General features: G+C 58.2%; 10 protein-coding genes across 14 annotated transcripts; 4 read left to right on the top strand and 6 right to left on the bottom strand.

Moving 5' to 3' along the window:
• Positions 1 to 7,248: 7,248 nt before the first annotated feature.
• On the bottom strand, positions 7,249 to 8,335 carry LOC133220514 (exendin-3-like). Its single transcript, XM_061368697.1, has 2 exons — positions 8,235 to 8,335; positions 7,249 to 7,557 (listed from the first exon to the last, which is right to left on the bottom strand). Exons 1-2 carry the CDS (start codon positions 8,333 to 8,335, stop codon positions 7,350 to 7,352), a joined length of 309 nt encoding a protein of 102 aa, XP_061224681.1. The 3' UTR covers positions 7,249 to 7,349.
• Positions 8,336 to 20,775: 12,440 nt separating this feature from the next.
• On the bottom strand, positions 20,776 to 24,759 carry AQP5 (aquaporin 5). The gene is made up of 4 exons (XM_061368714.1): positions 23,935 to 24,759; positions 22,491 to 22,655; positions 22,112 to 22,195; positions 20,776 to 21,587 (listed from the first exon to the last, which is right to left on the bottom strand). The coding sequence occupies exons 1-4, from the start codon at positions 24,295 to 24,297 to the stop codon at positions 21,402 to 21,404; spliced, it is 798 nt and encodes a 265-aa protein (XP_061224698.1). The 5' UTR covers positions 24,298 to 24,759; the 3' UTR covers positions 20,776 to 21,401.
• Positions 24,760 to 29,707: 4,948 nt separating this feature from the next.
• Positions 29,708 to 36,015, bottom strand: AQP2 (aquaporin 2). The gene is made up of 4 exons (XM_061368713.1): positions 35,466 to 36,015; positions 33,421 to 33,585; positions 32,424 to 32,504; positions 29,708 to 31,687 (listed from the first exon to the last, which is right to left on the bottom strand). The coding sequence occupies exons 1-4, from the start codon at positions 35,829 to 35,831 to the stop codon at positions 31,472 to 31,474; spliced, it is 828 nt and encodes a 275-aa protein (XP_061224697.1). The 5' UTR covers positions 35,832 to 36,015; the 3' UTR covers positions 29,708 to 31,471.
• Positions 36,016 to 46,687: 10,672 nt separating this feature from the next.
• FAIM2 (Fas apoptotic inhibitory molecule 2) lies at positions 46,688 to 61,324 on the top strand. Its single transcript, XM_061368745.1, has 12 exons — positions 46,688 to 46,910; positions 48,352 to 48,532; positions 51,156 to 51,259; positions 51,385 to 51,449; positions 52,041 to 52,094; positions 55,185 to 55,235; positions 55,699 to 55,738; positions 56,176 to 56,213; positions 57,246 to 57,333; positions 57,962 to 58,057; positions 59,621 to 59,674; positions 61,122 to 61,324. Exons 1-12 carry the CDS (start codon positions 46,896 to 46,898, stop codon positions 61,269 to 61,271), a joined length of 936 nt encoding a protein of 311 aa, XP_061224729.1. The 5' UTR covers positions 46,688 to 46,895; the 3' UTR covers positions 61,272 to 61,324.
• Positions 61,325 to 70,725: 9,401 nt separating this feature from the next.
• On the top strand, positions 70,726 to 78,553 carry LOC133220527 (retinoic acid receptor gamma-A-like). Its single transcript, XM_061368712.1, has 8 exons — positions 70,726 to 70,994; positions 73,291 to 73,439; positions 74,015 to 74,156; positions 74,543 to 74,703; positions 74,796 to 74,972; positions 75,761 to 75,965; positions 77,219 to 77,377; positions 78,068 to 78,553. The coding sequence occupies exons 1-8, from the start codon at positions 70,850 to 70,852 to the stop codon at positions 78,244 to 78,246; spliced, it is 1,317 nt and encodes a 438-aa protein (XP_061224696.1). The 5' UTR covers positions 70,726 to 70,849; the 3' UTR covers positions 78,247 to 78,553.
• A 1,298-nt stretch (positions 78,554 to 79,851) lies between these two features.
• On the top strand, positions 79,852 to 86,901 carry LOC133220523 (integrin beta-7-like). Its single transcript, XM_061368706.1, has 11 exons — positions 79,852 to 79,912; positions 79,997 to 80,070; positions 80,626 to 80,797; positions 82,199 to 82,369; positions 82,963 to 83,198; positions 83,858 to 84,016; positions 84,110 to 84,205; positions 85,185 to 85,274; positions 85,364 to 85,504; positions 86,089 to 86,267; positions 86,844 to 86,901. Exons 1-11 carry the CDS (start codon positions 79,852 to 79,854, stop codon positions 86,851 to 86,853), a joined length of 1,389 nt encoding a protein of 462 aa, XP_061224690.1. The 3' UTR covers positions 86,854 to 86,901.
• Positions 86,902 to 88,524: 1,623 nt separating this feature from the next.
• Positions 88,525 to 126,468, bottom strand: ZNF740 (zinc finger protein 740). Of its 4 annotated transcripts, none has more exons than XM_061368749.1 (8): positions 126,453 to 126,468; positions 91,751 to 92,152; positions 91,098 to 91,229; positions 90,102 to 90,188; positions 89,225 to 89,296; positions 88,920 to 89,043; positions 88,710 to 88,828; positions 88,525 to 88,631 (listed from the first exon to the last, which is right to left on the bottom strand). In XM_061368749.1, exons 2-8 carry the CDS (start codon positions 91,757 to 91,759, stop codon positions 88,542 to 88,544), a joined length of 633 nt encoding a protein of 210 aa, XP_061224733.1. In that variant the 5' UTR covers positions 91,760 to 92,152; positions 126,453 to 126,468; the 3' UTR covers positions 88,525 to 88,541. The 4 variants fall into 4 exon arrangements, with proteins under 4 accessions (XP_061224733.1, XP_061224732.1, XP_061224734.1 ...); XM_061368748.1 differs by having other exon boundaries at positions 91,913 to 92,152; XM_061368750.1 differs by lacking the exon at positions 89,225 to 89,296 and having other exon boundaries at positions 91,913 to 92,152.
• Positions 94,136 to 99,371, top strand: CSAD (cysteine sulfinic acid decarboxylase). Of its 2 annotated transcripts, XM_061368710.1 has the most exons (14): positions 94,136 to 94,354; positions 94,432 to 94,558; positions 95,362 to 95,452; positions 96,058 to 96,164; positions 96,244 to 96,359; positions 96,695 to 96,774; positions 96,858 to 96,912; positions 97,070 to 97,186; positions 97,275 to 97,339; positions 97,414 to 97,495; positions 98,121 to 98,320; positions 98,402 to 98,453; positions 98,880 to 98,969; positions 99,060 to 99,371. In XM_061368710.1, exons 1-14 carry the CDS (start codon positions 94,211 to 94,213, stop codon positions 99,231 to 99,233), a joined length of 1,500 nt encoding a protein of 499 aa, XP_061224694.1. In that variant the 5' UTR covers positions 94,136 to 94,210; the 3' UTR covers positions 99,234 to 99,371. The 2 variants fall into 2 exon arrangements, with proteins under 2 accessions (XP_061224694.1, XP_061224695.1); XM_061368711.1 differs by lacking the exon at positions 97,070 to 97,186.
• GLI1 (GLI family zinc finger 1) lies at positions 103,008 to 120,445 on the bottom strand. The gene is made up of 12 exons (XM_061368755.1): positions 120,110 to 120,445; positions 109,818 to 109,984; positions 109,579 to 109,671; positions 109,144 to 109,339; positions 108,843 to 109,008; positions 108,663 to 108,764; positions 108,431 to 108,571; positions 107,668 to 107,817; positions 107,012 to 107,176; positions 106,392 to 106,640; positions 105,564 to 105,840; positions 103,008 to 105,271 (listed from the first exon to the last, which is right to left on the bottom strand). Exons 2-12 carry the CDS (start codon positions 109,912 to 109,914, stop codon positions 103,044 to 103,046), a joined length of 3,864 nt encoding a protein of 1,287 aa, XP_061224739.1. The 5' UTR covers positions 109,915 to 109,984; positions 120,110 to 120,445; the 3' UTR covers positions 103,008 to 103,043.
• On the bottom strand, positions 123,830 to 126,677 carry LOC133220541 (inhibin beta E chain-like). The gene is made up of 2 exons (XM_061368743.1): positions 126,326 to 126,677; positions 123,830 to 125,553 (listed from the first exon to the last, which is right to left on the bottom strand). The coding sequence occupies exons 1-2, from the start codon at positions 126,630 to 126,632 to the stop codon at positions 124,796 to 124,798; spliced, it is 1,065 nt and encodes a 354-aa protein (XP_061224727.1). The 5' UTR covers positions 126,633 to 126,677; the 3' UTR covers positions 123,830 to 124,795.
• Positions 126,678 to 128,969: the final 2,292 nt, after the last annotated feature.

The raw sequence follows: 128,969 nt of genomic DNA, 5'->3' as shown, positions 1-128,969 counted from the left end.
TCCTGGTCGCTTGTGCCGCACCGGGAGCTGCAGACGTTCATGGATGCTGTCATACTGGGATGCTGTGGTTGCTGGAGTAAAGGTACCGGCTGGTTTAGCAGCAGAGGGGCTGCTCTCAGTCTTCCCTACAGGAATTGGTGCTGCTCTGTGCCCACTGGGACTGGTGCAAAGGTGCTCTGGGAGGTACATGCAAGGATGAGCCGTCCCAGCAGGCAGGGATAACCCAAGTCCCAGAATTCATCATCTGATGAACAGAGACATCCCTCCATTTCCAAGGATCATCTCCTCTACATGTAAACTCCATGACCTTAACGATGGTGGCCTTAACTCATGAATTAGTTGCCTGTTCTGAGGGAGGGAGCATGATGTAGTGTTTCTGTTTGCCTGGGCTTTTACCTCTTCTTCACGATTCTCTTCCGCTCTTGGTGACGGAGCATCCATTGCTTCCCAGCCGGAGCAAAGGAAGAGCAGAGCTTCCAGTTTCATGGGCTGGGTTAAAACCCTCCCCTGGATGTTGAAAGACGCTTGGAATCGGGGCGGTTTTGGTGTGTGTGTGTGTATGTGTGTGTCTGTGTGCGCTTCCCGAGGCGGCAAGCGACTGGAATCAGGAGTTTGGAAGCAGGAAGGGGTGCTCCGTGCTCTCAGGCTCGTGGAAGGAACCTCACCAAAGTCCATGGAGCCGCAGCAGTCTTGGTCTTCCTCTCCTCCTCCTCGGGAGGTCCCTCCTCACCTGAGCTCTCGCCCACCTCAGGTTGCACTCGCCACTTTCGAGCCAAGTTGGTGGTCAAAGTGATTGCGTTTGGCTTCTCCACACTTGGAAGGTTCCCAGGGACAGCAAAACCCAAAGCATGGTCTGAGCAAGAAACCAGATCCCGTTGGTTCAGCCATTGGTGTTCCTCATCGATGGGATCTGGCTTCCTGCCCCTTCTTCCCTCTTCTTCAGGTTCTCCTCCCCTTGGCAGTGTTGGCCACGGCAGGTCTGGGTTTGGTTGCTTGATGCTGCTCTCACGCTCCTTTGGCTCCTCTTACTTCCAAAGTTGTCTCATGCGGAGTCGGGGTCACTTCTGGCCTTGGCAGGTCTCATTCCCGGTTCAGATCCTTCACAGGCCTCCCCCGGACCCTCCTTTTGTTTCTGGAAAGCTGCTTCTGCAGAGTCTGCACCCAGATATTTCAGCTCTTCCTATCCCAGCGTTGTTGTGTTGCTGCAGTAGGGGTTCAGGATGTGTTGGCACCGTGAGACCTGGGCAGAAAGAGGTTTCAGCCAGGCCGGGGATCAGGAGCTGTTTGGATTGGGCAGGATCAAAGCCAGAGGGTTTTGCAGGGCATAGGAGATTCAGCCTGGCTCTGGCTCCTCTCTTGGAGCTGCTGCTGGAACAGGGAACAGCAGAAAACCCCATCTCTAACCTGCTTTGGTCTTGGGATCTGCCCAGTTTGCTTCAAGGGGAGGGGGTTTGGAACAAGCACCTTTATTTCCCTGGAAATAGCAGGAATGACAAAAATGTGTTCTAAACATATTGGCTTCCTTGAATCCCTGCTCTTTGGTGTGCAGAGCTCCGGGCGCAGCGGCTGGGTCCCACAGCAGCTCACCAGCTCCTCCTAGGCTCCACAGGGCCAGGGATAAGGTTGATGGAAGGAAGGGAAGCAGGGATTGGGCTTTGGGCTCATCCTGCCGCTGGTGCCTTGTTTGCTTCGTGGTGTCGGGGTCGGTTGGATGAGGCAGAGGTGAGGGGATGGGTGGGGAAGAGGCAGCAGATGGGGACAGGGCCGCACACGGCAGTGCTGGCATTGGATGCAGCAGCCTTCCCTGCCCTTAATGTTGCCTTTAGGGACTAAAAGTGACCCGGTTTCCTGTGGAGGGAGAGCAGAGATCTCAGACACTGCTGGTGATGAATGGGGACTCAGTGGCTCTTCCTCCTGTCCCCCGTGCTCCCGATGCCATCAGTGCTCCCCTGTCCCTGCGTTCCCCTGCTTAGTGCCTTGGAAAAACCCCACATCCATGAGAACACCATTGTAAAGCTCCAAACCTGGGCAGGGAACAAGTGGCTGACCAAACCTTGATGGTTTCCTTCAGTTCGTCGACAGGGTTCCAGCTTTCTGTGTCCTTTCTGGGGGTGTTTTACCCCCAAAGCATCCAATACCTGAACCACTGCTGTGGAAGCAGGTCCTGGATCAGGGTTTGGGTCTTGCCAACAGCATCCCTGCAGTGAGGAAGGCAACCAAAACCCCAGCCTGACCCTTTGCTAATGCATCTCCCCCCAGCCAGCAACTGGATGGAGCCGTCTGATCCCATCCCAGTGTGATGGATGCACTTCCCAAGCCATAAATGCCACTTTGGAGCACACGGGGTGAGGTTCATCCTTCTTGTGGTCACAGAAGCTGATGCTGAGCCAGACCCAAACCTCAGGAGCTCAATGTCACTGGTGGCTGTTGCTTTGCCAGTGGGATGGACACGTTTGGGTGCCTCTTTCCAGGCTCTCCAGTGTGTTCTCCTCTCCTGGGTCATGCCTGTCCTGATCCCAAGGAGCCGATGGGCTCCGAGCGCTTCCAACAGCTCCAAAGAGCCCAATGGCTGCTGGCTTCTTGCCCTGCATCATCCTCTCCTTCCTCATCACATCTCTGTGAGGTTCCTGCTCCAGGCTGTAGGTGGAGAGGGCAGGTTTTGGCTTTGGGGGGGGGTTTGGGTGTAAGGTGGCATTTCCAGCCAGTTTGGTGATGCAGGTTCCCCCTGGACCCATGGCAATGGGAGGGGGTGAAGGTGGCGTTTTCTTCTCCTCCTGGTTCAGCTCTTGCTTGAAGACGTTCAGGGCAAGAAGCCCCACTGATCTCTTGCTTTGTGCTTCAGGGCGATTCCTCCTGCTCTTCACATGCTCCCAAGGGATGGAGCACCCCAGACCCTGCTCTTTGCCTTAGCTTAGGTTCACCCAGCAGCATCCATCCCTCCTCCGTGGCCCATTTGATGGGATCCTGGGGCTCCGCCAAGGGGTTTGAGGGTCACCTTCTGGTGGTGATGGGGAGGCAGGGAGACCCCCCAAGGGTTGCACCAGCCACTGGGATTCATTGTCCTGGTGACCAGAAATGGCTGAGCCCCACAGCCCTGGGTGGTTGTTCCTTCCTTGGCCTCCAAATCCCTTGGGATTAGGGAGGTTTTTGGGATCAGTGCTGCCTTTTCCTCCCCAAAGTAGCTCCTTGGTTCTGGATTCCGATGGCTCAGCAGATGTGGTCAGTGTTGGACTTTATGGACCCGTTTCCCTCTGGTTCCCCCCCCCTTCCATGCCCTGAAACAAGCCCAGGAGGTGACAAAGGGACACAATGGTCCCTGGGGAGGGGGGAGGAAGGTCTGGGATGTCCCTTGGTCCCCCCCCACGCTGCTTCCTATGCCGAGCTTCCATGGGAGAAGCCAAGAAAAAGGACACCCCCCCCCGAGGGTGTAGTATCTATTAAACCCCACGTATCTATTGAGTATATACAGCCCTATATAGACGTATAAGCAACTTCCCAAGCGGATGCGCAGCTCCTTATGGTTGTTCCAGCTGTAACCCCCTTCCCGCGGTGTCCCCCCACCCTGTGAGCGGGTCCTCACAGCCCCCTGGGGACACGGGGACACACGGGGGGGACACGTCTCGTACCAAACATGTAACGTGCCTTTTATTTATGCTGCAAATATAACATTAAATATTACCCAGGAGCCGGCGCCTGCTGCCCTTTGCTTCGGGGGAGGTGACCTGGGTGGGTGGCACCCGTCGGGGGGGATACAGGGTTGTCACCCACTTGGGTGATGCTCTGAGTCCTCCTTGGGGGCACCATGGGGTTGTCGCTTGTCTGGGTGACACCATCCAGCCATAACTTGGGGTACCGCGGGGTGTCAGCCTTTGAACCTGCCTGAGGGGGGATACACGGTGGTCCGGGACATCCACGGGCTGATTTGGGGCGATTTCCGCTTGGTTTGTGGCAAAGGGAGCGGGTGAAACGCGCGGTCCGTGTGTCCCGTCGGGGCTGCAATAGCGCAGCGCGGCCACACGGTGGCGGACATGAGCCGCGGTGGAGAAGAAGGGGAACCGAGAGGGGACCGGGATGGTGGGGGGGTGCAGGGGAAAGGTCCCGGTCTCAGGGTCCCTGGTTGGGGATTGGGAACAGAGATGGGGGGGTCCTGACTTTGGGGAGTCCCGGTCCGAGTCGGGGGTCCCGGGACTGGGGGGGGGTCTCTTGGTCCGAGCAGCCCCGGTGGTGCTGGATGAGGGTCCCAGGCAGGGGATGTGGAGGAGTCCCCATCCATTTGTCATCATCCGCCCATCACCCGTCCGTATCCATCCATCCCCGGGGGCCGTCGCGGCTCGTAAATGGGTTCCATTAAGGGCGGGGGGGGCCGGGATTGATTTAACCCCCGGCCTTTTCCCCCGGGACCCCCCGCTCCAGCCCGGCTATAATAAGAGGCGCCGGCGGCAGCGGGCGGTGGGGACGATGGACGGGAGGATGCTGCTGCTGCTGCTGCTGCTGGGGGGGGCCCTGTGCGCGCCCCTCTCCTGCCCCGTGGACCCCGGCCTGGCCCCGGTGAGCGCCGTCAGGGGCTGAGGGGGGGGGGGCTGAGGACGGGCTCTTCTGTTGCTGGGGGACCCTCCGGGTCCGGCGCTGCCGTAACCTCCCCTCCCGACCTCCCCGTCCGACCCCTCCCCGCAGGCCGCCTCCGCCGCCGTCTCACCGGGGCCACCGCTTCCCGCAGCCTTCCTGGGCGCGATGCTCCGGTCTCTGCAGCGGCCCGGCCGCAGCCCCGGACCCCCCGTCCAGCCGCAGAGGTGAGCGGGACCCGAGGGGGGGACGGGGACAACCGGGGGGAGGGGGGATCGGAAGGGTCTAGGGGGGAGCCGGGAGTTTGGGGGCACCCAGAGCGGGACAAGGAGGTGGCCTGGATGGTGCCGGGTCCCTGTTAGGGCCGGTCTGTCTGTGGATGTCCCATATCCATGTCCCTCGGTCTGCTTCCATCTGTTCCATCCCCTTCTGTCTGTCTGTCGCCACTGTACCTGTCCTTGTCCATCTGTCCACTCTCTTGCATCCCTCTGTCCCCTTTGGTCCCTCTGTCCCCCTGTACCAGTCTGTTCTTGTCTATCTGTCCATCCTCTTGCATCCCTCTGTCCCCTTCGGTCCCTCTGTCCCCCTGTACCAGTCTGTCCTTGTCCATCTGTCCATCCTCTTGCATCCCTCTGTCCCCTTTGGTCCCTCTGTCCCTGTCCCCTTGTACCAGTCCATTCTTGTCCACCTGTCCATCCTCTTGCGTCCCTCTGTCCCGTTTGGTCCCTCTGTCCCTGTCTCCTTGTACCAGTCCATTCTTGTCCATCCTCTTGCATCCCTCTGTCCCCTTCAGGCCCTCTGTCCCTGTCCCTCTGTATCAGTCTATTTTTGTCCATCTGCCCATCCTCTTGCATCCCTCTGTCCCGTTTGGTCCCTCTGTCCCTGTCCCCTTGTACCAGTCCATTCTTGTCCATCCTCTTGCATCCCTCTGTCCCCTTCAGTCCCCATGTCCCCCTGTACCAGTCTGTTCTTGTCCATCTGCCCATCCTCTTGCATCCTTCTGTCCCCTTTGGTCCCTCTGTCCCTGTCTCCTTGTACCAGTCTGTTCTTGTCTATCTGTCTATCCTCTTGCATCCCTCTGTCCCCTTTGATCCCTCTGTCCCCCTGTACCAGTCTGTACTTGTCCATCTGCCCATCCTCTTGCATCCCTCTGTCCCCTTCGGTCCCTCCGTCCCTGTATCCCCTTGTCCCTACATCCATCCTACCCAGTCCATGCGTCTGCCCCATCACAGGGTGAGGGTCCAGCCCCAGCTCAGCCTTCGCAGTTGGGACCCTCCGGCCGCCCCCTTCTGGACCATGGCAACGCCGCAGCGCTTCGGCCGCCGCCGCTGAGCCCCCATCCGCTGAGTCTGTCCCAGTGTCCGTCCATCGTCATCTGTCCCCCAATAAACTGATGCCACCCCCTGATCAGTGATCGTTCGTTGGTTTGGGCTTTAAAATGTGGGGTGTTTTCTTCATTTCTTATTTTAATTTTTATTTTCACACATTTATTTCATGTATTTTTATCTTTTTTAACCTTTTTTGCTTGTTTTCTGCCAGGGGTCGCAGTGGGCTCCATGCTGAAGGGGGCATGGGGTGGCAATGTCACACAAGGCACCTCAGACAGAGTAGGGATGTGTGCAGGGGGATCGGAATGGGACCGGGTGGGATGAAGGTTCTGGCACAAGGCAGAAATCCCCCATCAGATCATCATCCATTGGATCATCTATTAGAATTCAATCCGAATTAAATCCAAAGGGATCCCAGTTACCTTTCATATTGGGGTGGGGTATTTAATCCTAAATCCCACTGGCACAGGTCTGTAGGCTCAGCATGTGCATCCCAATTGTCTTTTTCCTTAAAACTCCAGGAACTGAGGGAAAAACAAGGCACTGGAACCAAGCTGGGGGCAGAGGCTGATGCTTTGATATCCCCCAGGACCAGTGGCCATGGGATCCCCATGGGATGCTCGGGAAGGTTGGAGACATCAGGAATGAGCAGCAGGATTTAGGGAAGGTTTTATTACACTTTAGGGAAGGGAAGGGGAGAACTGTGGGTCTGAAGGAAAGGGAGCAGGTTCAGGAGGAGGAGGCTGGGAAACCCCGGATGGGTGAACACAGCTGCATGTGATGGATGGATCCTTCCCTTGGAGCATCCAACGGCTGCCGGCCATGGAGGGTCCAACATCCCCGTGCTCATGGTGCTGGGAAGCTGATGCCTTGGTTTGCCATTTAATTGTACCTTAAAAATCAAACCCAAACCGACACGGAACGGCTTCAGCTCCCCCTGAAATCAGAGTCAGAGCTTTGGAACAGCAACAGGGGTTTAACTCATTGGCAAAGGAGCGACCACTTTGCTTCAGCTAGACCAAACCATGATAATACACCCCATAAATGCTGATCCCACCATGTTCATCATAGAATCATGGAGTGGTTTGGCTTGGAAAGGACCTTAAGATCCAGTTCCAACCCCCTCCCATGGGCAGGGACTGATAGGCTGAGTTGCTGAAATGAGGTGCAGAACATCAGAACGAAAGCATGGGGAGAACAAACCAACCTCTTCCCATTGGAAGTGGCTGAATCCCCCACCCCATCCAGCTTCATTTCCTTCATCTTATTACAAATGAATAGCAGAGAGTCCCCATTTCCTATGACTCATTTTGAGCCTTGGCTGTTGGGGATGACTTACACCAGCAGTGGGGATGCAGCAGGGAAAGGGATGCTGCGCTGCTCCTCCTTTAGGTACCTCTTTGTGGAGCTGCCAAACAGGAGAGGAAAGGTGGGGATAAACCATCCCAAAGTGGGGTTTCACTGGGGATGGGGCTCATGGGGCGGTGCTGGGTCATTGGTGCTCCCTTCCCACCTGAACCGCCTGGTGTTGATGAGCCAGTGCACGAAGTCCTTGGCCTTCATCTGGTCCAGGTAACGGGTGAAGTCGCTGGTGAAGGTTCCTTCCGAGTGCCGCTTCCTGTTGGATGCCAAGGTCTGGGCACTCTGTGGCTCGTGTGAGCTCCATCTGCTCGGGATGGGGCAGACAATGTGGCTTTAATGCACATGGTGCCAACCTGCACCCTTCTGGGCACAGAATCCTCTCAAGCATTGACCGTGTGGAGCATCCTTCATGAAGGCTCTAAGAATCCATAAAACCCATTTCCCAAGGGGGTCACCCCAGCCTGGCCAGGTTTGTTCCTGGCATTATGTGGGATATTTCATCCCATATTATTTGCCCTCTGGCTTGCTTGGCTGTGGTGGGTTTGTGCCTCCAATCTGCTGCTCCTGGAAAGGAGTGTGGTGGTGCCCGAGGCTCCTATCAACCCCTCCAGGATGGAGAGATGATGTTGGGGTCCCTCCTATCCCAAATTCACCCCAGCAGAGGGTTCCCAATGGTTTTTCCTTCCCATGGAGTGAGGCTCAGCATCCCGCCCAAGCATCCTGCCCAATGTATCCTGCCCAAAGCTCTGCTCTGCTACCTCCCACTGCATCCCATCCCTGGTCTGACACATCCAAGAATTCCAGGGGATTGGACATGGCACTGTCCCTGCATGGGCTGGGAGAGAGCCAGGAAGGAGCATGTCTGGAGCAATGAGAACAGGAACGCTGCAGTAGTGAGGCAGCAACAGCAACGGTTGAGCTGCTCCTGCATCCCCTGCCCATGGTGGCATCTCCTGGACCAGCTCCACCAACATTCCCTACCTGGATGTGTCCTCCAGGTCCTTGGTGCCCATCGGCCACCCTGTGGGGATCAGCACGGCCAGCACCAGCCCGCAGAGGTTCAGCCACCGCACGACCTGCATTGGTCCTCTGGAGAAGGCAAAAGTCACGATAAAGGCATCCATGTCACGACAGAGAAAACCATCACCACTGCCCTCGGCCCTGCAGCGTGGCACGGGACAGGTCCAGCCTGGGACAGCTCCATCCTGGGGGTGCTGGGGTTTGGATGGGTGCAATGGGAAGTGCAGCCTCACAGTTCCCTATCGGCACCTCTGCCATTGCTTAGGAGCCCTATTTCCATCCAGGAGCCCTATTTCCATCCAGGAGCCCTATTTCCATCCAGGAGCCCTATTTCCATCCAGGAACCCTATTTCTACCCAGGAGCCCTATTTCCATCCAGGAGCCCTATTTCTATCTGGGAGCCCTATTTCTATCCAGGAGCCCTATTTCTATCCAGGAGCCCTATTTCTATCCAGGAGCCCTATTTCTATCCAGGAGCTCTATTTCCATCCAGGAGCCCTATTTCTACCTAGGAGCCCTATTTCCATCCAGGAGCACTACATCTGTCTAGGAGCCCTATTTTCATCCAGGAGCACTACATCTACCTAGGAGCCCTATTTCTATCTAGGATCCCTATTTCCATCCAGGAGCCCTATTTCTATCCAGGAGCCCTATTTCTATCCAGGAGCCCTATTTCTATCCAGGAGCCCTATTTCTATCCAGGAGCCCTATTTCTATCCAGGAGCCCTATTTCCATCCAGGAGCCCTATTTCTACCTAGGAGCCCTATTTCCATCCAGGAGCACTACATCTGTCTAGGAGCCCTATTTTCATCCAGGAGCACTACATCTACCTAGGAGCCCTATTTCTATCTAGGATCCCTATTTCCATCCAGGAGCCCTATTTCTATCCAGGAGCCCTATTTCTATCCAGGAGCCCTATTTCCATCCAGGAGCACTACATCTACCTAGGAGCCCTATTTCCATCCAGGAGCCCTATTTCCACCCAGGATCACTCTATCTAGGAGCACCATTTGTCTCTTGAGCTTATCCCTAAGGTGCTGGGGAACTTCCCTGACCATTCACTGCTCGGAAAAGCACTTCCAGAAGAGCCGAGTGTTTAGCCTGACATTCCTTATCCTCCCTGGATGCCTTTGGCCATTCGGGAGGAGTAAAATTCCAGCCCCAACCCCTTATTTCCTGATAATCAGACTTTGGGATGCCCGTCACCAACCGCTTGCATGACTCGGGTTTGATTTCTTCCAATATAGGTAGGGAAGAAGGGAGGAAAAGGGTTTAATCCCAAGATTGGTGGGGAAGAAGGGAGGAAAAGGGTTTAATCCCAAAATCGGTGGGAAAGAAGAGATGAAAAGGGTTTAATCCCAAGATCGGTGGGAAAGAAGGGAGGAGAAATGTTTAATCCCAAAATTGGTGGGAAACAAGGGGGAAAAGGGTTTAATCCCAAAACTGGTGGGAAAGAAAGGAGGAAAAGGATTTAATCCCAACATTGGTGGGAAAGAAAGAAAGAAAAGGGTTTAATCCCAAAACTGGTGGGAAGGAAGGGAGGAAAAGGGTTTAATCCCAAAATTGGTGGGAAAGAAGGGGGGGAAAGGCTCCTACCTTTGCACAGCCCCGTTCCCCTCCAGGCAGGACCCCCAGTTCCTCCTTGCAGCAGGTTGTGGCGATGCTCTTCCCCTTGCCAGCACTTTTAAGCTTGTTAGGAGGATGCTGCGAGCTGACGGGGAGGTCACTGCCGCTCCTGCTTGTAGCTGGATGGGTCACTCGGCATCATTAGAGCAGTCTCGAAGTGGGGCTGCTGCGGGAAAGGCCGTTGCCATGTTTGCAGCTGATGCCTTCAGCAGGGGATGGGGCTTTCGCTGCTGCTCTGCTCTGGGTTTGGCACTTGTTGGCCCAAAGGAGCGACCTTTCAGGTGACTTGGCCCCTCGTTGCCACCGCAGGTCCTGCAGGGAGAGGTGATTTCTGTGCCCTTTCACCCCGCTCTGGGTTGAGTTAAAACACACAAAGGAATAAAGCAGGAGTAAAGGTGTCAAAGGAGCCCTTGGGTACCCGAATGCTGCTGCTTCCTGCGGGGTAAAACCCGGCTCAGATGCACGGACACCCTTAGATCCAAGCCTGGGTTTGTCCCCCAAGGCCAGATGTGGAACTGGGGCTGTTGAGCATCATCTGGTGGTGGCTGTGCACCAGCAAAAGGAGTGTGAGCAGCCGGTCATGGATGTGATCCTGCCCCTCTGCTCTGCTCGGTGAGACCCCACTTGCAGCACTGGGTGCGGTGCTGGGGTTCCCAGCATAAGAAGGGCATGGAGGTGGTGGAGCAAGGGCAGAGGAGGCCATGAGGATGCTCAGGGGCTGGAGCAGGTCCCATAGGAGAACATTGGGGCTGGAGCAGAGAAGCTGCGTGGGGAGCTCAGAGCAGCTTCCAGTGCCTGAAGGGGGGTACAAGAATGCTGGAGAGGGACCTGCAGCAGGGATGGGAGCGATGGGACAAGGGGTGATGGGGTCAGACTGGAACAGGGGGAGTTCAGGTTGGAGATAAGGAAGCTCTTCCCTGTGAGGGTGCTGGGGCACTGGGATGGGTTGAATGGAGAAGGTTTGGATGCTCCATCCCCGGCAGTGGAGCGAAGCCCTCAGCTCCCTGAAGCTGCAGGAGCTCAATGAACCTCTGAGGGCTGCTCCTGGTGGCAGCTGCCTCTCCGGGGCAGTCTGGAGCTCTTGGCTGTGCAACATCCATGGTTCAGTGCTCAGGGCACTAAAGGTGCCCGGTGTCACCCTGTGCGCTGTCAATGGGCAGAGAAAAGCAGGACCCCGCTTCCCCTTCATCCAATGCCAGCCCCAGAGGAGATGAGGGCTCCAGGTCCTCATCTTCCTGTGCTCTGCCCCCGGGGACCTTTGTGCCTGGGGCTGGGTAATTACTGTGCTACCCCAGAGCTCCCTGCAGCTCCCATCACTGTCAGCACGGGGCTGGTGCTCAGCAGGAGCTCATCTCAAGGAGCCTCTTAATGAGAGCCAGCGGTGGCCTCAGCAAGGAGCCTGTCATCAAGGGGGGATTAATGAGCTCAGCCTTGCAGGAGCGCTCCGGCTCTCGCACCCATCACTCCCATAGGGGTTTCTGAATGGCACCCAATGAGCTCAGCCTTGCAGGAGCGCTCCGGCTCTCGCACCCATCACTCCCATAGGGGTTTCTGAATGGCACCCAATGAGCTCAGCCTTGCAGGAGCGCTCCGGCTCTCGCACCCATCACTCCCATAGGGGTTTCTGAATGGCACCCAATGAGCTCACACTGACTCTGGTTGTGATGTGCCCCCCCCCAGCCCAGGGGGACACCCGAGGAACCTGCAGTGCTCAGCTCAGCCAGCACCGAGCTGCTTGCTCCTCCTAATGAGGTCTCCCTTGTCGGAGTGGGTTGGAGAAGGGTCCTACAGGAGCTTTCCCCACTGATGGTGGGCTCCTGGTTCCAAGCATCCTCTGTGGTCCTACCCTTTGCACCCGGTTGAGTTGCTGGTGGATCTGCCACCCTAAAGGACCACACCATGGGGGCATGAACCTATCTTATAAGATCATAGGATCATGGAATAGCTTGGGTTGGATTGGACCTTCAAAACCATCTGGTCCAGTCTCATTGCAACGAGCAGGGGCACCTTCAATTAGATGAGGTTGCCCAGAAGCACATCCAGCCTGGCCCGGGTTGTGTCCACGGATGGGGCATCCACCACCCTCTCTGGGCAACCTGATGTGCAGGAAGAGCCGGATTTTGGCCCATTTTGTCCCATTTTATGTGTGTATGGACAGCAGGTGGCGGCCTTCCTCTGTCAGAGAGGAACCAGGAGCATCAACGAGCGGGGAAAAGAGCCTTAAGCTCATCCAGTTCAACCATTCCAAGGCCACCACTAACCCATGGCACTGGGGGTGTGTGAACGTGCAGGGACGGTGACTCCAGCCTGTTCCAATGCCCGAGCACCCTTTGGGTTGGGTTTGGAATTGTTCCTCAGCTCCATCTAAACCTGCCCTGGTGCAGCTTGAGGCCGGTTCCTCTTGCCCCATCCCTTGGGAGCAGAGCCCAGCCCCTCCTGGCTCCATCCTCCTGTCAGGCACTTGTAGGGAGCAGTCAGGTCCCCCCTGAGCCTTCTCTTCTCCATCTGAACCCCCCAGGCCCCTCAGCCCTTCCCCATCACACTTGGGCTCCAGGCCCTGTACCAGCTCCGGTGCCTTTCTCTGGCCCTGCTCCAGCATCTCAATGTCTCTGTTGCTATGACCTCTCCATCCTTCCCTTCCCTCACAACATCCTCTCATTGCTCCACAGCTGCTCACCAGTGATTGGGGAGCTGATGGTGACTGGGGTCAGATCAGAGGCTCTGTCCTTTCACCTGGGTCAATCAGTGCATTTTACTCCCTAAACCCCATCAATCAGCACAGCAATCGACCTCACCTGGTTGAGCTCTTGCTGCCTATAAAGCCTGGTGCTGAGTCCATTCATGGTCTTTAGCCCTGTGAGTTTGCCATCCCTCCTGGTCATCTTTGGCTGCTCCTTGCTCCCTGTGCTCTCAGCAGGATGCTCTGCACTGAAAGGTGGGTGCTTCCCTTCCCCTTCCAAAGGAGAGTGGATGCTAAGGGCTGTGCTGGGTGCTATGAGGTGCTTTGGAGCAGGCTCAGCCCCTTGGGGCACCCTGGCCCAGCACCAAGCCATTGCTGGGTCATGCTGGGGCCCAGTGGGAGCTGCACTGGGGCAGCTCTGGGCAAGTGAAGCTATGAGTGTGTGAGGAGCATCTGTGGTGATGCCCATGGGGTTGGGTTTGTGTTATATGGGTTTAGTGCTGGTGTGCTTGAAGCCTGCCAAAGCCCTTATGTGAGGGGTAGGGTTGGTTTGCTTTTATACCCTCCTTTCTCTGCGACAAGGGGAGATGGTGGGGAAGGGTTTGTTCCTGCTCAATGTCCCCTCTTTACCATGGTTCATTTCTGCTCCGTGCCCCCTTGGCTTTGCCATATGGAGAGCTCTGTCAGGTTTGTTTTCTCACCTGCCTCTTCTTCCTGCCCGTGATGCTCTCAAGGTCTTGGGGGCCCTCATGAGACAAGTTATCATTGTCCATGGGCTGAAACGGCCTCAAACAGAGCCTGGAGCTAATTGTGGCCGAGGTTTGCACTTCAGCCTCTTGATTTCAATGGGCCCTCGGCAGGTTTGTGTGTAATTCACCAGTCCTGCACTCCTCAGCGCTGCAAAACCTCCCTCTTTGAGCCTTTCTTTGGCTGTTTGCGATGGCTTTTACCTTGGCAGCGATTGCTGGCAATGGGCTGCTGAAACCTGAGTGTGCCATAAATAAAACCTGCTTTGCATCCAAATGCACCAATTAATCCTGGGTGTGTTGCTGCAATTAGATGACAAATTATGCCTCCAGATTCACTTGCCTGTTTAGATAGAGAAGCTGTGTTTGCTCAGCCGAGGACGGCTGCCCATGGCTTTCCATCTACCCCAGGGGATGTGCAATGATAAACAGGGGAGCTGCACCCTGCCACAGCGGCAGAATGCAGACCCTATGGCCTCAGCCCCTTTACATGCAGATTGGAAGCTCATTTGCTGCCTGTGCTGGGCTTTTGAGCCCTCTCTTCCTGCAAGATGTTAGTGCAGAATTCACTCTTACAATGTCCAAGCCTTGTAGAGGAGCTGTGTGCGGTGCTGGGGTCCTCAGCATGGACATGGAGCTGCTGGAGCAAGGCCATGGGGATGCTCAGAGGCTGGAGCAGCTCCCATAGGAACCAGGCTGAAAACATTGGGGCTGGAGCAGAGAAGCTGCGTGGGGAGCTCAGAGCAGCTTCCAGTGTCTGAAGGGGGGGTACAGAGATGCTGGAGAGGGACCTGCAGAAGGGATGGGAGTGATGGGACAAGGGGTGATGGGGTCAGGCTGGAACAGGGGGAGTTCAGGTTGGAGATAAGGAAGCTCTTCCCTATGAGGGTGCTGGGGCACTGGGATGGGTTGAATGGAGGAGGTTTGGATGCTCCATCACTGGCAGTGTTAAAGGCCAGGTTGGAGCCAGCTGCTCTAGTGGAAGGTGTCCCTGCCCATGGCAGGGGGTTGGAGCTGGATGAGCATTAAGGTCCCTTCCAACACAAACCATTCTATGAATTAATCCCCATCAGATTGGAGCAGGGGTTGCCTTCGGACCTGCAGCCCCCCTGCCCTCCTAGCAATTGTGGGTACCTGATTTGATCACTCTGCTCTAGCTCTGAGACTGGGGCTGGTGCTAAACAGGACACACACAGGATGCTCCCTCCTGATCACCCTGGTGCTGCAGAATGCCCCATTTACAGGTTGATTTGGAACATGTCTTGTTGTGAATGGAAGCGCTTTGTGGTGGGGAAGAGCCTTGTTAATGCCCCGAGACATTGAAGCACTGAAAAGCTGGGGTTGCTGCTAGAGAAAGGTGTTTTCTTCACATGCTGTTTCCATGGAAAAATGCATATCTGGGGGTTGAATGATAAAGGATGAGTAAACCCAAAGTAGGGATGAGTAAACCCAAGCGAAGGCTCTTGCAGGGATGCTGCCTGTGCAGAGCTGAGCTGGTCCCTGATGCCCAGCTTCAGTGCTGAGCCCCAAATCTAAAGCAAACTCCAGGACAAAGGCAGAGAGATAAGGAGCCTCTTGATGTCACTGTTTACACACCCGGCTTAAATCAAAGCTTTATCTCCTGATTAACTGCTCTTGCAGGGTTTCTTTGTGAAAGAGCCATGGAGCTTTTCTTATCTGGTTGGAACAAAATAAGCTGATAGTGGTTTATATCCCTTTCCCTTTTGATGCGGATTGATGCTGATAGCAGCTATCATAATTCCTATGGACTCTGGTCTTTTAAAGGAGGAGGGGGGAATGGCTCCCTGTTGGAAAGCAATTGGTTGGTTGGGTGAGTAGCTTGAAAACTAAGGAATTCCCTTCAAGAGAGGAGAAAGGGTTCGTTTTCTCCTGCTGGAACTGCTTGGGCAGGGAAAGAGCTGCTCCAGTGCAGGATAAATGCACTTCTTGGGAATGAGAGGGGGAAATCCCAACAGTCGAGAGAATCCTTCGGGAAGGGGAATTGATTTCCCTCTCTTTGAGGCCCTTTGACAAGAAAAGGCAAACTGCACAGGGCATCTGGAGCTTGTTTTGATCCTGTTCTTCCCCTCCCCAGCTGCACAAGAGGGCATTATATGAACCTGCAGCTGTACCTGGCTTGTGGGCAGGAGAGCTCTTGCTGTCTTGCCAAGCAGGATTAATGTCAAGCCGGCAGCCAAGGGCCGTATCCTGGAGGATGCTTGCCAGATGCTCTGGTGTGTTTTGTTTGGTGGTGGTTATGGTTTTAGGGGTTGTTTCTGAGCCGAATTGGATCCTGGCTCCCCAGGACCCTTCCCATGCAGCAAGGCTGGGCATGAGGACTCGTCCTCCTGTGCATCCCGATGCTGGTTGGAAGCCACGAGTTTGGGAATCTCTTGTTTTGGAGGAAACCAGCCCAGATGCTGAGTGTGCATCAACCCCGGGGTGGGAGCTCAGCCAGTTCAGAGGCCTCTTACTGGGCTGGGGCTTAAAGCTGCTTAATCCCTTCCTTGCTTGCTAAGTCCTTGTATTCTCCTTGCTCTCAGCGGCTGTGCCTGGAAAACCCTCCTGGCTCCGGAGCTGCCCTTTCCCAACAAAGCCCCTTTGTCAGGCAGACCTTAGGGTTGCTTCTTTGTTTTCCCTTCTTTACTTTATGACTCTCTTTTATTGCTGTCGCCACCCCGCAGCACAAGGAGCCGTTATTGGAGCCGCTCTTGGACTTTGCCTGTTTGCAGGAGGGAGGTGAAGAACAAACGGGCTGTATCCTGGAAAGGGGAGGCAAAACCTTGGAGCAAGAGGAAACTTGGCAGCAGAAACGCAGCCCTGAGCCAGCAGCGCCGAGCCTGTGGTCCAGGCAGGGAGAGAACCTTGTTTTTGTATGGGATGCTGAGGCTGCTCTTTGGGGAAGAGTGGCTGGAAGCAGGAGTGGGGTTTTCTCCCCCTTTCACTCTTAAGAAACCTCCCTCTGATGAGGGTTTTCCTGGTCTCTTGCTTGTTCTCCATGGGGCATCCCAGCAGAGGGCAGCAAGAGATGACCCAGGCACCCATTGCTCTCCCATGGGTGCTGCTTCATGCTTGCTGCAGAACCAGCCCAGTCACTGTCCCCTTTTGGTCCCCAACCTTGAGGCATCTGTTAATAACTCCCAATTATTATATCTATTATAACCCGAATAACTCCAAGTCTTTAGATGCTTTAAAGAAGCATTTTTAGGGCTCTAGGGGGGTGTTGAGGTGGGAACAGATCCTCTTGCCCTCCCTGGCCTCTGGACATCTGCCCTTCATCTCTTGAATTGCAGGTTTATTTGGGGGCAACGCTTCTCCTGTATTCCCATGTATTATGATGCTGCATCTCCCCATGCACTCAGCAGGGTCTTGGTGCACTGCACCAGTGCCAAAACGAGGACCAAAGCAGAGCACTGGTGGCTTCACAGTCACCTGAGCAGTGGTGCCCATTGCTGCTGGGTGCTGAAGCCTGACCCTATGTGCTGCTGCATTCAGCCCAAGTCATACCTGTGTGCAGTGCTGGGGTCCTCAGCATAAGAAAGACATGGAGCTGGTCCAGAGGGAGGCCATGAGGATGCTCAGGGGCTGGAGCAGCTCTTGAGAACAGAGAGGCTGAAGAAGAGAAACTGTGTGGAGAACTCAGAGCAGCTTCCAGTATCTGAAGGGGGCTACAAGGATGCTGAGGAGGGACCTGCATCAGGGACTGGAGTGATGGGACAAGGGGTGATGGGTTCAGACTGGAACAGGGGGAGTTCAGGTTGGAGATAAGGAAGCTCTTCCCTGTGAGGGTGTTGGGACACTGGGATGGGTTGAACAGAGAAGGTTTGGATGCTCCATGCCATCAAGGCCAGGTTGGACACAGGGGCTTGGAGCAAGCTGCTCCAGTGGAAGGGGTCCCTGCCCATGGCAGGGGGTTGGAATTGAATGGGCTTTAAGCTCCCTTCTAACCCAATGCATTCTATGCTAGGAGCCCATGAGCGAAGGCGGCGGATGCTGAGGTGGAGGCTGCTCCCGGTGCCAACAGGAAGGGTGGCTGTGGGCCCTCGCTGCTCACGGAACCGGGGCCGCAGCAGCTCTAGGCTGGGCAGAGGCTGAGTAGGAGGGGGAAGCTCAGTGCGTGCGCTCGAGAGGAGGTGGGAGCTGGCACAGGCTGGAGTGTGACTAACGCCAACATCCTGCCGGGCTCTGCCGTGCCTCTGCGCACAGGCTTCTCCTCTGCCCTGGATGATGCACAGGAAGCATCTTGAGCCTCCAGTGCACTGCGGAGCTGCAGCGAAGGGAGGACATCTCTAGCTTGGCTTCTTTATGGCTGCTTGGGGCTCTCCAGCAAAGCTGCTCCTGGAGGGGTCGTTGCTTTCCTGGGCCACTTGGTGGGCTGCAGCCACAGAATAGTCAGGGTTGGAAAGGACCTTAAGATCATCCAGTTCCAACCCCCTGCCATGGGCAGGGACCCCTCGCTCTAAACCATCTCACCCAAGGCCTCGAACACTGCCAGGGATGGAGCATTCACAACCTCCCTGGGCACCCATTCCAGTGCCTCAGCACCCTCACAGGAAAGAATTTCCCCCTTATATCCAATCTAAACTTCCCCTGTTCAGTTTTAACCCAGTCCCCCTCTGCGATGCTTTCCCATCAGCCCTGGTGCTTGCCTGCGTGTCTCCATCTCTCATCAGCCTGTTCTCAACGAGCAGGACTTTGCTTTGTTCTCCAGTTGCTTTTCATTGGAAGTCAAACTCCAGTTGGAAACACAGCGTTTGGGGTTGCAAAGCCCAGCCCTGGTGGCAGGGATGCGCTCCCAGGTTGTGCAGCGTTATCCCCTCTTACTCAGCAGCAGTGATGGAGGGAGCTGGGCTGACCCTTTGCCAAGGGCTGAAGCAAAGAGGCACCTACAACCCATTGGAAATACCCTTGTTTAATGGGGATATTGCCACAGGATCTCGTTTCTCCTCAAGCACTTGGTTCCCTCCCCTGTGTCTACAGTGGCCCAGCAAGCTTGTATTTCAGGGACTTTCGATGCCGCACAAACAGCCCTTCCTTAAACAGATTGAAAGCTCTTTGGTGCGTGAGGAGATATAAGGTTTCAAGGTTGCTACAACATGGGGAAAAGTTGGGGTTTCCTCCCTGCCAGAACAAAAGAAGGACCTTTTTAAAGCTGTTTTAATGGAAAAGATGCTCCAGAATGAGGAACAGTCTGTGAAATGCTCTTGGTGCAAAACAACTGCTGGTAGGGGTGTTTAGGGGGTAACTGCACCTCATTATGGCATGTATGTACAAGAAGGATGTGCTGCAGTGCTGTAGTTTCAGCTGATGGACCTCTAAACCAGGGGATGTGTGGGGAACCGGTGGTACAAAACACTGATGTAATTCACTCCCTTATAACCCCACTGGTGCTGGGTCCCTGTGGCCATAGGGAGGGTGGTGATGGTGTGGATGGGGGTGTGCTGAGATGCTGCTGCTGGAATGGCAGCTCCTGTTGCAGGGAAAAGGGCTGTGACTGTGCTGTTGTGCACTGCAGGTAAAGCTGGTTGGAATGGCCAGGGATTATATCAGGCCTTGTTTTGTCTGCTGGAGTAAAGGTGGTGTTTTCCCCATGATGTTTTCCCCATGGTGTTTTCCCCGTTCCTATGAGGCTGGTGCTCAGCAGTAACAGCCCCATTCAAAACGGGGCTTGTAGGCTTAAAAAGACCCAAATTTCTCCAGGTTTAAGCACTGCTGCTCCCATCCCTGGGCAGGCAGGAACAGGCAGAAGGACCTTGGGGCTCCCCAGCCATGACCTGGGCTCTGCCCTGGCAGAGGTGAGGTCACATCCCTTGCAGGATGCCAGGCTTTGGGCTGGATTAAACTCAAGCTCTGTGCCATGGATTGCATCTAACAGGGACCAGCACGAAGCTGGGTGGGGAAGGTGTGACCCGAGCACCAGGAGCTCTGCACCGGGCAGGATGCTGCTGGTGTCCAGCCTGCGCTCGCTCTGGTTCGGGGTCTACCCCTGCCTGTGCAATGGGGAGGGGGGTTCATTGCTTGTGCCCCCAGCCCTGCCTGGGTCCATCCTGTGTTTTCGAGCCAGGCGCTGGCTGCCTTTTGTGCTGACGCAGAGCTGCTGTGGCAGATGCTCTGATTCATCCCATGGAGGGCTCACACCCTGCCTGCCTTTTCTGCTGCTGGTTGGGCACACTGGGAGTGCTGCTGGGTGCTGTGGTGGTCCCTGAGTCCCTTTATGGGGTGTGGGGTTTGCCAGGACTCCTGGATGCTGGGGTGGATGGGGTTTAGATCAGCAAAGCAAAGGGGATGCTCAGGGTGCCCTGCTCTCAATGTACCTCTGGGTGCATCCTCAGGGTCCAGGGCTGCAGTGGAAGGAGATTGTTGGATGCAGGTTTTGGGATGCTGACCTGCCCCATGCTTTGCTGTGGGGCCGCTTAGGGAGCGGTGTCTCTGGGTTCTGGAGGTGCTTGAATGTTCCCCTGGGGCTTGTGTCTGGAGAGCATCATCATTCCATGTGCAATTGTGCTGCTTATTATTCTCTGCCCTTAAGAAAGGGGAAGCTGAGGCACAGAGGGGTTGTTGCCTCAGCCCATCCCTGAGGAGGGGTGGGATGGGAGGGTTAAGGCAGGGTACAGGATGGTGGTTTTAGGTCCCTAGCTCTGTGTGACCCAAATGAGGGGCTTTTCCACCTCCTTTTCTCCTCTTGCTTGCCCCCCATCTCTTGTGTCGAGTGCCAGAGCACAGAGGGCAAAGGAAAATGAGAGGCAAGGGTTTGCTGTGATGCAGGCTCAGCCTGGGTTGCAAAGCTGCTTCAAATAGGGGTGATGCTGCCCATCTCCCATGCAAAGGGGGACATGTAGTGGACATTGAGCTGCATTGGTGAGCTCCAGGACAAGCATCTCCCACCTCTTTTGGGGTCTGTGCTCAGCAGAAGCCTCATCTCCACAGCACAAATTGGGGCTGTGAAGGAGCTGGGGCTGGATTTGGGAAGCCAGAGGGGAGGGATGGAGCCGGTGTCCCCACGGCCAGGCTGGAGCGAGGCGCTTTGGCAGAGGGTGGTGGCAGAACTGGAAGAGCAGGGCTCCAGCAGGAGGTCAGGGCGAAGGTGTGGGTTTGGCACCGGGCAAGGGGCTGGGAGCGTTGTGGGTCAGCTTTTGAGGGCACCAGTGGGAGAACTGGTATGGCAGAAAGCCTGAGTCAAACTGGAGCGTGAAGGATTGCTGCTGGCTCCTCCCTGCTCATGCCAGCCCTGCCAATGGGCTTCACACTGCCCTGGACCTGGGTCCTGCTTGTGGGGCATCTCTTGCACTGGTTCATCCTCACCACTATCACCTCTCGAACCAACCCATAGCGCCAGTTGCCACAGGGTTTGGGGTCCAGGAGCTGCCCTTTGGGATGGTTCTTGCCCTTTGGAATGGCTCTGCAGCCAGCTTCATCCGTTCTTTACTCCTACAATCTGATGCCTGTGGCTTGTTTAAAATTCCCTTTATTCACAATAAATAATATCCTATATTACAAAGATCTCGACACAAAATGCACAAATCATGGTTCTTTCCGCAGCCATGAATAAATAGGACTCACCAGCACCAGCTAATGCATGACAAAGAGCATCTATGAGTAGCGTTGGCCCTGTGGCAGGGAGGAAGCGGGGGATTGGGCTGCACCCACCTTGCCCAAAGCGGTCGTTCTTCTCTGCTGGGGTCTACATGGTGTTTCCATCCCCTGGGCCACCAGATGCAGGGGTGAAATCCTGTGTGCACCAGCACTTGCAGGCTCAGGCCTCTGCCAGTGGTGCCGAACTGGCACCGAGGAGGGCATGGATGCAGCCCAGTGGGTGCAAAGCTGCAGCTGAGGCTGCCCTAGGCTGCGATGCCTTCGCTGGCTGCAGTTAAGCTTAGGAGAGGTTCTAGCGCTCACACTCATGTAGAGGGGTTATAGACAGACACTGCAATGCTCCTTTCTTAGCCACGGGTGGTCTTTGAGTTACAAGCCTTTTGCTTAAGAGTCTGCTGTAGCTGGATGTGTTCATTGGTGCACACATGAGCCCATGTGTGGAGCTTCCTCCCCTCCTTCTGCTTGCTCTTTCCTAACCCTTCCTATGGTGGGGTCAACTCCATGGATTTCTTCCTCTCCTCTCTCTGCTCTTCCCACTCCTCCTCTGACTCGTAGGTGCCCTTGACGATGGCAACCCTATCTGACAGGTTCATGCAGTAGGGGACCAGGATGTAGAAGTAGAGCAGGGAGGCCAAGCAAGCCCCAAGGATGGGTCCAACCCAGAACACCTAGAAAGCAAACAAGGAAGAGGGTGAAAGCAGGTCCTGGAGGATGGTGCACCACATCCAGCCGTTACATCAGCATCCCTCACTGTTCCACATCTCCTGTCCCATGCAGAGATGCAAATACCCATCCCAGTAGACTTCTTGGGCTGAAATCCCTTCAAGCTTTGGTTACTGCAGACATCAAGCTCTTTATGAGTGCAGAGATGTGGTGGGCTGGAAAGGAAGCACCAAGCCTGCTCTGCAAGGCTGGGTCTGAGCTTGCAGGTTCAGTAGGTGCATGGAAAGCCAAAGCTGAGCTTCTCTATGGGCTTTACAGTCATCAGATGATGCCCTAGCTCATTGTGCACCATTGCATGGGGGCTATACTGGCTCTATGCCATGGGGATAACCTGTTCTCCATCCATTCATCAAGTGTTCTCCAGTCCCTTTTATCCTTTCAGGCTTTAAAACATCCAGCCCTGTGGCAATCACTGCCCTCTCCCTTGCCCTACAACTCATCCAGCCTGGTCCCAACCACTGATGCTCACCCAATGTGCTGAGCTGAACCTCCTCACGACGACCGCGGGCCCAAAGGACCGTGCTGGGTTCATGGAGCAGCCAGTGAAGTAGATCTGTCGGTGTGGAAAGGAGACCAGGTTAAGGTGCAGCATCTTAACCCGGCCTCTTCATCTTAACCTATGGCTTAGCAGGTAAGGATGACTTCCCAGAGGCAGGGACGGAAGCGGTCCCTGGTGCTGTCTCTCTTACAGAGAGGTTGGGATGGACGTCATCCTTCCCCACATCACCATGGACAAGGAGCCCCACTATGTCCTGTTGGCTCTCCCAATGCAGCTCCCTCTGGGACCAACCGCAGGGGGATATTTTGAGGAGCCCTGTGCCAGCAGGACCCTCTGCCTGGACACTCACCCCCACCAAGTGCCCCACGGCAACAGAGAGCCCAATGGACAGCGCTGGGGCGCCGACGTTGCCGCTCCTCCGGTTGTCCGTGGATGCGAAGATGCAGGCGGCCAGCTGGAAGGTGAGGATGATCTCCACCACGAGGGCCTGCCCGGGGGTCGTGTTGTTGTTGAGCTGCCAATCAGCAAAAGCAACAGTCATCACCCATCCCCAGGGCTCAGCAATGCCACTTGAGTGCTTTGCTGGTGGCTTTGGGCTTGCAAAGCCGTGCAAGAGAAGCCCCCCAGGTCCCCTGCTCAGCCTTTGGGCACAAGGTGCTCTGCTGCCACTGCTTCTTTCCCTGAAAAGGAAGAAATTACCTTTCTTGGCCCAAAATCTGCCTCTCTCCTGACCTCTCCCTTCCCAGTGCTCTCCAATCTCTTTCCACTTGCTTGTCTCCACTACACTCGGTGTTTTCCCAAAAAAATCCCACATGGATTTGTCCCTTTTCCCCCCCTCTGTTTCTTTTCCCCTTGATCCTTTCAAGCGGTTGTATCCTGATTCATCTCCCTTCTGCCTTGTGGAGCACCTCCCCAGGAGGCTGAGGGGCACGGGATGAAGGGAGAGGGTTGGGGTGAAGGCTGGGGTCCCAGCACCTTTGTGCTCTCTACTGGGATCTGTCAGATGGACTGGACCCCCCTGGGCTTGGGAAGGACAAAGTGCCCCAAGACCCATGTTTTTTAGCTAAAGCTGACTGGTTTGGGACCAGGTGCATGTGGGAAGGAGATGCACGCAGCATCTCACCCTAGTGACTGAATCCTCTGCCACAAGCCTGTGCTGATCCTAGGGGTCCAGACCTGATGTGGTTGGAGCAGTAGCTCCACTGCTCCCATTTCAGGTGGTTTCCCAGCTCTTCCCAAGGATTTGAGACAAGCTCCTCATCCCCACTTATCTCACAGGGGGCCAATGCCCCCCTTCTCCTCCAAGAGCAGCCCCTTGCTGCCTCCCTGTTGAGTGATCCTTCAGCTCTTCTCCATCCTCCTCTCATCCCCAGTGCAGCAGTGCCAGCGGGCTCCGCTCCCCCTGCCCGTGCTGGCTCTACTCCCTGCCCTCCAGCCTCTGTCCTGGCACAGCTCCTATCCCAGCACTAATCTCCAGGTGGAGAGGCTGCAGTCAAGAACATCTCAATGGTGCTGGTGACTCACTCAGGCCCTTAGGATAAAGGAAGCACTTATTAAAGAAGGGGGAAAAAACATGCTATTTATTACCCCACACAATGAATCTGTCATGTCAATCCTCTGTTGGCTATGCCGGGGTTTGCTCCTATCCCATTCCCATCCCTCTATGCAATGCACTGAGATGGACCCTCCGCATGGATTCAGCTCTCCGAGCTGGTGCTGCCACGAGCTCCCCACTCAGAAGGGAAGGGGAACCCGCACGGCAAGGTGAACCATCTCCAGGTAGGGATACTCACAGCATTGATGGCCAGGTTACCCCGGGTATTGGCTGGCGTCACCCCATAGAGGATGCCAGCCCCAGCGATGGCCCCAACCAGTTGGGCAATCACGTAGAAGAGCGTCCGGAGGAAGGAGATCTGGTTCCCTACGAAGAAGGCGATGGTCACGGCCGGGTTGATGTGGGCGCCGCTGATGTGGCCAAACGCCTGCACCAACGTGCCAATGGCCAGGCCGAAGGCCAGGGAGATCTGGAGGATGCTGGGCAGGGCTGAGGGCCACTTGAGGGCTGAGCCGAGGCCGATGAAGACGAAGATGAGCGTGGAGAGGAACTCGACGAAGACGGCTCGAGCAAAGGCCAGGGTCAGTATTTCCTTCTTCATGGTGGGAGAGGGTAAGGGGCAGCTGGGAAAGAAGAAAGTCCGGGTTTCCTCTGTCTCCAGGCTCTTCTGTCTGCACCCACTTGTAGGGCCATACCTATCTATATATGCAAGAGCAGCAGGGAGCTGTGTTACAAGGCGGTGGGTGGAGCCAGGGAATTAGCCAGTCCTCCCAAATTATCATGTGAAACTGGAAAAGTTTCCATCTGAAAATAACTCCGGAGCCTCTTGGTGAACCAGTGACTCAGATATTGGTGGCATTTCTTTATCCTGCCCTCTGCAAACAAAGAGCCCCTATAGGGTGTCTCTGTGGTCGTTAGATAATGCGGTTGCATAACGAAGCCCTGCTCCCTCCTCTGCTTTTCCCTCTTGCCACCTCTCACCAGGCTTTGGGTGGTTCATTAGCAGAGGTGTAGTTCATGTTCCCCTCCTCCATGGGCTGGAGAGGGCTGTAGTTCTGTGTGGGAAGTCTTGTTCCTGGTGTTAGGCTGGAGGAGCATTCCTGGAATCAGGAATTCTCATTCCCAGTGTGTTCGGTTGACACAGGATGTTGGGATGTAAAGCAAAGGGAAGCTCCTGGAGCTGCTCCCAGGCTGCCAAGGCAGCTCGACCATAGTGAAGAAGTGGTTTGGTGTTGGAGCTTGGCTGGGTTTGGGGGATGCTTTGCCTGTCTGAGGAGCCACAGACAAGCTGGAGGTGCCTGCATGGGGTGGTGGAGCTTGGGTAAAGGCAGCTGATCACTGCAGAGCCTGACTGTGGATCCCTTTTGCTGCCTTACTGCTCCTTCCAGGGCATTGAGAGAGGGCTTTGCCAGCACCTGGGCTGGCAGTCAGGGGGTGCTCGCTGCCCATAGCCAGGCAGGGTGGATCCTACCCCTGTCATCTCGGGCCCTTTTCTTTTCTTTTTGCCTTTCAAGCTGTTGCTCAACGAGGGCAGTGATTTTGCTCTTGGGAATGCCAGCAGAAAGCCGCAGGCTTTGCATGGACACAGGCCATGGTTCCACGTCTCCTTCTATGCTCCTGTGGGGTTGCCCTGCATCCCTTGGCTGGCAGGGATTGCAGTGGGCAGGCTCTCGGTGCTGCTGTGGGGCTGAGGTTGAGGGTTTGGGGATGGAAGAAGGGCCTAGTGACAGTGAACAGGGAATTCTTGGCGCCTTCATGGTCCTTGCAGCCTTGTGCCAGGATTTGAGTTCAAGTTTTCAAATGGGTTTGGGTGAACCATAGAATCTCAGATGGGTTTGGGTTGGAAAGAACCTCAAGGTCATGCAGTTCTAACCCCCTGCCATGGGAAAGATCTCTCTTTGCATCTTGCCTTCTTCAAGTGATGCCACCTCTGTGCCTTATGCAGCACTGGGGTTATCCACGGCTGCCTCTGAAGGAGCAGTCATAGAATCATGGAATGGTTTGGGTTTGGAAGGGACCTTAAGCTCATCCAGTTCCAACCCATGCCATGAGCAGGGACACCTTCCACTAGAGCAGCTTGCTCCAACATGGGATGGTTCATTCAAACCATTCCAGCACCTCACCACCCTCACAGGGAAGAGCTTCCTTGCATCTAACCTGAACTCCCCCTGTTTCAGTTTAAACCCATCACCCCTTGTCCTATCGCTCCAGCACAGGGTGAGCAAAGCTCTGCATGCAGTAGATGGGTAAAACCACTTAAACCCCTCTTTACATCCATAAAGCACTAAAACGTTCCCTTCACTGCTGCCTTCTGCTGGCTGCAGCCAGACCTGCACACATCCCATGGGATCAGCGCTGAGGAGGGATTCCTCCCCACAGCAAGACAAAAGGGACTGCAAAGAAATAAGCCTTTCACCTCCAGCCTAACCCAGAGTCCTGAGCCCAGCAAACCGACCCGGAGCATCCCAAGGGACCGGGGCTCTGTTACAGCCTTAATTCCTGCTAATGGTTTTCGCTGGTGCTGCTGCTCCCGGGGCAGTTGCAGAGGGAAAAGTCGGATCTGTTATCCTAGAAACACCCGCTCCGTTGGCGTGTTTTGGTGAAAGTTTTGCAAGCTGGTATTTCAAGACACCCTGGCCACATTCCAGCCCAGGTAATGACTTGCCACTTCCCTTCAGCCCTGTCTGTGGCTCCAGCTGGATCGAACGCGCCTTGAGCCCATCCTCCAAACCCTTTCCTTGCTCTCCCATCGCTCATCCCCCTTGGAAGTGGATGCGTTTTGCTGGCGGCTGCTTTGCCCATGGGACTTTATGGCTTCAGCTCAAAGGCAGCGTTAAAGACGCTCTCCCAGGCTCCCAATGGGTGGATAATGACCCAGCAAAATCCTCCTGACTGGGAGATACAGTCCAATAAGGCTGGAAATGATGGGGAAGGCTCCCAAAGGGAAACAAGGTGTTTCTCTAATCACATGCCATGCAGAACCCTCTTTTCCTGAGGCTGTTTGCTAGACTCCTCACTGGGGCATTCCTGCGTGGCTTCTCTGATGCTGAACTGTGTCGAGCAGGCTTTGGGAAGGCTCCTTTTCCTCTTTCCTGGCTGCACGCCCTCCAAGGAGCTTGTATGAACTGAAAAGTGCCTTTGATGTGTCAAACGAAGTGGAATTGGGCAAGATGTTGAGGAGGCATTACGCAGGGACCTGCTGACAGACGGACACCTACGTGGTGGGGTCATGCACGCCTTGTTTCACCCCTGGGCTTTTGGAAGAAAGAAGATGCGGAGGCTTTTTGCAAGGACAGGTTTAGCTGTGTCCTTCTCCTCCTCCTCCTCTTCCTCCCTTATATCAGCATGCAACACAATCGTCCACGCCTTGGGGGCAATGTGCTGGATGGGGATAGCACTGAGCCCACTGTGGGGCTGGGGTGCAGCGTGCCCGGGTGGGAGGAAGGCAACTGGTGCCTCATCCTCGCCCGGGGCCCTCCCAGGGCTCTGCCTCACCCAGGGAGGCGTGTGTGTTATTAAGTGGCTGCGTGTGTCGGTCCCCGTCGTCCCCATGTCGCCGATTCCATTTGCTCTATTAATTTGTCATTTCCGTGTCATTTCAGCCCAAATTCCTCAGTTCAACCTCGAAGCCTGGCAAATTTGGGTTATAAATGCTGCTGAGACCCAGCCTAGTTTGGGTTTTGCTTCTTCCCCCTCATTGGCTCTATATCTCAAGCAAGGGCCTCAAAACTGGCACAATAATACAAGCAGGAGTAATAATACCAACAGGAGACAACTATTTCTGCTGGAATTTGGGATTAGATGGCCAGAGGAGAAAGTTTGGGTTAGTTTCTTGCTGGCTGAGCACTGGGGGATTGCAGCAAGCCACTGATGGGGATAAAAATGAGATGCCCTGGGAATTTAAAGTAGAACAAGAAGCAGCACATTTTGCCCTCCTCATCCTCAATTCTTGGAGCTGCTTCTTGCTATGGTGGTAGGAAAAAAGTGGGATTAATGTTGATGTCTCTGTAAGGGTGCTGCAGGCTGGGCTGTCAAGGATTTCTCTTATCTAACCCTCCATCTGCTTGCGCTCCCTATAAGAGGGATTACTCTGATAGCCTGAGGGTGATGATGAAGGTGACCTCCTCTGGCCCTGGAACAACAGGGTTTTTGCCTTCCCCTAGTAACCTGAGTGAGCTTTGGAGCTCAAACCTCTCGAGGCTGTTTAGGTTTAGGGATGTGCCCATGTCCCTTGCTGCTGTGCCACCGCTTTGGCTTGAAGCTGGTCCTGAAGCTGTCCCCAGACTTTGGTGGCTTCCTGAGCACAGTGGTCACAGTGACCTCGTAAACTGTGAGGCTGTCAATAGGGATAAGGCTGTTGAAGTGCTGAGTAGTGTTAATGCTTAATAACAGCATTGCTCTGCTCTGTGCTTCGAAATGACTGGATGGTCTCTGAGGTGTAGCAGTGGATGGAAGCGCTTTGGGGCTGGTGTGCAATGGAAGCACCAGCATCCTTAATAATTAACTTGCACTGAAATCATCATTAAACCATCACATGGGGATAATAATGTGTATCAGGGAAAGCAAAGGGCCGGGTAGGAAGAAACCCTGTACGAGATCACGCAGTAGAAAGCTTGGCTGGGAACCCTGCTCCTGATTTTCAGGTCTAGCCCTTTCCAGTGAAGCCACCTGCATCGGGGACATTAAAAGGCTGCGTTTCTGCCCATCTAGAGAAGTACTTCGAGCTCTTATGGGGCAGCAGCTGGTTATGGGTGTCCTCAGGATTCTCAGAGCAGTGGCAGTAGTAGGGATCTTTAAGGTCCCTTCCAACCCAAACCAGTCTGTGAGTTTTCACCCCCTTCTGCCTTTGAGCCCCAAAGCAAATGGAACAAGAAATTTCTCAACCTATATATTTAGGTAGTATGGAATAATTGGGATTTAAAGAAACCCGTGATGATGGCATCCCTCATTGCACCAGATCTGGAGCTGAACTTTCTTGCACTGAGTTGTCTCTGGATAAATGCGCGATTCTGATTTGGGTTCTTTGTATTCCTGGAAAACCAGGCTGAAAATCAAAGCGGAGCCCATGGAAACCACCCAGGCATGGCCAGATGGCTTCAAATCCTGTCTCCCTGTTGAGGTCTAAGACACGGTGTTAGCACTTCAGCCAGGTCTTAGGCTGGTCTGTGGCAGCTCTGATTTCCGGGTTGCTGATCCTGCCCTCTCATTCGAGTTGCACTGTGTAAATCTGGAATGACTGGCTTGGTTTCCTGACCATGCAAGTTTTGGAAGTGTCATTGAAGTCAATGACACAGCTCCGCAGAGAAGGTAAAGTCATGTTTCTCCTTGACTCAAGAAGACTTAGGCTGCTTTAGCCATCTGCAAAGCTGGTTTAGTGAGATGGGTTGGTGCGCCAAGAGCAGAAGCCAGCCAGGGCAGGAATCAGCATCCCAGCGGTGTTGAAGTGGGGATGATCTTTGTTTTGTGGGTCCTATTTTTAAGATAGAAGAACACAAAACCTTCTTTTCATGTCACTTTTGCCTGTCAACAGGCTGTTGGTCCAAGGCAACACTCAAAGCTGGACTGGGCTGCACTGGTGGCTGTGGGACTGTGGGTGTGGGAGGTCACTTTGTGTGACTGTCTCTATGTTATGTGACCATAAATGTGTCACTATTCGATTCACATGTGAGTAAAACTGAATTTAAGGCTCTTTATTTAGAAAATGCGGTAAATATCAAACATTTAAACCCATTTTTGGCCCCTGTGCTGCTTATGTGAGTCTGAAACTTTGTCAGGGTAAATAAGAAATGAAAGGCTTAGATCTTAAGGCAAAGAGATGTGTAAATAGCTTGAACATTGCCAAAAACCCCCCAAAAGATTCAGGTGGGTGGCATCTTATAGAGCAGGTCAGTGACAGGGTAACTCCTGGGTAAGTTACTTTGGGTTATCCTGACATATACAACGGTTGTTTTCCCTTTGAATAGCAAAAAACCCTACATTTAAAACCAAATGATTTAAATGCAATTTTACACTCTGATTTGAGACATTATTTTAATTCCTATTGTTGAGAACACATAGATTGGAAAGCCTTTTCCAAAATGCCATTCAAATGTTCCTTTGCCATTGAAGGAATAAACTGAAGGACCAGAATCAACATCTTTGCTGTGGCAGAGAATGAGTTAAAGCAGCACTGAACCTGCTGCACCTCAATAGCAGCCTTCTAGGGGTAGTTACGTTACTACTACATGACTGGAGGTGTAAAATGGATCCTTGGCTACAGCAAATAAAGCTTGTGATGGAATTTCTCCCTTTGCTTTGCAGTGTGGCATCAGGGACAGCAGATGACAGCCAGACGAGGGGATGCAGGAGCTCCCATGCTCTCAGCTTCACTTGGTGTGGTGAAATGAAGGCGATGAGGATGCCGTGTCTGGGTCAGAGCAGAGATTTGTTTACTCCTTATCCCTCCAACTACAGCGTTTAGTGGATGGATGAGCAAAGCCACAGTGAGGAATAGAGGAAATTAGGAATCTAATAGGAGACTGGTACAAGTAGAGCACAGTGGATGGACAGGAAGAGCATCATTTGGTGGTGGTTCATGTCTAACCAGAAAATGATCACTAATGTTCCCTAAGATCTGGAATTGGAGCCATTGTTTTCCATTAACAGCCTCAGCAGAAGAAGCCTGAATGTGGTGATGATGTTTTGTGACGGTGCAATGCTGGGGAGGCATCACCAACAGAAGAAAACAGTAGGATGTCCTGCTGGAAACCAGGCTTTCAGGCTAAGTCATAGAAACTGGATTAAATGAATGGTTGAAAGAGCAAAGCTGCATCCCAAAGACTAACCCAAATTCTTTGACTCTGCTGATGGCCATAATAGCAGAAGAAAGGGGTTGGGATGGTTATGAGGCTTTGGTGTGATGCAGCCATGGAAAGGGTCTGGGCTGCAGGAAACAAGTGATGGAGAGGATCATACTTGAAATGCTTTGTGTTATGCATCTGAGAATCAGGATGGATCAGGAACAGAGGAAAGAAAGCACAAGCCACAGAGAGATTAAGCATCAAAGCTAAAGGACAGCACTGGTCCATGAACAGATGAGCCATGGATGTATTTGGGCTGAAAATCAGGAGGCCCCAGGAGAGACCCAGCAAGAGCTCCCCAATGGGGTCAGTATGAGCTCAAGGACATGCTTCCAGCCCCATCTTCTCAGGAAAGCCTCCATGTGAACAAAGAGCATCTCTGGGGTGATAAATGACAATGTGGTTCCTTGCAGCAGCCAAACTTAGAGCTTCTGAGATACTTATGACCCGGAGTGAGCCCTCCAGTGTGTGTGTGTGCAAACAGCCAGGCAGGGAGAAGACACAGGAGAGAGGTGAGTTGAGTTCAACAGCAATGAGGCATCGGGTGGCAACCTCCACACCCAGCAAATGGCTGTAATAACTCCTCACAGCACCTTGGAGCCCTGCTTGAAGGGCACCAAGCTCCACCGAGCGCTGCCTCCTACCAGGGAGACGTGGAAGGAGCTGGAGGAGGGTTGGATCGCGGTGTCCTCGTTCCTGGTGGCTTTGATTTAATGGCATTTCCCCCCAGCATCGCACGACTGTTGGCTGTGGGGAGAGCTGGACAATACAAGGTGGGCTGGAGCATCCCAGTGCATCTCCCCAGGAACTTGAGTTCCTCAGATGAAGAAGCAGAAGTGAAGGGGGAGAGGGGAGAGGCGAGGCACTGACCATCACCGGCTCGAGGACAGACGCAGTGTTCCCCGGCTCCTCTCTCATCCTGGAGGGATGCTTTGGCTAAACCTTCTCAGACATCCCCCTGGGGAGGCTCTGTGGGGAGTGCAGCTCCACCGATTGCCGCCGCCGGACCTCGCGCTCTGCCCAGTCCTCCTCGGGCTCGAAGCCCTTGAAGATGGCGAGTCTCTCCGAGAAGGTCTTGGCTTGCGGGCACAGGATGTAGTTGTAGATGATGGAGGCTGCGGCTGCCCCAACCAGGGGGCCCACCCAGAAGACCTGAGGGAAAGGGAAAGGTACGAGTTGGGTGAGTAAAACCCAGCCTGAGTGTGGAGGACAGGCAGAAACCAGCATCTCTGAAGGGCATCGTGGGGGGGGGGTTATGTTCCTTCCTACTCTGTGAGATGCAGAAGCCAGCTCTGCTTTGGCCATCATTGTTGACCTCAACTCCCATCCATTGCTGTTGTGCCTGAATATACCCAACCAGCCTCTTCTGTTGAGAGCTGTGTGACCTTCATTAATCATAGGCCGTCATGAGCATGGGTTCCTTTGCAGAAGCATCTTCCTACCCCTTTACACACTGCTGCAAAGAGGAGGCTACCAGCTTGAGCTGGACACCTCTGAACACATCAACCTGAGCCACCACAGCTCTAGCTCTGAAATGGAAACGCATGGGAGTGTTCCTAAAGGAACTGGTGGAAAACGTATGCCCAGATCCAAGTGGAACCAGGAAAGGTCTCCAGGACCAGCAAGAAGAGCTCCACTCTCCATTTGTTCTGCTTCCTTGGCTAAGTCACGGTCAACAAACCACACACCCTTCTGCTGTTGCAATGCCCTCAGATAAGCCAGTTAAGCACCCAGCAGCCCCACCTCGTTTTGCTAATCTCTACATCTCTTCCCAAGCCAGAGCTGGTGTGGAAATGCCAGGAATGTGCCTGGCTCTGTGGGTTTCGAGGAACAGTGCTCATCTGGAGGGGTTCATCCCACCGGAGCAAGGCATAGACCCGGCTCTTACCCAGTGGTCGCTGAAGTCTCCGACTATCACAGCAGGGGCGAAAGATCTGGCTGGATTCATGGAGCAGCCAGTGTAGCGGATCTGCAGAGGAACACCAGTTTGTTGTTAGCATTAACCCTTTAACGTGGTCCTGGTGTGGTTTGGATTCATTCCCCCGCCCCATTCCAGGAAAAGGGATGCTCCTTCAGCTTCCACCACCTGAGTCAACACGGTTGCACCTTCTGTGCAAGCACGAGCATGGTGCAACCCGGCTGGAGGCTGAGTGACGTGCCCTGCAGTGTGACAAGAAGCGTGGGGACACACTCCTGCTGTGCCTGGTCCTGGAGCAAGCTGCTGCTCCTTGCCACTGAGGGTAGGAGAAGAGTCCCACAGACACCTGGGTTGCAGAGTGTTAAGGATGGAAGATGCAGCGTAAGCATTGCTCAAAGGAATGGTGAATGTTCCATCCTTGGCAGTGTTCAAGGCAAGGTTGGATGGGGCTTGGAGCAAGCTGCTCTAGTGGAAGGTGTCTTTGCCCATGGATGATGGAACTGGGCGATCTTAAGGTCCTTTCCAACCCAAACCAGTCTATGATTCCATGATTCCCTTTACTACATGTACTGAGAGGCTGGAAGTGTTTGGAGCTGTTTTGGTCTCATCCAGGAGGGATTTCCCTTGGTGTCCATCCCAAATACTTCCCAATCTTATCATGAGTGCCTGTTTCTAACGTATTCACTCTGGGGCAGAAGACCCCACTGATCCCTTGTTGCTCCTTGTAGGACGCAAGGAGCAGCAAACCCAGCAGGGTCAGTGTTTTCCTGCCCCATAAAAGCAGAGCTCAGGCTCTGCTACAGCTTTGGTATGGTTTTCCTCCTCTATCCACTGGAAAACCATGGGCATCACATGAGTTACACCTCCCCGTCCAACCTGGAGCAAGCAGCCAAGCAGGCTTTGGCCATAAACACAAAGATAACCCAAACCCATTGACTTTTAGTCCGTTTTAGCCTATTCTACCCACCCCAAGGAGATGTCCCACAGCAACGGAGAGGCCAATGGAGAGGGCAGGAGAGCCCAGGTTGTCCTCCCGGCGTTCATCCGTGGAAGCAAAGATGCACAGGACGAGCTGGAAGGTGAGGAAGAGCTCGACAGTCACTGCCTGCCCCGTCGTTGTCTCATTGTGCAGCTGAAGGGGAGGAAAAAGGTGTCTCAGGGACAAGCATTTGGTGACCGGGTTGGGAACGTGTGTGGGGAAAACCCAAGAGGGATCAAATAGACCCAGGGAATAGGTGGGATCAATATGAAAAGGAGGAAAAAATTCCCAGCTAAAAGGAAAAGAGGCTCAATGGGTGGTATTTGATTGACCAGGAAATGGTTTATTTATTGGCATTCCTTTGGGGCTTTTTTCCCTGTTCTTTTTTTCCCCTCTAGGAATAATTTATTCTTTTTTTCTCATATTTAAAATGCAAAATGCCTCTTGGGAAAGTTTAGAAGCTGGAATATGTCAAAAAGAAGGGGTTTGGCCTCAAAACCCCATTTCCATCCCCCCTTCCCATACTTTTTGAATGGGCAGGATTTGAGCTGAAGCTGAGCATTGGCTGCACCCCCTCTCCTCCAGCTCTGTTTTCTAGCACGTTATTGCTCCTTGGTGATTCTGCAGCCACATCTGGATGGGTCTGGCATCTGGATGTGCACATCTGGCGCTGGCAGCACTGCTTCCCTCAGTCTCCCTTCACTTCCCCAGCCTATGGCACATCCCACCCTTTCTTTGCTCAGTGGTGGCAATTGCCTTCTTGGCCAAGATCCAGGTCTTTCTTGCTCTCCTCTCCAGTATTCCCCCTTTGTATTAAGGGTAATCTCTGCAGGCAGCTACACGATGAGCAGCCCACAGGGGAAAGAAAGAAAATCCCTATCCCCTCTTCCAGGTGATTTAAGCTGTAAACCAAGTAAGCTGGGTACTTTGAAAGCCTCTCTTAAAAGCCCTTCTTGCTTTATTGGGTTTATTAAGCCTCAGCTATTACCAGTCTAAATCACCTTGCTCAGATTAATCCCCAATCCCTTTTTCAACCCCCTTAATCTCTTTGGCAGTGAAGCTGGGCCCTGGCACTGCCTCCCTACTGCAAGAAAGGGGATGTTGGGGTGCTGCTTCCTGAAGCACATCCAAAGCTGCCTGCCTCCTCCCGCATGGCTCAGCTTGGGTTTGGGTGATGCTGGTCCTTGGGCATCTCTATAGGAGACAGAGCTGCGTGAAGAGGAGTGGTGGGGCATGGAGAGGAGATATGAAACCTGTGACTTCTGAATTCCTTTCCCACCACTACCTCTCCTTTTAAGTGCATCAGTGAGGAAGGGGGATGGTGGAGGTTGAGGTACTACTGGGGAGCCCCCTTAAGGCTTCCTAAAGTCCCCTGGTTTCTTTTCTTCCCTGTATGGATCCAGACTGGGATCCTCACGATGCTGCTGGCATTGGGCACCTGTGTGCAGGTATTGGGATCAACCAGGATCTGGTGTGGCCATTCCTTCACAACTGGAAGTAGTATAATGAGCATTGCTAGCTAATGAAAACCTGGGATTTAGACCTAACACATGACATTCCCATTGCTGGGAATCTGGCAGCGCAGCCTGTAAACAGCGGCATTGCTGATAGAGGAGAAAAGGCTGCCTACACCCACATGAAGACTGGAAAGTGGGATGAGCTCAGGGCAAGAGGAATGGAGAGGTGATACTTTAGGTCATGTCTTTCCCTAATCATAGGGTTTCATCCCAATCCAGCTCCTCTGCCCTAGATAAAACTGAGATAAGGGTGGCTTTGTCTTTTAAGGAAGGTGTCTATGTGGGCAGCTGGATCATACCTCTGGTTTTAGTCCTAAAAAGCAGAGGGAGCATCCTTCAGTCCTGCTCCTGGGTGGACCCTTGCTGCATGGTGTTGGGCTATAGCTGACAGAGGCTTTGTACCCAACGCTGAATAAAGAGGGTTTTGCTGGACACAGACCCCTTCTGCACACCCCTCAAAGCCCTTCCCAATGTTTCCTGCTCCCTTCCAAGCCCGTCTATGGGCTGAGCTCTTACCTTGTTGATGGCCAAGCCTTCGCGGGAGTCTGCTGGGGTGATCTCGTGTAGGATTGCAGCCCCCACCACGGCCCCCAGCAGCTGGGCCACCACGTAGAAGACTGCACGGAGGAAGGAGACCTGGGAGCCGATGAGACAAGCCACGGTCACTGCTGGGTTGATGTGGGCTCCGCTGACATGCCCCAGGGCTTGGACCAGCGTGCCGATGGCCAAGCCGAAAGCCAGCGCGATCTGCAGGATGCTCGGGGAGGAAGCTGAGGGCCAGTTCAGAGCAGAGCCCAGGCCGAAGAGGATGAAGACCAACGTCGCCAGGAATTCTGCAAAGACAGCCCGGGTGAAGGCTATGGATCGCAATTCCCACATCATGGAGCTGGAGGCTGCAAGGACTGACCCTGGCTGTGGGATCTTCAGGCAAGTGCCACCAGAGCGGCTGTGTCTGTAGGGGATGCTGAGGGACAGTGTATATATATGGATGCAGGGGGTGAAGGATCCTGAGTGGAAAGAGATGGGAATGTGGTCCTAGGAAACCTGAGGCTTTTTCTCATGTGTGTTCCAGCTGAGGGAACATCAGACCCTGCCCCTTTTATTAAAGCTGGGGAATGCAGCATTGGCCACCCTTGGGAGGTCATAAATCAGCCTTGAGCAATGCCATGAAACACTTCCCTTTCTCCTTTGCTTTCTTACTGGGGGACCTATCCCTACAGGCACTTGGTGCTCCTCTCTTATCCAAGCTCTACCACCTGCAGCACAGAGAGGAGAGAAAGCAAAGGGGTTTCTACAAAGCTAGAGCTGGATGCTGAAACACAGGACCTGGGCTGTGATTCACCCAGGCAAATGGGATACAGAAGGGATGCACAGAACTCCAAGTGACTTACTACAGCTTCATTCCTCAGAGTACCAGGTTTTAACAGCCTGGGCACAGGTTTCCTACCCAGAGAAATGGGATCCAGCCCCAAGAAATGCCTGTTGGGAAGGAAATGCTGGCGTGAAGCAGTGACATGAGCTGCAGAACCAGCTGCTTACCAATGGCTCACTCAGCTCCTCAGAAATGTCTCTTGACTTCTTGGTGTTAATCCCTGGAACAGGAATGATGTTTTCTTCCCTGGAGCATCATTATTCACCTCAAACTACCCAGTAATTGCCCAACAAGTCTGTTTTCCCTATTCTTCCATTGCTTACAACACATTTACCCATTACACATTTTGAACATTCCTGGGTGATTCTCAGCATAAGGACATGGAGATGGTGGAGCAAGGGCAGAGGAGGCCACGAGGACAATCAGCAGCTCCTGTATGGAGCCAGGCTGAGAACACTGGGGCTGGAGCAGAGGAGCTGCGTGGAGAGCTCAGAGCAGCTCCCAGCGCCTGAAGGGGGCTACAAGGATGCTGGAGAGGGACCTGCAGCAGGGACTGGAGCGATGGGACAAGGGGTGATGGGGTCAGACTGGAACAGGGGGAGTTCAGGTTGGAGATAAGGAAGCTCTTCCCTATGAGGGTGCCTGGGACATTGGAATGGGTTGAATGGAGAAGGTTTGGATGCTCCATTGCTGGCAGTGTTCAAGGCCAGGTTGGACACAGGGGCTTGGAGCACCCTGCTCTAGTGGAAGGTGTCCCTGCCCGTGGCAAGGGGTTGGGACTGGATGAGCTTTAAGGTCCGTTCAACCCAAACCATTCCATGATTCTATGCCTGTAAAGCCTTTTCCTCCCTGTGCTGTTGGGGTTGGTGGCTTTGCTGGAAAGGCAGCACTCGTTTCTTCTTCCCTTTCATTGGCAGCCTGTGTAGCTATTTAAAGCTGGAAGGAGCACTGCCCTAGGGTAGAGCTGGAGCTGGAAAGGCCATTTCATTCCAGAGGGATGCAGAGCACCCGAACTGAGAGTCCTTTCTTTGGCTCTGACAAAGGCTGCCACTGTCCAACATCCAACTTCCCCTGCAAGTGCCACCAAACTGACGTGAAAGGGTGATGTAAAGTTTTCCATATTGCCCAAATTTTATCACAGAATCATGGAATATCACAAGTTGGAAGGGATCCATAAGGATGTGTGAAGGCCTGTTCTTCCCTCCAGTGCAGATGGGTGACAGTTACACTAAATGATGGTTGTAGGTCCCTTCTAGCTGAACTAGTCTCATAGACTTGCAGGGAATTGAGAGGGACCTCAGGGATCATCTGGTCCAGCCTTTAAACTTCTGTTCTATCCCATTCCATTCTTGTCTTCCCTTTTAAAAGATGCTTATGGGAATACTGCTCTTAAAGAGGGAGAGATCATGGAGAGAACAAGTCAGCTCCATGGGTGAGTCTGAAGGAGATGGGATATGGTCCTTAGGAAACCTGTTCTCTGAGAATCCTCTTGGGCTTCCTCAGGGCCTTTGGCTCGTCACAGCATCGCTCTGGCTTGCCAGCAGTGAAGCCAACCTCATAGAGCAGGTTGTGAGGCTAAATTTGGGGTGCTGATGGGTAACAAACCCATGGTCACGTCCAGTCTGCATGCTCCTGAGTGCCTGGTACAGACTGGAGAGCTCAGTGCTCTTACTCAAGGCGTAGTTATGTCAGGTTACCAATGCAGGCTGTTATTAGTGCAGGGATTGACAGAGAGCAAATATGGGCAATTAAGTGGAGCTGATATCCTATTTGATTAGCAGCTATTCACGGCGAGGGAATTGTGATGTAGCAGTGCTTAATGGAGGCTAATTAAAAGGAAAGAGAAGTAAGCAGGATTAGTGCTGAGTTAATCTTCATCTTAAACCAGACTTAAAAGTCTAATGCAGCCTCATGGGCCTCACTTGTATCCAGCAAAAGTTCATTGCAGCTCTTTGAGATGGGCTTTGAGATGTCTGTGGTGTGGATGTGGGTTTCTGCTATGTACCACGATGAAAGGATTGGTGCTGCATTGGGTCTTACTAAGCAGGATCTCTCTTAGCGTGGTCTTCAGTGTGGGGCAGAGCAAACTGCTGTGAGATTCTGCTTCCCAGCAGGAATAGCACATCCCAGCTCTCACCCAGGCACCTCTAGCACTGCAGTGACTGTAATCCTGCTGGTTTGACAGGGATCCACAGCACGGAGCCAGATGCTGCTGATGTTAATGCCAGGCATTGGCAGAGCCAAGGCTTCCTGCCTGGCTGCACAGTGCTGTGGCCACGCATCCTGCCATGTGCTTGGAGAAACAGGAGACCAGAGCTTGGTACTGGTTTGCTGAAGCTCTGCTTGCATCTAAGAGGGGTTCCTGGACCTGCTGGTGCTGCCACAGGTGGCTTTACCCCTTACACCAACTGCGCTGCAGCATTAGGAGCATCAAAGAGCATCCTTCACAGCGAAGCCAAGTGGGTTGGGGATGTCATTATTTCACCTTTGAATCCACAACCTTTGGAGTGGAACAGCGTTATTGGCTCTCCCTTGGGACCAAATGCACATTCAGAGTGTTGGTTGAAGCATCCGGCTTCCTCCCCATGGCAGAAAACGGGCAGGTAACCGGCTCTTGAAGAACATTTTGTAAGCAAGGGAGCTGAGCTTGCACAAGACCTCACTTCTCGAGTGCCTTAGATGGCTCCGATATCTCTGCTTCCCTGGCTTTGAGGAAAGCATAAACAGCTCGCAGGTATCTCCATTCCATCGAAAATACCTCCGAGCCACAGGGAAGAAAAGATTTATTGCATAAACAACAGCGAGTTTTCCTGCTTGGATCCGATCTGCTGCGGGAGGTGCCTGTGCTGCCCAGACCTCACCAAAAGCTCCACTTCTTGCTCTTTTCTGTGTGTTAGAGAACTCCCTTGTCCCCTCCAAGAGCCGAATGGACAACTGTACCCATGGCAGCAAGCGCCCTTTGTGTTAGACACTGGAGAATCCACAGCGGGATTAAGTCTTGGGATAAACCTTTACCCAAACCTGGCCGTTTTTGGCTCTGCTCTTCATCAAAATACACGTTTTGTGTCCAAGAAAGGAGGTGTAAAGCTGAAAATGCTAATTCTAAGAGTTCTCACGGGAAGCCTTTAAAGGAAGTCAAAGAATAAGAAGGAATAAATCCTACTTCTAGTATCAGGACTAATCCTGTTGCTCCAGTTCTGCTCGCTGCCTGGGTAAATGGATGTGTTGGTGCTTTTGTCCCCATCCATGGGAGCCACAGGCTGCCAGGACACTTGGAGAAGCAGGGCAGATGGGGATGAGGGTACAGACGCCTTTGGGATGGCATCAGCAGGGACATACACACCTCAGCTGGGAATCAGAGCACCCGCAGCATTAGCTTGGCTCTGGGACCTTCCCACCCTGAATGTCCTGACCCTCACGGGCTATTATGGGACCAGGCAGGTCCCTTGTCCTCCTGCACCTGGGTTTGTAACCCGCTGCAGGATGGTGTTAGAGATTCCTGCTATAGGGAGCTGTGGGGCTTTGAGGCAGAGGATTGAGGTCCCCTTTAGCTCCAGGCTGTTTTGTGGTGGGAGGCAGCAGCAAAGCTCTTGCTGCGGTGTAAACTGAGGCACAGTTTCAATTGCACATCACTGATGCCCCAGGGAGACAGAGCAGAGGATAATGCGTTCCCAAAAGAAAGGTGACCACTGGGAGAAGTCCTATTCTCCTAGGATCACATTGCACCAAAAGGACGTGCACCCAGAGCACCAAGTGCGAAAACTCAGACCCTTTTCCGGCATTTCAGGCCAAATCCTAAATCCTTCTTCAAGCAGAACTTCTGGCTCTTGCAGTGTTTATTGTTCTTGTTTTAGTTGAAGCAAAAGGATTAAAGCAGCCCTGATTTCCTTCACTGACTTCAATGAATTGAGCTTGAGCGCGGGCCAGGAACTGGGTCTGGTGTTAGGAGAAGGACCTGCAAGTTCAGTCCTGAATGTTTGCCCAGGGTCTTAGTCAAGGTAGATGCTGCTTGGTGGAGCTGGGTGATGGGAACAGGGCGATGGGAACAGGACCCATTTTTGGGGGCCATGTGAAGACCATGAAGCCTTCCAGCCCATCATGGTCTCTGCAGCACCAAGGCAGGGGGTTAATTCTTTCTCCCTGTGATTTGCTATGGAAGTACATATAGGAAAGTATCACTTTTCTTTGGCTACCAAAGCCATGGTTTCTGTCTCTGCAGAGAGACTAGGTAAGATATGGAAAATCCCATCATACTACGAGGTCAGAGGCAGGGCTGAGTTCGGTGATGACCTCCCTTCAGTCATGCCTTAAGGGGTGAGGGAAGGAGAGCGTTCTTCCCTTGTTTGAGTGCTGAAGTTCAAGGCCAGGGCACGGAATATTTTACAGCAACCTTTATGGGAAAACAACTCGTGTTTCTTCTCTTGGATCCATAAAAAGAAGTTGGAACTGGATGATCTTCAGGTCCTTTCCAACCCAAACCATTCCATGATTCTAACCAAACAAAGCCAGACACCAGGATACCCAGAGAAGTGAGATAGACCCCGTGGCCTTACCAGGTCTTGGAAGCACTTTGTTACTTACCCAGGCGTGAACATTACCTTGGTTAAAACCAACCCGATTGCACCATCACCCTCAGGTGATGGAGCTGAGCACAAGACCTCAGCTTCACCCTTGCTGGATGCCCAGTGCTATGTTTGCCAAACAAATCGCATCTAATGAGCCAAACTTCCCAGCGGGTGTAAAGTGGGGACGTGGCTTTGACATCAGTGCGGTGGCATTGATGGAGAGCATCCAGTGGCCTTCCCACCGGGTTCCTCATTCTTATGTAAATCAGAAGTAATGGAGCTGAAGGCCAGGGAGAAAAAGGGATTTGAGTGTTTTTCTTGGTGTAATTTTCCTGGATTTAGGAGTTTACAAGCCAGGTTAGATACTACCAGAGATTGGTCCTGCCAATGGCTCTAGGAACATCCCCTGTCCACTCCTGCCCTGTCTTTTCCAGCCCCATGGCTCTGCAATGTTCATCACCTAAGGGATTGCAGAGCTGTTGCAATACCCGTGTTATCTCCCCATCAGTGCTGTGGGTACCAGTTTATTGACTGCTCACCTGGGCTGCAGGACTTCTTTGGCTGCTATCTCCTCATCTTGGCTGGCAGGGAGGCAGGAGTGTGCCGGTAACCTTACCTTTGAGGAGAGGTTGTTATCGCAGTGTAGACGAGGCCCTCAGTGCCATTGCTGGCCTTGGCAGTGCTGGGGAATGGTTGGGCTGGATGAGCTTGAAGGTCTTTTCCAACCCAGCTGAGTCTATGATCGTTCCTAGGAGCTGCTGGTGTGTGTGATGAGGAGGTGTGTGAGGATGCATGGTCAGTGCCATGGTCCTTGTACAGCCTGATAAGGGGAGCAGTGCAAGAAACTCTGTGGTCCATAGAGGGGGAAAAAAGACTCTGTTAAGGCTGCAGTGCAGCAGACACACTGAAAGCCAGGAGAAATGTCAGATCCCTTCCAGCCATTCAACCAAGCAGGCAGTTTAAAGTCAAGAAGCTGCTCCTGCCTCCAGTTTGGTCGATCTTGGAGCTGGGATCTGAGGATGGAGCTGGGGACTGAGCATGGAGCTGGGATCTGAACATGGAGGCTCAGAGGTGGCTTCAACTCAGGACTCAACTTCATCCCGACCCTATAGACATGAACTTGGCAAGTGCAATGTCACCATCAGCGCAGAGCTGTTGTGTGGCCATGGGGAGGTTCTGCCTGCCCCATAGCTCTTGGTGTCACTGGGCACTCCCAGCCAGTGCCCAAAGGCCTCTAGCCTCTGCTCATCCTCATAGCCTCCTCTGGACTTGCTCCAACAGCTTCATGTCCTTACATTGAGGACCCCAGCACTGCACACAGTGCTGCAAGAGGGGTCAGGATCCTCTCCCCAACCTGCTGCTCATGCTCTGGGGATGCAGCCTAGCACGCACACAAGAAAGCTTTTTCTCCATCTTATGTAGACCTGAGATGATCTCAAGGTCCTTTCCATCCTTAACCATCCTATGAGGACTGCCTGGTGCTGGTGTCAGCTGCAGCAGCACCACCAGGCTCCCTCCTTGGGGGGAGGCTCATGAGGATTCTTCACATTCCGGTGCGCATCCCTGGCTTGCATTACATCCAGTTCCTCCCTAAGAGCTTAAAGAAGCAGCTGCACAGTGGCATGAAGGTGTCACTCCAAGTGTCACCGAAACCTGTTCTGTCCCCCCCCCCTCGTCCCCCATCCCTGTGGGGCAGGTTTGCATACTTATGCAATTCCTCTCGTTTCACAGCACCCCGTGCGCACGCCGGGGCTGGGAACCCGTTCTTCTGGCAGCGATGAGCAGCCTAATCCTGGGCAGTGCCTCCTCATCGTGTTGATCTGCTCGCCTGGTTGGAGCAGACCTGTGTGGGGTGGTTGTTCCCCGTGGGCATCCCGCGTTCTGCTTCTGGTTAGGGTTAAACCTCAGCGCTGGGACCCTGGTCCTTGAGATCCACCAAAATCCCCGCTCCAGAGTCCCTGAATGAAACCAGGACAAATTCCTCCAAGAACCCAAATCTTGGTGCTATCTCAGCCCCACGCATGGGCAAAGAGCTCATTGAATGGTCCCCAACATCTGCCCATCACTGGAGTTTGAGCCCTTGCCGGTTAAAATGCCTTTCTGAGGCTTAAAGAGAGCTCAGCTGGGTACAGGTTGCAGGAGCTTCTTCAGGCAATGGAGCACTGAGGGTCTAAAGGGGGTGATGGAGGGTTGGGGTTTGATTTGGGGTGGTTTTAGCTTGGGCAACAGTATTGGCTCTCAAGGCTTGAATTACACTAAGAGCATCCCACCCCAAATGGTTCTGCCTTGTCCAGATCCTCATATTGCATGGTAAGGGCTTGGAGGAAGCTGCTCTAGTGAAGGTGTCCCCATGGCAGGGCTTGGAACTGGAGGAGCTTTAAGGTCCTTTCTGACCCCAGCTGGGGCTGCTGGCAGGATGGAGATGAGGGTTGGGCTTTGTTCCTCTAGGAATGCCCATGGAATAAGGGCGTTTTTATTGCTTTTATCCTTAACACCTCCTCATGCACACCCTGATGTTCGCAGCTTTCATCTTAATCTCCAGCCCAGGGACCAGGCCTGGTGGCAGGATTTGCCACGAATAATCCATGGATAATTCAGCACCCTCAGAGCCTGGGGGGAATTCCTCCCTTTTCACATGGAGTTTGGATTTGGTGCCCATGGCACAGCATGGGGTGCCAGTGGGGGGGGGTTGAGACACAGGACATCCCCCTGGGGCTGCAGGAAAGCAGCTTTACAGAGGGCTCCTGGGTGTGCCACCGTGTCGGTTGATGCAGCAGATCCCTTAATTATCCCATCAGGTTTCCTTTACCTTGTTTTTGATGTGATTGAGTGCTCAGCAAAGTTGCTTTAATCCCTGTGAAATCCCTGCTGGATTTGGCAGGGTGCAGCCTTCAAAGAGGTTTTCACTCTTGGCTTTGCAGAGGATTGAAGGTGGTTGTGTGCAGGAGGATGGGGCTGCTGCATCCTGACACTGAGCTGAACCACATGGATGGTCAGGGGGAAGGAAGGGGGATGCTGAATGGTTGTTGTGTGTGAACATCACAGCCTGGGCTCTGCTCTGTGTGCACTTATGCTCCCGTTGCATCTGTCAGGTGATGCCATCATCATTAAGGAGAGATCTTAAAGCAGCTCCAGTGCCTAAAGGGGCTACAGGAAACCTGGAGAGGGGCTTTGGACAAGGGATGTAGGGACAGGACAAGGGGAATGGCTTTAACCTGCCAGAGGGGAGGAACTGGGTGAGCTTTAAGGTCCGTTCAACCCAAACCATGCTGGGATTCTATGATTTCATTACATTCTTGGCACATTTAAGAGCTTCCAGCTCAAACAGGGAAGCAAAGAACCAGGCTTGGAGCAGCTTCTTTGACGGAGAAGGATGCTCTTTGCACGGCCTGAGAGCCCACAGGGTGGGAATGGGCCTTGGGGATCACAGCGTGGTGGACGGGGGGTGTTGTGGTGGGCAATGCGATCTGCTCCTCTTTGCTGAGGGTTTTTCCAGCATTTTAGCTCTTTGCTGCATCTTCATCTGGGGATGGAGCATGTGGGGTCCTGCATTATCCCACCAAAGAACCTGCCTTCCCTTTGCTCTTCTTCCCTTGGAGATGCTCAGGGCTGGATGCTGGGCTCTCCTTTTAGCCTCCTTCATGGGTTTCAACTGATAAACGCTGCTTCAGTGCTGGGGCCTCATGATGCTCTTGGTCCCTTTAGGCCCTCTTCATGGGCTGCAGGTGATGAGTTAAGGCCATGGGTGTCTCCTCTCACCCGAATGCCTTGTGTCAGCTGCAGTTTCAGTTCCCAAGCCCTTGACCCCTCTGCTCATGCGGTGCTTGAAGGGGCATCACGAGCCCAGCCCAGCTTCCCTGGCTTCAGTTTCTGTCCCTGGCTGGGGACCTGCCCAGTTTGACGCCTCTGCTCAGCCCTTGAGGCTCCTTGAGGAGCTTGTGGTTCCCTTCACTGGTTCTGAATAACCCTGACAAGTATTTGCAGCCCCTGTGCACTTGAATGGCTGGGGCTGGGCTCTGCCGCTGCCAGCTCTGCTTTGCCTGGCTGCATTCTTTCATTTCCAGCTCATGCTTCCCTCTTAACCCGTCCATTGCCTCTGCTCTGCGGGAGCTGAGCGTGGGGATGGGCTCTTCAATCTCCTTCCCTTGCATGCTCTTCTTAGGGAGCCTGAAGTGCAGCCAGGCCCTTTTTCATGATGCAGTGCAGGGGCTTTGTGATGCTCATGGTCCCTTCAGCCCCTTCTGCATGGGCTTGAATTGATAACATGGCTTTAGTGCAGGGGCTTCAAGATGCTCGTGGTCCCTTCAGCCCCTTCTGCATGGGCTTGAATTGATAACACTGCTTCAGTGCAGGGGCTTCATGATGTTTGTGGTCCCTTTAGCCCCTTCTGCATGGGCTTGAATTGCTAACACTGCTTCAGTGCAGGGGCTTCATGATGCTTGTGGTCCCTTTAGCCCCTTCTGCATGGGCTTGAATTGCTAACACTGCTTCAGTGCAGGGGCTTCATGATGCTCATGGTCCCTTCAGCCCCTTCTGCATGGGCTTGAATTGCTAACACTGCTTCAGTGCAGGGGCTTCATGATGCTCATGGTCCCTTCAGCCCCTTCTGCATGGGCTTGAATTGATAGCACGGCTTCAGTGCAGGGGCTTCAAGATGCTTATGGTCCCTTTAGCCCCTTCTGCATGGGCTTGAATTGTTAGCACAGCTTCAGTGCAGGGGCTTCATGATGCTTATGGTCCCTTTACCCCCTTCTGCACGGGCTTGAACTGTTGTGAGTGAGCAGATAAGCTGATTTAGTTCTTGTACCTGTATTATAGACCTGGGAAGCTCATTTGAGGTGTGATGTTTATGGCATGACAAGCACTAAAGGACTTGGAAGGGCTGGGGCAGGAGCAGAGGGAGGATATGGAGAGCTGGGATATGGGGGCACAGCTCCCAGCCCGAGTGTGGTCCTGGAACGGTGCTTTCATTGGTGGGAACCCAGCGCAAGGCTCTGCTGACAGCTCTCATCCATCACGAGCCTGTCTCTCCATGTGTTTGGGTAGAGGGTGTGCTGTGTTTGTACTGTTTCTTCCTCTGTCCTGGGCAGGTTTTCTGCCCATATGAAGCAGTTCACTGTGTAAAGAGAGGTTTTTTCCCCCTCCTGCCTGCTGCCTGTGGTGCAAGAGGAGATGTCTCCGTCTCCCTGTGCCCTCAAGGCTCCGATCCCTGCCCTAAACCCTGTCATGGGAGGCAAAGTCTCATTCACGTTGTGCTTCTTCCTTTGGAGATGCTCTGGGCCGGATGTTGGGCTCCCCTTTTAACCTCCTTCATGGGTTTGAATTGATAAGGCTGCTCCAGTGCAGGGCTTCATGGTGCTTATGGTCTGCTGGGTGCTCTGGGACCCCTCCAAACCCTCTTTATGCCCCCCAGTTGTGGCTGCATCACTCCAGATAGGACAACGCATATGGGGCAAATGAGCCTTATCCTCTCTGTCCCCCATCCATGCAAAGCCTGGGAAGGGATCCAGTGCTTTGTGCAGTTTCTCCCTGCTGCTCTCATGTTATGGAGTCGAGCTCAGGCCTTTCTCCTGCCCCACAGGAGCCTCCAGCCCCCCAGGACAGCCCATGTCCTGTGCCCAGCCCATGCAGCAGCACAGGGATGCTGCAGCAAAGCATCCTTCCCATCTCCTTCCCTTTTGCCCTCCCAGCCCCGAGTCCAGCATCCCTTGTCCTGCTGCTTCCCACGCTGTTATCCCTGCATCCCCCACATCGCTGGCCGCTCGCTCCCGTTTTAGCCGTTTCTCTCCCGGCTTCCCCTGTGCTGCCGGCTGGGAATGGTACAGTCCCTCCCTCCGTGGATGTTGCTAGAAGGTGAAGGCATCAGCGCAGGCTGCGGAGGCTGCGGCGGCTGCAGCAGCCCCGAGACATCCCTGGAGAGGGGTGGAAGGGACCCGACGAGGAGGTGCAAGCTCAGCCCCGGCCCTTTCCCAGCTCCTGCTGCTCCGGCAGCATCACCAGTGAGGAGCCATGACCCAGGGGAAGGTAGGTGGGAGGCCAGCGCTGGGTGTCGGGTCCTGCTCGCCTGTTGAGAGGGGGAAAGCGGGTTGAAGGGAGAGGGTAAAGGGATAGAACCATTGTGAGGAGGGGAGCTGGGTACCAGAGCCCAGTTCGGTGCTATGGGGGGTGGCAGTTCCCAGCGGGGGGGCTGTGTTGTTATGGGGCTGGGGGCTGCTTGTCCTGGTGCTGCGTGTTCAGCTCAGCTCCTGCTGTTGGACCCATCCCGATGTCAGGGGGCTCATGGGGTGCTTGTGTTTCCCACCTATACCCACCCCCAGCAGCCAGCACTTGCCCTCAGCACCTCATCCTTGGCCCAGGGAGCTCTGATTTTGGGGTTCTCCAATGCTCTGAACCCAAGGGAGGGCGGGGGGGGGGGGGGTCATGCATCCATCACAGTGCATCGTTGCCATGGCAACGGTGGCTGGAGGCTGCCTGGATGCAGCAGCACCATCTGCATCTGCTTGGGTACCTCCCGGCAGGAGGGTGTGGGTCTTGTATGATGCTGACCACCCCGCACACAAGGGTATGTAATGAAGGATGGGGTGAGGATGGTCCCTATGGGCTGGCAGGCGAGGTGGCACTGTTATCCCAATGCAGTCGGATCTGCTTCCTGGTGCATATCCCTGTGCCTGGCACACCTTTGGTTTAAGCCCTTCTTACAGGGACTGTGCCCCCTGTTGCAGTGCTGGTCAGTCTGCCGCCTTCATTTTGGGCTTCTCCTGGTTCCAGCCCCACATCCCTGTGATCCACGGGGATGCTGACACTGCGCTGGCACCCCCATTGGCAGCAAGGGTGGGAAACAGGCTCAGGTCTGACAAAGATCTCGAAGGTTAAAGGGGTAAGGCTGCCAAGGAGAAGCAGGTTCTCAGGTAGCCTGAGGATGCGCTTTGCTTGGGTTGCATGGTCTGAGCGATGCCAAAGTCCCTCAGCTGCATCTCCACGTTATGGCGAGCAGCAGGGCTGAGCCTCCGGATGGACAGAGAGGAACGAGCTCGAAGGAGATGCTGAGGGCACCAAACCAGAGCAGTTGCTGGGGTCTGTGGATGGAGATGGAGGAGTTCAGGGGGTTCTACCCAGCAGCTGAAGGGGAAATTTGGGCAGAAGGAGGCTGAAAAGCAGAGAAACCTCTGGATGTTTCCCAGCATCACACATGAGCCAGAGGCACCAAAAGGACCCAGGGCAAGGCTGTGTCTGCCTCAGACCTGGGAGCTTGTATTTTCCATCCCCTTTAACATGCCCCCTCTTTCCCCCATCTCTTCCCTCAACCACATTCGAAGCTGCTCCATCCTGGGGGTGCAGGATGGGTCCATTGAGTTGCGCAGGGTCCTTCCAGTGGAGGACCCCCAGACCTCCATCTATGCCCCACTGGGTCCCCATTGCAGGGTGGTTTGATGCTCTAACCCCCCCCCCCTTTCCTCCTGTGCAGCTCTCGGTGAATAACAAACCCCCCAGCTCCGAGGGGCAGGGGGAGAAGAAGGAAAATGCCTCAGCTCCACCAGCACCTCCGAGCTACGAAGAGGCGACAGCGGGAGAAGGGATGAAGTCGGGTGCTTATCCTCCTCCTCCATCAGTCCCATTGCACCCCAGCTGGGCTTACGTGGACCCCAGTAAGTCCTTGTGTGTCTGTAGTCAGGGGTGCAGAGATTCCCCCTATGGGCTTGTGGGGATGTGGGGATGCAGGGATGCGGTGCCTGGGTTGGTCCACGGTAGAGCTTACCCTAGAGCTGCAGCTATAAGCTGTATATGTCCCTATCTATAGGTAGCTTCACCCAACCACTAGACGACACTGAGGTGGGACTGAGCTCCAGCGCTCTGCTCTCCTTCCCATTGCTGGGATGGGAATAATCCCCTCTCCCAGCCTGGTCCCCTGGCTCTGCAGGCAGCAGCTCCCCCCCCCCTCCATCTCTTGCTCCAGCCCAGCTTTGAGAGAAGCCGCTGAGCTGGCAGGATCAGTGTGGTCCATCAGTGATGCCCAGATGCTCCGAGGCTGAAGCAGCGCCACTCGAGGGCTCAGTTGCTCCAGTGCGAGGCAGATTCCTGAGCAAACAAACAGCTTTTCTTCCCTGGGTGCTCTCTGCAGCTCCTGCTTGGTCGCGACAGGGGAACAAAGGCTCCACTGTGCCCTGTGCTCCAGCTCCAATGGGATGATGCAGGAGTCATGGCCGGCAAGTGGTCAAGGGGTGGTGGGGTGGCCAAGTGCTTGGTCAGCACAGCTTGAGCTGGAGGGACTGGGTTTAATGTCATTCGAGTCCAGTATCCCTGCTCCATCCCCTTCCTCAGCTGTGCTTTCCCTGCCTGTTCCATCCAGTGCGGATGGGGATGCTTAGAGAAGGGGACAGAGCGAGTGAGACCCCTCTGAGCGATGTGCAGTTGCACACTGATGGTTTCACAGGCTTTCATCCCTGTTTGCTTTCAGGAGGCAGAAAGAGGGGGATAAAGAACCTCCCAGCTTGCTCCAGCAACCTCTGGGTCTTCCTTACTGGTGGATTAGGATGGGTAAAGCCCCAATGGGTTAAGGATGCTGGGATGTGGGCTACCCCAGGGACCTGTTTAGGTGATGTGTCACCTCTTGTCCCCTCCCTGACAAGCCTGCCAGGATTCCCTGATCCCTGCTGGTGTTCTCTGATTCCATGTTCTTCCCCCCTTTCCTCGGCCATGCTACAAGCCCCTGTCCCAGGGTCTGCAGGGACACAAGCCATGGTGCTGTGTCTAACAGCTTGTATGGGACTGGGAGCAACTGGAAGGAACTGGTGTGTTTTGGAGCTCAGGACATGCTGCATTGCTGCCTTGGCTGTGGCCACGGAGGGGAGGTGATGGGTGCCAGGGAGAAGGGCACCCTCCATTCCTCCGAGGCACTTAGGTGTCTAATACGGTGTTTAGATGCCTTGATGGCTCTGACAAAGGAGGCATTGAGGTGTCGTGGGGATGTGGCCCTGGGGTGCTCTCAGCCCTGCGTGGTGATGACAGCTCTCACAGTGATGAAGGGAGGATGCACTGCCCGAGATTCATCTCCACTGGGGCATAGAAGGAGGCACAAGAGGCTGATTAAGCACACAAAGAGCACAAGGGCTTTGTTTCCTGATGCATGATGAGGCTTTTGCAATGAGAGCAACCAACTTGGATGGCTAAACCAGAGCAGATCCAGGAGCAAAGACCTTGGGTTTCCTGGTGCCTGCAGCCTGTATCCTGAGGCTGAGGGGGTCCTTCCTCCTCCTGCATGGAGGATGTGAGCATCACTGAGCTTTGGGAAGGAGGGGAGGCATCTGTCAAACATGAACTTAGAGCTGGTGCAGTCGCCTAAGCCTGTGTTCTATAGGAACTCAGGCAGGGATAACGCTGCTAACACTGAAGGGGATGTTTGCAGAAGGGGGATGATGCATTGAGCCAACGATGGCTTTGTATTTGCTTTAGGGTTTCTTGAGCCTGAGGTTTAAGAATGGAAAGGCCAATTCATTTCATTTGAGCCTCTGGTCTCAGCAGGGAGAAGCTGCTGCTTTGGGTCTCTCTTGCAGCCCCTGCCCTGCAGCATCCTCACTGCTGCCATCACCCAGCAGCAGAGGTTTCCCAGGGTTTCCTTGCATCTCCCTTCAGGCAAAGTGATGCTCCATGGTCCAGGCTTTCTCCTTGCTCACCTGCAGGGCACCTCCAGCAACAGGAGCTTGTATTGCAGAGCCTTCAGCAGGATAGGGTGGTGTGGGGTGATGGTCTGGGCTCAGGCAGTCACTGGCGTTGGTTCCCCCTTGTTTGGGCTCGCTGTTAACTGGCTCCCTGCATGGAAATGGGATCTAGGGATGGATCTTACAGAGAAGCTGCTTGTAAGGAGCTGCTCTTTGAGGTGAGGGCACAAGATGCAGACAGAGTCTGAGCGCCAGCAGGGAGGGAATCCTCAGCATGGGAGGTGCTGAGTCACAGCTCCGCTGGGAGATGCTTTAGCATTCAGTGAAAGCTGAGCAAGGAGCCGACAGGAGCTCTCTAATTCCCATTGGAGATCCGGTGTCACCACAGGCAGGAGTTAACCCCCTCACCCTCACCGTACGCAGCGTGGTTTCCCCATCTGCTCTCAGAGATGGTCCGAATAGGATGCAGGGATGAGGTGGGAGCAGGGGTATCCCAGCAAGGCAAGGAGAAAAGCTTGGAGTGCGGGTTCCCAAGCACTCCCTTGGGGCCACGTTATTGCTGCTGGGGAGGGAGATGGGAGATGGGACCTGACCTCTCTGGCTTCTGCTCCAGGCACGAGCCCAAGCTATGGCAGCGGTGGGTACCCAGGGGACACAGAGATGCTCACCACCTTCAGCTGGGATGACAGGAGCGTGCGCAGGGTCTTCATCAGGAAGGTAAGGAGCTGGAATCCCACTTTTCCCTATGGAAGCAGGACCCCAGGAGGGAGCCGGCTGCAGTGGTTTGGCTGGCTGGGAAGCAGAGAGCCCACAGGTCACCCATGGGCTTCCTCTCATTGCAGGTTTATTCCATCCTGATGGTCCAGCTCTTGGTCACTGTTGTTATCGTGGCTTTCTTCACCTTCTGGTAGGTCTCTTGTGATGCTTTGTCCTGTGTGTGACCTGCTCCTCATTGCCTGGGGCTGGGGAGGGGGTTCTGGAGGTACCTGCAGCTTTGCCATGTGTGTTCCAATGGGAAATGGAGCCTGGGGGACCCCTCAGAGGTCTTTTCCCTATGTCCTGTGTATCCAAAGGGCCTCGAGTGTGAACTGCTGGGTTCTTCCTTAGGGGAGTTCTCGCAGATGGGCTTTGGGGATGGGGTTATCTCCCCCTGCAGGAGCAAATCCCCCCTGCCCTTGGCTCACGTTGCCTGCAGGATAAATAATGCATCCCTGCCGGCTCCTTGGTCTCGCTCTCAGAGAAGGCAGTGGCCGTTCCCAAGCTCAAGGGTGCAATTGATAGCAGTGGGGCCACTTCATGACCTGGCAGCTTGGGTTTTCTTGCCATTGGGAAGATCCATGTATCCCTGGGGGGGGGGGGGTTGTGTGTGTGTTCCTTCCCCATCCCCTGTGCTGCATCCCCCCTGTGGGTGTTCCCAGCTTGAATTCAGCAGCACCCGGTGCAGTGCTTGGCTTTTCTGATGCTTCCTGCTCAGCACCCCTTCCCTCTTGTCTTGCAGCGAGCCCGTCAAGGGGTACGTCCAGACCCACTCTGCCTGGTACTGGGCTTCCTAGTGAGTATCTCTGCCTTCTCCTATGGCTGCGTGTGCTCCAAACAGCTCTGGATGGGGTGCGGTGATGGGGATGTGTCTTGCATGTGAAGAATTGCTCTGATGTGTGTGTGTGTGGGGGAGCTGGGGAAGTTCATGGATAAGAGGTGAGAAGAGGGAAATCCCACTGAAATGAGTGCGAGCCATGGGAGATGCTGCTCCAAATGCTTCCAGAAAGGAACCCTACAAAACAGGCTCCAAGTAAATGGAGGAGTGGTTCCTGCAGAACAAACTGGGGCAGAAACCCAGCTCTGAGCCCCGAGTGGTACCCTGGAGGCTTCATTTTGGGATTATCCCTTTGGAAGCAAGGAGGTTGCCTGGTTTCACATCACACGCCTTGGTACCCATCAGAAGTGAAGGAGGGTGCAGGCAGTGAAGGGGGTTGTGTGTGTGTTTGGAGGCATCAGGGTGTCTCTGGCTGTGTTTGAGTGGGATTGGGTCTCATCACGGAGCCACTCTCTTTAGGATGCTATTCCTTAGTCAAGCGTGGTCCCAGAGCTCAGCTCGGAGCTGGTGCTGGCCTATGTGCGGTTGTGCTGGTTTCCTGGATGCCACTCGTGCTGCTGCTGCTCATGAAGCATCAGGGATGGGATTGCTTGAACTCGGTTTAATGTGTTCACACCCAAAGCATGAAGCGTGTCCAGAGCCGGAGATGAGACAGCACTTATATAACTGAGAAGAGACCCAGAATAGCAGCAATGGAAGGGGACAGGCACCAACACGCCTCTGTGCCCTCAAGGGAAACAGTGTGCTCCTCCTTGGCCACTTGGTAGATGGGAGAAGCAGGGTTACCTTGCAGGGAGACCAGACTCAGCTCTGCTTCGACCTTTGGGTTCATCTCTTGGAGCTTCCTGGTCAGTAGCATTTGCCTCTTCCTGTGTTTCAATAGAATCATAGGATCATGACCATGGAATGGGTTGGGTTGAAGGGACCTTAAAGCTCATCCAGTTCCAATGACCTGCCATGGGCAGGGACACCTTCCATTAGAGCAGCTTGCTCCAACCTGGCCTTCAACACTGCCAGCAATGGGGCATCCAAACCTTCTCCATTCAACCCATTCCAGTGCCCCAGCACCCTCATAGGGAAGAGCTTCCTTATCTCCAACCTGAACTCCCCCTGTTCCAGTCTGACCCCATCACCCTTTGTCCCATTGCTCCCATCCCTGCTGCAGGTCCCTCTCCAGCATCCTTGTACCCCCCTTCAGGCACTGGAAGCTGCTCTGAGCTCCCCACACAGCTTTCTCTGCTCCAGCCCCAGTGTTCTCAGCCTGGCTCCATATGGGACCTGCTCCAGCCCCTGAGCATCCTCATGGCCTCCTCTGGCCTTGCTCCATGTCCTTATGCTGAGGACCCCAGCACTGCACCCAGTGCTGCAAGTAAGGAGCAAACTTGTCTTGGACCAGGCTCTGTACTGAGGGACTTTTGTCTGTCGAGCGAGACACCCCTTCCCTCCATCCATGTCTCCATCATGGGTCTGCATCTCCCTCATCCACAAAGTTCCCAACCCTATGGACACCTCTAACACCAAAGTGGGCGTTGTGGAGTGTTCTCCTACTGGGGCGACGGAATCAAGCAAGAGGAGATGCCACAGGGCTTGCACTGGCGATGCACAACCACAGGGACTCTCATTGCTCCCTCTGTGCTTTCCTCCCATCCCCTCAGCCACGTCCACTCCAGCTTTCCTGGTTTCCCAGGGGGAGAGCAGCGCTCAGCTTTATCTCTGCTGCCTTCACCACGGCCCGTGGGGCTTGCAGTCACGTTGCTGGGTTAGAGCGGAGCGAGTGGCTATCGAGAAGCCATCGGCACGCCCGGAACCTGCTTCCCCCTCTGGGCACTGGGTGAAAGCAGGTTCCCACCGTGCCATAAACCAGCAGCCTATGGGAAAACCCCCGGAGCAGGGAGAGCATCCCCCATGTGCTGCAGTGCTCAGCTGGGCTGGGCTCTGAGAGAGAAGTAACCCCCTGTGAGCTGGGGGAGTCAGGGAATGATTTGGGATGAAGGGACCTTAAAGCTCATCCAGTTCCAATGACCTGCCATGGGCAGGGACACCTTCCACTGGAGCAGCTTGCTCCAACCTGGCCTTCAACACTGCCACGGATGGAGCATCCAAACCTGCTCCATTCAACCCATCCCAGTGCCCCAGCACCCTCATAGGGAAGAGCTTCCTTATCTCCAACCTGAACTCCCCCTGTTCCAGTCTGACCCCATCACTCCTTGCCCCATCGCTCCCATCCCTGCTGCAGGTCCCTCTCCAGCATCCTTGTACCCCCCTTCAGGCACTGGAAGCTGCTCTGAGCTCCCCACGCAGCTTCTCTGCTCCAGCCCCAATGTTCTCAGCCTGGCTCCTATGGGAGCTGCTCCAGCCCCTGAGCATCCTCATGGCCTTGCTCCAACAGCTCCATGTCCATGCTGAGGACTCCAGCACTGCACCCAGTGCTGCAAGTGGGCTCCCACAGAGCACAGCAGAGGGGCAGGATCCCCTCCCTGAGCTGCTGCTCATGCTCTGGGGGTGCAGCCCAGCACATGGGGGGGTTCTGAGCTCAAGCACCCCCTGACCTTAGTGAACCCTTCTGCTTTGGGGCCCCTCCTTGAGCCCTGGTGCAGTAACATGGGACCAGTTCCCCTAACACAGCCCTTAGCCAGTGGCTCTCACCAGCCCTGTGAATCTTGGCTCAAGCACTGCTGAAACCCGGCCTTGATGCCCCCAAGCCAGGAAGTGCCTGGAGATGGAGCAGACTCTGTCCATCTCCATTCCTGCAGTGATGAGGTGTCCAGGAAAACACCTTGTGTGCTCCATCTGCCCTGGACCTGAGTGCTCTAAACCCATTCAGAGGTGTTTGTGTTGGTCCCACCTTGGGACTGCCTTTTGCAATGATGCAGAAGCAGCTTCAATGACAGGTAATAACTGATTTGATTCCCACCCAACATCAGCCACGGTGTTTGCAATCCAAACAGTGCCCCAAAGCCCTGGCACTTACCTGGAGACTCCTCTCCTCCATTAATGCTCCATGCTTGCCTTTGCCTCCCTAAGCTCCTCTTTTCCTCCTCTTTGCAGCGCTGTTTTCTTTGTGACCTACTTGATCCTCGCTTGCTGCTCCGGGCCCAGGTAAAACCTTTTCCTTTTGGCTTTCATACAGCAAAGGATGAGTTCCCCTCTTGTTTCAAGCATCCCCAGCAGCATCAGAGATGCAGGGTCAGGCTGACCTGGTCCCACTGTAGTGGTGGCAGTGGGAGCCGTATTTCCAGCCTGATGCAGTTGTGGGATGCTGCAGCAGGGCATGAAAAGCTGAACTTAGGTTGCATCACTGTGGAGCTCCTAATGCTCATTGTATCCTCTGCATCCTACTGCAGAGGATGCTCTTTGCCCTCCATGGAGCAGGGCACTTATCACAGGGGCATCCCTTATCACGGGGACATCCCTTATCACAGGGATGTGATGGTCTCTTGGTCTAGGAACACCCCAAACCCACTCTGATCCCCACCAGAATGACTGTCCCCTCGCACCACCCCTGCCACAGCCCCTTCTGTTGTGCTACCCCTGCTCCTCTGACCAGTTCCTTCCCTTGCAGGAGGTATTTCCCATGGAATCTCATCCTGTTGAGCATCTTTGTAAGTAGCACGCATGGACCACGTCTGCCCTGCCCCTGCCCCCAGCTTGGCTCCAATCCATATGGATTCCTGCAGAAAGCAGGAATTTCATCCCCTCCTTGCCCTGCACTTGGGCTCAGGAGCTGTGATTGAGCTGGGTTGTCCAGTGGTGGGAAGTGGGGTAGGTGCTGGCATCCTGTACAAGAGGGGTAGAATCATAGACTAAGACCTTTAAGATGATCAAGTCCAACCATTACCCCAGGAAAGAGGGATGGAGAGGGTGGCCTGCCCTTATTTTAACCTGCCTCATGGACATCAATCACTGGAGGATTAGGAACTATGTGAAAACTGCTCCTCTGGAGCATGTGTGAGGTTTCCCTGCCCTTATCTCTGCCTCTGTTGTGTGTCTCTCCCCTTGATAAGAATGCAGAAGTAACGTGGTTCTTTTCCCCTCCCAGACTCTCTCCATGGCCTATCTCACTGGGATGCTCTCCAGGTAGGTTGAGCACAGGTCTCTGGATGCTTCTGGTCCTGTGCCCTGCAGAAAAGCCTTCCCTATGCCTGAAACAGATGGGGCGCTGCTGCTTGGAGCTCTTCCAAAGCCTGAGCATCCCTATTGGGAATGATCTTAACGCCAAGCCCTGTGCTGGCATCCCCTTCCCTGTCACAGCTGAGGCACACACAGCCCCGGCTGGGCTAAACCCTGCAGGAGAGCACTGGAGAGCCAGGGACAAGGCAGACCCTGCATGGATGGGCTCCAGGCCACCACGTTCCCTGTGGTCTCCCCGTTCCCACTCGAGCACATGGGGCTGCAGTGGCACACAGAGACCTTTTCCAGCACATTCAGGGTTCCTGTCCCCTTGCTCCCTTGTGCCTGCGTTGTCCCTGTTACAACAGGGCCAAGGCTCAGCCCTGGCTCACGTGGGGCCCTGGTGATGCAGCACATGAGCCAGGGGGTGGTGATGGATCCGTGCTGGAACAAAGAGAGCAACAGCATCAGCAGCGAGGGGGGAAAGTGCCAGTGATGCTGCTCGCAGATCACACCAAAAGGGTGATGGAGATTGCCTTTTCCTAGGGCTGAGCACCCAAACCGGTGCTCAGGCTCTCAAACCAGCTCCAACGGCCTCTCTCCATTCAAATCCCTCCTTTTCCAAGCACATCCGTAGCGTAAGGGGGGTTGCAGCTTCCCCATTGTGCTGCAGGGATATTTGCCATCCTATTTTCATTCCCTACCCGTTTGAATCCTCCCCCTTCTCCATCTGTCCATGCACAGGGAGCTGGTTACAGCACGTCCCCATCTCTGCTGCTCTGGAGCTCCAGATGTGCCCCCTGCACACCCTCCTTATTTAAAGCAGGAGGAAAACCCCACTACTCTCTTTGTGGTGTTCCCTGCTCATCCCTTTATACATTAAAGGGGGACATTGACCATTTCAGTGCTGTTTGTGACCCTGGGATTCGCTTTCCTTGCCCATCTCTGCTGCGCTGCTGTTGTAACCCCTCTTTGCCCATGTCCCTGTTGATCTGGCAGCTACTACAACACCAAGTCCGTCCTCCTGTGCCTGGGGATCACAGCCCTGGTGTGTCTGTCCGTTGTGATCTTCAGCTTCCAGACCAAGGTGAAACTCTGCTGCTCAGCCCCTCTGGGAAGCAGCAGCTCAGGCAGTGCTGGGGTCTGTAGGGTTCTGGATACGGGAGCAACCTGAGGGATGCTGGGGTGGAAAGTGGAGGTTATGGAGTATGAGGGGTGAGGGATGTGTCAGGGTATAGATGGGGCTGGAATGGGGGGGTTAGGCTGTGGGGGACAGAAGGCACAAACGTGTATGATGGGCTTCTGGGACTGAGGTAAGTGATGAGTACTGAGCCCTTGCCCGTGGTAGTAAAAGGGATATGGAAAGCATTTGGCTCTGTGTGCCATAGAAGGACAGCATGGCTTCAGTTGAAGGGACCTCAAGATCATCCAGTTCCAACCCACCCAACCCATCACCCCTTGTCCCATCGCTCCAGTCCCTGCTGCAGGTCCCTCTCCAGCATCCTTGTAACCCCATTCAGCCACTGGAAGCTGCTCTGAGCTCTCCATGCAGCTTCTCTCCTCCAGGCTGGTGTTGGGCTGTATGTGCAGGTGAAGCAGGATGGGTTTGCTGCGGGAGGTCCCTCTCTATGGCCCTGGGAGGGGGTTTGGGTCCCCTCAACTGCCCCATTTCATGGCTCTGCCCCTCTCTAACGTGCTGCTCTTCACCCCCCCAGTTTGACTTCACCTCCTACCAGGGGGTGCTTTTCGTGATGCTCATGGTCCTCTTCTTCGGTGGCATTATCCTGGCCGTGATACTGCCCTACCAATATGTGAGTAACGAGCTGTGCCCTCCATCCCCCCCTCCCTCCCAGTGCCACCATCCTGGTGTGAAGCTGGAGCTGAGCTGCCCAAAGCAGGGCCTGGATGGAGAGAGGGGTCCCAGTGCACAAGGAGCAGGCGGGTGTTGTACAGCTGGATGTCCTACAAGGACAGCGCTGGGCTGGGGCTTCTGTCCTGGAGCTGTGCAGTGACCCCATGGCACATCCCATCCCGATGCCTCAGTTTCCCCTCCAGTAACACCAGTGCAATGAGCACGTTAAAGCATTGTCCTGCCCCATGGGGGGCTCTTGCTGTGCATTCAGGGCAGGACAAGTGCCATGGGGTGTCTGTCTGTCTCTCCAGACCTGGCTGTGTTCACCCCACACAAGCTCATGGATAAGCACCTCTGAGGGTGATGATGGGTGCTGGTGAAGAGTGACCTCCTTAATGCTCTTCCCACTGCTCTTACATGGGTTCATCCCCTTCCTATGGCCTCTCCGGTCACTGCTGGCGTTGGCTGTGCTTCTGACCCCATTGCGTTGCACTGGGAGCTGGTTGTGACCACACCTGAGAGAGGCTTTGCCATGCCAGGACGGGATGTGTGGTTTCCATCCAGGAGTGTCCCATTGTGTGAGCTGTCACCCAGCGATGGTGACAAAAGAGGGAAGGTGTGTGGGGCTGTGTCAGTCACCCCCAGCTGCAGGCACCCAGCTCCCATCACAAGCAGCCTTTAAATCACCTCCAAATCCCTGCCATCTCACTTGGCTTTTCTGGACACCTGAGTCATGCTTTAAGGACCAGACCTGCACAGGCACTCCCTGGTGCTTGCCCCTGCGGTTGCTCTGCTGATGGGACCTGCGTTTCCAGGCTTGGGTTCTGGTTGTCTCGTTGGGGATGCACCTCTCCCCCTGTGCAAACGTGCGGGTGCAGCAGCTCCCAGCGCCACGCCGCTGCCATTAAGCTGTTGAGCCAACTGCTCTTTATCTTGCGGTGTCAAGATAAGCATAGCTCGGGGCAGGCTTGTAATGAGCTTGTCTCTGAGGAGCAGGGTGCGAGCTGGGGTTGAATCAGCTCCATGCGGGCGCCTCCTCCATCAGCGCTGCTGTGCCGCAGCGGGAGCGTTGCTCCTCATCCCCATGACTTCCCTGCTGGGGCTCCAGCACTTGGACACCTTGGAGCTGAAGCTGGGTCTGCCTCTTGGAAGTGTTCCGTGTTGCTCCCCATGGGATCAGCCGTGTCGGGGTAACAGACACCTTGGGGAGCTGCCGCAAAAGGTGTTCCCATCAGGATGGTGCCAAGAGTTTTCCATAGGGATATGTGGTGAAGGAGGCTCTTCAGAAACCCAAATGGACACCAAGGCCGTAGTGAGAGGGGAAACTGAGGCACGGTGACGTGTGCTTTGCCATGGGAATGTCCACCATAGGAACTGTGCAAGTGATGAGAACCCATCCCGGGCTATCAGAGCCCTTTCCCTCCCTTGTATCCTCCCCGTTAGAACTCAGCCCTCTCCTGTGCACATCCTCATGGAGCGGTTTCCCCCCCCAGGCACTGACTGATGGATTCCTTGCCTTTAGGTCCCTTGGCTCCATGCGATCTACGCTCTGCTGGGTGCCATTATCTTCACTATGGTAAGTGGGTGCTGCTCCCGGGAATGTGCTGGCAGGGAAAGCAGCAGGATTGGGATCCCGTGCTTTTAGCCTGGAAGGGGAAGAGCGAAGGTTTGGGATTGCAGAGCTCAGGAGTAATTGCGGTGACCTCAGCCCCATCCCGAGGTGTTGGTGTACGTGACAGCGCCGGTGCAGAGCGTGGTGCCATCGGCAAGCCCATGCTCCGTGCGCAGTGCAAGGTGTGAACAGCAGAAAACACCCCAGATCCAGGGTCAAAAGGAGAGGGAGAAGCCAGGAGCAAGCTGCAGCAGAGCAGTGGGAGCAGGGATGCGGGGTTCGGAGGAAGCAAAGTCCATTGGAGGCGGTGGAGCGGGAGCAAGCCAAGGATTGGGGATGAGCTGGACCAGCAGGAAGCCAGCGGGAGGCCATGGTTTGGGTTTCGGGTTCACTGCAGGCAGGGGAAGCTCCTTCAAGGAACACTGAACAGGCTCCATTGCTCCTCATTGCTCCCTCCTGCGAGTGTCTTCCCAGAGCAAGTCCCAGCAGTGCCGTGCTTGCACCCAGCCATGGGAGGTGTCTGGGAAGATGCTCGGTGTTACCTGGAGGTGGGGGGGGGGTCAGGAGGAGGCTGCCTTAGGCTCCAAGGCGGTGCCCATTGGGCACGTGGTGAATAAGAGCAGTTGAGCAATCGCATTTATTAGCTATGAAAGTCATTGCAAGGGAGCTCGGCTGCTCCTGCCATGATTCACGGCTCAGGACTGCTCCATAAAGTACAAGTGGGCTCAACATCATCTAATTACCCCATAAACTTCAGTCAGGACCTGGCAAGGAACCTTCAGCCCAGCCTGATGGTGTCTGGAGAGATCAGTTGTGATTTATGGCTGGGGAGGGCAGAGGTGCCAGCCTCTGTCAAGGTGTTCGCTGCTGAGCAAAGGGGAGATGGGAGAAGATGCTGGGCTTGAAGCAATGCCCCAATGTGCAAGGCTTTGATCCCAGCTTTGAGCCCGTGTTTCAATGGTTTCAATGCCCCAAGCACTTGGGGGTGGTTGGTGTTAAATCCCGTTGGGATCTGGGGTTTCCTGCTCTTATTGTCCTGGTGGTGCTGTGTTGGGTGCAGGCCACCTTATTGTGTGGCGGCTTCTGAAGTGAGGCAGTGGGGAATAACAAGTAGGAACAGGGAGAACCATTCCGGAGCTGATCCCGGGACACATTTGGGATGGATGAAGCATGGAGGAAAAGGCCTGGAGTCACAATTGGGCTCTGGCTTCGAGTGTTAAGAAACAAAGGGGAAAGTTGCAGCTTGTTCAGTGCCTTGTTTGGAGCCTTTAAACTGCAGCTACAGCCCAGAAGAGGTGGCTGCGTTTTCCCCTGCGTGCAGTGAAGCAACTGGGGGAAGTTCTCTGTGCTCTCACCTCCCTGTGCTGAGCCTCCTTGTAACTGCACTGCCTTTCCCCCCCTCTCCTCCCAGTTCCTGGCATTGGATACCCAGATGCTGATGGGGAACCGCCGGTACTCGCTCAGCCCTGAGGAATACATCTTCGGAGCCCTCAACATCTACCTGGACATCATCTACATCTTCTCCTTCTTCCTCCAGTTCTTTGGCTCCAGCCAGGAGTGAGCGCAGCGAAGCAGCAGCTCGGCTGCCGAGATGCGAGCGTTTGAGGGAGATTTAAATCCAACCACACGAAACCAAATCCACCCTTTCTGGCCCCAGCTCCATCCATGCAGCTGAGCAAAGCCCCTGCGGTGCCCCTGCAGCTTGTATATAACGCTGTTAGGTCTTTGTGAGCCAGAAAGCAAAACGGGGCTTAAGTGTTCTGTGTCTTCTGCTCCCTCCATCCTCCTGAGCTCAAACCAGACCAGAGGCATGAGACCATGATCTTCTCCATAGAGGCTGGTGGAGTCGCCTGGGTCCTGCACCTCTTGGGCTGCAGAGCAGCTCTGCAAAGGGAATAGAACATTAAGGAGTAGGGAATTTTGCTAGGAAAAGCAGCTGAACGAAGGGGAAAGGCTCAGGGAATCCTTTCTCTCCTGCATCCATTGGGAGAGGTTCCTTGTAGTGCCTGCTTTTAGGAATGTAGAGCATGGGATCACCTATGGATGCACCAGCAAGCAGTCCTCCAGGCACAAGGGAACCTGCTGTTGAGGATGTGCAGTCTCTTTGGGGACATTCCTCATTCCCCAAAGAAGGAATCCTTGTGTGTCCTTTGCTGTGGGGCTGGGAATGTTCTTTCCTTCCTTCCCAGGGTGGGATAACAGGATATTAAGTGATGTGGATTTGCCTCCCATGTCAGTTCTCCCTGAGGAGCCTGGGAGAGGTGGGATCCCATGGGAGGATTATTGGCAGCAATGGGAGAAGCTGATGTTCAGAGCCTGCAAATCCCAACACGGGGAATGAGAGGCCACATCCAGACACCCACCATAAGGATCTGACCCTTCCCAAACCACCTTGGTTGTGTGAGATCAATGTGCTTAAATGGTCACAAACCCCCAGACCGAGGTGAATTCCTGCTGCCCCAACTGATGCCTCTCCCTGCTGCTCCGGTCCTTCCCCAGTTCTCCTATCCCAGACAGGGATGTCAGTGAGGGCACTGGTGGTAACTTTCCACCTTGCCCTTGCTCGCATTCCCCTCTTTGGGGGCTCAGCTGGCTAATGTCTAACCCTGCAGATAAGCAGCCTTTTGCTCCCATTCGAGACGCGATCCCTGCTGCTGATAGGAGCCCTATCTCCCATCGCCCCGGGAATGGCAAGTGCGTCACGGAGCTGCCTCCAGCGCGCTGGGGGACGGGCTGAGCCCCAACGCTCCATCCCGCACGTTCCTCTGCCCCGGCTGCTCCCCTTCACATGTTGGATCCTGCGGCCACACGTGCTCTGGGCGCAGGAAAGTTACTGCACAGAGGGAGCTGCTTCACCCCCGTGGCCCTGCTCGTGCAGGGGCACAGGAGACGCCTTCGCCTGTAGCTTCCACCCCAAAGCAGCAGGGAACCCGAATCCCCAGTGGCTTCAGGGAGAAAGGAGACTGCATTGCACTGCACTGCGCTGATTTTGCATTGCATTGCATTGATTTTGCATTACACGGCACTGATTTAGTATTGCACCGATTTAGCATTGCACTGATGTGGCATTGCACTGATGTGGCATTGCACTGGTGTGGCATTGCACCGATTTGGTATTGCACTGATTTGGAATTGCACTGATGTGGCATTGCACTGATTTGGCATTGCACCGATTTAGCATTGCACTGATGTGGCATTGCACTGATGTGGCATTGCACTGATTTGGAATTGCACTGATTTGGCATTGCACTGATTTGGCATTGCACTGATGTGGCATTGCACTGATGTGGCATTGCACTGATGTGGAATTGCACTGATTTGGAATTGCACTGATTTGGCATTGCACTGATTTTGCATTGCATTTCATTGATTTTGAATTGCATTGCACTGCTTTTGAATGGCATTGCACTGATTTGGCATTGCACTGATTTGGCATTGCACTGATTTGGCATTGCATTTCATTGATTTTGAATGGCATTGCACTGATTTTGCACTGTATTTCATTGATTTTGAATGGCATTGCACTGGTTTTGAATGGCATTGCACTGATGTGGCATTGCACTGATTTGGTATTGCATTTCATTGATTTTAAATTGCATTGCACTGGTTTTGAATGGCATTGCACTGATTTTGCATTGCACTGATTTTGCATTGCATTTGATTGATTTTGAATTGCATTGCACTGATTTTGAATTGCATTGCACTGATTTTGAATTGCATTGCACTGATTTTGAATTGCATTGCACTGATTCTGAATGGCATTGCACTGATTTGGCATTGCACTGATTCGGCATTGCATTGCACTGATTCGGCATTGCATTGCACTGATTTGGCATTGCATTGCACTGATTCCATGACACACTGATCTCTGCAGAGAAAGACACAGATTGGATTGCTGAGCAGGCAGAACTGGGAGAGGGGACAGCATGGGAAGCACCGAAAAGTTGATGGAATAGGAGTTGAAAGTGGGAATTTTGGGGCTCAGACCCACGCAGGCCCCTCTGGAATAGGAGATTGCAGCCACCTTGTGCTCACAGCAAAAGGCCTTTGGGTATTTCTGCTTTCCAGCTCTTGAGGAGGGAGAATGGAGCCATGTGATGAGTTCTGCCTCTGACATAGTCCCAAACCTCCTCCTCTGGAGGACAACCCAGCCCAGAGCCCTGCAGCCCCCATCTGTGTACTGGGACCCCTCAGCCTGGCCCTGGGGAGGAGAACACGGAGCTGATCTCTGGATCTCTGGCTCTTTCCTTCTGCTGTGGAGGGATTTCGCTGCTGCTTTGTCCTGGCTTTGTGCTCTGGTGTGGGAAAAGCTTGCATGGAACCTGCTCCATCTCAGGCCACTCCAATGGGGATGGCTCCTGCCCCTCCATGCATGCATCCTGTGCCCTCTTCTCTTGCCTCCATCCAAGCCACTTCCTCCAAAAGCCCTTGGGCTGAGCAGTGAGGAACATGCTCAGGGAGGTGGAAGTCCTCATGAGGGTGAGTAACACAGGATTAGGGGTTGGATGGAGCTTATGGGCACGTTCCTCTGGGTTCATTGCCCATCCACGCAGGGGAGGTGCAGGGCTGCTTCTCTTCCTCCTGTGGATGTCCTTTACCTGTGCTCTGCCCCCTCTGGGCTCTGTGTCCCCTGCTCCTTGTGTCCCCTGAGCTCCTTGTAAATAGGGTTTTGTATTTTCTTGGGACATTGCTAATAAACTGGTGCAAAACTGCTGGTGCGAGGTTTCCTTGGAAGGAAGGGCTCAGATGATGCTTCATCCCCCTAACATGGGACATAGAACCAAGACCCTGCTATTATGGCCCCAAGTTCTAATGGAGACCATTAGAGACCCCACAAAACCATTAAAGGAGACCAGGCTGCCCCTTCCTTCCTTATGGCCAAGGAACAATCCTACATGAAGCCATCACAAGCATCATGCATGAGAAGTAGAATCATGGCCTCAACCAGGTTGGGACAGACCAACCTCTTCTCCAGACTGACCCCACCCCAGTCCCTCAGCCCTTCCCCATCACACTTGTGCCCCAGGCCCTGCACTAGCCCCTTGACTGTGGCACAAGCTGCTCATGCTCAGCTCCATCAATCCAGCTCCTTTCCTATGAGCAGTTTCCAGCCACTCTTCCCCAAGCCTGGAGCGTTGCAGGGGGTTGTTGTGTCCCAAGTGCAGGATGTGGCATTTTGCCTTGTTAAACCTCATCTCCTTGGCACAACCCGCGTGCTGGAGACCTAAGAGCCAAAGAGCATCCTGGGTGAGGATCCTGTTCTCTCTTAGACTGGGTTTGAGTGGCATACGATGCAAACACCAGTAAGTGGGAATGAGCCAATGTTGTGGGCAAGGCTTGTGCTCAAAGGGCACATTGTGGAGCTCTGGAAAGCAACCTGGTGTACTACTGGTGTAGAGTGATGTACTACTGAGGTACTAGTGAGGTATTGATGTAGAGTGATGCACTACTGATGTACTGATGAAGAGTGATGTGCTACTGATGTAGAGTGGTGTGATACTGATGCACTACTGATGTACTGATGGAGAGTGATGCACTACGGATGTAGAGTGATGCGATACTGATGCACTACTGATGTAGAGTGATGTACTCTGATGTACTGATGTAGTGATGTACTATAGATGTACTACTGATGTACTGACGTAGAGTGATGTACTACTGGTGTAGAGTGATGTACTACTGGTGTAGCTTTCTCAATGGGAAGTCAATGAGGAAGAGAAATGCCTCCAAACAGCAATTCACCTGATGTAAAGGAAAGCCAGCACAGGGATGTGACAACTCCAACCTCTCTCCATCAGCTTGGGGGGGCTGGTTCTCTCCATGGAGAGAAATCCCAACTGCAGCACCTAGGTCCGATGCCCGGATGCAGGTGTGGGGTTTGTTTCCTGAAGTGTGGAATTCCGGGCTTCCCATCCCACAGCTGCAGGAGGGGGGATTTCTGCAGCAGGGAATGCTTTTCCCTGTGCTTTCCAGGGTAACGTTCTGCTGTGGGACAGGGGATAATAAAGGTGGGAGCAGCCCGAGCTCCCGGAATGTGGGATACGGGAAGGATGCTGGAATAGAGGAAGGCATCGTGCTGTTCCCCATTCCCAGGACAGGAATTTGGGAGCCATAAATGCAGCCAGAGTCAGAGACCTCAAACCCCAGCAATTCCGTGCTGGAGAAAGGGGATGCTTTTATTCAGGTTTTCCCCATCTTTCTGCCATCCCCCCCTTTCCTTGCTTGAGGCATTTCGGGGGATGGACTCTCGCCACTGTGCAGGCGATCCCTGGGGATCCCCGTGGATTCCTTCTTGCTTCTCCCACGGCAAAACCGAGCTGCAGAAGGGCCCCATTGAGGCAGGCGCCGTTCACCTGCATTCCTGAGCTCCTGGCGCCCTCTGCTCCTCATCCTGCGGACCCAGAACAGCAGGAACCCAGCTTCCGCATCCCGAAAGCCTTCCCCATCCCAACCCTTTCCTTCCTTTACCCAGCTTTTCGGTTTGCTCTGCTGTAAAACCTCCTGCCTATGGGGGCCTGGGCAATCCCGTGTTTAAATGCAGCTTAAACAGCATTTATGTGTTATCTTTATACACATCCATATCTTTGCATACAGATCTATAGAAGCCTTTACAAGCAGGGAACATCAGGCTGCTCCCATTGCCTCTTCCAGGGCTGAGGTGCCGATAGGATCCCCTGTGGTGATGCGCGGATTGACTCCACAACTCGTTAAAGCTGTAAAGTAGGTATGCTTTAAATTCAGCGCTGAAGACGCATGGGGATGATTCCTCAAAGTCATGCGTGCCCCAGTGTTGTTTCCCTCTACATTTATAAGGTTGCACCATACACCTATACATATTCATGTCCTATCCCCGCTTCGTATTACAGTGAGCTAGAAGGTCCTTTGCACCTGCGCAGTGCCCCCTCTGGTCATGGGCAGGGGTCTCAAGATGAAGTAAATGAGTCTTCCTCCTTGGGTAGGGGTCTTCAAGATGAAGTAAATGAGTCTTCCTCTTCTTTAACTTTTCACCTTTTAGTCTTCACGTATGGCCTTAGGGTTTGGTCCCAGCCATCAGCCATCTGCTTCTCCCCCTTAACAGATTCAGGGGTCTGCTTTTCCCTATCAATAGGTGCTTATCGGTAGAATCAGGTGTCTGCTTTTCCTTGTCAATAGAACCAGGTGTCTTCTTTTCCCTATCAATAGCTAGTGCTTTTGTTCTGCTTAGTAGGCATGATAGGTACAGACAATACCTTTGCTTAAGCAATCGAATTCCTCCAACCCCCCTGTACATTGGTCAACCCTCTGCATCAGTGGGGTGTCTGGGGGGTGTCTATAGGTCAGTGGTACCTATAGAACCCTCCAGTGGGGGCCTGTGGGGCGTCTATGGGTCTGTGGTATCTACAGGACCCTCCACTGGGGGTCTGTGGGGTGTCTATGGGTCAGTGGTATATACAGGACCCTCCAGTGGGGGCCTGTGGGGCGTCTATGGGTCAGTGGTACCTACAGGACCCTCCAGTGGGGGTCTGTGGGGTGTCTATGGGTCAGTGGTATCTACAGGACCCTCCACTGGGGGTCTGTGGGGTGTCTATGGGTCAGTGGTACCTACAGGACCCTCCACTGGGGGTCTGTGGGGTGTCTATGGATCAGTAGTACCTACAGGACCCTCCAGTGGGGGTCTGTGGGGTGTCTATGGGTCAGTGGTACCTATAGGACCCTCCATGGGGTTCTGTGGGTTCCGAGAGCCGAGAGCCGGGTCCCGGGTCCCGGGTCCATCCGCCCGCCGCAGCGCTCCGAATCCTTCGGAACCGCTCGGCAAAACCCGGCTCCGCCTGCTGCCGCCCGGCAGCGTTCGTTTTGCCTCGGCGCCGCTAGGTAGCGCCCGAGAGCACTCGGCGAGGTTCGGAGGCGCTCGGGTCCGCTCCGCTAGGCTCGGCTGCGCTCGACAAGACGCGGATGGGGTCGGCAGAGCTCGGCTGAACTCGGAGAGGCTCGGGTCTGTTCCGCTGGGCTCGGGAGAACTCGGGGACGCTCGGCTACGCTCGGCGGCACTCGGCTGGACTGGGCTGGGCCCCTGTTCGGCAGAACTCGGCGAAGCTCGGCAGCACTCGGCTAGGTTCGACAGTATTCGTCTGACCTCGGAAAGACTCGGGTGGGCTCGGCAGGGTCCTCCCCCTCTCGTACCAATACTCCCCCTTGTGACCACCCGATGAAAACACCCCACTTCTGCCCCCGTGCAGATACCCCCTTGTGCCCCCCCCGGTGCAAATACCCCCTCCTTGTGCCCTCCCAATTCAAATACCCCCCCCTTCCGTACCCCTGTAGTGCAAATGCCCCGCTCTTGTTCCCCCCCCAGTGCAAATACCCGGGGTTTGGGGGGTCCAGCCCTGCCCGTGCCTCAGTTTCCCCGTGTTTGGGGGTGTTACCCCCATACTCACCGCAGCTGCGGGGGGGGGCACTCACTTGATGCTCAGCCGGGGGCGACAGGAGGGGGGGCAGCACCGAGGGGAGGGGCAGCACGGAGTGGGTTGACAGGGAGGGGGGCAGCAGGGTGGGGGGTGACAAGGTGGGGGGCAGCAGGGTGGGGGGTGACAGGGAGGGGGGCAGCAGGGTGGGGGGTGACACTGGGGGCAGGTTTGGGGGGGGTGACAGGGCAGGGGGTGACACTGGGGGCAGGTGGGGGGGGTGTGACAGGGTGGGGGGTGACACTGGGGGCAGGTTTGGGGGGGGTGACAGGGTGGGGGATGACACTGGGGGCAGGTTTGGGGGGGGCGGCACAGGGGATGCTGACAGGGAGGGGGGCAGCAGCAGGGGGGGGGGCAGCAGAGCGGGCAGCAGGGGGGAGGACACGGAGGGGGGTAGCAGCAGGCAGGGGGGGGGCCCCCGCAGCGGTGGGGCCGGGGGCCCGGCCAGCCCAGCCCCATGGTGGCACCGCCCCCCCCCCCACCACGGGGGATTAACGGCCCAAAGCCGCTGAGCTGGAAGGGGGGGGGGCGGGGGGGGCAGCTCACGTGGCAGCACCCATGGGTGCGGGGTCATGGGGGGACACGGAGAACATCGGGGACAAAAGGGGGAGGGATGGGGGTGACACTGGGGGGTCAGCGGGCTTTAGGGGGGGCTTTGGGGTGCCCCAGGGGTTGTGTGTACATGTGTGTACATGTGTGTTCATGTGTGTGTGTATAGGGCACAATGCGTGTAGCACACACGTGTGTCTCGGCCGGCTGTGTGTGGGCTCAGGGGTGACACGTGTGGCCCTCTCAGCGTGTCAGTGGGGGCTGGCGTGTGTATGTGCAAGCGTGTCACCATGGACATGCCATGGGCTCCCTCCCCGCCTCTGGTTGGTGGTGTGTCTGAGCCATGTCCATGAGATGTCCTTGGTGTGCTCATGCCGTGTCTATGTCATGTCTGTGCTGTGTCCGTGCTGTGGTGGTGCTATGTACATGCCATATCCATGCCATGCCAGTGCCATGTCTGAGCCATGTCCATTGCATGTCTGTTCCATTACTTTTCTGTGTCTGTTGAATGTCCATTCAGTGTCCATTCTGTGTCTGTTCCTTGTCTGTTCCGTGTCCATCCCCTGTTTGTCCCATGTCCATTCCATGTCCATTCTTGTGTCTGTTCCTTGTCTGTTCCATGTCCATTCCATGTCCGTCCCCTATTTGTTCCATGTCCATTCCATGTCTATTCCATGTCCACACCAAGCCCATCTCCTGTCCTGTGCCCATTCCATGTTCATTTCCATGTCTGTTGCATGTCCATTCTGTGTCTGTTCCATGTTTGTTCCATGTCCATCCATGCCTGTTCCATGCCAATGCCAGCATCATCCTGCGTGTGACACCCCGTAATGTCATGTGTGCAAGGCTGTAATGCCATGCAAGGGCACGCACCCCCATGCTGCAATGTCATGCAGTGACATGCAACACCGTGCAAGACCATGTAAGACCATGCAACACCGTGTAATGCCGTGCAGAGGAGGCCCCTCCCCATGCAGGGCCCCCCCCGGGGGTAGGAGGGGCAGGAATGCAGCCGGGCGGGTGTTGCTGGCATGGGCCTCGCACACTGCACACGCCTGCACACGCCTGCGCACGCCTGCGCACATGGGGACACGCCGTGGGGTGCGGTAGGGCTGGGCACATGTGTGTGTGGTCACACACATGCAGCTGAGTGTGTAACGCTGTGCATGTGTGACACTGTGTGTGGCACTTTCCATGTATGACACTGTGCATGTGTGACACTGTGTGTGACACTGTCCGTGTGTAACACTGTGCATGTGTGACACTATGTGACACTGTCCATGTGTAACACTGTGCATGTGTGACACTGCCTATGTGACACTGTCCATGTGTGACACTGCCTATGTGACACTGTCCATGTGTGATACTGTGACTCTGTCGATGTATGACCACTGTGTGATACTGTCCACGTATGATGCTGTCCATGTGTGACACTGTCCATTGTGTGACACTGTATGTGTGCGACACTATATGTGTGACACTATATGCGTGTGACACTATGTGTGTGTGACGCTGTCCATATGTAACACTATGCGTGTGTGACACTGTCCATGTATAACACTGTGCATGTGTGACGCTGTCCATGTATAACACTGTGCATGTGTGATACTATGACTCTGCCCATGTATGACCACTGTGTGACACTGTCCATGTGTGACACTATGTGTGTGTGTGACACTATGTGTGTGTGAAATTGTCCATATGTAACACTATGCATGTGTGACACTCTCCATGTGTGACACTGTGTGTGACACTATGTGTTTGTGACACTGTCTGTGCGTGACACTGTCTATGACACTATCCATGTGTGTGTGCCACTGTGTGACATGATGTGCGTGTGACATGACACCCTGTGTGTGACACGACACCGCTCAGTGCGTGTGACGCGGTGTGACACGGGGTGTGTGTGACAGCGCATGACACCATGCGACACCCTGAGCGTGACACCGCGTGTGCCCGCCAGGCCCCGCCCTCCCTCAAGCCCCGCCCCTCCTTACGCCCCGCCCCATCACCGCAAGCCCCGCCCCGTGCCGGTCGCTGGGCCGGGGCCGGGGCCGCACCCGCGGGGGCCGGGTTCGGGGCCGGGGCCGGCTCCGTGTCCGCGGCCGGTGCCGTTGTTCCCGGGGCCGGTGGCTCGGTGCCCGCCGCCATGTTCGACTGCCTGGAGGCGCTGGCGGGGCCGCGGCGGCTGCACGACGTGACGAACCGCGGGGCCTGCGCGCTGCGCAAGGCGGGGTACGGGCCGCGCTGCGGGGCCCTGCCGCCCTTCGCCTGGCCACCGCCCGCCCGCCGCGGTACGGGGGGGTCCGGGGGGGGTCCGGAGGGGGAAGTGATGCGGGAGGGGGGGGGAGTTGGGGGTGATGGGGAGGGGGGGGTCCCACACGCGAGGTCACCCCCGTTTTGGGGGCCCACCCCCACCTCGGTCCCACGCCCCCGGACACCGCGGTTTGGGGGACCTTGGTGTTTTGGGGGGGGGAGTGGGATCCGGAACCCCGTTGGGGAAGGGGGGGCAGCCGCGGGCGGGGGGGTTGGTTTAGAGGCGGGGAGGAGCCCATTTAGAGGCACCCCCAATTGGGGTGGGGTGGTTGCACCCCATTTTGGGGCCTGCACCCATTGGAGTGGGGGGCAGATGTGGGGCTGAACACCCCATAGGGGCGGGGGGGGGCAGACAAACCCCTCGCAGCCGCTTCCCTCCCCGCAATCTGGGTACAAACACTTGGGGGGGGCAGAACCCCCCCAAATTGCCCCCGTTGTGCTCCGTCGTTTCCCGACCCCCCCCCACGAGGGAGCGGCCCCCCCCACCCCGTTCCCATTCCACCCCCCCCTTCCCAGCGCCCCGGCCCGACTGGTTCCAGTACGGGGCTGCCGCACCCGCCCAGCGCTGCCAATGTGGCATTTAACCCCTGCGGGGCCGCCCCAAAACCGGCCAAGGAGGTGCTGGGGTCCCCCCCCTTCATCCGGGCATTGGAGGGGGGGGCACAGCCATCGGTTGGGGGGGATTCCCTTTAACCCGCCCCAAATTAGGCACCGGTAGAGCTGGAATGGGAGCAGTGATTGGAGACCAAAACTAAGGAGGGTTTGGGGGGTCCCCATTGCGTTGTCTGCCCCCCCCCCGTGGGTATGTTCCCCCCCCCGGGTGGTTTTGGGGCGCTGTTATTGGCTGAGTGCCTTATTTGGGGTCAAACCCCCCCAAATCCAACCTTGGAATTGATGGGAAACTGAGGCACAGAGGGGGGGGCGGTGTTAACCTACTGCTCCCCCCCCTTTAACCAACCCCCGCACCTTCTATGGGGCACTAACACTCGGAGGGGGGGGGTGGGGAACAAACCCCCCCCAACTTGGGGTTCACCCCATATGGGTCTCAAGGTGGGGGGGGGCACCCCCTCTGTGTCGCTGTGTGCCCCCCCCTCCCCGTCATTGCACAAGAGTCGTGCGAGGGGGTGTCACAGGGTGTGGTGCGTGGTTGTGGTTCCATTGCCGGGGGGGGGGGGGAGGCAGGAATAAGGAAGGGGGGGGGCTGTTGATTTTGGGGGGGTTCCTGGTATATTTGTGCGTGTGCAAAGCGGGGGTGCCCGCCATGGCGTGTGTTTGGCGTGTGTCATGGATGTGATTGCGTGTGTGTGCCCCCCCCCCCCGCAGGCGTGTTCTGGAGCGCGCGGGCGGGCGGGGGCCGGAATTTCCTCAATTTCAGCAATTTTGGCTTTTTTTGTTGGGTTTCATAGAAAAACACTGACGAGAAACCCCGCCCCCCCCCCCCTTCCCTTCCCAACCCCCTCCTTCTGTGGGCTGCGGGGCGGGGGGGGGCCACGCTGTGTGTGTACCCCCCAACACCACAGTGGGGTCATTGATGTGCCCCCCCCCAGCCATGGGATGGGACTTGGGGGACACCAAAACTGCCTTTGGGGAGGTCCTAGGACCCCAAATCCCCAAAACCTGGGGTTTGGGGGGGGCTCAGCCCTCAAATGCCCCCAAACTGATGTTCGGAGCTTCTGGCACTCCAAAAACTGGGATTGGGGAGTTCCAGACCCCAAATCCCCCCCCCAAAGAGGGTTTGGAGGGGCCTTGGCTGCTCAAATACCCCAAAACTTGGGGTTTGGGGGGTCCCAGCATCCCAGACCCTCCAAAACTTGGGTTTAGTGGGTCCTAGACACCCAAATTCCTCAAAGCCTGAATTTTGGGGGTCGGTCCCATCACATCAAACCCCCCCAAAACCTGCTTTTGTGGGAGGGCTCAGCCCCCAGTTGCCCCCAGGTTGGAATTCCAGTCCCCCATTCCCACAAAACCTGGACTTGGGGGTGTCCCAGCCCCCCCCCATCCTCTATAACCTGGGTTGGGGGGTCCTTGGGAATGGGGGCGAGGGGGGGCTGGACTGTGCCCCCACACTTTGCCCTCTCATTGACCCCCTCTCTCCCTTACCCCCTGTGTCCCCCCCCAGGATGGATGCAGCTCCTTGGGTACCCCCCCCCATCGTGCCTCAGTTTCCCCACCCCCTGCAGCATCTCCCACTCTCAGGGGGGTTTAACACCAGTTTGGGGGACCTGGGGTGGGGTTTTGGGGTGCTCCTGACCCCCTTTATGTGCCCCTCCCCAGCTGTGGAGACCCCAAGCCGCAGTGGGGAGGAGATGGTGCCCAGCTCGCCCTCGCCGCCCCCCCCGCCCCGTGTCTACAAGCCCTGCTTCGTCTGCAGCGACAAGTCCTCGGGGTACCACTATGGGGTCAGCTCCTGCGAGGGCTGCAAGGTGGGGTACAAGGGTTATGGGGGGCAATGGGTACCTCTGGGATCCTATAGGGGGAGTGGGGATGCTATGGGGGGAGTGAGGCCCCCCCCAGAACACATGGGAGGGGAGCACCCAGTACTGAGGAACCCATCCAGGACCCATAGGGGGAGTGGGAACCACTCCTGGGTGCTGGGAACCCATGGGGGAAATGGGGAGACCCCGGCACTGGGGATTCCACCCTCCCACCCCCTTCCAATCCCATGGGGGGAGTGGGGAATCCATGGGACCCACAGTGGGATTGGGGAAGCCCCAGGGTGCTGGGGACACAATGGGGGTATTGGGCACCCCGTGGAGATACTGGGGGACCCCTGGGCATGGGGAACCTGCTCAGTGGGCACTGGGTAACCCCCTGGGGGTGTTGGGGATGTCGTCCCCCCCAGTGATAGAGGTGAGCAGCCCATGGACAGTGTGGAGCCATCACTGGGGGCGGTTGGGGGGCGAACCTGAGGATCACAGTTGGGGGGTGACTTCGGGCTCCCCAAGAGGTGCTTCCGGCCCCCCACCCCCCCTTCTCACACCCCCTCCCACCCCCGCAGGGCTTCTTCCGCCGCAGCATCCAGAAGAACATGGTGTACACGTGCCACCGGGACAAGAACTGCCAGATCAACAAGGTGACGCGCAACCGGTGCCAGTTCTGCCGCCTCCAGAAGTGCTTCGAGGTCGGCATGTCCAAGGAAGGTGCGGCCCAGGGCCTTGGGGGGGTCCTTGATGTGGGGGGGGTGACACCCCGATACGTCCCATGTGTCTCCACACGCACAACCCAAAGCATCAGTATCCTGTGTCTACCCCATGGAGCCGGCCCCTCGCAGTGGGGTGTCCCCCAGTCTGGGGGGGGTTTGGAGCACCCCACCTTTTATGGTGGGGGGGGGTGTAGGGTGCCCCCCACCTTGTGGGGGGGCTTTGGGATCCCTTCCAGCCGCATTGTGCTATATGTGGATATCCTGCTGGCGCATCCTGTGCTGGTGCAAAAGGGAGGGGGGGGCAGGAAGCACTGCATGGGGAAGGGGTGGGGGGTACCCCCAAACCTCTACCTTGACCCACGCCCCCCACACTTCTCCCCACAGCCGTTCGCAATGACAGGAACAAGAAGAAGAAGGAGGTGAAGGAGGAGGCCACGGTTGAGAGCTATGAGCTGAGCCCTGAGCTGGAGGAGCTAGTGCAGAAGGTCAGCAAAGCCCATCAGGAGACCTTCCCCTCACTGTGCCAGCTGGGCAAGTACACCATGGTGAGCACCAGGGGAAGGCCCTGGAGTGGGGTAGGGGGGGCACCCCACCAGCAGCCCCATAACTACATCCCCGTGTGGGTTTCCCCCCCAAGGATGCGAGCGCTGAGCGCCGGGTGCAGCTGGACCCGGGGCTGTGGGACAAGTTCAGCGAGTTGGCCACCAAGTGCATCATCAAGATCGTGGAGTTCGCCAAGCGCCTGCCCGGCTTCACGGCGCTCAGCATGGCCGATCAGATCACCCTGCTCAAGGCAGCGTGCCTGGACATCCTGGTGAGGGGCTGGGGGGGCCCCCATATCCGTTGTGAGGGGTGTTTGTGTTAGCGATGCAGTGGGATGCAGGCGCCATCAGTGAGTTGGTGATGGCACTGAGCTGTGGGGATGGACTGGAGGGGATGGGATCCAGGGGGATCTGGATACACTGAGAAACCTCATGGAGCTCAACAGGGCCAAGGGCAAGGTTCTGCCCCTGGGTTAGGGCAATCCCAAGTGCAGGTGGGGTGGAGGAGTGACTTGGGGCTCTTGGGTGAGGAACTGCCCATGACCCACATTGAGCCCAGAACCCCCGTGTGTGCTGGGCTGCACCCCCAGAGTGTGAGCAGCAGCTCAGGGAGGGGATCCTGCCCCTCTGCTGTGCTCTATGGAACCCCTCCTGCAGGCCTGATCCAGCTCTGGGGCAGCAGCACAAGAGGGATGTGGAGCTGCTGGAGAGAGGCCAGAGGAGGCCATGGAGATGCTGCGAGGGCTCCTTAAGGGGAGACCTTAGGGCATCTCCAGTGCCTAAAGGGGCTGCAGGAAACCTGGAGAGGGGCTTGGGACAAGGGTCTAAAGGGACAGGACAAAGGGAATGGCTTGAACGTGCCCAAGGGGAGACTGAGCTGAGCTCTTAGGCAGAAGCTCTTCCCTGTGAGGGTGCTGAGGCGCTGGCACAGGGTGCCCAGAGAAGCTGTGGCTGCCCCATCCCTGGCAGTGCTCAAGGCCAGGTTGGACACAGGGCTTGGAGCAAGCTGCTCCAGTGGAAGGGGTCCCTGGGTGACGTCACTCCGTGCCCCCCCCCACAGATGCTGCGGATCTGCACGCGCTACACCCCGGAGCAGGACACGATGACGTTCTCGGACGGGCTCACCCTGAACCGTACCCAGATGCACAACGCCGGCTTCGGGCCCCTCACAGACCTGGTGTTCGCCTTCGCCGGGCAGCTCCTGCCCCTGCAGATGGATGACACCGAGACCGGGCTGCTCAGCGCCATCTGCCTCATCTGCGGAGGTGATGGGGACACGGGGACATGGGGACATGGGGCTGTGGGGACACGGGGGCCTCTGGGCCAGGAGGAAGCAGGGGCATGGGGACCTCCAGGTCAGGGGGTAGCAGGAGGGTGGGGATACAGGGACATGGGGATCTCTGCACCGGGGATGTGGGAAACAGGGACCTCTGGATGATGGAGCAGCAAGGACATAGGGACCTGTGGATCAGGAGGAAGTGGGGCAAGGGGAGATGGGGACCTCCAGGTCAGGACACAGCAGGGATGTGGGGAAACGGGGACCTCTGGATGATGGAGCAGCAAGGACATAGGGACCTGTGGATCAGGAGTTAGTGGGACAAGGGGAGATGGGGACCTCCAGGTCAGGACACAGCGGGGATGTGGGGAAACGGGGACCTCTGGATGATGGAGCAGCAAGGACATAGGGACCTGTGGATCAGGAGGAAGTGGGGCAAGGGGAGATGGGGACCTCCAGGTCAGGACACAGCGGGGATGTGGGGAAACGGGGACCTCTGGATGATGGAGCAGCAAGGACATAGGGACCTGTGGATCAGGAGTTAGTGGGGCAAGGGGAGATGGGGACCTCCAGGTCAGGACACAGCTGGGATGTGGGGAAACGGGGACCTCTGGATGATGGAGCAGCAAGGACATAGGGACCTGTGGGTCAGGAGGAAGTGGGGCAAGGGGAGATGGGGACCTCCAGGCCAGGACACAGTGGGGATGTGGGAACCTCTGGATCAGGAGGAAGTGGGGACAAGGGAATATGAGGAGCGTGAAGACCTCTGGGCCAGAAGGTAATGGGGACATGGAGATGTAGGGACATGGGGTGTCCAGACCCAGCTGGACATGCGGGGATGTGGGAACTTCTGGGGAGCTTCTTGGGACCTCAGGGCAGGAGGTAGCAGGGACATGGGGATGGAGGGACATGGAGACAGGGCACATCTGCCGGGCAGTAGCAGGGACATGGGGACCTTTGGGTTAGGAGATAGGAGGGCCATATGGATGTAGGGACATGTGGGTCAGGAGGTGGAGGGACACGAGGACACGGGAACATCTGGATGATGAGGCAATAGGGACAAAGGGACATGGGGATCCTGGGTGAGATGTTGGGGCGATGAGGATGGAGGGACATGGGGACAGGGCACATCTGGCTCAGGCGGTACCTGGGATGCGGTGACTCGGGGACCCCTACAGGCGGCAGCAGGGACACGGGGAGCATTGGGGGGGCTCTGACCGGGTGTGTGCGTGCCCCCTGCAGACCGGCAGGACCTGGAGGAGCCCGAGCAGGTGGAGCGGCTGCAGGAGCCGCTGCTGGAGGCGCTCAAGGTGTACGCGCGGCGGCGGCGGCCGCGGCAGCCCCACATGTTCCCAAGGATGCTCATGAAGATCACGGACCTGCGCGGCATCAGCACCAAGGGTACGGGGGGGGCGTGGGGTGGGGAGCTCTGTAGGGAGGAGCTCTTTAGGGGAGGGTGATGCTCACAGGGGCTTGTGCATGGGGTGGGGAGCTCTATAGGGAGGAGCTCTTTGGGGAGATGCGATTCTCAGGGGCTTGTGCATGGGATAGGGAGCTCTATAGGGAGGAGCTCTTTAGGGGGGGTGATGCTCACAGGGGCTTGTGCATGGGATAGGGAGCTCTATAGGGAGAGCTCTTGGGAGGGATCTCAGGGGCTTGTGCATGGGATAGGGAGCTCTATAGGAAGAAGCTCTTCAGGGAGGGGAGATGCTCACAGGGGATTGTGCATGGGGTGGGGAGCTCTATAGGGAGGAGCTCTTTGGGGGGGGTGATGCTCACAGGGGTTTGTGCATGGGGTGGGGAGCTCTATAGGGAGAAGCTCTTTAGGGGGGGTGATGCTCACAGGGGTTTGTGCATGGGGTGGGGAGCTCTATAGGTTGGGAGCACGTGGGGGAAATGGGTTGCTCAGGGGCGCTTGTACATGTAGTGTGGGGGTACTTGGAGGGGCTTTGCATGGGGTGCTCAAGGGGTGATGCTGGGGTGCACAGGGAAGCATTGGGTGGAACTCACATTGGGGGGTGCTAAGAGGGGATCGGGGGGGGGTCCCTGGTGCTGGGGGTCCAGAAGCTGATGGCGGGGGGGGTCCCACAGGCGCAGAGCGAGCCATCACGCTGAAGATGGAGATCCCGGGGCCGATGCCCCCCCTGATCCGGGAGATGCTGGAGAACCCCGAGATGTTCCAGGAGGAGGAGGAAGGGGGGGGGCAGCCCCCTCCAGATCCCCCCGCGGCCCAGGACAGCCCCCCCGGGCCCCCCCCTTCCTCCCCATAGCTCCCCCCCCCAGCCCGCTCCGGGAGGGGGGGCACAAATGTGTGTCCCACCTCCATGGGTTGGACATTCACAACAGCCTTCCAGGGCCCCCCCCTTTGCTCCGAGGGGGGGGAACCCCAACTGTGCCCCCCCAAATGTGGGGGGGCTCCAGAGACTGATGGAGCCACGCGGGGGGGACCCCGCGGCACAGCTATTGCCTTAAGCTGGGGGGCCCGGGGGGGCCCCCTCACCCCAACCTCAGCTTCACGCCAAAGCCCCCCCCCCCGCCCAGCCCCGCTGCCTCCCCCCCCCTTTGTATTTGTAAGGGGATTTAAGGGGGGCAATAATGGACAGAGCCCCCCTCTCCCCACATTAATACCTGACACCCCTGGGGTGCCCCCCACCCCGCTGCACCCCCCCCCCCCATTGTCACCCCAGGGGGGACCCCGATATTGGGGGCTTTATTTATTGGAGACAGGGTGGATTTGGGGGGGGCACCCCCATTCCCCCCCCAGGTGCAGGTGGGACCCCCCCAAGTCGTGTGTGGGGGGGGGGATGAATTTGCTGGTTATTGTTTTATATGGGGGGGGTTGCTTTTGGGTTTTGCTTGTGGGGGGGCATCCCCCCAAATCCCCTCCCTGTGCTCTACACTCCTCACCCCCCCCCCTGCAGCACAGAACACTACAGAGACCAAAGATGGGGGGGCACAAAGTGGCCCCCCCTCAAACCCCCCCCCAGTACTGCTGTGGGGGGGTCCCCAAGCCATAGTCACAGTTACCCCAATGCCATGGGGGGGACCCAACTCGGTGCACCCCCCCCCCCTTAGGGCAGCTTTGGGGGGGGTCCCACCCAACCCCCCCAGGACCAAACTGCCCCCCCCAATATCTGTTACCAATGGGGGGTGCTCCCTGCCCCCCCAGTTTTGGGGGTGCACAGCCCTTGGGGACGGGGGTTCTGTTACACTACGGGGAGGGGGGGAGGTCACTTTGTGGCCCCACCCCCCCCCCCCAATTTGCCCCCCCTCCCCGGGGCAGCACTTTTCACCCATTATTTATTCCTTTGCGTTTACACCGGGGGGGCCCCCGGCCCCGGGGGGGGGGGTCCCCCGCTGCTGCCCAACCCCCCACCCCACCTTGCCATGTACCCCCCCCTCCTCCTCCTATTGTGCGAGCTGCCCCTCCCCCCGCCATGTTTACAGCCCCCACCCCCCACCCCGGGGGGGCCCCGGGACTTTTCTATTTTTGCAAAATAAAGAGATGGAAATTTGGGGGGGCCCCGGTGTGATGGGGGAGGGGGGGTCGGGGGGGTGGTCCTGATGCGATGTGGATGGGTCTGGGGGGGGCCTGGTGTTTTTTGGGTGCCTCCCCCCACCATGGAAACAGTTTTGGGGACCCCCGGGGGGCACCCCTTTGGTGATGGGGGCACCACCAAGCAGGGATAACGGAGGAGGTCAATCTGGGGACCCCCTTTGGGGCACCCCTCAAGGATAACGGGGGGGGCACAGCGGGGTGATGGGGATCGATCCCCCGGTGTCCTGTCCCCCACCCATGGGTGCCCCTCCCACACCCCCCCCGCCGGATGTGGCCCCCCCCCCCACCCTCCCCACCGGCTCCCATCACCGTGGCCATGGGGCACGCGGGGGGGCTCCTGCTGCTGCTGTTGGTGGCCCTGGGGGGGGCCAGAGCAGGTGAGTGGCTGAGGGGGGGCTCCCTTGGAGGGGGGTGTGGGTCCAATGTGCTACCCCCCCCTTTGACCCCCCCCGTGTCCCCAGAGCGCTGCGAGCTCCTCGCATCCTGCGATGAGTGCGTCCGGATGCACCCGCGCTGCGCCTGGTGCGAGCAGCCGGTGAGCGGGGAGGGGGGGGGTACCCCCTGGGACCCCATTGACCCCCTGGTTTCCTCCCCCCGAACCCCTCTGACCCCCGCCCATTGAACCCCCTGATCCGTCTGACCTGCTCCCCTCCCCTCCCGGGTCCTGCTTTGGGGGTTCCCCGCCCTGTTGGGGGTCGCGGTGCCCTCCGGTGGGGAGGGGTCCCGTGTCCGCGCTCGTGTCGGGGTGGCTTTGGGGCGCTGCGGGGTCCCCATGTGACGGGGGGGGGTCCCTGTGTGCCCTATGGATGTCCCCGTGAGATGGGGGCATCCCGAGGGATCCCTATGGGGTCTCCATGTGGTCCCCAGTGTCCTGGGGGGTCCCAATGTCCCTGACTCCCCCCCCCCCCCACGTGTGCTGTGGGGTGCCCCCACCTTGACGTGCCCCCCCCCCCCGCCCCGGTGGCTGTGGTTTGGCACCAGGAAGCAACCAAACCTCAGTGACAAACAGGGGAGGGTGGGGGCACCCCCAGGGGGTGCAGGGCGGAGGGGACATGGGGGGTAACGGGGGTGCTGATGGTGCCCCCCGCAGGGGGTCCTGCCCCGCTGCGCCCCCCCGGAGGTGCTGGAAGGCGCCGGGTGCCCCCCCGGGGCCGTGGTGCTGCCCCACGGCAGCCTCAGGGTGCTGCAGGACCTGGAGCTGCTCCCCGGGGGGGGCCAGGTCCCGCTGCGCCCACAGCGCATCCGGATGTGGCTCCTACCTGGTGAGTGCGGCACGGGGATGGGATGGGGCTGGGATGGATGGATAATGGATGGATGGATGTATGGATAACGGATGGATGGACGGATGGATGGATGGATAATGGATGGATGGATGGATAATGGATGGATGGATGGACGGATGGATGGATGGATGGGTGGATAATGGATGGATGGATGGACGGATGGATGGATGGATGGATGGATGGATAATGGATGGATGGATGGATAATGGATGGATGGATGGACGGATGGATGGATGGATGGATGGATAATGGATGGATGGATAATGGATGGATGGATGGATAATGGATGGATGGATCGACGGATGGATGGATGGATGGATAATGGATGGATGGATGGATGGATAACGGATGGATGGATGGATGGATGGATGGATAATGGATGGATGGACGGACGGACGGATGATGGGTGGATGGATGGATGGATGGATGAACGGATGGATGGATGGATGGATGGATGGATAATGGATGGATGGACGGACGGACGGATGATGGGTGGATGGATGGATGGATGGATGAACGGATGGATGGATGGATGGATGGATGGATGGATGGATAATGGATGGATGGATGGATGGATAACGGATGGATGGATGGATGGATGGATGGATGGATAATGGATGGATGGACGGACGGACGGATGATGGGTGGATGGATGGATGGATGGATGGATGAACGGATGGATGGATGGATGGATGGAAAGATGATGGATGGATGGACAGGTGGATGGATGGATAATGGATGGATGGATGGATGGATGAACGGATGGATGGATGGATAATGGATGGATGATGGATGGATGGATAATGGATGGATGGGTGGACAGATGAATGGATAATGGATGGATGGATGGAAGGATGATGAATGGATGAATGGACGGACGGATGGATGGATGGATAATGGATGGATGGATGGATGAGGGAGGGAGGGAGGGACGATGGATGGTTGGATAATGGGTGGATGATGGATGGATGGATAATGGATGGATGGGTGGGTGGATGGATGGATGGACGGACAGATGATGGATGGATGGACGGATGGACTGATGGATGGATGGATGGATGGATGAATGAAGAAGGAGGTGAGGGATGGATGAAGAGATGGTGAAGATGGAGGGATGGTGATTGAGATGGAGCACGGAAAGATGGATGGAGGAAGAGGGATAGAGGGTGGGGAAGTGGAGATGTATGGGGGCATGGAGATGAGATGAGGATGGGTGGAGAGATGGTGAGAGATGGAGAAGGTGGATGATAGTGGGATGGATGGAGAAGAGGGTGGCTGAGGAATGGATCCAGAGCAGCCAACGCTGGTGGGACACAAGGGACACTGGTGCCTGGCCAGGGTGTCCCCTGTCCCCCTTGAACCCCCTTTTCCTCCCCCCAGGAGAGGAGCAGAGCTTCCAGGTCCGGTTCCGCCGCCCTGAGGGACACCCTGTGGACCTCTACTACCTGATGGACCTGTCCTACTCCATGCGGGACGACCTGGAGACCATCCGTGGGCTGGGCAGCGACCTGGTGGACACCCTGCGCAACTTCAGCTCCTCCGTCCGCATCGGTGCGGGGACACCCATGGGGCAGGGGGGGTGACACACTCATGGGGTGGGGGATGGACACCCATGGGTTCTGGCTGGATGATGACTGGATGATGACTGAAGGGTGGGGATGGATGGATGCTAGATGGCGATGATGAACGGATGATGGATGACTGGATGGATGGATGATGGATAGATGGACAGATGATGGATGGATGATGGATGGATGGACGGATGAATGGATGGATGGATGATGGATGAACGGATGGATGGATGATGGATAGATGGACAGATGATGGATGGATTGATAAATGGATAAATGGATGGATAATGGATAGATGGATGATGGAATGATGATGGATGGATGGATGATAGACGAACGGATGGATGGATGATGGTTAGAGCATGGATGATGGATGGACGGATGGAATGAGAATGGATAGATGAAATGAGAATGGATGGATGAATGATGAGGGATGGATTGATGGATGATAGCTGATGGATGATGGATGATGGATGGATTGGATGATGATGGATGGGTGAATGATGGCTGATGGCTGATGGCTGATAGCAGATGGATGCTGATGTGGTGTCTCCTGTGGTGTCCCTGTTCCAGGCCTGGGCTCCTTTGTGGAGAAGCCGGTGCTGCCGTTCAGCAGCGCGGGGCCACGGGCCCGGCCCTGTCCGCCCGGGGGGGACCCGTGTGAGCCCGCGGCCGCGTTCCGGCACGAGCTGGCGCTGAGCACCCGCACCGGGGCCTTCACGGAGCGCGTGGGGGAGCTGCGCAGCGCCGCGAACCTGGATGCGCCCGAGAGCGGCTTCGACGCGGTGCTGCAGGCGGCCGTGTGCGGGGTGAGCGAGCACCGCGTGCACTGGGGCGGGTGACAGCGACAGGGTGCCACAGCCTGCGTCACCTCGTGTCCCCAGGGCCCCCATACCCCTCGTGCCCCCCATGTCCCATCATGTCCCCCCATGCCTCTCATGCCCCTTGTGCTCCTCATGCCCCTGGTGCACCTCATCCCCCCCATGTCCCTAATGCCCCCTATGCCCCCTGTGCTCCCTATGCCCCTCATGCACCCCATACCCCTCATGACCCCATACCCCTCACGTCCCCCATACCCCTCATGTCCCCCATACCCCTCATGTCTCCATACCCCCCATACTCCTCATGCCCCCCATACCCCTCATGCACCCCATAACCCTCATCCCCCCATAGCTCTCATGTCTCCATACACCCCATACCCCTCATGTTCCCCATAACCCTCATGCCCCCATACCCTTCATGCCCCCATACCCCTCATGCCCCTTATACCCCTCATGCTCCCCATAACCCTCATGCCCCCATACCCTTCATGCCCCCATACCCCTCATGCCCCCCATACCCCTCATGCCCCATACCCTTCATGTCCCCATACCCCTCATGCCCCCAATACTCTTCATGCCTCCATACCCCCATACCCCCCATGCCCCCCTTCCCCCCATTCCCCCTCCCTATCCCCCCATCCCCTCAGGACCGCCTGGGCTGGGGCTCAGCCACGCGGCTCCTGCTCTTCTGCTCCGACGACGCCTGGCACTCGGCGGGGGACGGGAAGCTCGGGGGCATCGCCCGCCCCAGCGACGCCCGCTGCCACCTCGACACCCACGGCCACTACGCGGCCCAGCACCGCCACGTGGGTGCAGGAGGGGGAGGGGCCTGGAGGGAGGGGGAGGAGCTAACCCAGCCCCGCCCCCTCCATTCACACTCAGCCCCCGCCCCCCCCCAGGACTACCCCTCTGTGGGGCTCCTGGCTCAGGTGCTGGAGGCAGCCGATATCCAGCTCATCTTCGCTGTCACCCGGCCCGTGGTGCCGCTCTATGAGGTTGGGATGGGGATGGGGATGGGGGGGGGGAAGGGGGAAGGGAGGGGTTGGGGGGTGTTTTGGGGTGTCCATGGGGGTGGTTTGGGGTGTATGAGGATGGTTTGGGATGTCCATGGGGGTGGTTTGGGGTCCATGGGTGGTTTGGGGTGTATGAGGGTGGTTTGAGATGTCCATGGGGGTGGTTCGGGGTGTCCATGGGGTGGTTTGGGATGTATGAGGCTCGTTTGGGGTGTCCATGGGGGTGGTTCAGGGTGTATGGGGCTCGTTTGGGGTGTCCATGGGGGTGGTTTGGGTGTATGAGGATGGTTTGGGGTGTCCATGTGGGTGGTTTGGGGTGTATGGGGCTCGTTTGGGGTGTCCATGGGGGTGGTTTGTTGTGTATGAGGATGGTTTGGGGTGCCCATGGGGCTGGTTTGGGGTGTATGGGGCTGCTTTGGAGTGTATGGCACTGGTTTGGGGTGTCCATAGAGCTGGTTTAGGGTGTCCATGCGGCTGGTTGGGGGTGTATGGGGCTGGTTTGGGGTGTATGGGGGTGGTTTTTGGGTGTCTCTGGGTGTTTTGGGGTACCGGGGGCTGTGTTTCAAGTACCCCGGGTCTGTTTTGGGTGCCCCGGGGCTGTTTTTGGGTGTCCTAGTGCTGGTTTTGGGTGTCTCTGGGTGTTCTGGGTGCCCCTGGGGCTGTTTTGGGGTGCTCGGGGCTGTTATTGAGCTCTTCTGGGGTATCCATGGGGCTGCTTTGGGGGTCCCAGGGTGTTTTGGGTGTCTCTGAGTGTTTTGGGTACCACAGAAGCTGGTTTTGGGTGCTCCAGGGCAGTTTTTGGGTGTCTCTGTGTGTTTTGAGGTGTTTGGGGGTCCTCGACGCTGGTTTTGGGGTGTTTCAGGGTGTTTGGGGCACCCGGGGCTGTGTTTTGGGTACCGGTGTGTGGGGGGGGTGATGTTGGGTCCCGTTGTGCGTGCCCGGGTCCGAGCCGTGCCCGCAGGAGCTCAGCCGGGAGCTGCCCCGGGCCGTGGTGCGGGAGCTCCGCGGCGACTCCAGCAACGTCCCGCGGCTCCTGGCGGATGCCTACGAGGTGAGGGGGGGGCGGGGGGGGCACCCAGGGGTGCGGGGGGGGGATGGGTGCTGACACCCCCCGGTGTCCCCCCCCTTCCTCCCCCCCAGGCCCTCGCGTCCACCGTGGAGCTCAAGCACTCGCCGCTGCCCCCCAACATCAGCTTCAGCTTCGAGTCCCACTGCGGGGGTGCCCCCAGCCCCCCCCGGCCTCACGGCGGCCTCTGCAGGGGTGTTCGAGTCAATGAGGAGGTGGGAAAAGGGGGGGGCATGTACAGGGATGTATAGGGATGTATAGGGATGTACAGGGATATGGGGACATGGTGGGAGGTGGGAACTGGGAGCATGGGGATGTGAGGGTATGGGGTATGGAGATATGGGTACATGGTGGGATGTGGGGATATGGGGACATGGGGATGTGAGGATATGGGTTATAGGGATATGGGACATGGGGATATGGAGGCCTGGGGTTCATGGGGATATGGGACATGGGGACATCGGGGGGACATGCGGAAGGAATGGAGGATGTGGGTGCACTGGGACAGATATGGGGGATCATGTGTCCATTTGTCCCCATATCCACATGTTCCATATCTCGTATCACGATATCCCATGCCATGATATCCCATACCCTGATGTCCCATATCCCATTATCCCATATCCCAATGTTCCATATCATAATATCCCATGTCCTGATGTCCCATATCGTGATATCCCATAACCCAATGTCCTATATCATAATACCCCATATCCCGAGGTCCTATATCGCGATACCCCATATCCCGATATCCCATATCGCAATATCCCATGTCGTGTCCGTTTCCCCCCCCCCCCAGGTGACGTTCACGGTCCGGGTTCGCGCCGCCTCGTGCCCTCTCCCGCGCAGCCGCGTGACGCTGCGCGTGCCGGGCCTCCAGGGGGCGCTGCAGCTGGAGCTGGGCGCGCGCTGCCCGTGCCGAGGCGCCCCCCAGCGGGCGCGAGACCTCCCGCGCCACGGCGGGAACCCGGAGTGCCGGTACCGGGGGGGGGGGCTCTATAGGGTGGGATGGGGGGGGCTCTATAGGGTGGGATGGGGGGTCTGGAGGGTGGGATGGGAGGTCTATAGGATGGGATGGGGGGTGTTATATAGGATGGGATGGGGGGGTCTGCAGGGTGGGATGGGGGGTCAATAGGGTGGGATGGGGGGGGTCTGAAGGGTGGGATGGGGGGTCTATAGGATGGGATGGGGGGTGTTCTATAGGATGGGATGGAGAGTGTTCTATAGGATGGGATGGAGAGTGTTCTATAGGATGAGATGGGGGGTGTTCTACAGGATGGGATGGGGGGCTCTATAGGATGGGATATGGGGGTCTATGGGACTGACCATGGTGTGTGCCCCCCCCAAATTGCCCCTGGAAGGGACCCACTCCCTGGGAGGGCGCTGGCACCCATGGGATCCCATAGGGGAGTTATGGGGGGGGGTCCTTGCCCCCATGGGCCCCTATGGGTGATTGGGGGGGGGTCCCTAGCCCCTATCTGGGGTGGGAATAGTGTCGGGAATGCCATCGGGAATACCGGCTGTGACACCCCCCCTGCCATGCCCTCCCTACAGGAGCCCCTAAAGCGACACCATCAGCAACCAGCCGGAGTGAGGGGACAGCAGAGATCCCTCCAGGAACCCCCCCACATCCTTGGGCACCCCCAATATCAGGGACCCCCCCAATCACCGGGGGACCCCACAACTACAGGGACCCCCCCTTCTTGTGCTGAAGCTCCTCAATAAACCACCCCCCCATGGCTCCATGTCCTCATCACCCCCTTCATGGGGGCTACAGCCCCGCGGGGGGGTAAATGGGTGCTGGGTGGGGGTCTTGGCACCCATGGTCACCTATAGGATGGGGAGGTCCATGAGCCTCTATGGGTTGATGGGAAAGGGCCCATAGACCTTTATGGGTGGTGCTGTGGGGGGGTCCATGGGTCCCTATGGGTGCATGGGGGGGGGGGTGAGGGTTCCCCCATAAGCACCCATGGGTGGGGGTGAGGGTGCCCCCCTCCCCCTCCCCCCCAATGAACCAATGGAGCCGTGAATTAGAAAAAAGAGAAAAAAACCCGACGAGTTTTTATTTAAATAAACCCTAAAGGCCGGGGGGGAGGGGGCGGGGGGGGGTGGGGGAGGGGCAGGACACAGGGACCGAAGGGGGGGCGAGGGGAACACGAGGGGGGGGACACACGAGCTGGGGACAGTGTAATAAAAACTACAGCGCCCCCCCCAATAACAAAACAAGTGTAAGAAACCCCAAAACCCAACAAAACCACCCCAAAATCAAACCCCGGGGGAGGGCGGGGGCAGGGGGGCCTGTGCCCCCCCCGTCCCCATAGGTGTGGGGGGGGGGTTCCTCACCATCATCCCCCCCCCTTTTCCTATTCAGAGGCAAGATCTGACCCCCCCAACCCCCATCCTGGCCCCACCCCAAACCGACGGAGGAGGGTCCCAAAATGGGGGGTTCACTGGGGGGGGGTTCCTATGTGGCATCACTGGTGCCCCCCTGCCCCAGCTGACAGGGCCACGTCCAGGGCCGCTGTGCTTTGGGTGGTGGGGGGGGCACAGGAGGTGGGGGACCCCCAAAATGGGGCTGGGAGGTGAAGGGGGCACTCCATGGCCTCTTCTTGCCCCCCCCAACAAGGCTCTTGGGGTCCACCCCAGCATGGGGGGAGGCTGCAAATGGCCCCGATAGAGGCCCCCATCCCCACCCAGCAGAGCTGGGGGTAGCAGTGAGCGAAGGCACCAGCCCCAAACCGTAAGAGAAAACCCCCAAAACACCCCAAAAGCGCCCCAAAACATGAGATGAAGGCGCTGGGGGCAAGCTCATAGGGGGACCCCCCCCCCTTTTCCAATGCCAAGAATTCCTCTTGCTGCTCCCAAAGCTACCAAAGTGGAGGCGCTGGGATCAGCTCCTGCTCCAACCTGAGCCAGGGAAGCCCTTGGCAGGGGGGGGACACCCCCATTCTGCTGCTTTGGGGCTTCCAAGTCTTTCCTGAGAGGGGGGGGCTGATAAAATGGGGGTGTAGGGAGGGGGTGGGGGGAGGTCTGCAGGTGGCATCCTATGCTCTTCCCATTGGGAATGGGCTTTTCCAGCTCCTTTTCCAAATGCTGTTGGCTCCAAGAGTCCGGGCGAGCATCCAGGGTATGAAACGCAGGAGAGATGGAGGAAGAGGATGAGGATGATGATGAAGAAGGAGGGGGAGGAAGGAAAACCAACCACCCCTGGAGCTGCCGTCGGCATTCCCGGTCGGCATTCCCGGTGGCCTCTTAAAGCAGGAGCTGCGCGTCGGGGCTCTTGGTTTGGCAGCCTTGGCACATGCGCTTGTGCCGCAGCAGCCGGTCTGTCCTGGAGAAGCTCTGGAAAGGGGTGGGAATTCCATGAGGGAACGCTCCCGAGGGCTGGGGCAGCCCATCCCGGCCGGAGCAGCGGGATACCTGCATGCAGCGCTCGCACTGGTACGGCTTCTCCCCGCTGTGCACGCGCTTGTGCCGCTCCAAGTGGTACTTCTGGATGAAGCGCATGTCGCACACGTCGCACTCAAAGGGCTTCTCCCCTGCAATCAAAAAGAGGGGGGGCACCCCCAAATTAAGGGTGTAACCCCCCCCTCTGTGCACTATTGGGGTGCAGGGGGGGGTCCCCCATACCAGTGTGGATGAGGATGTGCCTCTTGAGGTGGTAGCTGCTGCGGAAGGCGCCCAGGCAGTGCTCACAGATGAAGTTCTTGGGGCTCTGCGCCTGGAAGGGACCGTTCTGCTCCATGACCAGCACCTATGGGCAGAGCATAACCCCCCCCCCACCAAAGCTCATGTCAGCACACAAGGAGGGGGGGCAACCGCTGCCCCCCCCCCAACCCAGAACCTCCCCCCCCGGCCGTCCTGCGCCTGCCGGAGCTCGGGAATCCTTCCTCCTCCTCCTGCTCCTGCTGCTCTCGTGCTGCGCGGCCGCAAACCTGGCTGCCGAGGCGCGGTCCTCTCCGCGGCGCGCTGCCGGGTCCCTCGGTGCCGGACACACGCTTGCGGCGCTGCGGGGCACCCACAGTTACACCCCCCCGGCCCTCAAAGTGACCCCCCCACCACCACCTCCCCGGGCACAGGGACACCACAAAGTGACTGCCCCCCGGGTCCCAAAGTGATGCCACTGAGGCCAAACCCCAAAGTGACATCCCTGGGCATAAGGATACCCCCAAAGTGACGCCCCCCCCGGGCCCAGGGACACCCCAAAGTGACCCCCCCCGGGTCCCAAAGTGATGCCACTGAGGCCAAACCCCAAAGTGACATCCCTGGACATAAGGATACCCCCAAAGTGATGCCCCTCTGGATCCCAAAGTGATGCCACTGAGGCCAAACCCCAAAGTGACATCCCTGGGCATAAGGATACCCCCAAAGTGACCCCCCCCGGGCCCAGGGACACCCCAAAGTGACCCCCCCCGGGTCCCAAAGTGATGCCACTGAGGCCAAACCCCAAAGTGACATCCCTGGACATAAGGATACCCCCAAAGTGATGCCCCTCTGGATCCCAAAGTGATGCCACAGAGACCAAACCCCAAAGTGACATCCCTGGACATAAGGATACCCCCAGAGTGACTCCCCCCGGGACATAGGGACAGCCCAAAGTGACCCCCCCCGGGTCTCAAAGTGATGCCACAGAGGCCAAACCCCAAAGTGACATCCCTGGGCGTAAGGATACCCCCAAAGTACCCCCCTCCCCGGTCACAGGGACACCCCACAGACCCAAAGTGACACCCCCCAGAGCCCCCAGTGACTCCCCACACCTCAGGGACTAAAGTAGGACCAGACCCCAAAGTGCCCCCCCAAGCCCCGACCTGCCTTTTTACTGGACTTCTTGATGTGCGTGGTCTCGGGTGCGTCCTCGTCCTTCCGACTGCGTGGCTTGTCCGGGTCCTGCCGCAGCGCCTGGAATGGGAACGGCACCGGATGGGGGGGAATATGGGGGACATCGCATTAAACGGGGGGGAAATCGACTCAGAGGAGGAAAAAGGGAGTGGAAGGGGGGAAAGTGAATTAAGGGAGGGAAAAAGGTGAATGAAAGGGGGGACAAGTGAATGAAAGGGGGAAAAAGTGAATGAAAGGGGGAAAAGGTGAATGAAAGGGGGAAACGGTGAAAGGGGGAAAAGGGGAATGAAAAGGGGAAAAGGGAAAAAAGGGAATGAAAGGGGGAAAAGGGGAATGAAAGGGGGAAAAGGGGAATGAAAGGGGGAAAAGGGGAATGAAAGGGGGAAAAGAGGAATGAAAGAGGGAAAAGTGGAATGAAAGGGGGGAAAAGGTGAATGAAAGGTGGGGAAAGGTGAATGGAAGGTGGGGAAAGGGGAATGAAAAGGGGAAAAGAGGAATGAAAAGGGGAAAGGGGAAAAAGGGGAATGAAAGGGGAAAAAGGGGAATGAAAAGAGGAAAAGGGGAATGAAAGGGGGAAAAGGGGAATGAAAGGGGGAAAAGGGGAATGAAAGGGGGAAAAGTGGAATGAAAGGGGGGAAAAGGTGAATGAAAGGTGGGGAAAGGTGAATGAAAGATGGGGAAAGTGGAATGTGGGGGGGAAAAGGGGAATGAAAGGGGAGAAAAGGGGAATGAAAGGGGGAAAGTGGAATGAAAGGGGGGAAAAGATGAATGAAAGGTGGGGAAAGGTGAATGAAAGGTGGGGAAAGTGGAATGTGTGGGGGCAAAGGGGAATGAAAGGGGGGAAAAGGCATGATCGGTGAGGAAGAAGGGTTGAGGGAGGAAGAAAGTGGCTTGAGGGGGGGAGAAAGGAGGTTAAGGGAGGAAGAAGGCAGGTCAGAGGCTGAAGGCAGCGGGGGGGGGCGTCCATACCAGCACATCGGGGCTCCCCCCCCGCTCCCTGCTCTCCCCTTGCTTGGAGCTGGGCTTCGGCATCATCTTCTTGCTGGCCACGGTGGGCACGAGGCACACTCCGGACAGGCCCTCGCAGGCCAGGAGGCTCGCCTGGGTTGGGGGGGGGGGGAGAGAGCAGCTCTGCTGAAGACCCCCCCAGACCCTCCCCCCAGCACCCCCAAACCCCCCACCCCAAAGGTCCCAGCACCACAAACCAAACCCTTTGCCGGGGGGCCGCACACGACCGGGCGCTGAAATGGGAAGGGGGGGGGGGATAAGGGGGGAGAAGAGGGAGGCTCGGGGCCCCCCCCTGCCCCCCCCCACCCCACACCCCCCTTTGGCGGGGAGCTAACGGCTACCGGGAGAGCTCCGACGATCCCTGGAACAACGGGAGAGCGCCGCCGGCTCCGGGAATAGAACCCGGGGTAGGGGGGCGCGGGTGAGTGATGGGTGATGATGATGATGATGGCGCGGGGCTGTGGGACAGTGGGGACTGTAGGGGAGTCGGGGGGGGGGGGGGGGAAGCCCCCCCATGGCCATACCTCCTTGGGAGCTTGGTGTGGAGGGGACGGATTGGGAAGGGGGTGGGTGGGTTTTGGGAGGGGGGGGTGTGTAGATTTGGGGCTCATTACCTGAGCCATCTTGGGGCTGTGTGTCTGTCTGTCTGTCCTCGACAGAGGGACTGTGACAATTCTTTAGCCTTACGGTGGCCCCGGGAAGGACCTTTTTAACCCTCCGAGGGGTGGCCTCAGTTAAGGTGTTTTAGGGATGTTTGTGCCGGGCTCATCCAGTACCCGCCACTGCGCCGACATCTCGGCCCCGGTGCCGCCGGCGCGGTGACGAGCGTCTTCCTCGGCCCCCCCCAGCAGCAATCACGGGGGGTTGGGGGGCAGCAGCTTCCTACTAGACAGGAGGGGACATCGGGGGTGTTGTCACCCCCACAGCCCTCAAGGGCATCACCCCACACACACGCAAGGCCGGGGTGGGAGCTGGGTCCCAGCGCTGCTGCTGCTGACACCAGTGCGGGTCTTCGCCTGTGGGGAGGGAGGAAATGGGGTTAGGGGGGTATTGGGAGGGGGGGCATAGGGAGGTTATGGGGGGCTTAGAGTGGGGGTTATAGGGGAGTTGTGGGGAGGGGTTAAGGAAGGTATTTGGGGGGTATAGGGGGCTGGGAAGGGTTTGGGGGGCTAGGGAGGGTTTAGGGAGGGGGTTTGGGGGGGTTAAAGGAAGGGTTGGGGAGTTTATGGGGGGCTGGGAGAGTTCTGAGTTATTAAAAGGGGGGGTTGGGGGGTTATAGAGTGGGAGCTTGGAGGGTTATGGGGCTATAGGAGGGTTATGGGGGGCTATAATGGGGTTGTGGGGTTATGGGTGACTGTGTAGATCTTAGAGGGAGGCTCAGGGTGCTACATCAGTTTATGGGGGTTATAGAGAGGTTATGGGGAGAGTTAGAGTGGAGGTTATAGGGGAGTTGTGGGGGGGTTAAGAAAGGTTTTTGGGGGGCTACGGGGGGTTGGGAAGGGTTTGGGGGCTAGGGAGGGCTTAGGGAGGGGTTTGGGGGAGGGTTAAAGGAAGGATTGGGGAGTTTATGGGGGGCTGGGGGAGTTCTGAGTTATTAAAAGGGGGGTTGGGGGGTTATAGAGTTGGGGCTTGGAGGGTTATGGTGGCTATACGAGGGTTATGGGGAAGGGTGTGGGGGTTAGAGGGAGGCTTGGGGGGCTACAGGAGTTATGGGAGGTTATAGGGGGGTTACGGAGGGCTTTGAGGGGTTACGGGTGGCTATGGGGTGATTAAGGAGGATTGTGGGGGGTTATGGGTGTTTGGGGCATTAGGGGAGGTTATAGGGGCAGTATGGGGGGGTTTGAAGGGGCTTTGGGGGCTTATGGGGGGGGACCCCCAAGTTTAAATGGTGCAGTCTGTGGGGGTGCTGAGCACTAAGTGGGTGCCCCACAGGGAGAGTTTGGGTGATGGGGGAGGTGAAGGGTCACTATGGGGGGGGAGGAAGAGGAAGAATCACACATGGGGGGGCCACAAAGGGGGGAGGGGTCACACCGGGGGCAAAGGTGACACCCTCCCCCATCCCCCTCCCCCCACATCCCTCCCCCTCCCGTCCCGTTGCCGCCGGGTGGGGGCGGGGCCGCGGCGACGGCGGCGCGCGCGGGAGGGCCCCGCAACCCCCACCTAGGCCGCGGGCGGGCGGGGGGGGAGGGGCTCGGTCCGTACCTGCCGCGGCCTCTCCTGCCCAGCTCCTCCCCGCTCCGGCCCCGCTCCGCTCCGCTCCGCCGCCGCGACGGGTCCAGAACCGGCCCCGCCGCCCCCCCCGTCCTCGGCCGCCGCCGCCGACCCGGAACTGGAAACGACACCCCCCTCCTCCTTCCACCCGCCATTCACAGCGCTTCCGGCGCGACGTACGCATGCGCGGAGTCGCGCCGTGGTGCCGCTCGCTGCGGCGCCATCTTGGCGCCGGGAGGTTGCCATAGCGACGGAGCGGCGGCGCGGCCTGGGCCGATTCGGCTGCGGGGCAGAGCCTGGGGCTGCAGCAACGGAGCGAGGCCGGGCGGTGGCGCTGGGGCCCGGGCTGGGCCCTGTCGCCCGCCCCGTCACCCCTGGGCCGCCCCATTCACGTTATTGCCCCTGGGGTGAGCTGCCCCGCCGCTATTGGCGGCCCCGCACCCCGAAGTAGGCCCCGCCTGCCCTTGGGGGTGTGCCACACCCCTGTGACCCCCCCCATGGAGACCCCCACTCCATTGCACCCCGGCGGGGGGTCGGTCGCTTCTTCCTCTGCCCCCTCCCTTATTACTGCCCCTCCCTGTGGCAGCAGGGCTCCCCCTTGGGGACACTGGGGGCACTTGGGACAGGGCCTATGGCCGCCCTGCCATGGGGACGGAGGGTGGCACCACTTGGGGGGGCCCCCCTTTTCACCCCCCCCCCCCCAATTCCTTGGATGCGCCTTTAAGAGCCGCTTCTCCCTGTCCCTGGACTTTGTCCCTGTGCGAGGCCGTGTCCCCAGGGACGCCACCATCGCATCCCGCTGCCGTGATCCCGGGGCTGGGACGGGGGTGTGTGTGTGTGTGTGTGGTGACGGTCCAGCACCCATGGCTGAAGAGGCCGGGGCTGGCTCCATGGCTGCGCTGGAGCATCCCGGCTGGGAGCCGGCGGCGGGCGAGGAGTTCCTGCGGGAAGCGCTGCGGGTGCTGCTGGAGGACGCCGTGAGGAAAGGGACGGATGTGACCGAGAAGGTGGGAGGAAAGGGGGGAGGAAGCTCCCGGCCGGGCCCCGCGGCCTTCCCGGGCTCGGGAATTGCGGTGTCCCGCAGGTGTGCGAGTGGCGGGAGCCGCCGGAGCTGCGGGAGCTGCTGGACCTGGAGCTGCGGAGCGGCGGGGAACCTCCGGAGCGGCTGCTGCAGCGCTGCCGGGATGTGGTGCGGTTCAGCGTCAAAACCGGTGCGGACCCCTGGAGCCGGGGGGGAACAGCGGGGAAACTGGGGGGAAAACGGGGGGAAACAGTGGGAAAACAGTGGGGAAATGGGGGGAAAACAGTGGGAAAACGGGGGAACAGCGGGAAGGGGAAAACTGTGGGAAAACAGTGGGAGAGTGGTGGGAAAACAGCGGGAAAACGGGGGGAAACAGTGGGAAAGTGGTGGGAAAACAGCGGGAGAGCGGTAGGAAAAGAGCGGGAAAACGGGGGGGAAACAGCAGGAAAATGGGGGGGAAACAGTGGGAAAACTGTACTTCCAGTGCAGCCCCAGTGCTCCCAGTGTGAACCCAGTGCTCCCATTGCAAACCCTGTGCTCCCAGTATGAGCTCAGTGCAGCTTCGAGTGCCCCCAGTGTGAAATCAGTGCTCCCACTGTGAACCCAGCACTCCCAGTGTGAAACCAGTGCAGCCTTGACTGCTCCCAGTGTGAACTCAGTGCTCTCATTGTGAAGCCAATGCTCCCAGTGTGAGCTCAGTGCAGCTTTGACTGCTCCCAGCGTGAACTCAGTGCTCCCAGTGCAGCCTTAACTGGTCGCAGTGGGAACCCAGTGCTCCCAGTACACCCAGTTCAGCCCCAGTGTTCCCAGTGCAGCCCCATCTGGCCCCAGTTCAAGCTCCATGGCTCCAGGTTCAGCTCTGCCACTCCCATTCCAGCTTCCACTCCCCACAGCTCCATGGGTCACACGGGGTGTCCATGGGTCAGTGGGCGGGTCCGTGGGTAAAGGGGGGTCCCGGGGGGGGTCCCTCCTGTCACGGTGCCCCCCCCGCAGGTCACCCCCGCTTCTTCAATCAGCTGTTCTCGGGGCTGGACCCGCATGCATTGGCCGGGCGGCTGCTCACCGAGGCGCTCAATACCAGCCAGTGCGGGGGGGGCCCCATTGTCCTCATGGGGGGGTCCCCAAATCCCCTTGGGGGGGTCCTCATCCTCCCCATGGAGGGGTCCCCATTGTCTCCATCATCCCCATCTGGGGGGGGAATATATGTCATTTCCATGGGGGGTTCCTCACATCCCCATCGGGGGGGAGTCCATCATCCCCATGGTGGGGGGCCCTCAACCTCACTGGGGATACATGCCCCATTGTCCACATCGGGGGGGTGCCCACATCCCCATGGGGGGGGACGACCCATTATCTCCATCATCCCCATCGGGGGGGGGGGGGAATATCCATCATTTCCATGGCAGCTTCCCCACATCCTCATCGGGGAGCGGGGGAGCCCTCAAGCTCATTGGGGACACATCCCCCATTGTCCACATTGTGGGGGTGCCCACATCTCCATGGGGGGGGGGCATCATCGCCATAGAGGGGTTCCCCACATCCCCATCGGGGTGGGTCCCACTTTCCCTATGGGGTCACCACATCCCCATCGTTGGGGTTCCCCATCTGGAGGGTACCCTCTATCACCCCAATGGGGGGGTTCCCCTCAGTGGGAGTCTCCCTAGGAGGGGGTGTGTTTGCCCCCCCCAGGTACACGTTCGAGGTGGCCCCAGTTTTCGTGCTGATGGAGGGGGTGGTCCTGGCCAAGCTCCGGGAGCTCGTGGGCTGGAGCAGCGGCGACGGCATCTTCGCTCCTGGTACCGGCACCAGCACCACACAGGGGGGGTGTCCCGGTGCCCCCCCTGGGGTAACACCACTGTCCTCATCCGCTGGCAGGAGGCTCCATGTGCAACATGTACGCCATGAACGTGGCACGGTTCCAGCGCTTCCCGGAATGCCGGAGCCTTGGAATGACGGCGCTGCCACGCCTGGCGCTCTTCACCTCCTGCGACGTGCGGGCACCCGCGGCACCACCGTCCCGTTGGCCCCATGGCGGGGGGGGGTCATCTCCATCTGGGGGGTGTCCATCATCCCGATTGTCCCCATCTGGGGGGTTTCCCATCATCCACATGAGGGACGCCCCATTGTCCCCATGGGGGGGTCCCATTATCCCCAGGGGGGGCCTATGGAGAATCCCCATTGGGGGGTGTTCCATTGTCTCCATTTGGGGGTCCACATCAGCACTGTAGGGTGTGAGGCAGATATCCCCATCAAGGGGTGCCCCATTGTCTTCATCGGGGGGGGTCCCACCATCCACAGGGATTTGACCCCCCCTCTCCCTGCTCAGAGCCATTACTCCATCCAGAAGGGAGCCGCGTTCCTGGGCATCGGCACTGACAACGTGCGCCTGGTGGCCACCGACGAGAGGTGGGAGCCGGGCTGATCCCGGTGGATCTGCGGCTCCACTGCCCCGGCTCTGCTCCCACCATGGGTCTGTTCCCATCCCGCAGGGGGAAGATGATCCCTGAGGAGCTGGAGAAGGAGATCCAGAAGGCCAAAGCCGAGGTGAAGGGGTGGCAGCCCAGGGTGTCCCCCTGCTCCATCCCAACGTCCCCTGTCCCATCCTGATGTCCCCTGTGCTGTTCCAACACCCCCTGCCCCACCTCAAAATCCACCACCCCATCCATCCTGACACCCCCTGTCCCATCCCGGTGTCCTGCAGGGTGCGGAGCCGTTCCTGGTGTGTGCCACGTGCGGCACCACGGTGTTGGGTGCCTTCGACCCTCTGGGTGCCATTGCAGACGTGTGCGAGCGCCACGGCCTCTGGCTCCACGTGGATGTGAGCACCAGGGAGGGGGGACACACACAAATCCCTTTGGAATCCCCCTGTTCCCAGCGCTGATCCCTATCCGTGTCCCTGCCCACAGGCAGCATGGGGTGGCAGCGCTCTGCTCTCCAGCAAGCACCGGCACCTCCTGGCTGGCATTGAGAGGTCAGCGCTGCTCCCGGCTCCCAGCACCCCACAATCCCAGGATCCCAACTGGGGGAGATCCCCTCTTCCCACAGGGCCCACTCGGTGACCTGGAACCCACACAAGATGCTGACAGTGGGGCTGCAGTGCTCGGCATTCCTGCTCCGCGACACCTCTGTGCGTGCCACTGCCCCTTTTCCTCCTCTCCCACCACTGTTCCCTGCCCCATCCTGATGCCCCATCCCACGTCCCATCTCCACATTCTGCTGCCCCATTCCATGTCGCATCCCCTACCCCATTCTACGTCCCATCCCCAAATCCTGATGTCCCATCCCAATGTCTCCTGCCCCATCCTGATGCCCCATCCCACATCCCATCCCCACATCCTGATGCCCCATTCCACGTCACATACCGTATCTCATTCTACATCCCATCCCAATGTCTCCTGCCCCATCCTGATGCTTCATCTCGACACCCCATCCTGATGCTCCATCCCATGGCCCATTCGCACTTCCTGCTGCCCTATCCCCACATCCCACTCCCCCATCACATCGCATCCCCTACCCCATTCTATGTCCCATCCCCAAATCCCGATGTCCCATCTTCTACCCCATCCCATGCCTCACCCTCTGCCCTGTCCCTTGTGCCATCCCCACATCCTGCTGCCCGATCTCCTGCCCTGTCCCCTATCCCATGTCCCATCCCATACCCCATTCCCTGCCTGATCCCACAAAATGGGGGTGTTGCCCCCAGATCCCCCCTAGTTGCTAGTTTCGGGGTGACCCCTATGCCCCCCCCCCAGGGTCTCCTGCAGCGCTGCCATGGCTCCGGAGCCACGTACCTCTTCCAACGGGATAAGTTCTATGACATATCCTACGACACCGGGGACAAGAGCCCGCAGTGCGGCCGGCGCGTGGACTGCCTCAAGCTCTGGCTGCTCTGGAAAGCCAATGGCACCGAGGGGCTGGCCAAGCGTGTGGAGCGAGCCTTTGCCTGCTCCCGGTGGGTGCCTGGGGCTGGGAATGGGGGCACACAGCCCAGGGCCCCTCTACTCCTTTGACCTCCTGCTCTGCATCATCCCAGGTACCTGGCGGAGGAGGTGAAGAGGAGGGATGGCTTCGAGCTGGTGATGGAGGTATGGAGCCACAGCAAGGGGAGTTTAATGTGTGTAGCCCCACACATCACCCCACCATGACCCTATGGGGGGGTTCATATGATCCCCCCATACACCACCATGCCATGGCCCTGGGGTGGGTTACATGTGCCCCCCCCCATTTAATACCCTCCAGCCATAGCCAAGGGGGTGGTTTTAGACCATTCCCCATTTAACATGACCTATCCATGGCCCTGGGATGGGTTTTAATGTGCCCCCCCCAATATCAGTGTTGTAGCCCCAGGAGTGGTTTTTAATGCCCCTTCTACAGCATCACCGAGTGCTGGGCAGCAGAATAGACCTGTCCTGACCATGGGGGTCCCCAAATGGGCCTGGGGGTGGGAAATGTCGTGTCCCCATCCGGGTGTCCGTGTGATCTCTTCCCTTTCCCTCTTCCCCCCCTTGCAGCCGGAGTTCATCAATCTCTGCTTCTGGTTTGTGCCCCCCCGCCTGCGGGGCCGTGAGAGCTGCCCCGACTACTGGTCCAGCCTGGGCAAGGTGGGATCTGGATCAACCGGGGGGGGGGGGGTGATCCCAAACCCCCTCCACCTCCCCAACCCCTCTGTGTGTGCCCCCCACCCCCTGCAGGTGGCCCCCGCCATCAAGGAGAGGATGATGAGGAAAGGCTCCATGATGGTGGGGTACCAGCCCCACGGCACCCGCGTCAACTTCTTCCGCCAGATCGTCACCAGCCCCGCGGTCACCAGGGCGGACCTGGACTTCTTCCTGGATGAGATCGAGAGGTTGGGATGGGACCTGTGAGCCCCCCCCAGACCCCCCGATCCCTGAGGAACAGAAGCAGAGCTCCACATCCCCCCTTCTCCTCCATCCCACCTCCAATCCGGGTTAAAGACACTCCAAAACCTACTGGGATGGGTGGAATAAAACCATTTACTGATCCATTTTGGGGGTGACACCCACCCCCTCTCCAGGAAAGCAAGGGGGGGGGCTCATTTGTCAGTCCTGGAGCAGGTCAAACACATTGGGGTCCATGCTGGTGGGGTGCAGGAAGATGCAGAACCAGGGGGACATGGCCTTGGCCTTGTGGCACCGGCTCCATGCATGCAGCATCTTGAAGCTCTGGAGCATGATGTTGTGGGGATGTTCCTCCTGGATCTGCTCCAGGAGGTTCTTCCCCAGCTTCAGGCACATGATCCCAGCCTCCTGCCATTCCCTCCCAAATCCACATCAGATCCTTCTCTGTTAAGCAACGAGGAGGTGGTGGCGTGATGGGGTGACATCAGGATGCAGTGGAGAACCCATGAGCTCCTCCTCCTCCATCCCAACGGTGTCATCCTCATCCCGGAAGCACTGGAGCAGGATGGAGCCCTCCTCCTGCACCCTCTCACAGCCCCTCATCCGGTGCACAAGGAATGCAAGCGCAGCCCTGAGGCCAAAGGAGACAAGAAGCAGGATTTAGCCATAGTGTCACAGGGTGGAGCATGTTCCGGAGCTCTGGACCGGTCCCTGAGACACATCAGTGGTCACGGAGCCACTCCGGTTGCTCCAGCAGGGAATGGGCAATCGGCTGCCTCCTGAAGCAAGGAGCAGTGGCAAAGGCTGTTAAAAGTGAGGAGCAGGTCACAGACCAGAGATGAGCGGCAGCCGGCAGTGATGGGGATGTAGCATGGAGCAGGTAAGGGGGTGAGGAGAGAAAGAGGGGGCCAGGGAACCTGAGAGAGGGGAAGAAAGAAGCAGCAGAAGTAGGGAGGAGAGGCAGGGCTGAACAAGAAGAATAAGGACAGGAAGGAGGATGGAAATGCAGGAAACCAGGAGCAACGAGAGGAAAATAGAGGCTGGAGTGAGGCCAGATGAGCCCTGGGCTGCAGGACTGACATGGACTGACAGGAAACAGCAACAGGGAGCAGAGCGAGACAAAACAACAGCAACAGAAAGAGGTGGATGCATATGAGGCCGAGGAGCTGGGAAAAGGAGAACCAGCGATGGACAAAAGAGGGAGAGGGAGCAGGACACAAGAAGAGGATGAGTGCAAGGGACCAAAGCACAGGAGAGGAATGGGCAGGGAAGGACCAGGACGCACCAGGGTCCAACAGCTCAGGACTCACCGCAGTTCTTGCCGCTGATGAGTGACAGCTCGGATGCTTCTTTGCCCTTGGCTGCTCCCTTCCTCTTCCATGGCTCATGGAGCACACGGGGGGCTCAAAGCCTGTGCGGGACGAGGCTTCCAACACACAGCACGGCTGCACCGTGCTGAAGGCAACGTGTACGCCTGCTTTGAGCTATGGAGGGGAACCTTCCACACCCAGGTTCTCTGTTACCGGGGTGCTGCCGCATGGATGCCTTCCCTTTCTTCTTTACCCCTCTTTGGCCCCTCCAGCTTCGGCTCCAACCCGTCCACAGCCACCCCGCGCTCCCTCTTTGCCCACACAACCGCAGTCAGCAGCACCCCCCGGGGCGGAGCGGAGCCCCCCGCATCCTCAGCGCGGCCTCCGGGGCAGGGGAAGAAGCAGCAGCGATCGTGAGCGCCATTGATCACCCCTGGCCAGAGGCTCTCCTCGCACTGCGGCTCCTTACGGCACATTGGAGATCCAGGGCAAGGCCTCTAAAGGGGCAGGCTTGGAGCATCCGGTCCCCAACGCCGGGAGCCAGCGGGCAGGGGATGCCCCTGCGCCCGCCGACGGGGCTCGCCCTGCGCGCCGCCATAACTGCTCCTCCCGGGCTCGGTGCGCATGCGCCGCTCATTGACGGCGCGCCGGAGGGGCCAAAACGCGGCACCGCGAACGCCGGGCCCCAGCGTGTGGCACCCGGGAACACCCGGTGGAGCGACGACGGCGTTTCCTTACCGGGATATAACAGCGAGCGCGCAGCGCAAGGCCGCAGGAACGCAGCGCTATCACCGGCGAACAGCAGCGGGGACTGTAAGAGCTCCACCGCACATGCGTGGGGACCGGGCTGCAGTACCGAATTCTGACCACGGGGTGGCAGCAGCAAAAGGCGCTCAGCGCCACCGCGCCCCTTCGCCTGCAGTACCGAGGTTTGGCCACAGGATGGCAGCAGCGAGGAGAGCCCGGCGCCACACCGCGCCTCCACCACCTGCAGTACCGAGGTTTGGCCGCAGGATGGCAGCACCCGCCCGCTCGCTCGGTACCGCGGGGGCTCCCCAGTCCTGTTCACACCCTCCGGGGGCAGCAGCTCCTTTACTGTAGGGGACGGGGCTGATGCTTCCCTGCCCCTTTCCCGTATCCCTGCTCCAACACTCGCTGCCTCCGCACCAAAACCCATTCCAGGCCTTTGCCTCTGGTGGCAGAACAAATGGGGGGCTGTTCCGGCCCTGCTCCCCAAGCACAGAGGCACGGACATGGTCAAGATGCTACCGAGCCGATGACCATAGCTGGCGGTTCCAGCTGTGCTGCAGACGGGAGTGAAGCTCTGCACCCCTGCCACTGCTGCCACAGTGCCACCAGCATGGCAATCCACCCTCACTTTGGCACCTGTAAGTCCAGAGAGGCACTATGCAGATGGAGGTTCAGGTTCCAGTGTGGTATGTCTGCCTTCCTTTAGCTGCTTTATTCCCTTATAGGGTTTGACTTACGTAGCCTTGTTGTCACCAAGAGGCCATTTCCACAGTGCTCCTGCAGGAGGGACGGGGCTCAGAACCATCAAAACCCACCCAGAAACCACAGAAACGCCTCCGAGCAGTCCCAAACCACCCTGGAGACCCTGCAATGAGTCCCCTGTGCTTGCTGCAGTGCCAAGGGGGTGGCCCCATGGCAAAAACCAAAGCCCAGAGCAGCCAAGATGAAAGAAAAGCTTTGGATCCAAACTTAGCCCCATAGGCACTGAGACAGGGCCTCCATTGGCGTCACTGTCGCTGGACCCCCAGGAGGTTCCTCCCTGCACCCCTTCAATGGGCATCCCTATGTGGTTGGATCCCCAGCCCCAAGGCAGGGCAGGAGATCTCGGTCCCAGGGCGAGGGTTAGAGGGAGCTCCTGGCACAGGGGTCCAGCTCGGAGCCCACCTGCAGGGGTAAAGAAGCACACGGCTCACGCTCCCCTGAGAAAGGGTTTAATGGGGAGGGGAGGCACTGCTGCCCCTGCAAAGGGCTGGGGGGGATGCTGCAGGGGACACCCACATATACACACTATGTACAGAGCCCCAGCTCCCTGCCGCCATCCCTGTGCTGGGGACCTGCCTCCCCTTCTCCCTCCTTGAGCAGGTAGAGGGGAGAGGCACGGGTTTGCCAAGCAAGGAGTGACCCCGGTCCTAGCAAAGACTGGGCTGTAAGGGGTGGACAATGGGAACACGGGGACGGCGCCTGCCCGCACCCCTGGGAAGGGTGGAACTCTTTGGTTTCGACATTAAGGCTGCACAGGGCCACTGCTTCCAAAGGGCCAGCAAGGTTCCAGGCACTGGGAACGGAACCGCTCGGTGGCACCATTCCCCCCCCAAGACGTGACCTGAAGCACCCAACCGGGGCTGGGGCTGGGCCTCAACAATGCCCCCCTCCCCACACATCCGCATGCCAGAAGGACCCAAACGTGTCTGGGGTCCCCCCCCCCCCAAATCCCCTGCCTTGCAGATGTGCCCACCTGATGCCCGCCACCTCCTGCTTAAGACAGGGAGTTGAGGAAATGGCTTTCCCCTGCCAGAGTGCTGAGCATGGAGCTCATGTCCCCCACAGCCATGTTGGCACCCCCAGGTGCAGGCAGCAGAGCCCCGGCAGGGCTCGGGGGCCCCGGCAGCAGCGCCGGCAGCTCCGGTTCCTCCACGATGGCAGCGAAGTCCAGGTGCGTGTTCTCCAGGTCCAAGGAGTCCAGGCTGTTGGCCACTTGCTCCCCCGAATCCAGGTAGTGACACGAGCTGCCTTTGAGCCCTTCCATGCTCCCCCCATAATGCCCAGCACCCCCACAGCTCGCTGCCATTTGGCCCAGCACCTTATGCCCCCCTTTGCCCATGTGGGTGCCCTGGGCTGGGTAATAATGCAGGGCATTACTGGGCCCCTCAAGCGTGGGGCGGGCAGGGAGCAGGCGATGCCCCCGCCGGGAGCTGGCTTCCATTGCCTCATAGGAATGGCTTGGCTGGGGCAGGTGCCCTGTGTAGTTCAGGTTGTTGGGGTGCCCTTGGGGTTTAGGGCCGCCGGGGGGATGCGGCCCCAGCTCAGGGTTGAAGCATGGGGCATGCAGGAGGTGCGGGGGCTCTGGCAGAGCCTGCGGGTTCTCGGCTTTGGGTTGGTACCCGGAGCACTTGGGGGTGAGGTACAGCGGTGCCTGCATGGCTTGGCACTGCCCGGGCTCGGTGCCCAGGCGTGGGGCAGCCTCCCCTCCCTTGGGGGCTGCTTGGGCTCCCCACATCAGTGCCTGCTGGGCCTGCACATAGCTCCGGACCATCACCTCCTTGCTGTGCATGGTGGGGGTCTGGTCTCTTCTCCCGCTCGGGCTCAACATGCCCATGTAACCGATGGGCGCCTGCTCCTCAGGCTGGAAACCTCCGTGCCCTGCGTTCATGGCTTGGCCAAACGATGCCGGAGGCTGCAGGTGCCCGGCAAGTTTGGGGTTCTGGCAAGGAGCAAGCGCCGGGCTAGGGGCTGGGTACCGCTGCTCTGATTTGATCTGCAGTCGGTTGAGCCGGTGCCCCCCGGGGTACCCGTTGTCCTGGCACGAGCTCACAAGCCTGGGCTGCTGCCCGCAAGCACCGGGCAGTTGGTACTCGGTGCTCTGATGGTGAAAGGGTGACCCAGACATGGCACTGACCCCGGGCTGCCCTGAGCTCATGTCCAGATTGCTTTGGGGATGCTCATCCCACGGCGCAGGCACGGTGCCGGCGCCAGCGTGCATCGTGGTGAAGTGCTGGTTCACCTGGCACTGAGGGAGGGAGAACTCAGGCTGCAGCAAACCCTCCTCCTCCATGTCCCTGTGGCCTCCTCCCGGGTTCAGCTGCAGGCACGCCGCGGTCCGGTGGCTGCTGCCATAGGCGCCTTCACACTGGAGCTCCGCGCCCGGCCTATGGCACGGGAAGCTTTCCTGGGGGTAGTCCAAGTACTGCTCCATCCCCGCCAAGGCAGGCTCCGTGCCTGGGCCCTCCAGGAAGACGTTCTCAGTGATGCTGGGCGGGCGCGGGGAGAAGCCTCGGCTCTGCAGGCCGGCATCGGAGCCCCCCAAGGGCTGCAGCGCGGCTCTGCCCGCACCGGGGGCATTGACGTTGCCCGCGCTCTTGAAGCGCTGCACCCTGGGCGCAGCGGGAGCGATGGCCACGCTCCGGGAAGGGTCGCTGGCCCGGCGCACGCCGCCCCGAGGCACCGAGGGATGGGGAGCGGCACCCACATCACCAGGGGAGTCATTGGCACTGTGCCTCCGCAGCAGCCCATTGGCGAGGAAGCGGGGTTCCGCTGGCACAGCGCAGTCCGCACCGAAGCTGCTGTGGGCACCCATGGGCACCCGCTCCACGCTGGGCAGCGGGGTCGGGGGGGGACCGCCTGTGGCCGCGGCGTATTTGGCCTTGAGTCGGTAGCGCTGGGCTGGGGTAAGGCTGCCCACCCCCGGCAGCCCCCCACCGTGGCTGGCATCGCTGGAGCGTCGGGATCCATCCGGAGAGATGGGGTCGTAGCCATCGGCCAGGGCTGTGGCGCCGGGCATGGCCCCGGCCTCGCCGGGCGGGTACGGGCCGGGCAGGTACGGGGACACCAGGGACGAGCGGCGGCTCACGGTGTAGGCTGAGCTCACGGTGCTGGTGCCGCTGCTGCGGCGCTCGCTCAGAGCCGTGCCCATCCCTGCTGCGGCCAGAGCCGCGAGGCGCCGGTGAGAGGCGGCCACCGGCGGCCTGGGCATCCCGGGCATCTCCCCTGGAAAGGAAAGGAGGAGATGGGACAAGGGGCACGTTGCCATGCGGCCACCTCCAGGAGCAGGATGTGGCCTCTTCATGGTCAGTGCCTGGCTAGGACAGGAGGCAAGAAAGAGGGGGGAAGATCGTTTAGAAGCAATGAGGTTGGAAAAGACCTTTAGGACCGAGTCCATGGATGGGATGGGGGGTCCACCACTAGTGAAAGGGAGGTGTGGAAACCTCTCTGGCTGCAAACCAGACTCCTCTCGGCATGGGACCGGCCCCGTATCTGGGGGGGGGGACCACAATCTCACCGGCTCCGGGGATAGGTGGCAAATTCAGGCCCTTGGGAGCTGCTGGCTTCCTCATCTGCTTCAGTTTGTCAATGCGAAGGTTCTCCAGCTTGTGGAGGGCCATGAGCCCCGAGGTGCCCATGGGCTCGCCGGGCGCATCCTCCAGTGTGGACAGGTCCTCGTAGCTGCCGCCGGCGTTGCCGGCCATCTCCACCCCGCTGTCGTTGTTGGTGGTGCTGCCGAGGGGGGAATGGCCGCTGCTGCACGATGACTGCGCGCCAGGGCTGGGCTGGGGCTTCTAGGGGGGACCCAAAGACATGAATCAAGGAGAAGGGGGTCAGACACCCACTGAGAGACAGGGGGAGACGACCCCCATCTCATTAGTTGAGAGTCCAGCACAGGGCAACTGGGATGCTGAAGGGAGTGGAGCATCTCCCTTATGAGGAGAGACTGAGGGAGCTGGGTCTCTATAGTTTGGAGAAGAGGAGACTGAGGGGTGACCTTATTAGTGTATATAAATATATAAAGGGGGAGTGTCCCGAGGATGGAGCCAGGCTCTTCCCAGTGGCAAACAATGATAGGACAAGGGGCAATGGGTGCAAACTGGAACACAAGAGGTTCCACTCAAACTCCTTCTCAGTGAGGTGACAGAACACTGGACCAGGCTGCCCAGGGAGGCTGTGGGGTCTCCTTCTCTGGAGGCATTCAAAACCCGATCCTGTGTAACCTTATCTGGGTGTTCCTGCTCCATAGGGGGATTGGAGTGGATGAGCTCTTGAGGTCCCTTCCAATCTCTAACATACTGGGATACTGTGACCCCCCTCCCATGCAACCCCACCAGCTCCTTACCAAGGCCAAGTCAGGCACCAAGAGTTTGCCATCATCCTTTTGGGCTTCGGTGGGGCCGTTTGTGTCCTTCTCCTGCTTCATGTCTGTGGGGCCACCGGGGGTGGGCAGGGCCCGCCCCGGCACCGTGTCCCCCCGGTGCTTCTTGGTGACGTGGGCATCGGGGCCGTGCACCGTCTTCACGTGCTTGCGCAGCGAGCTGGGGTCCGTGTAGCGCTTGGTGCAGCCCGGGATCTTGCACACGTAGGGCTTCTGTCAGGGCACAGGGGGGTAAAGGTGTCAGCGCTGACCAGAGAGCCCTGGGCATGCAAGAAATACCCCCCCAACCCCTCTGAAACAAGCCCAAGGATGGAGGGTAGGGAGGGAGCCAAGAGGATGAGTCCCCTTTGGATGGGGGATGACGATGCTACAGTGGGGACTTGGAGGAGGTCATAGGGGAGCTGATGAAGAACACAAGGAGCGCTCCTGAGGAGGGGTTAAAGGGACCCTGGTGGGAATGCAGGTGATGGAGGGAAGGACCAGGGGGCATCTATTAGAGCACACAAAGGACACAGGGAGTTTTCAGAGCACTGGACCACACAGGGAGCGCAAAGGGGTGCAGAGAGCCCCGGGCAGGTCAGTACCTCATTGGAGTGAGTGCGGTTCTGGTGCTTGGCCCGGTCAGAAGCGTTGGAGAAGGCCTTGTTGCAGCCCTCGTGTTCGCACACGTAGGGTTTCTCCCCCGTGTGTGAGCGCAGGTGGGTCTTGAGGTTCTCCAGGCGCGAGTAGGCTTTGTTACAGCCCTCAAACTGTGTGGGCAAGGAGGGTGAGAGGGGGCATGCACCTCGAACGGAGCCTGTACCGCATCGCCCCGCTGTGCTGTAGCCAAGCCTTGCTCTGTACCCCGTTACCTTGGGGGCGTTTCTGCTGTGGCACTGATTGTACAGGCTCTGAGCTGCCACACGTGAGCTCCATCATGGAACCATGGAACGGTTTGGGTTGGAAAGGACCTCAAGATCATCCAGTTCCAACCCCCAGGGACACCTCCCACTAAACCACATCACCCAAGGCTCTGCCAACCTGGCCTTGAACACTGCCAGGGATGGAGCATCCACAACTTCCTTGGGCACCCATTCCAGTGCCTCAGCACCCTCACAGGGACGAACTCCATCCTTATCCCCAACCTCATGCACCACCATGCTCATGTCCCACCTCATTTTCCCCATCAATGCCATAGCTCCCACCCTGCCCTGAGCTGTGCCAAGGGCTGAGGCGTTGCAAGGGCCCTTTGCCAGCTCACCGTGCACTTGTGGGGTTTCTCGCCCGTGTGCCGCCGCATGTGCACCACCAGCATGTACTGGGCCTTGAAGGGTCTCTGCTCCCGGGAGCACGCTGCCCAGTGGCACACGAACTCCTTCTTCTCCCCGTGGATGTGTTCGTTGTTGATGTGCTGAGGAGAGAGGGGCATCACTGGTGGCAACCAGAGCTTCAGGCAGATAGAGGTGCCAAGAGAATACTGCGAGAGAATGGGCAGAGAGGGACTGGGATGGTGGCTGGAGACACCAGGGGATGGGCAGAACCAGGGTGGTCAGATGCTATCTACCAGTGGATACAGGAGATGGTCTGGGGCTATTCTGGGAGGACCAAGAGAAGACACAGGTGGCCTGAGGTGTGGTGAAGGGGATATAGAATCATAGACAAGTTAGGGTTGGAAAGGACCTTCAGATCATTCAGTTCCAACCTATAGCACAGCTATATAGGGTAGTTGTAATGTCTGTAGGGAGACAGAGAGCAAAGGAGGGAGTCTGGATGCATCGGTGGTCCACGAGAGCTGCCACAGGCATGAGGAAGGATGTACCCCTTAGGGACATGGCATGGGAGGGTCCCAAGAAGTGGAGGATGCAAATCCTTCCATTCCTAGGGGCCACTTCCAACATCGTGCAAGTGTGGTGAGCAGCTCAATACAGGAGGGTAGGAGCTGTGGGTGCACAAAGGGGGGAGGACACCCAGAAGCCTGAGGGCATCCTCTGGGCCGGTGTATACCCAGGCAGGACCCAACTCACATGCACGAGCTGCTCCTGCGTGTCGAACTCCTTGGCACAGCCATCCCAGTAGCAATTGGTTTCGTACACAGCCTCAGACTCGGGTTTCCCATCCTCCTTGTCCAGATCTTCGCGAGCATCCACCATCCCCAGCAAGGGGTCCTGGGGGAGCACAGTACCCCGAGGTACACGCTCCTGTTACTGAGAGTGGTGCCAGGGGGAAGTGGGGGGGGTCTCAAGGTTTGGGCAGTACCTGGGTGCCTGTGGAAGCTGGACTGGAGATGTCACCCTCGGATCTCTCCTCTGGGTATTTGACAGCCAAGGGGCTGCTCAGGCTCCACTCCAGCTTCAGTTGCTACCAGGGCAGGGGGAAAGCAGTCAGCACCGGGATGCTCACTGGACCACCGCTGACACGGGCGCAAGGGCCCCTTACCTGGCACTGTTTGAGGGTCCCACGAGCTGGGGTGTGATGCAGGAGCCCTGGCCAGGTGGACAGGGGTTCATGGGAGCTACACGGTGGTGGTGGTGCTGCGGTGTGGCTGTAAAGGTGGCCTTGGCCCTTCTGCTGAGCCGGGGGACTCTGATACCCCAGCGATGGGCTGCAACGAGCGAGAGGGATGAGCAGGTGACACGGTCCCACCTTCCCTACCCCTCATCCCTGTCGCCAGGCATTCCCCAAGCTGGGAATCGGCATTCAGGCTCCCAGCCTGACCGGCTGCATGCACGGTGCCCACCTGATGGTGCTGATGGAGAGGTGGCCATAGGAGCCACTGGCGGAGGCACAGCGGGAGTTGATGAAGGCGACGAGGGAGTTGGGTGAGGTGCGGATGACGGTCTGCAGGTCAATGCTGGAGTCCGACAGCGGGGAGATGGACAGGGCCCGCTTCTTGCCCAGCTTGCCTGCAGCACGGGGCGTTGAGAACCGTGAGCCTGGGATGGCAGCAAAGAGGGGGGGTCTCCCCTCAGTATGGGTCCTAGGAGGCTGAAGAAACCCCCAGGGACACAATCCTGGTGCATTGGAACCTAAAGGAGTACCCTGGCTGTGCTAGTTAGCTTCTGGTTTAGAATGGAATGGGGTATTCCAAATGGAAGGGACTACAGTGATCATCTGGTCCAGATGCCTGACCAGTTTGGGGCTGGAGAACCCAACGCCTGCCCAAGGCACTTACCATCAGCACTGTGGTGCTCGGTTCCTGGCACCAACCCATAACCACGGTGACCACTCATAAGGTTTGACTGATGGCATAAGGGGAAATCGAGTCCTGGCAGGGGCGAGGAGAAAGATGGGAAGAGCATAAGGGTGGGTGGCACAAGGGGGAAGGAAGCCCCTTGAGCACCCCTGAGCCCAAGCACTGAATCTGAAGCCGGATGCTCCTCAGGTGCCAGGATGAGGGGGGATGCGACCGACCTGGTGGTCCCGGGGCACCTGGAGCTATTCCATGGGGCGGGCGCAGGCAGCAGCGCTCGGCGTAGCCGCTGCCCGGGGGGCTGACGGGGTTGAACATCTCTCGGTGGAGCCTGCCCAGGCTCAGGAGCGCATCGGGTCCTCGCTGCGGGGCTGGAGCCGGCGGGCGCCTGAAGCAGGGAGGACAAGGGTGGGATGCGCGCCCCGCGCCCGCCAGGGAGCGCCGCAGCACCGCGCCCCGCATCCGCACCCCGCATCCGTACCCCGCATCCGTACCCGCACCCCGCGCCCGTATCCGCACCGCGCATCCATACCCGCTCCCCGCATCCGTACCTGCACCCCCGCGCCCTTATCTGCACCACGCATCCGTACCTGCACCCCGCATCCGTACCCACACCCCGCATCCGTACCTGCACCCCGCGCCCGTATCCGCACCCCGCATCCGCACCCGCACCCTAAAAGCTCCCTGCGTGCCCCTGCCCTCACCCTCTGTGCCCCCCCCGCAGACCCTGCCCCACTGCCGAGGGGGCACTGCCAAGGTGAGGAGGGAGGGTCGGTGACAACAGGGAAACGGCGTCACCCGCATCTTGGGGCACAGACACGAACATCGAGGGGCCCAAGCACAGGAACCGGGCTTAGGGACCACCTGACTCAGCTCTGGGGACCCCCCCCTGCCATAGTGGCCCCTGGCCTTTACTTTCCCTTGCTCCCTCCCGCATGCAGACACCCTGGTGCTCCCCTCCCATCAGGGTGCGGTGCCTCCCCCCGCCCTGAGGGCTCCCACTTTCTCTCTGGAGCCGGGGGGAGGCGGGGGGGGCATTCCCCACACTTTGCTGGATGTTCCTGGAAGGAAGAAGGGGATGGTGCAAGAGGAGATGCCTGTGGGGCCAGGGCGCAGCCCCCACCGCATCCCTCTCCTCCTCTGCTGACACCGCAGAGACATAAACCATGCAGAAGGCTGCATGCCTCTGGTGGGCTGGGTGGGGACAGGAGGTCCAAGCCACGGGGGTTCTGTATCACCACAGCCACCCGGCTCCACCACCCTCTCCAAAGCAAGTCTGTGTCCCCAGGCACCTCAAGGCACGAGCACAGGGCACTTAACGCACCCTCAGCACAAGGACCACGGTACAGACCAAACCGTTGCTGCCTCTGACGGCTTGGCACAAGCAGTGATGCGGTTGTAGGGTCGCCCATCACGCAGCCCCCCGGATACTGACTTAGCAAGGTGCCCTCCTGCTCGGTGCTGTACTGCAACAACAGTGTCTGTTGCAGGAGGGGTGGACCACACACACGTGCACCCACACACCCGCAGGTGTCAAACCTGCGAGCCCTAACTGCCAAGCATGGACGCTTAGAACCATTCTCGGTCCCAGGACCCACGCTCTGCCCTCCTCAATGGGTCCCTGCAGCATCAGCACGTCCCACCCAGCCCTGCCTTGCCTCTTGGTCCCCACCCTGCCTGCAGGTGAAAACCCTGCCCTGTCCCACCCTCCATCGCAGCCCTGCCCACAGGGCACGATCGCATCCCTGCCTGCAGGTTCCTGTCCTCTGCCTGGGTCTCGCTTCCGCTCATCTCCAACCATGGCTGCACCTTCGGGTCCCAGCCTACATCTCCATCCCCTCCCATGGGCACTGTCCTGCCCCAACATCCCCGAGGGCTTGCATGAAGGACGGGAGCTCTGCAAGGAGGAACAAGCGCAGGGTGGGTGGCACTGGGAACAAGGTCTCCTGTCCCCTCAGCCTCCCCCCTTTGAGAGACCCCAAACAAGGGGTCTGGGGCACTGGGAGCCCCTCACCCCGCTGGGAACGGTGCTGGGCTGCGTTTGGAGCACGAGGGGGCGAGGGGGGCTGCAATTCTTCCGCATGAGTTGCCCCTTTGAAAGCTCGTCTCGGGGCTTTGTGCGAGTGTCAGCCAGGAAGAATGGGGCAGGGGGGGCAGCAGGGCAGGCAAAGAGGGAGGGAGGAACCCGGGAAGGTGATGTGATGCTGGGGACAGGCAGGGGGAAGAGGAATGAGACTATGGGGAAGGGGGGAGCAGAGGAGGAGCCTCTTACCTGCCCATTGAAGCTGGGCCTTGATGCAAAGCCTGGGGAGTAGCTGCAGGGGAAGGCTCCCATCTGCCCCCCCCCAAATCTAACCAAGCCCCTCACAGAACCCTGTCCTGTTTTGGAGTCTCTGCACACAGCCATCCACCTGTATGCACAGGGTGCATGAAGATGCATTTGCACCTATCCAGAGAGCAGCTGGGAGATGATGGGGATGGGCTGGAGACCAGCAAAGCCAAAGCCCCATCATCTCCCCTGCCTGAGAACCATCACCTGAGCTCCTGCAATCTGGGCCCATCACCAGCTCCTCACTCAAGTGAGAGCCCAAAGAGGAGGGGGCTGCAGCACCAGTGGGATGGGGGCGGCTCTGCCCTGGGCCCAGCTGGTCCTGAGCTCCAGGCAGAGGGGGCACCATGTGTGGGGCATCTCCTGCTTCCAGGACCAGGCTTAGTTCACCCATCACCTTTGTGATGTCCTCTCTCCCTTGCTGTTAGCTTCATTTCATGCTATGCCATGCCTGGCACGTGCTATACCGCACACATGAGCACATGTGTACACCCCTGCAGAGCGACCACCATGCGAATCCCCTGCCTACCCCTAGTCCCTGCCCACCCGGCTCCAAGCGGGATGGTCGGGGTCGTGCAGTGCCAAGGCAGCTTCTGCTCCCAAGGGAGGAGTTTGGCAGGGAGACCCAGCCTGCAAGGGCAGCCTGGAGGCAGCGGGCGCAGGATGGCAGTGACCCAGCTCCCCAGGATGCCACACGTTTCCCTTGCCAAGCACCAGCATGGTGGGGTGGCTATGCAAGGCAGAAAGCATCAACCCCCCAACAAGTCCCATCTACTCTCCCCAGTGCAAAGCTTCCACAGGGCATGGGGGGCAGAAAGCATCAAGGTCCCCCAAGCCCCAGCAGCTCCCCTCAATCCAAAGGATCCACAGTGGATGGGGGGGGGGGGGGACAGAAGCCATCAAGGCCCCCCAAGTCCCACCTACTCCCCCCAACCCAAAGACTCCACAGGGGATGGGGGGGGCAGAAAGCATCACGACCCCCCATGTCCCACCTACTCCCCTCAGTGCAAACGCTCCACAGTGGACGGGGGGGGCAGAAAGCATTATGGCCCCCCAGGCCCCATCTACTCCCCCCAGTCCAAAGAGTCCACAGGGCATGGGGTGGGGGGGGACAGAAAGCATCAAGGCCCCCACAAGTCCCTGCTGCTCCCCTCAATGGAAAGAGTCCACAGGGCACGGGGGGAGCCAAAAGCATCAAGGCCCCCCGAAGTCCCAGGAGCTCCCCCCAATCCAAAGGATTCACAGTGGATGGGGGGGCAGAAAGCATCAAGGCCCCCCCAAGTCCGTGCTGCTCCCCTCAATGCAAAGGGTCCACATGGCATGGGGGGGACGACAATGACACAGAAAGCATCAAGGCCCCCCAAGTCCCATCTACTCCCCCCAGTCCAAAGGATTCACAGTGGATGGGGGGGGGGCAGAAAGCATCAAGCCCCCCCCAAGTCCCCGCTGCTCCCCCCAACCCAAAGGATTCACAGTGGATGGGGGGGGCAGAAAGCACCAACCCCCCCCCCAAGTCCCCGCTGCTCCCCCCAACCCAAAGCATCCCCAGGGGCTCCCCGGACCCCATCGCGCCCCTTTGGCAGGGGAAGCAGGAGGGGGCCGGCGGCGCGGGGGGGAGCCAATGGGAGCGGGCCGGCGGCTCGCCCACCGCGGCGCTGCCTCCCCCGCCCGCCGCGCAGCGCCGCGGCCCACCCAAGTCGCAGCCTATGGGCATGAATGCGAGCGCCGGGCGCAGCCGGGATGCGGGGAAGCTTCCCTCGGCCTCCTCCTGCCAAGAAACTCAAACCGAAGCGCATTCCTGCTCCCCTCTGCCAAGAAAACACGGAGAGCAGCCAGCGGCGCCTGCCGTCGGAGCGGGGGCCGGCTCCAGAGCCTGAGCGCCGGCGCAGGAGGGGGTCAGGACTGGCCATCCATCCATCCATCCCCCCCCCCAACTCCTCCTTCCTCCCACCCCAGCTCCTTGCCTTTTATTTCCTGCAAACACATCTAAAATGTGTCATCTGGCTCCAGTTTCCTGAGGACACTGGGGAGCAGGGAAGGGGAGAAAGGGAAGGAGGCAGAGAGGGGGAAGGAGATGGAAGAGGGTTGTAGCATGGGATGGCAGCGCTGATGGGTGGTGGGGCAGGGGTGGTAGGAAGGATGAGACACCCATAGCATCCTTGGGGGACCTGGTTGTGTGCGCACCCAACACACGCTGCAGCGGGGCTGACCCCCAGCCCAGCTCCCACCTCGCACCAGGGATGCTCCTGGCTCCCGACCAGCCCCTGGTCCATGCAGCCCGCAGCAGTGGGTGCCGTGTGGCACAGCGGGGTGGCTGCCACCCAGCCCAGCACAGAGGAGAGGCAGGGGTCCCTGTCTGCGCCCCGGCATTGATCCCATCGCCTCCTGCCCCGGGCCCAGCCCCGGTAGGGTTAACCACGCTGGAGTCCCACTGTGGAGGAATGTGATGTCAGGGTTGGATTAGCCCATGCGGCCTCCATCCCAGCCACGATCCCAGCCCATAGACCAGCAGCGCTGAGCTGTGTGTGGCACAATCCATCAACCCGCCCAGCACAGCCCCCAGCATGGGGGGCCTGGAGGAGGGCTCTGTGTGTGCATGCATGGGGGCATCTGGGTTTCTGTAAGCACGAGCTTGGCCATATGTGTCTGCATGTGCGGAGAGGGGTTTGTGCTTATGTGCATGTTCAGAGGGGGGGGGCATGCTTGTGTGTATGTACACACAGATGTGTTTGCATGTGTGCTTGTCTACATAGGAGTGGGATGTTCCTATGTGCATGTGGGGAGCTACAGCGTCTTTGCAGGCCCATTCCCCCCAAGCCCTCACGCGCTGATGAAGCAGAGAAAGGCAGAGAGCAGGACCCAGCAGCACAGCAGGGGCTGGGGAGGGGGGGGGCACCCCAAGAAGCCCCCACTGCACATCCTTTTCACCCCCTAAGGAGAGGTGGGCTCTAGCCCCATGATAGGCAAAGCACTGAGCCCTCATCTCTACCGCCTCCTGACCCCAGGTCAGCCACATGCCCAATTGGTTTAACCCTCTAAGGCCTTAGGGAAAACACTGATCCGGCTCCGGATCTGCCCCCCTGCACCGGGGCAGCGGCTCAGGCAGCAGCTCTGCATGCACAGAGCAGAGCACACGGCACAGGCTGCAGCAACGCAGCTGCAAGAGAGCGGCTGGGAGCCCCTGTGGCCATGCAGGACCAAGGGGACACACGGCAGGGCAGGGAGGGTATGGTAGGATCAATGCTCCTCCAAGCCACGGTGCCTCCTGCCCTCGGTGCAGCCTGAGCCAGCACCCAGGGGAAGGCACTGGCAGGCAGAGATGCTGAAATTCCCCCTTGGAAAAAGCCCCTTTCCCTGCCCTGGGAGCGGGTTGGAGCCAAGGCGGTGCAGTCTGCACAGGGAAGCTGCACCCCCTGAACCCCACGAGCTTTCCCATCTCTGCCTCCAGCAGCAGGGATGCGCAGACCTCCCGCCCAGCCGCCTCGCTATGCGTCTGACCCCACTGTTAGGCCAGGCTTTAGGGCGAGCCCAAGCTCCTCTGCATGGGGCAGCTAATCTGCCCAGGACCGCAGCTGCCACAAAGCACATTGCTTCAGGTTCAGGGGGTCTGAAAGGGGACGATCCAGGGTCATGAACCCATGCTGGTGTGAGCTGCCAAGCCCGTTCCAAGGTGGTCCCTTGCCTGGAAAAGATGAGGCAGGGAAGAACCGACTTCATCCATGGAGGGAAGGGCAGATCCATCCGTGCCAGAAGAGATGCAGGACATCCTCCGCTCCCCCCCTTCTCCAGCCCATGCTGCCACCTTCATTCCCCACCCCATCCCATTATTCCTCTCTGCCCTCCACATCACTTCCAGTACGGACCAGCACACCCATCCCTCCAGCATCCCAGCCCTGTGCAAGCCACCGTGCACCACCACCCCTGCACCTCATCTCAGCAGGGGGCCAAACAATCCAGCCCCTCGCTCCCACATGCATCCACACCCACTCAGGACCAGGCACTGACATGCCTTTAGACACGTTAACACACGCTAACACACGTGTGCTTGGGGAAGAGGGGAACTCAGGGCTGCAGTGGCTCCCAGGGCAGAGGCCAGGGTGGGAGCTCCGTGCTCCCTGGGCCTGTTTCCCCCCCTCAACCACAAGCCGAGCCGCTCAGGAAGCCGTGGCGAGCAGGGCAGGAGCGGTGGTGCTCGCTAGGTGGTCCCAGGGCAGGCAGGCGATTGTCATGGGCTCGCATGGTATTTGCTTTGGCTGCCAGCGCACTCACGCTTAACCCCTGCCAATTGCTCACATGAAGCCATTTCCCTGGCCCCTGCCTCGGCTGGGGTAAGGTTTTGGGGTGAGGGTAAAGGGGGGCACACACGGCAGCAGCTGCTCCATGGAATTTTTATGTTTCCCCTTCCCTTCGCAGTGCTGGAGGGAAGCAGCAAAATGGAACATGTGGGACCCATAAAAGCCCGGCTCTGAGTCATGGCTGCGGGAGCCCCTGCCAGGCCCTGTTCCTCCCCATGGCATCGAGGCATCGTCCCCAACCCAGCCCCATGGAGGGGCACCCCCAGAACAGGGGATGCGGGGCAGGGGTCCCTGTTGTCCCAAGGGAGAGGAGGCATCGCCCCCTCACTGTGCTCAGTGGGGCTCACAGAGCCTGCTCCATCCTGTAGGATCCCTCTGAAGATGGGGAGAGGAGGATGCGCAGGAGCTGGCAGAGACCTCAGCAGCGTTAAAGGGGTCTATAGACAACAGCAACCCCTTCTAATCTGGGGAACTGCCTGTCTCTTGATGCACCAAGGGCAGGGCGAGGGGAGCTCAGCACAGGGGGATGTAGGGAGCATAAACTGCTCCTCCTCTGGGGCAGGAGCCACCTCTGTCTGCCCAGAGGGGGTGGTGGGGCTGTTCCCCAATGTCCTCAGCAACCCCGTGCCTGATGGGACTCTTCAGGCTCTATGGGAGTATCTGCCACTGATAGAGGTGGGTGCTCAACCGCCTGCCTTCCTATTCCTTGGCTGGAGAGCTGTGATATCCACACATAGAGCCCCATCTCTGCCACCATGGGGGGCACCGAGCAGGGCTTTGCTCGCCCTGAATGAGGGTAGGAGTTGGCTGGTGGGATCGCACCACATCTGGAAGCATCCCCCCAGCCTCAGCCTCAAAGCTGGATGCAGCAGGGCTGAAATCTGACTCTGTTTTTGCTGCTTGTTCCCACTCGGAGGCAGCTATTTTATCAGCTGTTGGCCCTGTTGTTGTGCAGCTTCTGATGGGGTTTGATGTGCCGTAAGGATCGGGCTGGGAGCTCTGAGCATCCCTGGAGAAGAATCCCCTCCGTCTCACCCAGGACCCACCCAATGGGCCCGTTCCATTTATCAAATCACTGGGGTTTGGTCAAACACCAGCAAAAGCCATAAAGAGAAACTGAGGCACACGGAGAGAGGCTCCAGTGCTATGGAGGCAAGACACCAAGCAGGCAGACAACTGTACACACAGGTACGTATGTACACACACAAACAGGCCCCTCTGTACACATGTCCATAGGGGATGCTCTGGGTGTAGGAGGATTGTTCTCCCTTCTGACCAACTTCCATACACTTAAGGTTTCCCTCTTTTACTATGTCAGATGGACAAGAATAGGCCCAGTGGCCTGTGGAAGGAAGGAAAGACAATAGCAGGAATCCTTTAGTGAAAGCTGACAAGCCAAAAACAAAGCTGGAGAGGAGCTTAGGACAAGGGCTGGAGGAACAGGACAAGGGGAATGGCTTGAACCTGCCAGAGGGGAGACTGGGATGAGCTCTTAGGCAGAAGTTGTTCCCTGTGAGGGCGCTGGGACACTGGAATGGGCTGAACAGAGGAGGTTTGGATGCTCCATCCCATCAAGGCCAGGTTGGATGGGGGTTGGAGCAAGCTGCTCTAGCGGAAGGTGTCCCTGCCATGGCAGGGGATTGGAGATGGAGGAGCTTTAAGGTCTCTTCCAACCCAAACCCGTCTATGGTTCTATGATACGCAGTGCATGTGAACACGTTCATGTCCTGAGCTGCACCGTGTCACACATCCTCGAAGCATCCATCTTCCCTCCCCAGGCCCGAGCTCAACACCTGCCTCTCCTCGGGCTGCCCCAATACAACAGCACAAGGGACTGGTGTCGACTCACTCCCCCATTGGGAACCTCTGCTCCAGGGAGGTTCTGACTGCTCATCCAGATCCAGCACTGGGAGGGGAATACGGTGCTGAGCTGGTTCCACTGTCTCCCACCAGAACAGCTACAGGGGCCTGGGAGCCTTCATCTCCCAACCTGCTCCTGCTCCTGTGCTCGCCTTTGTGATGGAAAGGATGGAGCATGGGGGAGATGAGGAGCACTCCTTCAGGCACCCAGTGACTTGGCTACCAGCAGCCTCACAAGGGTGAGGGTACGCACTGGTGGGCTCAGGTCGGTATATGCCAGGCTCCTCAGAGGTGCCAGCATCCTTGGGAGCTGCGGAATTTGGGGATCCTACCAAGCACATGGACTTTGGCTGTGGATCTGCTGCAGGGTCTCAGTGTCCAACAGACTCCCCTCAAAGACCCTTGCTGGGTAACAGTGACCTGCAATGTGCTGGCAAAAGGCTGAAGGGAGGGTGAGAACAAACCAGCTCGCACTAAGCAGAGACATCTACATCAGACAAGAAGCTTTGAACACCCACAACAGCATGGAAGGGACAGTCAATGCCTTTGCCATCCCATGTTCACCACAGAGGCAGCTTCTGCATCAGCTGAACACAGCAGATGCAACCACAATGGGAAGTGTTCCTAGGTCTGAAACTTCATCCGGGTGCTTCCTCTTCCCTTTCCCTGCACCAAATCCCAGCGCCCAACCTCAGGACACTGCATCCACCAGCTCAGGTTTGCCACACGCAGCCTACAGAGCAGTCTGGGGGGGAAACTCCAGTATCTGGGTATCCAGAAGCATCCTCTGGGCCTCCACATCCCTTCCAGCACTGGGATGCGGCTGGAGCAGCCACTGCTCTCCCAAACCCCAAACACAGCATCACAAATGCCACAGCCGTCCCTCTGCCTTTAACCTTCCTGCACTCACTGAGGGCTTGGTGTGGTTTGGGGGTGCCTTGCTCTGGTCAGACCCGAAGTGGCTGCATAGGCTCAAGTTAGCTCATGCTCAGCTGCAAACAGGGCTGCCAGGTCTCCCAGTGCCCTGCACGGGGGCTCCTCACCCAACTCACCTGCCCCAGCCCCAGCTCTCTGAGTGCTAAAGCCAGCGGCAGCCCCTGTGCAAGCACGCTGGGGCCGCTCAGACCTGTCATAGCCAAGGACTCGAGGTGCTCCACAAGCAAGTGCAAAACCAGCTCTGCCTTCCCCCCCAAACCAGGTTACTTAAACTGAGCTCCCTGTCCCACGAAGGCTTGGACCTTTCAAGGTCCTTTCCAACCTGGGCTCTTCTATGGTTCCGGGTTTTCCCAGCGTGGGACGCTTCTGAGGCAGCCTCTGCTGCAGCCCACATGGGCAGGGAAGAAGCAGCCCCAGGGCCTATGGGATGAGGGTTGGGAAGCACCAGGGACTGGGGCATCTTGTCCTGGTTTCTGGGAGGCTCCTTGGGGTGCACGGATTCTCCTGGCCCACGTGGCTTGGCCGAGCTGTCAGGAGAGCAGGGGGACCCCCTTGTCCCAGCGCCAATTCCTCCTCTCCTCAGAGCCCTCCCAAGGTCCCGGGAGCAGCGGGTGCTGCTTGCGGGGATGCGCGGCCAACACGGCCGGGTGCGGGGGCCCACGAGGAGCCCAGGTACATCCCGCTGTGCCCATGGGTGGCCTGAGGCTGCAGCAGCGCGGCCGGCACCGCTCACCCTCGTGGGGACAGTCCCGTAGCTGCTGCGTCACTCGGGCCAAGGCTGCAGCTTCCACCCGCTCGGGACTCCCGGTCCAGCGCTCCCCACCCGCAGCGCTGGGAGCGCCTCGCTCCCTCCCGTGCTGCGAGGGGTCCCGGGGCCGGGGCTGCACCCACCCGGGGCACGAACGCGAGGGGACGGGACAGGGAGCGCGGCGGGGCCCGGGGGCTCTGCCCGGCCCTGGTCGAGGTTCCCCCCGCTCTCACCCCCCGCTCCCAGCGGGACGGGGCCCGGCGCGGCGCGGCGGAGCCTCTGGAGCCATCCCAGCTCCCTCGGGGAGCTCCGCACCCGCGGCCCCGACCCGCCGACGGCTCCTACCTCCGGGCGGCTCCGAGAGCGAGGCGGCGGGACCCGCGGCTCCGCGCTCCCTTCCCTTCCCTTCCCCCGGCTGCGGCTTGGTCCGGGCGAGAAGCGGCGCATCCAGGGGGGACCCCGGTGGGCGGGCGGGACGGGACGGGACGGGACGGCGCCCCCCGCACTTCCCGGCCCGCCCCGGGCTCCCGGGGAAAGTTACCGGAGCCCCCGCAAAGGCGGAGGAGGGGGGGGGGCCGCGTCCCGGCACTACCGGGCTGCGGGTCCCGCTCCGCCAACTCGGGCGGCGGCGCCGCCGGGAGCGCTCGGGACGGAGACCCCGGCCGGGAGCGCCGCCGGCTGCAGCCACCCCGAAAACCCGGGCTGGATCCTCCCGCGGGCGCGCACGCGGGACACGCGCACCCGCAGCGGGCCTGCACAGCCCCGCAGCCCCACGCGTGGGCACCCCTGTCCGCGCACGGGTGCACGGCACCCCGGGGCACCCACCGTGTGTCTTCGTGTGCACATCGGCACGGGCACAGGGGTGGGCGCACACACATGCACCTGTGTGTGGGTACAACGGGTACACACGTGGGACACACGCGCGTCCGTGTACACCCGTGAGCAAGAACACGCCAAGGAGGTTGTGCATGGGCAAACGGGCACACGTGCACCCCACATGCACAGGGCAATGCACGTGTGTGCATGCAGGATGCGCAGGCACCGGTTGACAGGGCCAGGGTCTCGCAGTCGCCCTAGGCCTTCACTGCATCAAGGGAGAGGTCAAAGGGTCTGGGGGCAGTGGGAGCAGACATAGGACCCCCCACGCTAACACCCCACAGCAGAGAAGTGCGGGCCCAGCACCTCCAGTAACCTGAGTACAGCGGGAGACCAAGACAAAGCCTGCCCCAGCACCCCAGCATCACTGAGTGGAGATCACCATCCAGAGTGCCAGACCCACCACGCAGCCAGAGCATCTATCCCTTAGGAGACCCTGGCATGGACAAGGGGAGCGGGTGCCTGAGGGAGGGACCACTAAGCCATCCATGACTGAGGACCACTGATGGCAGCTGGGCAGTTGCAACACGCAGCATCTCCGGGCCGGGCCACCCCGGAGCAGGACACTAAAGGCAGGGAGACAACGACCTCCGGGCCGAACATCCCCTCAACGGGACACCGGGGCAGCCCTAGTGCCTAAGCCAGGCAGTACTGGGCATTGCCTAACACTAACCATTAAACCTAATCCTAACCCTAACCCAAACCTAAACCCTAACCTTAGCCCTAACCCAAACCCAAACCAAAACCCTAACCATAACCCGAACCCTGATCCGAACCCTAACCCTAAGCCTAACCCTCACCCTAACCAACCCTAACCCAAACCCTAACCCAAACCCTAACCCAAACCCTCACCCTCACTCTCTGACTGCGGGAGCACGGGCAGCAGCAGCGGCTGGGGCAGGGACCGTGCTGGGGCAGGGACCGGCGCGGGGCAGCGCCTCCTGGTGGCGAGCGGAGGAGCAGCATCCCCGCTGCAGCACCCGGGCGGGCTCGGGCCCTGCCCCGGGGTGCGGCGGGGCCGTTCCGCCCCGTCCTCGCCTGGGGACCCCGCTCCCTCCTTGCTCTGCCTCTTCCCAAGGGCTCCCGCGGGCACAGAGCCTGCTAGGAGGGAGCTCCTGCCCTATCCTGTGCGTGCTCAGCTCCCCCGCTGATCCCGGGTACACTTCATGTAGGGACGTGGCTGTTCTCACCCTACCCCAGTGCTCAACTGCTCCTACCGGCTTCATCCTGCTCTCCGGAACGACACTGCCTGTGTCGTGCGACCCTCGAAGGGGAGGGGAGCTGTACCATGCACCCAGCCTGTCCTCAGAGCCTCTTAGCAGGATTACCCCTGCTCTGGGCACTATGCCTTGCATTAGCCTGTCCTCCCCATAACCCTGTGTGTCATCACGCACTGCAGGTGGCCAGTGCACCGCAGGGGTAGCTTCACAGCATGGACCATAGCACAACTCTAGGAAACGCCGTCTCCATTGGCTGCATGGGACCTCCAGTGGGGAAGATTGAAGAGACACCCCTCCATCCACTGGCACAAGGGGAAAACAGCTACAGGTGCCCCCAGGATGCTCTGATGGATGGAGTCCCATCCATCAGCCCTGTGAGGGCCAAGGTGCTGGGTGCAGGTGAAAGGCATTGCCTGCATCTCCGTTTTGTAATAGGCGTAAGCAGCTCAGCAGATTTACTCTTGAGCTGAGTGTGACCCCTGCTAAGCTGCCAGGAAAGGCCCACTGGGCACTGGGGATGCTGTGGGGCCAGCGCTGCCACCTTCCTGGGGTCTGAGGGCTTGCCCCAGGACCATCCATCTCTTCCATCTGCATGGCCAGGCAGGCCCAGGTCCATTTTGACACCAGCTTTGAGCCCCTGGGGTTCAAACAACACTTGGGTAGCTCCCTACCAGCAACACCCCCCTCCAGCTGCCACGTCCCCCACCCCAGCACTAATCTTGACCTCCTGTTTAGGAAAGTTAAAGCGGCTCAGAGCAGGGCCAGATGATCACCCAGATTAAGGACTTAATGGTAGCACCGCAACCAGCTCAGCACCTCAGCTCAGGGCTGGTGGGTCAGCGTGTCAGTGTGTCAGTGAGTCAGCACATCACGCACACACATGTGGACGGCCTCCCCTCCTATAGGTACACACATATAGGAACATAAATTCACTGTGATGTGAAGATGCTGTGCTGCTCCAAAGGGAAATAGGGTGTCTGGTGTCTTTATGGGATGCTGCCCTGCCTGCCCTGCCCCACAGTTACACTGGAGTGATGCTCTGGAGGGGGGAGCAGGGATTGTAAGGACACAACGCACCTCCCCATGCACTCACCCCAAATCCACACCTGCAGCTCTCAGCGCATCCATAGCAGGACACAGGCACCACCAAGGGGCCAGCAGCACACGTGCTGGGGCTGTGGGAGCACCGGGAAGGCTGAGGCATCCTGCCAGTGCCTTATCCCTATAGGTGGAGATCCTTTGGGGAGGGTGGGCGATGGCCATGCTGCCCCCACAGCCTGGGGGGGTGCCTGCTGGGGCTGGCTGATGAAAGCTGCCCTTTGTCCGCTTGCAGGGCACAGCACAGGGCCAAGCTGGGAAAGCGAGTGGGTTTGTCCCGAGATGAAACGGCCCCAAACTGAGCTTTGAGCGGGCCCTTACGCAACAAGGACCTGGGATCTCAGAGGGATGAGCAGGGGGCATTGCCTCCCACGCCAGCAGCATCCCACTCCAAAGGACTCCCCATCACCCACCAGCTCGGGCATTGCCAGGCTCTGTCACTGGCTTCTATGGAGCTCAGCCTGGGGGTCATTGGGTGGTGCTTAGGGAGGAATGTGTGAGGGGATGTGGGAGGTCAGTGGGGTATGGGTAGGTACAAGCTCTGCTATTTGCAGTGGGGACACAGGATTTGGGGGGGGGGGGCTGTGGTTCGTCATTTGAGGTCACTCAAGCTGGTCAATAACTGAGCTTGGTTCAGGATTGGTGCTGGTAGGGAACAGTGTTTTCAGGTTGGGCAGTATCTACCACTCCTTTGATGCTCATGTTCCAGCCCCAGTGAGGTGGTACCCAGATCCCAGCCCCTGTCCTATCCCCCCATCTCCCACCCAACCCAGCCCCAGAGCCAGGAGCTGGACCTTCCAGCCAAGCAGGACCCTTTCCCCCACCCCATTCCCACAGGAGGTGCCAGGATAAAGGAGTCGGAGCCCGGGTGTTGCATTTCCACCCATTTATTTGGGAAGCTGCACCGAGGTATTGAAATAAGTTAAAAGCACAGACCATGTGGATGCATTCATGTGTTAGTATCGGGCAGGCCAGGGCAGAGGGGCGGGTAGAGAGGATGGAGCACCAGGGAGTCCCAACAGCCACAGAAACCCCTACCATAGAAACAGTGATAGCTGCAAACCTAGAGGTACAAGAACAAATCTGTACCCTTAGTGTGGTCTTAGAGGCAGAGCCTGAGTCAGACCTCCTTGTGTGGCACTAGGCTGGGAGAGACCTGACTGGGAGGGCGGGCAGCAGGGAAGGAAAGCACAGACACCAGGGAAATGGATAGGGAAACACAGAGGACCTGGTCAGGAGGCCAGGTCACCCTCCACTGTGTCCAGTCACTGCCGTTTGGGGGTCCTTGACAAAGTCATCCCCCCCATCCTCTTCTTCCGGGGCTGTTGTTTGTGCCTGATTCCAGCCATCCCAAACGTGATGCAGGAAGGTTTGTTGCAGTAGGGGGGAAGAGCGGGACTGCCTCTCATCCTCCAGTTTCCCACTTGGAGGAAAGAGACCCATTCCCACTTTCCACTCTGCTCTCAAGGAGGCTGAGTCCCAAAGTGTCGCCAGCCACTCTGAATGTGAGCAAAGATGGGGTCCCTCACCCCACAGACCAAAATATGGGGTCAGCGTGGAACTGAGGGGTGCTGCCAGTCAGAGCAGGGATGCTCAGAGCCACCAACCACCCCTAGCTCACACTCAGCAGCCTGATGCAGCCTTTGCTGTGCCCTGTGTGACTCCAGGTCATCTCTGGAGACTCCCTGCTCCCTCTGATGAGACCCTCTCCCTCCCTCCCACCCTTTCCAAAGGAGTCCATTGCTCCACAGCCTGAGCTCAAGGGAGCTCTCCATCTCCCCCCACCCCTAAAGAGACAGTCCTGGAGAACGGGGTACCCAGCACAGCCCCCTCAACCCTAGCTACAGCCACAGGCATCGACGATCATGTCAGGGATGTCAGTCTTGACGATGTTGCTGTTGCGATCAAAGTAGAGGACAGAGAGCGGCCGGCGCCGTGTGGGCACACAGCAGGAGTGCCCCGATGCCTGGACGTTGTTGGCTTTGACGAGGTTGAAGACGGCTGTATGGAAAGAAGAGGCCATCCCAGGGCTGCCGGCCACGTGTAGGGGGCACTGGCCCACGCAGTAGTTTATCTGGTAGCCCTCAGGCTTAATGATCCAGTCATTCCAACCGATGTCTCGGAAATCCACGTAGTAGTCCTTGCGGCAGCAGAGGTTGGAGTTCTGGCTGCAGCGGAGGCTGCGCTTGGCCACGTGGTGACCCGGTTCTCTCACCTTTGCTTTGGCCACCAAGAAGGGCTGGTGGGACCAGCTGCCGTTGACTATGGCCATATCACCCCCATCCCCGCGGCTTTCCAGTTCCAGCCGCAGGGTCCTCTGCTCTCCCCCAAAGAAGCTCCGCAGGGCAGGCAGGAGGGTGAAGGCGTGCCAACCACTGCCCCGTGCACTCAGGTGCTTCTCAGTCAGCAGCGTGCGGTTGCCCCCCACCGAATCCCCCTCCCCACCAGCCAGGAAGATCCGCAGGGTGAGGCTGGCTGCTGGCTCCCGGGGGACTCGGAGGTAGAGCCAGAGCTGAGCCTGCAGGATGTGAACGTCCTGGTCCTGGCTGCGGCTGAACTGGAACTGCAGCCCCAAGCGAGAGGGAGACGTGGTCTCTGAGGGCAGAAAGGAAGAAGGAGGTGAACGCTGCGGGATGCAGGGAAGGTGAAGCTGCGCCACCACCCTGCGCATCAAAGCCAGTCTCTTTCAGGTTCTGTACAGGGAAGCCCTACAAACTTCCCTCCAATGGAGCCTGCAGTCTTTCCTCCTACTTTCCCTGGGGATGCTAACCAGAAGAGGGTGGTGTTGGGATGGGGGACTGTCTCATCCTGCCTGGCTAAATGGGCATAGAGGGAGTACCCAGCCCTTCCCCTTTCCCAGAACCACAGAATGGGCAAAGCTGGAAGGGACCACGGTGGTCACCTTGCCCAGACACCCTCAAGCAGGGTCACCCACAGCGCTGCTGCGCACTACAAAGCATTTCCAGCCCCACCACCCCCGAGCTGGTCCTTGCAGTATCCAAGTCCGAGGGTCTCAGGCACCTCGGGTTGCACCCATCCCTCAAGGGCATCGCAGCAGCTCTGGTGTCCGGTCCCACCTGGCTAATGCGGGAGCAAGAGGAGCCGTTCCTCCTCCTCCTCCTCGCGGCTGAGCCTCCCTGTGCATCCGGTGCATCCGCAACGCGGGGAGGTCACGGCGCACCCCAGGCGCATTAATTGACTTAATCACTGCCCGCGTGGCCCCAGGCACCCGCACTGCGAGGGGTGGGTACCCAGGGCCCCGGCCTCGGGAACTGCGCATCCCCGCGGGCTCCCCCCAACCCGGTTGGACCCCGGGCTCATCCCAGCGCTCCCCAGCGCCGTCGGGGGCGGCGGGGACGGTGCCCACCTGGCTGCGCGAAGCTGATGATCTCGTAGCCCTGCTCCTCGCCGTCGTCGTCGGGGCCCCGGAGGGTGCTGCCCGCCTGCAGCCGCCGCAGGGCGCGGGCCACGGCGGCGCGGGGCACGGCGTGAACGAGCCGCGGCCGCTCCCGGAGCCGCAGCTTCTCCAGCAGCTGCCGCTTGGCCGCTTCCTCCAGCAGCCGCCGCTCCGCTCCGGCCGCACAGGACGGGCAGCGGGGCTCGGCCGCAGCCGCGCACAGCACCGCCGACAGCAGCAGCAGCAGCAGCCACGGCCCCGCGCCGCGCGTCGCCATCCGCACCGACGGGACGGACCGGGCCGGCACCGGGAGTGGCGCGGCTCTGCCCGCCCGCTTTGGGCACCTGCGGCCGGGGGCGGGCCCGCCGCCCCCCCGCCATTGGCCGGCTCCGCTGCCTGTCCCGTCCCGTCGGGCCGCGGCCGGGGCGGGGGATTACTGGGATTAGCCCCCCCCCTGCCCGCACCCCCCATTCCCCCGCAGCGGAGGCGGGCGGTGAACGGCCCCGCTGCCCCGGGGACCAACCTCCCCCCTCGTGTGTGCACATCGGGAGCTGCCCCGCACCACACCAGAGGGGGTACCGAGGGGCTGGACTCGAAGGGGGGGGCACACAAGGGAAGCTTTACATGGGGGGCTTCAACTGGGTGTGTGAAAATGGTGGTACCTGACCAGGTGTGTGCCCATGCGTGTGCGGGGGGGCTCTGCTGGCCTGCAGCTCAACCCAGCTCCCGGAGCATCCCTGCCAGACCCAAAACCTGCAGGAAGCAAGGGCTGGGGCAGATCCAGGCTGTGGGGAGGAGCGCGAGCGGTGGAGCATCCTGCGGGATGGATCCCAGCCTCCCTTGGAACCCACATCCCTGCCCCACAGCCCGTGCATTGCACTTGCACCCCCTTGGCCTCCCAGCAGGGCCAGTCCCTAACTTGCTGATGGTGGACAAAGCAGGGATTGGGGCAGTCCCCCTGCTGACCCCTGCAGCTCCCTGGGGACACTTTCTATCTGTGGGCTTTGTTACTCCTGCCATGTGATGAGTTTGGGAGTCTGAGCCCGTCCTGTGGGCTGCCCGGTCCAGCCTTATCCCAAGACAGAACTGGGCAAGCCCAGAAGGGTGTCTGCTACACCCCCTGCTCCCCATAAGTTATAATGGACACTTGTGTCTACCGAGGGCTCATGAGTTGGCCTCAAGATGTTCACATCAGCCTCAAGATGTTCCCTACATCTCAGCCCTGATGCTGTGCACAAGCCAGAGCCGGGGCTGAGGCCTGGAGAAGCCTCCTAAAGATGCTTCAAGGAGCCACGTTGCTGAGGGTGTGGGAGAGCCCAGTGCTCCTGTGCCAGAGCAGTGGGAACCTGAAGCCCAGCCAGCCCTGCAGGCATGTCCTGTGCCCACTGTGCCATGCAGCACTGACCCCAAGGTCTTGACCACACAGAGCCCCTGGCCAAGCACAGAGGTGACAGGTAAACAGTGGGCTGTCTGGGAAAAAGCACCCACCGGAGATGATGCAACCATGGTGCAAGGGCCAAAGTTCTCAGCTGGCCGGGCCTGCTGGCAGCTCCCAGAATAGCCCAGGAATGTCAACAAGGAGGAAAGAGTGGGCACAGCTTGGCCTGGAAGCAGAGCTCCCATAGGGCCTGGGAGCCCCGGCTGTGGGCAGCAGCACGCAGGCAGCAGCAGGACCGGTGCGCAGGGCATGGTACACGCTTGCAGGGCACACATCTGCTCGCACAGATGTTTCGTGGTGTGCACACATCTGCACGCTGCCTTGCAAACGCACCGTCAGTCCCGTCCTGGGTACTTGGATACGTGCTCTGCCTGCAGAGGTTCTCTACATTGTTCACTCCTGTGCCTTTTATTCCACGTTCCTCTACTGGAAGTGGAGTGGTTCCTTTCTGGCTCTTAGGGTACATTCCCTATGGAAAATTTGACTTCCACCCATGGAAGGAACTAGGTCCCCCCTCCCCATGGTGCTCCCTCCACATGCACCAAGCCAGAGGGAGCCCCAGGCTGCATCGCCGAGTGGCATTGGTCCAGGGGCATTAAAACCTCTGTGTCACCACCACCTCGCAGCAGCCATGCCACAGCTTCACACATGCAGGGAAGGGAAACTGAGGCACGATGCTGTGCTGAATTCCTCCTTCTCTGACATACCCACAGCACAAAACAGGAGGCAAAGAGCTGTGGCAAAGAGGGTGAATTACTCCTGAGCCCATCGCCCTTTCCAGGCTGTGGGGCAGGGTCTCCCCAAAGGGATTAATCCATCTAAACCTGCCAGATCCCTCTGCACTGGCCAGCACCCCAACGCTGCCATCACAAACCCCCATTCCACCTCCAGCTTAGCAAGAGCATCTGAGCCGCTGCCCCCTCACACTGCAGCTGTATGTGTGTCGTGTCCCCCACCGCGCACTCTGGCCCATGGGATGTAGGCCAGGGGTCAGCATGGAGCTGTGAGTGGTTCTTGCACCCATTGCATAAGTGTGTTGTTGATTAAACGGTTCCCAGAAAGTGAAGCCCAGCGACCAACCTGACCAAAATACCCCCTCGGGTCCCCCCCAGGCCCAGCACTTGCTGCACACATGGTTTATGGGCCGCCGACCTCGTGTCCGGTGAGGCAAACGTG

This window comes from Neopsephotus bourkii, unplaced genomic scaffold (genome assembly GCF_033783945.1).
Source record: "Neopsephotus bourkii isolate Nb327-2 ecotype Australia unplaced genomic scaffold, CSIRO-AGI_Nbou_v1 NB_1445, whole genome shotgun sequence".
Lineage (NCBI taxonomy): Eukaryota > Metazoa > Chordata > Aves > Psittaciformes > Psittacidae > Neopsephotus > Neopsephotus bourkii.
The sequence above is the reverse complement of the archived record's forward strand: the minus strand, read 5'-3'. Positions and strand labels throughout refer to the sequence as shown.

Coding starts and splice junctions, on each gene's coding strand:
- AQP2 (XM_061368713.1), bottom strand. CDS start 35,831: ATGATGTGGGAATTGCGATCCATAGCCTTCACCCGGGCTGTCTTTGCA. Junction 32,505..33,420: donor CTGTGGGACATCTCCTTGGG/GTGGGTAGAATA, acceptor GTTCCTCTGCAG/ATCCGCTACACTGGCTGCTC. Junction 31,688..32,423: donor GAGACTTCAGCGACCACTGG/GTAAGAGCCGGG, acceptor CCTTTCCCTCAG/GTCTTCTGGGTGGGCCCCCT.
- LOC133220541 (XM_061368743.1), bottom strand. CDS start 126,632: ATGGCGACGCGCGGCGCGGGGCCGTGGCTGCTGCTGCTGCTGCTGTCG. Junction 125,554..126,325: donor CATCAGCTTCGCGCAGCCAG/GTGGGCACCGTC, acceptor TTCTGCCCTCAG/AGACCACGTCTCCCTCTCGC.
- FAIM2 (XM_061368745.1), top strand. Junction 55,739..56,175: donor TCATCCTGTTGAGCATCTTT/GTAAGTAGCACG, acceptor TTCCCCTCCCAG/ACTCTCTCCATGGCCTATCT. Junction 57,334..57,961: donor TCTTCAGCTTCCAGACCAAG/GTGAAACTCTGC, acceptor TCACCCCCCCAG/TTTGACTTCACCTCCTACCA.
- CSAD (XM_061368710.1), top strand. CDS start 94,211: ATGGCTGAAGAGGCCGGGGCTGGCTCCATGGCTGCGCTGGAGCATCCC. Junction 95,453..96,057: donor GAGGCGCTCAATACCAGCCA/GTGCGGGGGGGG, acceptor TGCCCCCCCCAG/GTACACGTTCGAGGTGGCCC. Junction 96,360..96,694: donor CGCTCTTCACCTCCTGCGAC/GTGCGGGCACCC, acceptor CTCCCTGCTCAG/AGCCATTACTCCATCCAGAA.
- ZNF740 (XM_061368748.1), bottom strand. Junction 89,297..90,101: donor TCAAGAAGTCCAGTAAAAAG/GCAGGTCGGGGC, acceptor GGTGCCCCGCAG/CGCCGCAAGCGTGTGTCCGG. Junction 88,632..88,709: donor AGTGCGAGCGCTGCATGCAG/GTATCCCGCTGC, acceptor ACCCCTTTCCAG/AGCTTCTCCAGGACAGACCG.
- AQP5 (XM_061368714.1), bottom strand. CDS start 24,297: ATGAAGAAGGAAATACTGACCCTGGCCTTTGCTCGAGCCGTCTTCGTC. Junction 22,656..23,934: donor GTAACCTGGCCATCAATGCT/GTGAGTATCCCT, acceptor GCTGATTGGCAG/CTCAACAACAACACGACCCC. Junction 22,196..22,490: donor CCGTGGGGCACTTGGTGGGG/GTGAGTGTCCAG, acceptor CCACACCGACAG/ATCTACTTCACTGGCTGCTC.
- LOC133220514 (XM_061368697.1), bottom strand. CDS start 8,335: ATGCAGGTCGTGCGGTGGCTGAACCTCTGCGGGCTGGTGCTGGCCGTG. Junction 7,558..8,234: donor GACCTGGAGGACACATCCAG/GTAGGGAATGTT, acceptor CATCCCGAGCAG/ATGGAGCTCACACGAGCCAC.
- LOC133220523 (XM_061368706.1), top strand. CDS start 79,852: ATGGGGCACGCGGGGGGGCTCCTGCTGCTGCTGTTGGTGGCCCTGGGG. Junction 80,798..82,198: donor CCGGATGTGGCTCCTACCTG/GTGAGTGCGGCA, acceptor TCCTCCCCCCAG/GAGAGGAGCAGAGCTTCCAG. Junction 84,206..85,184: donor CCGTGGTGCCGCTCTATGAG/GTTGGGATGGGG, acceptor CCGTGCCCGCAG/GAGCTCAGCCGGGAGCTGCC.
- GLI1 (XM_061368755.1), bottom strand. CDS start 109,914: ATGTTCAACCCCGTCAGCCCCCCGGGCAGCGGCTACGCCGAGCGCTGC. Junction 109,009..109,143: donor CTCTCCATCAGCACCATCAG/GTGGGCACCGTG, acceptor CGCTCGTTGCAG/CCCATCGCTGGGGTATCAGA. Junction 106,641..107,011: donor ACCGCACTCACTCCAATGAG/GTACTGACCTGC, acceptor GTGCCCTGACAG/AAGCCCTACGTGTGCAAGAT.
- LOC133220527 (XM_061368712.1), top strand. CDS start 70,850: ATGTTCGACTGCCTGGAGGCGCTGGCGGGGCCGCGGCGGCTGCACGAC. Junction 74,704..74,795: donor AGCTGGGCAAGTACACCATG/GTGAGCACCAGG, acceptor TTCCCCCCCAAG/GATGCGAGCGCTGAGCGCCG. Junction 74,973..75,760: donor CAGCGTGCCTGGACATCCTG/GTGAGGGGCTGG, acceptor CCCCCCCCACAG/ATGCTGCGGATCTGCACGCG.